We start from the raw sequence: 124,998 nt of genomic DNA on the forward strand, positions 1-124,998 counted from the left end.
ATCGGAGCATTTGTTCGGCCTCAAGGTTATAACAGACCTCTTTTGTCTAGTGCCATACACCCACTATAATTTGCCTATGAGCACGACCTAATAGCCTTTTAATATTACTAATTTAGTTTAATTTAATCAGTACAAGCCAAACTGGCCAGCTTTCATGAATACAAAACGAAAGACAAGCCGTGGCCGGGTCTCTCTACTTGGAAGGCAATTAACTTGTAACTGTTGTCTAAAAGTGCCCATTTTGTGACGACGACACCACTAAAAGGTTAATTAACCCATAACGCCGAGCGGTAATATAGACTACGCTTTCCCATGCTCAGAAAACGTTGTTTTTTTTTTGTAATAGGAACTACCTAGAGCGTGTATCACGAAAAAAATATGTCAAAGTGACCCCGTAAATCTAAGTTAACCGTCGGATTCTTATCTGCGGACCAGAGACCTACGTGTAATCCTTATTTAATAACGTTCGGCGGCCTCCTTGTACTAATATCCTGCGACAATAGAAAAAAACTGAAGAAAAACGACAGTCACGGGAGACGATAATTAAATTTTCCTAAAAGCCGGGGGGCTCTTAATTTCATGATTGGACGAAATCGTTTTCATTCCTCCGCCTTGTTCTTCTAATTCGTCGTGCCGTTCGGTTCTTCCAAGGTGTGCTGACCCCTTCTGATGTTCTAATTAAACGACGAGAATGGAAATGTAATTAAGGATATTAGAACGTTAATTTAATTTCATTGTATATATTTTTTTTAAGTTAATTTAATTGGGCAAATATCCGCATTTCTAAGTGATTTGCAACGATTTGCTGATGTCGTTACTGCCCAAAGATTGAAAGTTTCTTCTTCATTCTTGCATTTGCTTTCGTGAGCAACTTTACTTCTTGTAATTGACGTAAATGAGTTTTGACGTAATATTGAATAACAGATTTTGAGGTTAAGTTATTTGTTTTCGATATGGAGCCGCTTAAAAAGGATACTAATAAATTTCAAATGATCTCTAGGTGACACGGTGACGCTGAGCAAATATAATGACAACGTCGACGTTTATTTGTTGGGTTTCCGTCGCATTTATGTGTTACTGGCCAGCGTAAGGTATCCTTTGTCCCGAGCGTTACGTTATTTTTCCCTTTTTACCTGTCATAATGTTATGCATGGAGAGGCGGGATCTTTCTGGAACGTTTTTACCGGGATCCCCGGAATTCCTTGAATATTTTACTCTCTTTTTCGGTCAGCGTTCGGCAACAAAGAGAAATATTGATATTAAGGAATATTTTATTAAAGCGGGGTTTCGCAAACATCCGCCCTTTTGTTTCGGCCGAGGTATTTTTAGATCGAACTTTTTCGGTATAAAACGTACCTCTACCTCTATTGTGATTTTTAATTTCCTATAAACATGTTGTGGAAATCGATGCAGGTCCGTAAATAGACGCGCGAATGATGCAAAGCATGTGGAAGTCGCAAATTTTAAGCGCATTTGTTACTGTCGCCATAAATCTTCGGCATCGATGCTCCATCCTTTCGCGTAGCTGCGACATTGAATTTATAGCAGATTATCAAATTTACATATGCTACGGTGCCACGGTGACGGACAGCCGATTTCGTCGGATTGTCGCGCCCCTATGTCTCAAAAAAATTGGTTATTGAATTCAAGATTTCATAGAAAGATTAAGGATTTTATACGAAAGAAATTTCAGGCATTTATTTAAAAAGGACAATTATTTTGGCCAAAAAAATATTTCTTCCATCTTGTATGGACAGTTCTATAAGTTCGCATAGAATTAAAATATCCAAAGCTGGTATCTAGTTCCAATAGATTTGGCAACGGTGCAATGTCTTATGGTGTTTCGCAGTACCTTAGCGGCGTTGCCCTAGCGATCTAAAGTATTTTTAATGCCGCTTGTTCCAAAAAGCAGCAGCAACATTGAAACACCATGCATGGACGTTCCTCTACCTAACTTGTTCGAGAAAATAATGTTTTCTTCATTTTTCCCACGAAAATGTGAAATCTTTATTATTTATTATTATTTTTATTTATTATGTATTATTATTTATTTATTATGCAATTTTATTATTACACTGGAGCAGGTGGAAAGTTAAATTTTTTGGACAAAAATTGTGAAAAGTTATTTTTTTAAACGGAGCACCCTGTACATTATACATATTCTAAGAGCCAGTGGGAAATAATTAACAAGAATGCAATGGTGAACACTTCGAACACCTAACGCCAAAATTGGAGTCATTTTTCTGTTCGCATTTTTTTATTTTAAGTATCTAATATTTTGTAAAGCTTTTCTTAATACTGGCGAAGTATTAACAATAAAAAGCACCAGTATGTAGTAAAACTTGACTGATGCGCCACCTACATCCAAATCTATTATAAAAGACTAACCAAATCAGTATCTTATTTAGCAGTTCTCTGTTATTAATTAATTGCCACACACATTATTCGACATAAATTTTTTTGGTATGTATTAATAAATTCAATTTAGCTGAACATGTAGGACAGGCGAGCGTGCATCGCAAAAGATGTGGTCGTAAAATTTTAATACAAAGTTGCAACTCGTAAAATAAGACGGAGGATTTCTCAATTTTTATGCTCGTGGCCAGAAAATAGGAGCAAAACAATCCACTCTATTATTTTTGATGACTGTTGCCGAAGCTGTTGTTAAATAAAGTTTCTGTTCTGGAGTGAAGTTTTTCAGATCTAAAATCAATTTTCCGCATTTCAGCTCCAACACTTACGGTTTTAACTATATACCTTGTCATACCTCTAGAAATTATATTACCCCGAAACATCGTATCATCCCCAAGAAAGTGCTTAGCAACATTTTGACACATTTTGAGGCAAAGTATACTTGTCTGTTTTATCTTACCTGTTGTCTTTTTTCACGCTTCTCCATTTCAGTGATGAAAGAATTCCTTATTTATTCGAGGTATTGCTAAGGAGTTCGTTCACTGTTACTGGGGAATTATTGCTTCTTTTACAGGAACCACCAAAGTTTAAATGTTCAAAGAGATGATTTGATAGCACTGCATTGCACCAGCCACCAACGGAACATGTGTTCTAAATCCATTGAACTCTAGAATTTTATGATTGTGGGAGTAAAAACCAGCAATTTTGTTCGATCTCGATGTGTTTGGATGAAATATCCACCGAATATGACGACATAACATGGGAAAATGGTTAATCAAAGGGAATGTACTGAAAAACAAGGACAATTAGTTGAAAGCGTTTCAGAACGAAAATATTGTTCATGCCCGATATGATGAATAACTCAAGTTGACACTTACTAATCGAGATTCAAGAAATCTCCCAAAATCGAAATTTGAAGAAATGGAGTTGTGCAGGAAGGTATTTGCACAGAATACGTCAAAGCTGGCTTAAGGTATCTGGCAAGAAATCACACTCTCGCTACCAGTTAGAAATTCTTAACCACCGAATTACGCACCATTCCAACCCCCCACCATCCCTATAATAACTTAAGTATCATTTATACTCGGCGGGGTCATTTATAACCGCAGAAGATACAGCCAGAGATACCTCAGACAAAGGTGCATTCGCAACGGAAAGGAAATATTAGCATACAGTTTTAGATGACACGGAGATGATATACTGTAGTGGAACTCGTTATGTTAATATGGCGGCCGGACCACGAGATCGTTTCTGCGTGTTATGACCGCTCGGAGCACAGTGGCGTAGAGGATATTCCTATCGGGTTTCTTAATGACGGAGCGCGATTTGCATTGCGTTAATATCGAGCGATGCGCGACGAAGTAATTGGTGTCAATTTAAGTGTTGCTTTTGGGTGATAAACCAAACCTTAACCGGTCCTCAGTGTTATTCGGAAAACATTTCGAAAAAAATAAAAATAAAAAGTGGTATGAAGTCGACAGCCGTTAATGATAATTAATTTGATTAATAATAACGTTCATTTGTACCAAAATACAAACTAATATTTAAAAAAAATCACAAATATATGTGTAACAAGTTTTTCCAAATGAAATTCATCAAATTGAAACTGTTTAAATATCCCAAGAAAAGGAAGATTAAGATGTTCAATAATTGAAATTCATCAGATCTTTGGGAGTTGTTCTGCAACGATCAAGTATCCGCTCAACGTAGTTATAACAATAATATGATTCATGAAGTATAATCATATAGCCTCGGTGCAAAATAACTTTTGTTTTGTCTTTGAACATGGCGTGATATAAGCCGATTTTTTCCTAGTGTCCCAGTTGTGTCTGACTAACTTTAATATTTTTTTGTATTTATCTCCCAGAGTAACGGTAATCCTTTCTATGTATTGTTTAAATAATATGTTTTTCGTGAGACAGGTGTGACCGGACAAGTGCCATATAAAAACTTTCAAGTTGTGAAAGGGTTAGAAAGAACGCTGCAAAGTACCTCTGATATTTTTAACTACGTTTTATATCTTTAAATAATATTTGAGATTATGGTCGATTTATGTCCACTAATTCATTTATAGATAGTCAGTTAAGTTTTGGCGAAATTTAAGCAAAGCGAGTCAATAATTTTTGTTACTCAGTTTTATATTACACTCTATTGTGTGTCCGTTTAAGTCAGCGCATTGCCCCATCTTTTCTCAGCATTTTGTTATTTTATTCGCGTCTTTGGTGTCAAAAATTGAGACAAAACCATAAGGATTGTGGTGTTTCCTCTCCTGCCTCTTTGTGTTTGATCGCTATTAGTCCATATTTCCCCGATAATTGACTTTGTGGAGATAAATCGATTCACATTGTATAAAAAATGACTATTCTTACATTTAACGCAAAAACATAAACAAGAAATAACACTAATTCTAGTTAGTACATAAAGCTCAACAACTCAAGAAAACAAGATGGATAAAAAAAGAAGAAGGAGAATACAATACTTGGTGGAGTAATAAAAATTGTTAATATTTAAGGCTAAAATTATCTAAGCGTAGATATTTAAAGTTTTTGTTAGAGGTTTTTAAATATTAATCATACTTTACAACAGAGCATGCAAATCTCTTCTATATACTATCTTTTTTTTATATGTAGGATCCATGAATAAAATCTGGATAGATGTAATGCGATAAGTCTAAAGTTTCTGTTAACTTTCAAACTTTTTGACAATATGTCTTTATTTGCTGAAAGCATACTTAAATTTGAAAGTGCTGTGAGATATTCTTGTCGACTAACTGAAGACATATCCATCACATTAACATTGCCCATTTATCTATCAACAAAGGGCAATTAATTCAGTTCCAAACCTAATCCATAATTGTTCAATGCTGTCCTCAGAATTAATATTTGGAACTTTATATTATTACTTACTGGTAGCGCCACTCCAGGCTCCGTGGTATGTCTATCCATACAGAATATGTCCTGTATTGGAAAATGTATCCAGGCAATAACAAAATCTCTCTTGTTCCCTAATAATATCAACCATATCATTAAAATCAGTATAACATGTCCCATTTTATTTCATAGTAGGACAACAACAAAAGTAGGATTAACTATATAATAATAATTGAACCAGTTTTCTCCAGAATTCTAAAAACCAAATTATTCCGTATTCATTTATTAAGTGTTATGAAGAAGTGAATAAAACATTGAGATTCTGATAGAATATGCCAGACAGATACCTAATAGTGTTGACCTAAATCCAGTGCGCGAGGCAAGATGCTGATGGAGTTCTTCGACGGGTTTTCAGGCCCGAGCATTATACTTTGTTGCTTCACTTCTCATAATATGATGTGTATATTATATCCAAATCAAATCAGCATGTCGATGTTTGCCACTTATATTGATCAATAACACATAAAATACTGCTTGCATCAAAGACCTTGGTACCAAATTGCGTGAGCTGGTGATACAGGTAATATTCTATAATGACATACGTATTCAATTTCCCCATCACCCATTGCAGTACCATATTACTGATTCCCCGTGCTCCTTCTTTCTAGCGTAGTTAGTTGTACTTCTTTGAACCGTTCCTAGTTACAGGAAATCATATTCTTCCCTGAAAAGACTCCCTACTCCATGGTCTTGCGTGTGTTAATTTCATCAAACGAAGCGAAACAAATGAATCGTGCAATTTTTAACTGCAAAATAGATCTTCACTTCAAAACTGGGTGAGAAATTATCGGCTAGGTATTATTATTATTGTTCCGTGGTGTCCCACTGCGCGGAGACGCTACTGGTCTACCCCTTGTTCCCTTTACCATATTTATGCTTTATTCGGGAGAGATTTATATTCTTTTTATCTTTATGAAAAAACGTGCCTACCGCAGCGGTCCACCGATGCCGCCGACCCATTTATAAAACACCCACAAAGCCGAATTTTCGGTAAAGATCGGCATAATTTATCTCGCCGAGGGTCCATTTACATCGCGATCTGATCTAAAATGCGACTCTCGAAAACTTTCTTCCGTAGATTTTTGCTGTGGTTTTGTCAAATTAATGTAGCATCTAGAGGGCTATGAAAAGAAGAAGTTGTCCCAAAATTTCCGACCTTCCTTTTTGTTCCCATAAACGTATGTCTTTTGATTTTGATAAAATTTTACATTTTTATTTACGGTAACAAAGGGATTCCGTTAGTGTAATTAAAGGCAAAGTATTTATTCCAGAGTCGTGACAGAAACTAATTTAGGAAAATCGTTGTAGGCCACAACTTGTTTATACGTTTAATATTTTTTTACTTTTAGACAATTAAAAATACATTTTTTGTCTCTTCAAGCTTTCTCATAACCCGCTCTCTTTTTGAAAAATAAAATTGATTTCACCGCATGTCCACGGACGCAAATGTGACATATCAAAAACATAGACGCGCAGATAAAATTTCTCAAAAATCGAAAAGCTGCAATTACCCAAAATTCGAAAGGGGTGGGATTATATAAGGAATTTACAATACGAGCTCGATAACTCTTTGGAAATTTGATATGCGTGTGTATAAAAAATTTCAAACGATTATAAAAAATTCAAAAAGAAAATCCATGCTCTTGCGGATAACATTTTGTGAGATCACTATTTTAATTGCTTTAAAGGAAGTCCTTTATTGCCGCAAATCGGTGTGCCAAGTTAGAACAAAACTAGGAAAAAGGTTTTTGGCTAATTAATTAACTAACCGATTTTTTCATAAAAACTTCGACACCTTCATGGTTTTACCCATTTTTCTTGACAAAAACACCAGCTATTATTTATAAAACGAACCGGAAAACGGTGTGAGATAGAACTTTACTTGTTTGGAAATCTCGGACTTTCTTTGAAGCATTTGTAATACAAACTACTACAAAAACGATACGATATATGCATCACCAGATGGTAAAATAAATGCTTCTGCTTATTAGAAAATTCCCCGCAGCATCAATGCTTAATCAAATTTAAGACCGTCTATTTAAGTTTCTAATAAAAATTTCAAGTCTCCACAAATATTCGTTACGGTCCATCTCAGGCAAGAGCTACTTAATGCAGAGATGGGTTTTACCACGGTCCTGTGAAGGTCTGCAGTTAAGGTACTGTAAAATACTGAAAACAATAAATGCACTATATTTTTGGTCGTATTATACTAACGTCTACAAACGATACCTCGTGTGGTTAAGTGTTATGCTAATAGATGGCGCCAATTTCGAAAAGCTGTGCGCCGATTGATTTGTAAATTGCTACTTAGTTAAGAGAGACTGCAAAATAACCAAAAAATCCCCGTAGTTTGCGAAACAAGAATAAAGCGCGATCCAGTAGCAAAGATATAACCATTACCGTTACACCAAATTTCCAAAATGGGGTTCTAATGTTAAGGCGCCTTTGTGTGTGGAATTTCGCGTTGTTTCTATAGCGCTACGCTCGCGTTAAAGCTTTCTTAATTGTTTTGTCCGCAACTGTCTTGAAATCCCCACTGGTTAAGTAGGTGCTTGGCGGAAACGGGACCATATACTACTTTCGATAGATTCGGGCTTGGAAAGAGCCAGAGCGGAGAGGGATTATACAGCTACGGAAGAATACATCATTTGAACTTAATCGAGGATTATTGGGACCAAATCAAGTGTGAAAAAAATTCACAAACACAATATTAATGAAAGAAACCATTCAAAACATTCCTTTACGATGAATTGATGTTGTTGATATCTTCTCTTGAGATAAATAATGATTTCGTTGCTGTAAAAAGAGACCATTAAGAGTTTTTATGGGAATTTTCACAAAATAAATAAGAACTAAAAGTTCATATTTTCACGAAATTATATAAAATATGAACTTTTAGTTCTTATTTATTTTGATAAATGGATTTTCATCAAGTAAAAGCCACCTCAGTTCAATTTCCACAAATTCTACACCTTGCATACTACTAAATTGCAATAACTTCGGCAGATATTTTTGCTGGTATCTGTCCTTGTACCTGTAGGTTTAACTTCCTTGACAAATGTCAGTAGAGTCGAAATCACAGCACTCTTAATAGTGCAAGGCAAATTATTTTGTTCTTTAACTTTCTCTCGTTTATTCGACATATATAGGCCCGTTTATTCAGTTCTTGTTTGATGTTATGTTTCCAATCATCAGTGACGTCGGTTTCGCGATATTGATGGTCTTTAATCTGTTTCCAAACTTTGTTATTCATGACTAATCTGGGACGTAATGCTTGCGATCTTATGAGGGCTGTATTTTTTGTTTTTCTCGTTAAAATTTGCATACAGTTTTGATTGGTGTAGATATGTAACTCATCTTCATTTCTCCATAGTGTGCATAAAAAATTTCCTTGGATTAAATTACGTTTTTAGAAATGGTTTTGTTTAGTTTTGGTTAACTGTCATTTAATTCTCTTGTTTTTCATTTTCAATGGCGCACCAATTCCCAATCCAAATAAAACTGAACCATTGCAAGGATAAGAGAATTACCCTTGTTGTTCTGACCGTCGGACGACCCGGGCACGAGAGGATGCGCGTATGCGAGAAAGGGAGAGAGGCTTGGGTGTTTAGAGACGCGAGGCAATTCGGGACGACAGGTTAAATACACATTACTGCCAACTGCGAGTAGCAAAAAAGGCCACATCTAGAGCCATCGGCGCCATATGCGGAGCGCCGCAGAGCGCTAATTAATTTTCTTTTCGCAATTGGAGACTTCAAACGTCGGTTAACGAAGACACTTCGGGGAATTTATCCGCCATTTCGAACGGGCAGAAGACTTTTTTTGTTTTGTCCTTATCTTGCGACAATAAATTTCATCGAAAATGACGAAGAAGTGAAACACAAGTTACTTTTACAATAAAAAACAGGTGATATACATACATACATATATATCACCTTTTATTATTGTACTCTACTTTTTTTTTTTATTTTGAATTGTGATTATTTGTGTAGATAAAGAGCTTTTTTGACCTAAATATTCCCCCCTAGGGGAAAAAGTGGTGTCACTGATTAAAAACATTTTATGACGTCATAGTGCCCGCCGCTGGTGCCTTTTTGGCAATTCCACCCCCGCAAGTGCGTTAGTGTCTTTTTGGCAAACTCACCCCCGGTAAAAAAAAAGGGTTCGTAGAAAAAATAAATTTCGTAGTGCCGAAAAGGCACTACGGGGCGAGAAATTTTTGAGAGCCGAAAAAAGCGACCGACGTCTCGGGCGGGATTCGAACCTCGAACCTTCGGATAAACGCCGCGGACGCGCTGTTCCCCTAGCCTAACTCGGCCGACAAGTTATCGTTTTTATTTAGAATAAGTTTATTTCCATTAATCCATGTATGGGTTGGTCCCCTTTTTCTTGTATTACTATAAATGATATCGACAGTTCCTATTTAATCATCTGCATAATTCGTTATGGAGACATTGTTTTCTATTAATTTTATATAAATACTAGCATTATTTTGGTTTGGTACAGGTATTTTGAACACTCTATTTCTCAATTGTTCTGCGCTAGACTATTCTAAATCATTTCTTTCTTCTAAATCTTTGTGATCTGTCTGTGGATAAAGTAATACAAGGCACCCATTTAGTGTATGTTTATGGAAAAATCTGGTTTGTTCTATAAGCACAATAATCAATTGTCACTTAAGTATTAACTGAAGGAATGACACGATATTCCCAAATTTTCGAATATCATTTAGTTCAGTTCATATATAATCAGAAAAAGCCTGGAATCACCCTTTTTGGTAAGTTGACATCGTATGGGATTGCAGATATTGTTGTTAACTGGATAAACTCCGTTTTGCAGGAGCTCAAGCAATTTGTCATTTGTCTCGTCCAACTAATTAATTGTGTAGTTGATTTTGGTATTGGTGTTCCTCAGGGATCGGTTTTAGATCCTCTATATCAATGATGAACCATTTTCAAAAAATTAATTACGCTATAATCTTATGACATTTCCATTGACACTTCAGATAGGTGCGATCTTTAATGATGATAACTGACCTTACCAAGCATAAATGTATGAATAAATAAAAACAACGTTACTCAAAATAGAGGTATTCATTCTTTTAACACCAGGCAGCAGAACAAAATTCATATACTTGTGCCGATTATAAAAGTCCTTAATCGTCTTCCTCTTTTTCGTATTTAACAATTCCTATATTAATTGTTAAAACATTTGTCCGTGTGGAAAGTAAAAGTATTATTATTATTATTCTTGTTATTATTATTATTACAATACAAATAGATAAATTACAGGAAAGGAGACGAAAGCAATGAAAAATTGTTCAAAGTTCAACCCCTATAAAATGATACGTAACAACTACTTCTAACTATTAAAGCGCTTTAGTAACATACACTTATCGTAAAATACTATGGTATATAATATAAACAAAAGCGAAAAAAAACAAAAATTGTCTGGAAAATCTCAAAACCAAACTCGAAAATCGTGCTTGTTGATTAAAAAATTCTTAAGATCCTTTTAAAAAGTAAAGGTGACTTTTAAAGGAAGAAAAATTTCTTTGAAAGAGAGAAATCCCGGAGTTACTATGATTCGAGAAAATATATATACGGCAATTTATTTATTATTATTCTACTTGGGCACAAAGCCTTACGGTAATTTGCTAATATTCGTCGAACCGGATCCCACTCCGGGTGGATTTGTCAATTTTCCTTGTCGCTCTCGTCCGCTGCCAAAACAACTTAATACCGAAACAACACGGCCACGAAAACATCATCCCCAGAAACCTTATACTCGGCAAATAATACTTTATATATTACCCGAGTGACGTATAAAGAGAATTCGGAGATAACGTCGTCTCAAAACATTTTCGATATCATTTTATACTTCGTAGCTTCGAGGACGACAACATCAAAGGCCGACGGAACGGGGAGTAGGGGGGAAATGAAGTCTAAATCCAGCCGAAGGGAACTCGCGATTCCATTTCCTTTTCCTAATTTCGTTACAATGGCCGACATGACAGTCGAATTCGGCAACTAACTGTTGAAACATTCGACAGCCGACAATAAGGGGGCGGGGAGGGTGTTATCGAACGGGGAAGTTCTCAGGCAACGTGTCCGGCTTATTAGTTTACTGCTTGTACGGCCGAAGATTTAGACTACTGTTCTAGCCACGCAAGAACGAACGGCAGAACTGAATGGCAACCAAGTGTAAAACATGCCTATTATGCCAAAATTGACTAGTGATCAGATGACTGCAAAATGACTCTCAAATGTTTTCAACCATTTCATCGATTCGTCTTGGTTAGAGGAATTTTTCGGGCACAGTAGTTATAACTTCTTTGAATTCATATTTAATATATCCTGCACTGTATGCCCATTTCTTTTCTGCTTGCGATGTACCAAATGTCCCACCAGAACATTTTAGCTAAAAATGTGCCGACGATAAGTAACAAAAAGGTGGCATTCCAAGAGTTCCTTAGTCAGCGTGATCGTCATTTTGAAGACGATGATACAAAGACGACAAGTAGTTAGGGTTTTAAGAACCAAACTTATTTCGTAGACGAGGTCATAAAAAATCCTTATCACCATTTAAAAAATGTGTTAAGTATTTACTTGAAATAGAAAATAATAATAAAAAAATCATAAAACAAATAATCATGTCCTTGGATGATAGTGGAGCACAGATATTAATTTTATTTAGTATGTATTTATTATTTCTCTAATTACAATTATGCAATGCACAATGTATTAATATATTTTGTGTTTCAAATTTCCTTACTATGACTGTTTACAGTTTCCTTCTTCTTCTTTCCTTTCTGATTGGCAACGTCCACAGCTGCCATTTTGTCAGGGCTGATGTTTTCAATAGGTCTCATCTTACGAAATTTCGGACACAGTGGCATAAAAAGTACAACTCCCAATTTTTTGAGGTATACCGTGCATCGAAAAGAGTGCGTATAAACTCGCGTACCAAATTCGATTGCGTGGTCATTTCCTTGTTCGTTAATCACGTTTTACGTCTATAAATAACCACCTCCTTCTTAATTCTAACCTATTCTCAACCCCGAGATTAAAGCGATAAATTACGGCGCAACGTGCGTGAACCCCTGGAAACTTTTAAGTGAGATACACACGAGTGATAAATACGTTGTCATTCTCACCGAAATTGATCGTTCACGTAACGGGGTGGATAATTAAAGCGATTTTCGGCAGTTTTATCGAGGAAGCGCGCGATAAGACAAAGCGCGACGCCAAAGGGCCAACCGGATCCCTCGAATTTTAAAATCTATCTGGTGTCGTACAAAAATTAACCCTCTCCAATCGGTCGGACCCTCTAAATTGGAAAGCTTAACGACGTCGCGATAACATCGCATGCGTCGAAAAGTTGTTTTATTGCGGCCGGTTGATGATAAAGTTTCATGTCGCCGTAAAAGTGTGATGTATGGGGACTCAATTAGGAAAATGTTGGAGCTGTTGTCGGAATATCGTCGGCAATCAAAACTTCAGTTTTCTGTGAATTCAAACTTCAGCTCAGTTAAAGTAAGTATAAAAAATTAATCGGCAACATAATCAGAACCAATCAATTAGCCTATATTCTTGTTAGAAGCTTCACCATTGCATCTAGGATAGGGCAGAAACAAATCAATCTATCTAAAAAAAAATAATAACCAGGAGACGGTTATTTTTGTGTATGCAAAATAGAGCTCGATGCAAATTGCTAATATAGTTCGGATGTCCTTCAGTCAAGAATGTCAGCGACTACCGACAGACTTTGGACCTTGCCATCTTTCTTTCCTTGATATTAGTTTCCTCGCGCCATTAAGGAATTCCTCATTCGTTGTTCTCTGAACCCATGGATTTCTTAGTATACCGCGGTCTATTTTCTTCTCCAGTGATGCATCTAGAGTCCAACCTTAGCATTAGTACAGGAGAACCGAGAAAGTGTAACATCTGACCATGCGTACCGGAAACTTTCTTCTGCAATACTACCCAGTCTATGAAGACACTTTTCCACCGTACCATCGTTTGTAATGTAGTTAGTATTAGCCTTTGTAAGTCACAACGGTGTCGTCGGAATACTATAATGCGATATATTAGTGATTATTTTCCCGTTGATCTTAATCCGATATTGAATAAGAACCTCGATAACACGCTTCTGATGTTGTTCCCTCAATATTGGATATGCCGCAAAATTCAAAGTGATTTTCACCCAGTTGGTGTTCACACTATTTGTACATTTTGGTTTGGATTATTCTGAGGAGTATCTGGAGGATATGGCACATCATGCTTATCATGGGGTAATAAGAGTAAAGTAAATGGCATTGGATATTGAGGTTAACAATTGCTAACCCTGTCTTTCTTGTTCTTGTATACAGAATGCTTTTGGAAATAACACTCGTGTAGCTTACTCCTATAGAACTTTTACTTATGCAAGTGAAAGGATTTGTAGACTGAAAGCTACTCTTTGATTAAGCCATCGATGAGGTGACAGCAGAGAACTGGGCAGCATGTAATTAAGTAAGAAGACTGTGATTTTTTGTAATTTAATTTCTTTTTTGTGGATTGTTTAAGAATGTTGGCGCACCATTTTCAGTGATGAATTTTTGAAAAGCTGTCTTCAGTTATTATGGGTAATGCACGGTATCATTCTAGACAAAGTCTAAAATGTGAGTTCTTAAAAATTGACAAAAATTTGAAAAACAAACTTGCCGAATGCTGCAGACGAAATAATTGCTGAAATGATTTGATATGATATGATGATTCAGACCTCTGTTGAAGTATCAGTGAAAGCAAGAGGAACAATCTATTTTATTCAGGCACAAGTCGTACCTACTATACTATGTTTTTAGTCCGTGGTTTATCTTGTAGTGTGTGACGATTTCCATCCATCTAGTCGTCGTAAAATATGTTTGGTGATGTCGATTACTTGCAAATTTAAATGTTCACAAAAAAGATATCATTTTTTGTAATTATCAATTGTGTATTAGGCAATCGACATTTTACCATAATTAAGTTAAAAATAAAAATAATATATTCTATTGATTTACAATTTGAAAGTATTGGAAATTTTTTTAATTTAAACCCAAAAACGGGAAATATGGAACTCATACAGTAAAACTCTACAATGGGCGATTGAAATAAACATTTTATTTATTTTTTTACTTTCGCGTTGGCGTTCGAAACTTTTTCTAATTTAGCCGTTTCGTACTGAGTAAAAAAAGTAAATTTTAATTTAACTTTGAACTCGGCCGCAATAATCCCCTTTTACAACGTCCGGATGTAAAATAAAGTTAATTCCCCGATACCTGACCTAGTAATCCGACTTTAATTAAACACAGGAGTCACTTTAAATTTAAAATTAAATTAAATCGCCGTAATCTGCTGTCCGAAATTATTTCTACGATAAAACCCATTTTTATTTTTTCGATTTTGACTGTAATACGCCTCTCTCTCATGTAAATTGAAATATTGCCCTTCGAGCTGGCTTAGCGCCGTGTGGGGTTTAAACGCGACAATCCCCGTTTAACGACCCCTAAAAGAGACTTTACTATTTCGGGATACCGTAATTCCCTCGGGAAGGTCCTTATACCTGACCTTCCGAATATTTATTATAAGGATGGGTCGCTTCTGATAAAACACCTAGCTCAGGATAGAATAAATGTTAAGGTAATTCCATTGCAGTTTTGACCACGAAGGATTATCAAAATTAAAATGTTAAACCGGCAAATCGTACTCAATTTCTATTTTCAAAACTTCTGGATTCTTCATGCGTCCGTTTTTGCTGAGTCGAAGCCTGTGGAAGTTTCTTTGAAAAAAAAATTGTATATAAATTAGTTAATTTTCAGACCGTACCCTTGGAAATCAGAATATTTAAGTATACAATTCCAAAAAATTCGAAAATTAAAAAAAAAAACGTATTATTCCGTATAAAATATAATTTGTGGATTTTTTCAAATATCCCGAGCAGCGGATGTGATAGACGAAAACCGCAAATACAAAAATTGTAGCTCTTGGTGCGGCCTATGACACTGTTTGAACCGATCAGCCATATTTTTTACGATTTTTGATTCGCCGCTAATAATTTACTCTGTAAAAGAACAATTTTCTAGGTCTTTTAGATTTTTACCTATAACTTGAAAACCCTGTAGATAATCTAAAAAATGCCCGAAATAAATATTATTGCACTGGATCTTCTGCGTCTGCTGCTTAAAGAATTTTGCCAATCGGATGAACGATTTTCCTAGAAGTTAAAATTACCAAAAAAAAATCAAAATTTTTTCAAAAATACTGGAAAAATATGGAAGAATATCTTAGGTGCAACAATGGTACCCCTGTGTCAGTTAATAATAACGTACCATAGGTTTAAGTTACTTTGGGTTACTTTTCACAAAACACTTTCAGTTATAATTAATAATGCGATATTTTTTAATTCCGAAAATTTTTAATATTCATTAATAAACAAATTAATTATACCAGAAGAAATAAATATACAGGTGCCCTGATTTAAGACTGTATACACCAAATCGACTGAAAAGGAGATTTTACAAAGTGTTTTATATTTTCCAAATAATTGAAATCAAATGCGCTTTTTCGACAAAAATGTTTTTTCTTTAAGCAAAAAAATTTTCAAAATTTTTCAAAAAATATTTTTAATTGCGCCCAATTTCTAAAGTTTAAATACGGATATGGCCTTCTGCTTCTCTATCATATCTGAACTTGACAGCTACAAAATTAAGACACCCGTTGTTTGTGATTTTTAGAATTTTGAGAAAAATTTTTTGTTTGAAACGTTTACCCCTCCATACCATAGTTACACTGCCTAATAATTACACTTGTTTCATCGTCAAAAAATTATATTTATCGCTATGCATCTGCCAACCTAATTCCCGTAATCATCCACCATTTTTGTCTTGCAAACGCAATTTCGTGTTAAATAATCCAAGCTCCCGTATAATTTCGACTAATGCTTTTCAATTATCAATTCAAAACATATTCTTTCGAAATTATTCGAACTGTAGGTCCGTCATGAATAACCTAATCCTGAATAGGTTTGTCTTCCTAAGGCGTCTTCCTATCCGTCTGACGTTTAAAATATTTAAAAACATTTAAATCCAATGCAACAGCCATTAAAGTCATCAGTCGCTACACGCCAATGCGGATTAAATACAAGTTAGCGTATAAATATTTACATCGTACGGTGTGTCTCAAAATATGAGTGGATTTTAACGACTGTTATCAAAATACCTGCCGATCAGGGGTGGACTTTTATGGTTTTTACAAATATCTATGATACAAGTTTTGTTATGTTTTATTTGGGTATAATAAAATCAACAACAATCAAGCGATCAAGTAATATCAAATGTGAGGGTAGTAATAATATACCTGTTGAGAATTTCTCAATTTTCATACAATCGCAATCCCACAATGCAACAAGATTATTACCTAAAGTTTCGGAATTTAAATTCAGGTAAAATTGTGAAAATAAATTTATACCAACCTGTGTGCCACATTGACGAAAATTCCAACATTTTCTCGAGTGTAGATGAAAGTGATCAAGATATAATACGGCCTAAAATTTTTTAGAAAAAATTAGGATTTACAGAGAACAACAAAGGCCAATTATTTACTTGGATGAAACCTGGTTCGTCACTTATGATACCCCGGAAAAGGGTTGGGTTGACTCAACTGATAAGTGTAAAACAAACGCGCCATCAAAAAGAGGTAAAAGAATAACTATTTTGCATGCTGGCTCTACAGATGGTTGAATTCCAAATGGACTTTCTCTGTCTGCGAAAAATATTAAAGATTCTTCTCTGTAGTTCCAAACATTCCTCCTAAGAGCGTAATTGTAATGGACAATGCAAATTATCGCAGTAGGCAGTTGACTAAAACCCCTTCCTCATGTGACATAGAAGCAACAATCCAAAACTACATGTATAATATCGACATTTATTTTCACGAAGATTATACCAAAAAGCAATTAATTAATAAATTATGTGAACAATTTTAAGGAATTTAAGTATTTAATCAAAATAATTTGTAATTTTGTTTTAGATTTAAAAAAAATATTGTTTAGTATCTTTCCTAACAAAATCCCAAATTATTAAATTCTAAGCAAAGTACGGACCTGATTCTTACAGCTTGCCCGGGTCTTTCCTTAATTCGTATCAGTTGGCCACTTTATTATATCTTTGAACAGACTTTTCATGGAGCTTTCAGCTAATAACCATTAGTTTGGTTTTATTTGCGTTCATAGTAAAGCCAACCTATCCGAAACTTGTAAATCTTCAATGTTCTATATCCATCTCTTACTTTTCGTGAGCAAAAGCATAACAATCAGAAATTTAATTTAACAATTACATTTCTGTCAGTAACGGGAATTACAAAACGACAACCTAAGAAGTTTGTAATTTGTTTAACTCAAAGAATCGAGAAAGACCCATTACAAAATCTGCAATGAGCAAAAACTAATGAGAACAGATTGATGGAAGAAGTGACTTGAAATGATGATATCGTGCATCTTCATATACTCTTTAGTGATGAAGACACAATTCCGTCAATAAACAAAATTATAAGTCTTGGACTACAAGCAATCCATGATGGATGTGAAAATATCGTACCCAGCACCCACAAAAAATAAATATTTGGGCGTGGAGTTTTAATAAAAAAATTTGAAGACCTTATTTTTCGATCAAAATCTTACTGGATTAAGATATTTACAATAGCAGTTTCTTTTCCATTACCGCACGGGATTTTTTCCTCTGGGGGATACTGTGTGCGAGGTACCTCGCAGGAATAAAGGTCGTCTTTTCAGCGATCGTGAAAGAAACTGGAATGCAATAATGGAAGCAAGAAAAAAAAAAAGTTGGAATAGAAAGGCATCAAATTTGGACACTCTACAAAGTAGTGGTAACTATTCTATTCACAGTGAAATCGAGAATGCAAGAACAAGCTGGATAAATATGACCTTAAAAGGACAAACAACAATATGTTCCCCTATATCCATTCGGTAATGAAACAGCAACAGGAAAAATTAAAATACATATTTCCATGTCTGAATTATTCTGTTCTGTATGATAGATTTTTAGAACTGCAAAAGTTTTATTTCGAAATTGCATCTACCTGTATTCGCTCTTGCTATACCAGCTTTGTTTGCGTGAATTAATAATATTTTCTTTGTTTTTATTATATCAACGCCTTTATCAAGCCTAACCCCACTGTATAAGTTTTATTTGGGAGCCTTAGTGGATGTGAGTTGGTATCTACCAATTTAAATGGCTTGTCTACGCTATGATGAGAAAATCGAGTGTAAATCATCTATTTGCGCAATACGGTCCATTGCGGTCAAGAGTCAAGATGATATACTTTGACGCGCACCATACAATTGGGTGTTGAAAGCGACCCGATGCGAAAAATAACGAGAAAATTGTCGTTTCTTCTACCGTCTCTCGTCCAGCCACGACCAATCTACAAACGTAAACGAAAACAAAGAAACCCATTAAACTACAAAGAGAAATTCCCTCCCCGGAGTGCGGTCAGCGGCCCTTGCCGGTGTTAAAGCGGCAAGGTCGCCGAGAAATCCCTTTTGCTCGGAGATTGAACCCCCCGGAGATAAGTCGGGCAAAAAGAAAAATGAATCACTCTTTGGAACGTTATAAACACGCATGGGCCCGGTCTTTTCTCCCTTAACGAGACTATATCCCTTTTCCGTGCGATTTTCTAGCCCACGGATGAAGGAAAAAAGCTTCAAAGAACGCCGGGGACGCGCTATCCGCAACATAAGACGATTTGTGTTCGGTAAAAACATGCGAATGATAACGGCAACGTGTTACGAGGCGTTTCATTGAGGTGAAAAACTCATCGAAAGTGTCCCACAAGGAAGCATACTGGAGCAAAATGCAGTAATACTTCTGTTAGTTTTTAATTGGTTTTGTAAGGTTTGAAACCAGCAATTACCAATATGGGGGCCCAGAATACAAGTCTAATGGAAGTCGCACAGAACCAAGAACCTCAAACCTGGGCTTCAAAGCTTGAAATGAATGAATTTATGATGAATATACGCCGATAGCTAGGCCAAATTGAAAATATCGTTGCTCTAACTAATACGTTAATATCTATTTCGATAGAATGGCGACATTTGTCACCGATAATAAAAAAGAAGTGCTTACTTAAAACTGGATTCGAATGAAACATCATTATCGGGGATTTAAAAGAAGGTAAGGTTTCCCTGAACTGTGTTCCACCTCGAACAATCCTTTTGCACTGACTATTCTGAAAGAACTAACATTCCAAACATAGTTTGAGAGAAATATGGTACCATATAATAATAATACAATTAAATATGTTAAATGCAGAAAGCAGAAAATGGTACTCCTACTTTAAGTTTGGGAAAAAATTCAATTAACAATATACCAATTGAGGATTCTTACATTTCTATACAAAACCACATAAACCTCAATATATTGGGTTGTTCGGAAAGTCATTTCGTTTTTTTTTGGGGAACATGAAAGACAGTTTTCGTATAATGAATAAATATTTTATTAAATTATATATTGGCCATTCTGGTCCAACACCTTTTGCCATCTTTCTGGCAGTAACATAATTCCCCTCTCATAAAAGTTTTGGTCCTTGCTGGCAAAAAACTGGTTCAGGTGGTTTTTGACATCTTCATTTGAGGTAAAGGTTTTGCCATCCAAAAAATTTTGCGGGGACCGGAACAAATAGTAGTCGGAAGGCGCCAGATCTGGAGAATATGGTGGATGTTGCGGTACGTCCCATTCAAGCTGTAAAAGTTTTTGGCGAGTGACCAAACTTGTGTGAGGTCTCACATTATCCAATTCGTCCAGTTGATGACAATAGACTTCTGAATTAATCGTTGTATTGTCCGGCAAAAGCTCAAAAAAAACGATTCCTTCGACATCCCACCAAACGGAGAGCATCACCTTTTTTTGGTGAATGTTGGCTTTTGACACGCTTTGAGCGGGTTCATCTTTTCTGCTCCATGACCTCTTGCGTTTAACATTGTTGTATACAACCCATTTTTCGTCCCCAGCAATAATCCGCTTCAAAAATGGATCATTTTCTTGACGTTTGAGGAGCGAATCACACACGTCAACGCGACGACACAAATTTCGCTCTGTAAGGACATGGGGCACCCACACATCGAGCTTCGAGGTTAAGCCCATGCCTTTCAAATGGCCATAAACAGTCGAATTCGACAACTAATGCCTTTATCGCATCTTTGTCAGCTTCGACCGGCCTTCCAGACCGTGGTGCATCTTCGACATCAAAATTGCCGGATCGAAATTTTGCAAACCAGTTCTGGCACTGGCGTACTGTTAATACGCCTTCTCCATACACATCCGTCAATTTTTTTCTCGCTTGGACAGCATTTTTACCTTTTCTGAAGTAAAAAAGTAAAATATGACGAAAATGCTGCTTATTGCTCTCCATATTTAAAAGGGCACCAACCAAAAACTACTGCGTAGAATTAATAGAACTTTTTCACACACAAGCCTTGCAATATCAGCTCTCAAGACATATAATGCTTATGCGGCTTAAGTGTGAAGTCGGTTTCGAAAAAACGTAATTAAGTCCTCTGACGGGAAAAAACGAAATGACTTTCCGAACAACCTTATAATTAATCTCAATGATTAGTCTGATAGTTTGACAGAATTAGATTTAGACATTTACATAAAAAATGTAATTATGTATAGAAATTCCTAGCTGTGAGTTTATTGTATTTGTTTAATGTCTTTTTTTTTCTTAGTGTAATTTAATAAGATTTTTAGCAACTTGCAATTAAAATTATGAACAAATAAATACTAATTAATAAGAAAATTAATTTCAATATTTGATTCTCACAAGGCGGTCAATATTGAGGAATTCTGCCGCATGTCCCTGTATTTATTGACTGAGAATTCGCGTATTTTTTATTTTTATTTAAATTGTAGTGAAATAAATACGATTATAATAATTTAGTAAGAAATCAATGGTTACCCCATTTATTGAGTTGTGACTAGTTCTCGTTATGATTCGCACTGTAAAAGCTGAGGCTGACGCGCGATACGAATGTTAAAATTACCGGTAAATTCAACGCACGAATATTATTTAATTAAATATTAATAACTGCCGATTAATTTTCGTCTGTTTATTTTGCTAATGCCATTTGTTTGAATTGGATAAAGTGTCCATTAGAATATGAAATATTTATTGGGTTACATACGTCCAAACGGCTGCGAAAAAAATTTTACGTGACCGATTGTGAATAAACCGGAACTGCATTTTGGGAACATGGTGTTTTTGGACAAACTTGAACAAGTAAAAAAACATTATTAAATTGTATTACGCAAAACATAAACAAATAGAAAATCAACTACAATTGAAGGAACAAGAGATAAGAAAATTGTTTTATGATAACAGATATTTGTGCAGTTCCTCTGAAGCGCGTTTAGTGTTTATTGTTTCAAATTCACTTGGTAGATTATAAAATACTTTTGAGTATTGCGATATATAAATAGAGAATAAAAGAGTGACTCAAAGATCACGAAAGAGTCCACAGTCCACAAGAAGAAGCTTTAATTTAATTGGTTCCTTACTGTTAACTAAACAAAAGGTTAAATTGACGACTGTCAAAATGTCAAAATGTCAAAAAATTTCGTTGGGTCTTAATTATTGTATTATATGTCACCTTTTTTCCGTCTAAGAAGGGCGTTGACTTTGACGTTAAATATATCGGCAGTTTGAAGAATGAATTATATCCTTTCGCCTTGGATTTCTTCCTCTGGGAAGAAGAAACTACTACCACTAAACATTACAACAATTTTTCTTTAACGTTTGAAAGTTACCAGGTTTTTAGTCTTGGTTAGTGTTGTCGCAAGATATATTTTGACACCCGGTAGTACGTCGTGGCGGATTTGGTCCGGAGTAACGTCCATGTTTAAGCGAAATGATAACCAGTCGTTCGAGTTTTTGCCGCGGCGGACACGACAATCATATCTTATTGTCCAAAAGATTGGACGACAGCCCCGCGGATTCCGTTCTTTTTTTCTTCTTCTTCGTATTCCGAAAGTTGATTTGTCCGGCGGTATGAAAACCGGCCGAATTAATCTTCGGGAAAAAAAACTTTTAAACGGGCTCTCATAATTAAGTCATAGCCTGTTATAAATCCCCGGAAAACAAGTCCCCGTACGCAGCAACTATGTTAACTACACCATATAGGGTTATCTCGTATACGGATGAGACTGTCGTAAAGTTAGCCGCCAATTCCCAGGGCCGTACTCCAAAACTTCACCTATATCACGTAATACAGCTTAAATTTTAATATCCGCAGTAAGCGCGGTCTTGGTTCGTCCATAGTTCTGGAGGTTTTTGCTTGCAAAATGCTTACTTTCTGAAAATAGACCACTCGAAATTTGCAACTCTTCTGGAGCCAGAATTTGACTGAACTGAAGCCAGATGAACTCTGAAAAAGCCAGCAGGAGAAGATTTGTAAATCGTATTGTTTGAAGAATCAATCAAAATTTCCTTCTTGGAACTTCTCCATCTCACCGTTGAGTGCATTACAAAAAATACGTTCCTATAGTTTTTCTAATGGTCCCAATGGTGCTACGTCATTCTTCTTATTATGCTAGTAGGTTATTAGAATAATTTGAATTTGTGTCATCGCTATCATCCAGTGGTACAATTGCTGGTTTTACATTTTCCCTCAGTTTATTTACATTTATTTTTCAAGGTCACGGGGTTTCTTAGTCGTTTAAACTCCATACACCCGAAAGTGATAATAAGCTCCTATTCTTAGATATCTTTATCAATAGAAAATCAGCCCCAACCATTGTGTACTTGATCGTTTGGATGGAGACCAGGAGTTTACAGCATTCCATGCATTTCACATGGGAGTAAATCATCGGAATTGTTGGGCCCTAAGGCTTTCTCCGCAGTATTTGAATGGTCCTGGATGGGGCCTTTTCTGGTGTGTTCGATTCATATAGATCTGTAAGATATTCTATCCAGGTTTCTTTGATATTTTGATTGGTTTCGATAAGTTCCTTGTCTATTCAGTTGCTACGTTTTGTAACATCCGAATGATTGTGCGTTTCTTAGGGTCGTACAGTTTAGGTACGCTACCTTCTTTCAATTGCACTTTTCGTTAACTTCTCTGCAGAACCATGGGCTTTTATTTGGTATATTTTTGGAGTTACAACTACTTCTGGTAGCTAGAGCTTCCCCAATTTTGAGCATCGCGGCTGACGCGCAGATCAATCATCTTGCGCATGCGTATCTGCAATAGCGTGTGCGGTCCGGCAGCTACCGCCAGTACACCAGGCACTCCTTTATTTACAGCCGTCGAGGCACCATCTTTTGTCTAAGAAAGATTATAATTGACATCGGATGTTATACGGCCTTATAAGTCCTTTTAAATAGGAAGGCAGTATAAATTCTACCCGTCTTAGATCGTATCATAAACGGGACGTTGTCCTTTTACGTTCGGTAAAACGCCATCTCGGAATATTTATCGCCATTATCGCCGGTTCGTCGCTTTCTTCACGTTTCTTCGTTTTCCTCGAAGGGTTTCTAAAGCGGCTCGCTGGCTCGCGACGCGTCCGACAACATTAGAAGTTTTAGAAGCAGATTCGTCGCCTAAAGCCTCGCTTGCGTCGGCAAGAAAATTGCGGCGGTTTTTTATATTGTTTTAAAATTTATTGCGACAAATAGCTCTAGCACACAATTGCCCACAATTTGGTAGGAGTTTAACGACTATTTTGTTTCACCAGAAGGTGATATTAAAAATTCTATATAAAGATAAATTATTAGATCTCATAATACTGGGGAATAGTTTTTTATTGACAGCATTTTAAACAAGACGTGTCCGAAAAAATGTCGCAAATAACGCAAATTGACTATAGAACAGTCATAAAGTTGCGATTGTGGAAGAGGTGGTATTGAGTGATCTACGCTTAAAGGTCAAGCAAATCTCAGAAATTACTAAGGTTTCTGATAGAAGTGTTCGTCGAATGATCATTTAAGTAGGCATAACATTAGTGCAAGTTGGGTTCCTAAAAACCTTTCGGCTATTCAAAAACAACGCCGTGTCGAGTGTGCGCGGTCTTTTTTGGAATTCTGTGGGTCGGAACCGAAGCCTGTGATAGAAGGTGTTGTGACGGGAGTTGGTTCTCTATTATGACCCTCTCTCGAAAAAAGAATCAATTGAGTGGCGTCGTAAGGGTGAAGCCCCTCCAAGAAAATTCAGAGTCTGCCAGTCAACAAAAAAGGTGATGGCCACGATCTTTTGGGATTGTGAAGGAAATCTTTTGATAGATTTTAAAGAAAATAATACCATTGCGAGACTGCAACAGGCGTGCGTGCGTGAAGCTGCCATTTTAGAGCGGGGGTTTCAACAGATAGATCATCTTCCCTATAGTCCAGATATGGCCCCCAGCGACTGTTATTAGAAAAAGGACTTGCGTGGACGAAGTTGAGTTAAAAGAGGCTGTTTTAGCTCATTTTGCAGACTAACACAGTGTGTCTCCTAATACGTGGAAATTTTACACTTTAACAAATTTAATAAAACTTCTGAATTTATGGGTTATTAATTCGGTCCATAAAGTTTAGTTAAAAATGTTGCTAGTAAAATGAAAACAACAAAGAAATATTAAAATACTTAAAATGTAGTTGGCTATGACACACGATCTCCTTTTTAACGCATTAAGGTAAACGTTGACATTTCTGTTTGTTTTTGTTGTTTTTCATATTCTAATTTGAAAAGTTCGTAGATTTCAAGTTTTTTGTTAGTATTTATTTTATTTGTATTTTAGATAAGTTATAGTTTTTCTAGTTAACTACTAACTGCTTCTTTAAATATGTATTCGGAAGTTTTATTCAATCTGTTAAAGTGTATAGAGTCGATTTTTTTCAAAATTTCCACGTATTAATGGACACCCTGTATTGTTAGCACTAGGTTTTATTCGTAAACCTGGGGTATTATATCTTTAAAACATGTCTTTGCTGTTTAAAGAATACCTAATATTGCCAACATTGCCTATTTGGGATAAGTTAAGGCGCACCTGTCCAACTGATCGAGTAGCGCATGATTACGACTTGTGACTGAATCAATATTGTCAGAACAGTTCGGCCGCAACGCTTATCTGGAGGTTGTCTAAAATGTGTCCCCAAAAAGCGATTCGATGACATAAGTTTTACATCGCGTATTGTTTCCGGGTCATTGAATAAAATATGGCGACCGTAAAAATCTGCGTTGTTCAGACGAAAGCGGACAAAACTATACGAAACGTCCAGCGTAAACATCTTTATTCCGGCAATAAAATCCGCTCGTAGGTGTCGGTTATTCGTCCCCGGCCGTTTCGCAGACTTTGTCATCGTCGCTACATAGAAACCGAAAGGCAGACGACGACGACGGGAAATGCCGGTCACGGTAATCGTCAATCGTATTTTTAAATTATGTTGTACGACCGCAAACAACGTCGGACCCATCCGGCGACTCGTAAAAACTGGTGCCGGTCTTAAAGCGTGAAATTATGTCATGTCTACTGTTTTCGGAATTGTGAAGCGTCGCTTCTGTATTTAACCACGTAGAACTTTACCAATAGCCCTTTTTTGAAGCCTTTCCCATGTTTTTGTCATCGCAATTTACAGGGACGGCTCGGGAATATAATAATTAATTCATCTTGGGAGGATGAGGAAAGAATTTCTCTGCGTGTTTTATATTCAACTTTACGCCAAATGTCAACCTTTAAAAACGTTAATAAATCAGACCGCATTTAATAAGGGTTATTTTTGTTTGGTTTCAGGACAGACACGTGAAGCATTCGCCAGGCAGCGCGACCGATCGCGAGCCGGAAGTGGATCCCAGCCAGGATTACCAGCTTTTGCTCGGTTACGAAAACAGCACACACACGGTGCTCCGTTTCCGCAGAAAACTGGACACCTGCGACCACCACGATATTCCCATCACGGTAAGTCGCGGTCTTATATCGATTTTATTCGGGCCATTAAAACTTTTGGGGAGCTCGGAGCTTGTAGGGAACGTTTTAGTGTCACATATAAGGTGTTTCGCGATACTTAGAAGAGTGAGACATTGAATAGTTCTGAAAATTGGGTTAGTTCCGTAAGCGGCGATGCCCTATCGATCTAGTATCACTGCGACGTTGCCGGTTCTTCGAAAAAGTAGCATCAACATTGAAATGTTAAATTTGACACCGTCCGATCCGCAAATATTTTATGATTTTTGATTGTTAAAAAAAGCGAATGATTTTTGTTTTTTGCTTGTCGGGCCATGATAACTTTGTAGAGGTCGAAAAAGATTTAAATTAAATTAAAGGATTTGTAAACTTTAAGTGACTTAAGTAACTGTAAAATCTTCATTGTTACTTAATATTTTTAAAAAATGCTTTAACGGGTATTGAAGATATCATAGAGTTAAACGCATATTTTATGCCAGAAATTGAGGAAACCCCTCTTGTTTTGTCAAACTCTACTTAAAGTAGTAGGGCTTAAAAAAAAATTAATTTGTCATCACAATTTCGCAACTAAGACAATCGAATTAAAGTTTGTGATGGGAGGAGCAATTATTACGACATTTTTATCATATTTAAAAGATTAAAAGAATGTGTTTATAAGTCTTATACAAAGCACGTATTATTTAATTTGAAAACCTTTGCATTTTCAAGTCGATTTGCAGAAAACGTGACTTTTTGCGCAGCAACTTCATTTTTTATTTAAATCTAAACACTAACACCTACCTAAAAAAAAGTAAACTTGAAAACTGACTGAACGGAGAACATGTATGAACAATCTGAACTGTTAATTCCAAAACGCTAGAAATGATAAATTATTAATTTGCTTAATATGTGTATATTTAAAAAAGTGCACTTTTTTTTATAATTTTTCAATTTGATAGGCAAATCAATAACTTTGATCATCATCGAATATAAATATTACACGGGGTTTTTTTAGGCCATAACTACCTTATGTTTGTTTCGTACTGCCTTTATTCGAAAGCACGACGTCGAACCATCTCCCATCTTGAACTGCGATGGAAAATAAACGACCTCTCTCCACGTTGAAACCGAAAAACTCGAGACGCCTATATCGCGTTTTTAATTACACCGAAGTGTGGTCCTCGGCCTTTCGAAACATAGGACGCGTTCAGCCGATTACCTAGTAAATCTCTTTTATTTACGGCCCGTTCATAAATATTTTTGCATCACAATAATTACCCCGACCTGGCCGGTAATTAAAAATGCTCCGTGACAGGTACTAAATTCCGTCCGAGACGATAAATCATCGGACGCGTAGGAAAAATGAAACGCCCTGTGTTTTTTGATGTTCAATTTTCGACGGTACGCGGGCACCACTGGCCGGCTCGTGTAATTAAATTCCTGGTCTCCGCCTCGTTTAAAAAAAAGGAAAATCGGTTCAAAGTTCGTTTTGTGTAGTTAAGTGAAAAGTTTATTGCTACATCGCGGAGAAGGAGATGTACACGGCGGTTCACGTTGAGATTAGACCACGTGATGTAAGAAGCGTTTCCATATTTGTTGTAAAGGGCTATTTTTTTAATGATTGAGTTTGAGACGTATCAAATATTTCCATTAATAAATACATATGCGCCTCTCCCGTGAATGGTTTTAATATTTTAAGCGGTTATTGAATTGCCAACATCTTTCGAAAATTAAGTTTTGGTTTCAACCCCCCTGTATGCTTTTAAAGACCAACATTTGACACGGCATTTATTTAAGAAATCTTATTTTGATTTATATTTTCTCGTGTGACTTTAAACGTTTTTCTTTTTTATTTATGAAATTATTTATAACACAGTTCTGTTTAACACGTTTAAACGACAATTTCACATTAAAAAATGGAAATATTAATTAGCACAAAATAACGACGTTTTTAACAAAAAGTTATTTAAAATTTTTGAAAAGATGGCTTGGTCATATTGAATTGAATTGAATAACACAATAATAATTATTATGAAAAAATTGCAGAAGCCAAAGTTTCTAAATAAAGCATAATTTTCGTTGCATTCGTTAATTTTTTACTAATTGAAAAAATGTACAAAGTTTGTTTTTATAGTAATTTTTAATATTGCAATATTTTCTTTCTTGCTTATTTTAAACAAGGGTATTTTGTATTAAAAAGCGACAGCAGCTCACTAGATTTTTAATAACTAAATTAAGGCCGTGCGCAATTAGGAATCTTCGCACAGCCTACTTTACCAGCGTGCCTCGGTCTTTACCGTTAGAACGAAACAATTCTGTCGTGTTCCTTTGCGAGTCAGTCGCACGGAATGTGCGCTGTTATTAAACCCGCATATTCGGAGTTTCGAACGTTCTCATCCCACTTTTACGTGTCATTTTACCGCGGGAACGGCATCAGGATTATTTTTTTTACGTATTTGTTATTTTTTAGAACAAGTTTACAAGGTTCGGAAACTTTGGTATATGAGTACTGTTTACGAACATGGCCGTTGGCTGACCAATCCATAGTTCCGCCGTTCCCTATCCAACCCCTGGGATATTCCATGTTTAGAAATTAACTTGCCTTGCAGCCATATAATCAGCGCTGATATATTTAGGGGTAAATCTTCTATATATTGTTTTATTTGGTGCTCTAAGAGTTGCAAATAACGATCGTCAGTTAACTTTTGATCTATAAGTATCGGACTCAAAATAAGCCCATTTTGCCAGCACACCATTGGTTGGTATCCCTGGGTTTTTATTTTGTGTATTTGTGTGGGGTTATTTATATACCAATATCGCGTATTTTCTCTATTACAGCCCTTTGTTGTAGTGAACGAAGTTTTATCAGTCCATAAAACATTGTCCTGCACCAAGTTTTTGAGTTTTACGAAATTTAGATGCATTACATTTATATTCTTTCAAAACTGAGGGAATTTATGTATCACTCGATGTGCTACATAGAATCCTAATATGTTTGCCGTATTTTCTTCATTTAAAACATTATGATTCCGACATAATTTTTTACCGTTTTCTGTAAATTTCTTCGCCAGCCTTGAAAATATCTTGGAACATCATGGATGTTAAATTTGCGAAAAACCATTTTAACAGTAATGACTTGGATAGTCATTCAACCACCAACGTTGTTTACTAATATGTCAAACATAAACGTATTTTTATGTTTTATGTTTATATTTTAAATCAATCATTAAAAAAGGTCCTGTGCGATTTGATAGTTTTATCTTCTTTTAACCACTGTGGTGTCGTCCATGGCCCATGTCTGACAGCGGCTGCCTCAGAACGGATTCAAAAAATCCAGAAATACTGTCTAAGATTCATTTTTGGGATTAAACGCGGCAGGCCAGTTCGTCGTAAACTTAAGCAAGTCCGATGGCTTAATATGAAAAATCGACGATATCTCTATAAATTTTAAGTTAATTTAGACACAAAATATCTTATTTTGTTCATCCGAACCGTGTCCTTTTTATTGTATACCAATACGTGAATAAAATGATAATTATTATTATTTGTATGTCAGGGCACTCTTTGGTTATTTGGTTATTTGGATATCTCTAAAAACGAAAAAGATAAAATTGCTGCTGCAATTATGAAAAACCCGTTGCTGTTGTAGCCAATTTGAATAAACTTATCCGCGACATATCGGGCCTTGGAAACTTTTTCTCTGCCTAATAACTTAAGGCCGACATCATAATTCATCATTAACGGGGTCCGACGAGATTACCGACACAAGATAAATGAGCCAAGTTGAACGCTGTCAGATAAGTTTGAGAAATAGGCGATGGCTATTAGCGAAAATATGGAAAAAGGGTCGATTTTGAGGCCCGCTCCGAAATTAACTCCGAGACGACTTCGACATTTGTTTGACGAGCGTTTTCACCGTCAAATTGTAGACGATGACTGGGCGGATATCGTTCTTGGGGAGAAATGCGGGGGACAGAGACGTACAATTCGAACCCCCAGGTTTAACGGACTACGACGGGCGTTTTTTGCTTGGCCAACTTTGAAAAATCGCGAGGAACGGGCGATGACTGTGCGATTTCCAGGGAGGCCGTTGAAAATGTGTTTATGCATATGTCCGAGAAATACTTTGAAAATTCCGGCTTCATCGCACTTGTGGGCATATTATTTGTTTTAAGTTATGTTTTTTAAGTTTTATCAAGTTTAAAAATCGTTCGGCGCTCACATACAGTGAATGCGAAATAATTATTCGACCAATTAACGAGCAATCACCGTTGTTTAAAATAATAAAAAAAAGAAAGACAATGTTATATTAAAAAGTACCATAAAAACACACCTTCTACATTTCCAAAAAAAAAAAATAGAATCCAAAAAAATTATAAGATGTTAAAAATCTAGTGAGCTGCAGTCACTGTGTAAGCCATGTCTTATTATTGCTTCATTTGACATTCGCTTTGATTCGCGATTTGGTTAATGAAAACATGGGGTTGAAAGTTTTCGATTTTGACATGTAAATAAATAATAGATAAAGTCCAAATTGGCTGAATTTTAAAAGCCATGATACAAATACGAGGTGTGTTCAAAAAGTAAGGTGACATTTAAGTTGTTTCAAAAAGTATTTATATATTTTTCAAAATTAATCTTGCCCCCTTCAAGGTAACCACCTCCCTCCCCCTACGGACATAATACACTTGCGCCAACGTTTTTGCAAATCCTCGAAGCACTTCTGGTAAGCACTTTCTGGTATAGCCCGATTGTGGTTTTGTTTTTAGCCAAAAAGTTAATAAATTTAATACTACTATATTATTCTCTCATTCCTCTGTATTTGTTTGTATTGTATTGTATTTACATTAGCTTCGAAAATGTAGAGATGTTTTATCTACTACCAAATTGCTTTCGGGTAAATAGAGCACGTAGAGCTTAATAATATTTGATACTTTAGGAACGAAAAATTCTTGACATGCATTCTGGAAAACAGCAGCTTTTAAATAAATAAACCTGTTTACAGAATATAGAATAATCGACGAAACGTATGCCAAACAAACATTAACGATCCATTAGGCACGGAACATTAAAACAATTTCACTAATTCAACCTTAAAAAACGTCAGGCGTAAAATATAATGAGGATATTTTTCGATATATCATAAATATTGGAAAAATCCTATTAATACTTCCGCAATCGAATTTATAAATAATAAATTTTCACTCCATTAAGTTAAAAACGAATGAAAATCGTCCATTAGGTAGGATCAAAGAGATAGAGGGAGGGATAGAGAGAGATAGAAAGAGAAGTTTCTATTTCGAACCGGTTCAGTTTGTTTGCTCCCTTTCATATACGTAGAAATAAATGAAACGTTGGATATCATATGTTTAATATTCACGTACAAAGTTTCCTCAATCTTTTTTATTTCTTGCTCCAGTTCCTATTTTTTGCCTAAGCTTAGCATTGCTGTCCCATGTTTGACTTGGTCTCCACGTCCCCACCAGCTGAATTGTGGTGTTCTGTATTATACATCCAGATCCTCTCTTATTTACATTTTTCTCATTTTGTCTGTTTTTCTAAATCTTTCTTTGTTGTTTCATCATTCAATACCAAATGCGAAAATATGGTTTTATTTTTGTTGTTGATATATCTTTCTTACTCATTCTGTAGTACAATTTTATACTTTTTTATACTTTTATACTATTTAAGGTTTCAGGCTAGTTAACATCACCTGACATGTGAAAGAGGTTTTTTTCTATGGATGGTCATTACTGAACACCTAGTTCACTCATATGACCGCTGCAGAGTATGCCAAATTCGGATGATGCAATATATCGATGCATGTTTCACCTGTTGCTTGTAGTAATGACTCTAACCATTCTAACCATGCTTTTCGACATAAAATGGCAAGTTTTAATTTTCCAGTCCATAGACTTGTCACATTTCCTTTAAATCAAGAAAGGTTTGAGGTGGAAAGAAGCCTTATAAAAAAGGTAGCTAGAATCAATGGCTATGAAGATAGTTTTATCGATAAGTTAATTAGGAAATTTAGATTTAAGAACAAACTTCAAAAATCAACGACTTTTCAAGCTTAAAAAGTAGTCTCAATTCCCTTCTCTCCCCAATATACAAGTGGACTTGATAGAGTCTTCAGGGCCGCAGGTCTTCGAAGTGTCTATCAGTCCGGATCAAAATTAAAAAATCTTTTGGCAGTGGTAATTTGTCTCTCCTTACAGAATTATTTTATTACTTTGTTAAGGGACTCTTCAGCATTACAAAAGTTCCACTTTTTGTTCTGCTATTACGAATTTTTTGCCTTCTATTGTCGGTAAGCAAGTGTTCTCGTTGTTGGTTGGTCACGTTGTTTTCGCCAATCGCTCCAAATTGATGGATTTCTAGTTTTGTTTCAGCAATAAGTTTTCCGCTGTTTTGGGGACCGGCATTTGTATTATTTCGACATCCGACATTTTCGATTCTTCCATCGCTTGTTTCTTGGTTATCCCAAATATATCAGCTATTTGTTTAAGCGTTAATATGTCATCCTGTATGCTTGTATTTTTTCTAAATTCACTTCCAGATTCTTGTAGTGTATTGTGTTTTTATTTATATGTCCACTTGGAATCTGCTCTGAAGACTGCCTACTGTCATCATTTTTTTCTGTTCTATTCTTTTTCACGTTTCTTTTTCATTTGTTTTTTAATCTCTTCCGGTAAAGTATATTAATATTCAATGAAAGATGGCATCGAAAAGAAAATATCGCCCGATTCCCGATCTGAAACGAATTAAATCGTATGTGTGTACATACACTTTCCCACAGTCTCGTCAATAATTACGGCTAGCCGTTATTTCTTCGGGAAACTAGGCGTCGTAAAGTTTATTAAGGCGGTAGTAAAACGTGATAGAACGAACTGCACCGGGTATTAAAATATGACCGTCTGCTGGAATTTAAAAGGACCGAACTACGTGAGCTCGAGATGAAGTCGTCCCGTTACCGGATACAGATCTGTTTCGAAGCATACTTTTTTTTACTGTCTAATTAATTGAAAGGCTTGTTGAATGGTCGGTGGTGATCCCAGGTCAACTTCTTCATCTTCTTCTTCCTCTTGGTGCTCTTCCTCACCCTTTCTTGCTTGTTGTAGTATGGCTTCCTCCGTCAAGTCTGCTGTTTTTGGCAAATCCTGGTCTATCACCATAAAATCTTGCAATTTCTCACTTGTAAACTTAATTGTTGTTTGAAACTGGTTTATCCACTCTTTTAGTGGCTGACGATCATCTTCCAAGTCCTGTTCGCAATCTGTTGAATTGTTTCTGCTGTCACCTCTTTCCAAGCTTTAATACTTTTTATTATGCTCTAGTTCTAGTAGGCTGTGGTGATACACTTGTAGTTTTCAATTCAATTCAATTCAATATTCCGTAGATTTGGAATGTGGGGATGTGCAGGGCAGTTATCTAAGAGAAGTAATATTTTCCTCCCCTTTAATTGTGCATCCCATTTTGTTTGACTTCTAAGTGACCGGCAAATGCTTGATGTTTTTAAAACATCGTGGGTTAGTTGATTTTCCAATCACGACTAGCTCTATTTTTTTCTCTCCCACTCATATTGGCAGCTAACACTGTTATAAATTCTTTAGAAAGTTTTTCACCCACACAATTTTTTGCTTTGAAATTTAAGAGTTTTATCTGGCGTTATTTTGTAAAAAATACTAGTTTCGTCAGTATTAAAAATGTCGTCAACAGGGTACTTTTCTGCTAGTTTTGGCCACGTCTTCTCCAGCCAATGACGTTTCTGTCGACGTCACGGGCTTCTCCCCTTATCTGTCTATAATTTATACCATGTCTCTGTTTGAACTTCCCCAACCATCCTTCCGAAGCCTTGAAATTGATAATGGCAAGCTGTTCGGCAAACTTTTCTGTACATTTTTAAGACGTTTCTGTTGGAACCACTGCAACATTGCCCTATCCAAATCTTCAAATTTTGGCTTTCTTAGTTTTTTACTGGAACTGCCTGCCGCTTCAGCCTGAATGATTTTTTCTTTGCACTCCCGAATCGTGGATACAGTCGACGGTGTAAGTCCGTACCCACGTGAGCAAACACTTCGAAAAGCTTTAGAAACCTCCTTTTAAAAGCAGAACTTTCTAGCTGCTGTCGAAGGTAACCCGCTTCTGAAATTAATTGGTAAACACGATTAATTTTTTAAAATATTATGTAAAAATTTGTGTTGTAATTTAAAATTTGGAGAGGACATCTTAAATTGTCTTAGAAAGCTTTTTTTAAAAGCGGAACCTCCCAGATGTAGCCGAAAGTATCAGAAAAAAGCATTTTTAGAATGAAAAGGTAAAGCAGATAAGTTTAAAAAAAAAATCGAAAATATGCTTTAAAAAAATTGGTGTTACGTCAAAAAAAAGCAAAAGCGTAGACAAATTTTTGAAAGCGCAATTATAAATAACCGATAGGCTCAACGCAAACTCGTCCCTTTAATTATGCAACGACGACGGTCTGCGTCGAGTTAAGCGACTGTTGGCACGCAAGAGACGACGGTTTAGAGCCGTTCCATTTTTAACTTCCGAACTCGCGAAAGAGCCAAGTTTAAAATTGCAAATTTCGCATTAAAAGTTTCGACGATATTAATCAAATTACTTGGCTCCACTTTATCGAGAACTTTGAGGTGACAGGTTTGTTTCTTCGAGCGCACCCAAAAAGAAAAAAATAACTCGACTTTCGTGTCTCCGCGTCGCGACTCTCGGCACTTTTTCTCCGCAGGAAAACATACCCTAAAATTTAAGCGCATTTAATCTTCAAGAATTAACTCAAAAAGTGGTAAAAGAAAACATATTTTAATAAGCTTGGAAGCTATAGAGAAGCTAATTTGCTGACATTTTTGTTAAAAACTTCAATGAATAGTTTGCATTGGAAACTAATAAGAATCTCCCATTCTTAGATATCCTTATTAATAGAAAACCAGACCTAACGTTAGGTCATTCTGAAATTACACCTTACTGCATGACAATCATCGGTTATCAACTCTCTAAACTCACTCAGAACTAAGACACTTTCCATCTGCTCCTCCCTTCACATTACAGATATTAAGCGTTCCACCACAAAATACCCTTCCAAATACAATGAGTACGAAAGCAACTCCACCGTTGCCACTGTTGCCCTTCCTTACATTCAAAACATCACCAAGATTTACAGTCATTGAAGAAACAGAATGGAAAATGTCAACTAGGCTAAAAGCAGAATGAGACCGTCATCGAATCTTATTTGACCAAACTAAAATTCTTGCATGTAGTCGATGGTTTCTTCTACCACAGAAAAACTAGCCAAACAACCGTTTCATTGAAGTAGATAAAACTAGACTTGTGGCAAGAGAAAAACGTCGCAAATTGGACACTGTCTGTCCATTGTCCTTGAAACCCCAAAATGACGGGCATTCCCGGTCGGAACGACTTTTCGCAGTCCATTTATCCGGCTTGTTTATAAATCAATTTGAATAGTCAGCCGGAGCGTCGCTCAGATTGATCCGGGCGATGGACCGCTGTCAGAGTTCTCACTATTTATATTCCGATCGCATGTAAACTGTTTTAAATCAAAGAGACAATGGGCCGGCCTTCTCAAATCAGATTACGATCTCCTTTTTGACTGTTTTCCACTAAAAGAGAAAGAGACGGACACAGATCTCGCTTTACATAAGCGTTACGTTATTTATAAGCGCTCGAGACTCCGGACAAAGAGAGAGAAAAAGCTGAATAATGTAAACTGTGCGCGTAAACCCGAGCTTCTATTGTTTCCGAGCGCTTTTGTTTGTCGGTATACCGATCGGGAAAATTATTTCGAGCTGTGTGCACGCGCGGGGATCGATATAGTTAAATCCGTCTTTATCCTGATTGTGCAAAGGTCATCAATTGTATTAATCGAAACGGAAAACACCAAAATGTTATGCAACGACAAACTCGGCGGAGTTCGGATATAGTAAACCCGTTTTCTGTGAACACTCGGTTATCATTATTACCCAAAATCTGAAATACAAATTGCAGACATCTAATCCTACTTTATTTTTTTTAGATATTGTTTACTTGTTCTTGTTCACTTGTGTAAGGATCATCAAAAATAAAACCACGTAATGAAGCAGAATCGAGTTTAATCCTCTCCGTTCGACAACTACGTCTTCACTAACTCATCGTAAACCCCCAAAAACATCGCATAATAATACCCTAATTATCTCCTCACCGCAGCTTGCCCACCCTGTCCTTTTTGCCTGAGACGCCGATACATTTTACGATCGGCAAAAAAAACAAGGCGGCGCCTCTTTGTTACGGGGTCTTGTCGGATATGACGTAATAATATAAATATTCCAACACTCGGCCATCCTGACTATTGGTCTGTCCTCAGACCTAATGGTGAAATTTAAACGTAACTTAAATCTTTCAAAACTACAATAATTTGACTATTCTAGCTTGGTTCCTAGTCTTACGTAATAAAAAAAACATAATCAATTAGTAGGGTATCTTAAACATAAGCGATATTCCTTTATAAACAATAAAATAAGCAACATTTGCTTATAGGCAACGTTTGCCAAACTACAAAACACGAGCGACGTTCGCTCATAGGCACGTTTGCCAAAATACAAAACACGAGCGACGTTCGCTCATAGGCACGTTTGCCAAAATACAAAGCACGAGCGACGTTCGCTCATAGGCACGTTTGCCAAAATACAAAACACGAGCGACGTTCGCTCATAGGCACGTTTGCCAAAATACAAAACACGAGCGACGTTCGCTCATAGGCACGTTTGCCAAAATACAAAACACGAGCGACGTTCGCTCATAGGCACGTTTGCCAAAATACAAAACACGAGCGACGTTCGCTCATAGGCACGTTTGCCAAAATACAAAACACGAGCGACGTTCGCTCATAGGCACGTTTGCCAAAATACAAAACACGAGCGACGTTCGCTCATAGGCACGTTTGCCAAAATACAAAACACGAGCGACGTTCGCTCATAGGCACGTTTGCCAAAATACAAAACACGAGCGACGTTCGCTCATAGGCACGTTTGCCAAAATACAAAACACGAGCGACGTTCGCTCATAGGCACGTTTGCCAAAATACAAAACACGAGCGACGTTCGCTCATAGGCACGTTTGCCAAAATACAAAACACGAGCGACGTTCGCTCATAGGCACGTTTGCCAAAATACAAAACACGAGCGACGTTCGCTCATAGGCACGTTTGCCAAAATACAAAACACGAGCGACGTTCGCTCATAGGCACGTTTGCCAAAATACAAAACACGAGCGACGTTCGCTCATAGGCACGTTTGCCAAAATACAAAACACGAGCGACGTTCGCTCATAGGCACGTTTGCCATTAATCCTCTTCGTTTTGTATACTAATCCACTTTTTAACATGGTCTGCGGCTACAACAGTTCGTCTACGTTTGAACCCCTCTCGTAAGTCTTCAACTTCGTATCTGTCATTAAATAGTACTTTTGTGATGCGAAAAGGGCCTTTGTATTTCGGATGAAGCTTATGACTGGCACCCGTAGTAGGTATACTCGTTATTAATACTCTAACTAGGTCACCGTCGTTGTACCTTTTGGCATCTCGTCGTGTTTTATCATAGCGTTCTTTTTGTTTTTTCTGGTCCCTCGATATGTGATCCGAAATTTTACACCTAAGCTCTTCCAGGTCTAGCCTATCGATTTCGTCTTGGATTTCATTCAGAATTATTGCCTCTGCCGCATGTTTTGAATTATAGCCAATAAGCGCCTTCATGGGGGTCGAATTAATACCCTTATTAAAACTTGTATTAAGTGCGCTTTGCACTTGTTTTATATATTTGTCCCAATCTCTTTCATCCTTGCCTGCAGCTGTTGTTGATAGCGCACTCACAATGGTTTTGTTATATCGCTCACATTGGCCATTACTTCTGGGCGAGGCAACGGCATTTAAAACGTGCTTAATCCCATAAGTATTACAAAATGTTCTAAAAGTTCGAGATGTAAAAGCTGTCCCTCTATCGCTTATAATTCTGCTAGGTACTCCAAATAGATATATTAGGTCGGTTAAAACCCTAATAACGTATTTACTTTTTTGATTATGTACTGGTTCGATTACAGTGAATTTAGTAAATGCGTCAACAATTACAAAAATATACTTATTCTTCTTTTTGCTTGTCATAAACGGCCCAACATGATCTACATGTAATGTATGAAAAGGAATCGGATGTTTCTCAATAGGGTTCAATTTACATTCTCGTTTAGAAAACGACTGTTTGTAATACATACAACTTAGACATGCGTTAACATATTTCGTTACGAATTTCCTCATTTTTGCGAACCAATAGTTTTCACAAATTCTTTGTAACACTTTTTCTACACCAAGATGCCCAGAATCATCGTGACACAAACGACAAATTTGCATACGTGCTGCTCGTGGAACAACCCATGCTTTGGTTCCATTTCCTAATTTTTTGTATAATTTGTTATTCCTTAACTCATACTGCTCAAAGTAAAACTTTGTATCGCTATTTTTTATTTTATCGGCTAAAATGTTTCGGATTCTACAAATCTGTTCATCTTGCATTTGTGCGGCGGTAATCCAGTCAGCTTCTGTCAAGTCTATATGAAAAACTTCAACTTTAAAATTATTGTTCGATATAGGGTTTCTGCTAAGAGCGTCAACATGCGTCATCTTTTTGCCGGCCCTGTACTCAATTTCGAAGGTATATTCTTGAATTTCCAGCCACCATCTTCCAATGCGCGGGATCAAATCCTTCTTTGATAAGGTCGTTCGCAAGGCATTACAATCCGTAACCACTTTAAAGTTTATCCCCAATAAATAAACCCGAAAATATTTTAAGGCATAAACTACAGCCATAGTCTCGAGTTCGTATGAGTGGTACTGCCTTTGGTCGCTTGTTGTTTTTTTTGCTAAAATAAGAGACAACATGTGTATTACCCTCAGCATCATATTGAAGCAATATTGCCCCGACACCGATGGAACATGCGTCTGTGTGAAGTTCGGTTTCTAATTTAGGGTTATATATTGCAAGAATTGGACAAGATATAAGCTTTTGTTGAATTTGGTGAAATGCTTCTTTTTGTGGTGCGCTCCATATCCAATTCGCACTTTTGCGAGTTAATTTTGTTAGAGGCTCGACAATCATGGAGAAGTTCTTGACAAATTTTCGAAAATAACTTGCTAATCCAAGAAATTGACGCACTTGCTTAACGTTGGAAGGATAATTCATATCCAATACCGCTTGAATTTTCTTCTTACCTGGCCTCACTCCTTCTGCACTGATTTCTCTCCCAAGATATTCTATAGTAGTTGCAAGAAATACGCACTTACTGATTTTTAAAGTAAGGTTATGTGCACGAAGTTGGATTAACACCTTTTTTAAGCGTTCTAGTCCCTCCGCAACCGTCAATGAAGGAATTATAATGTCATCTATATAGGGGAAGGCAAATTCATCTTTTAACGGTCCCAGAACCTTGTTTATTAATGATTGAAAAACTGAAGGCGCATTTGCTAACCCAAAGGGCATCCTTAAAAATTCGTAATGGCCATCGGGTGTTACAAATGCAGTCTTTTCAATGGAATTAGCAGCCATGCGAACTTGATAAAAACCGGATGCTAAATCTAAACTGGTGAAATACTTAAATCCTCCTAATTTGTCGATTTGGTCTTCGATATGTGGCAATACACCACGGTTTTTAATGGTTACTGCATTGAGATGTCTAAAATCAACGCACATTCTATAGCCTCCATCCTTTTTTTTTAACAAGTGTAATCGGGCTGGAGTACGGAGAATTGGATTCGCGGATGACTTCATTATCCAAAAGTTCTTGAATCATATTTCGGAGAATACCCCTTTCAACCTCAGGCATACGATAAGGATAACGTACAACCGGTGTGTCGACTATACATTTTATCTCCATCTCTACCGTATTCGTATTTCCTAAATTTTCCATGGAAGATGAAATGCAATCCGAAAAACTATGCAATAAGGAAATACATTTTACTTTATCAGCCTCTGAAATAGGGCCCAAATTTACACTATTTAAATCCATAGTGTCATAAACCTCAACCAAACTCACAGACACACTTGTAATGGGGAATAAGCTGTATAAAACTAATCGATCGTCACGTTTAATCATGATTACATGTTCTTGGTTAATAAAATCCCGACCAACTAATAAATCATATTTAAGGTATTTGTCCGGAAGAATTATGGCACTTACTTGTGCCGAAACCCCTTGTATAGTAGCGGTTATTTTACAAAGGGACCTACTATCTAAAGAAGTGCCCATAAAACTACACAAAGTCATACTCTCCGAATCAATACGTTGCAATCCAAATCTCTTAACGAGGGACTCCTTTATTAGCGTATTTGAACTGCCCGAATCTATTAAACATTTTATTTTTTTGCCAAAAATTCGGGCGGGCTGTAAGAATATATTAGGAAACTTTTCCTTTGCTAACAGATTAACGTGCTGTATTTCCTTTTGTAAAAAGGGACACTTTTCTTTAGTGTGACCTAGTTTTTTGCAATTATTACATTCAAGACGTGGTTTTTTGCAGTTAACTGAAATGTGACCCGGAATACCACAATTGTAACACGTTGGGCGGGACTCAGATTTTCTAGAAAATTCTTTATTATTCGAATTTCCTCGATTGAAGCCAGTCCAAGGCAGACGTTTGAATTTAGTATTATTCTGACGAAAACTACAAATTTCCGTAGGCATGTTACCCACGGTGTTTAGATACGCATAAAGTGCATTGGCATTCTCATGCTGTGCGGCTCTAACAGTTCGCGATATATTATCGTCTTTAATACCGCCGATTACTGCGTCAATCAAATAAACGTCAGGTATATTTATGTTAAGTGCCCTTAATTTAGACATTTTTTTAAAACAATAATCTCCTAGGTTTTGTCCCGGCTTAGTTTCGTAATTAGCAGCGTCCTTTAGTAACTTGGAAAATGGAACAGACTTACGGAAATAGAGGCTCATTGATGTTTTAATTTCAATCCAGCTTGAGTCATACTCCACGTTCTCGTCGTACCATTGACGAGCATTACCTCGTAATCGTCCGGAAATTATTCGAAGAATAGTATCATCGTCCCACTGATAACGTTCTGCCAAACTATCCACTTTACTCAACCAATTATCCACCATCACGTCATCCCGACTTGGGTCAAATTTTGGCACTAAAAGTTCGTCTCCCGCGCGAAAGACCGGCTTACGCCTTTTTAAATCATTTAATTCTTTTCTCAAACGTTTTATTGTCCGTTTTCTCCTCGAGCTATTATCGGAAGAGCTATAACTCGAATTCGAACTGTCACTATCACTTCCCGAAGACGAGGATGAACGTTCTTTCCGTTTATTACGCTTTTCACTTGTAACTGTTTTCGATTTAAATCTTCCCATGACGTACAATAATTTTAACTTGTCCGAGAAGAGAAAAAAAAAAACGATTGTAAGTGATTTTAGTAAAATCCCACCGCTGCTTTGTAAGGATCATCAAAAATAAAACCACGTAATGAAGCAGAATCGAGTTTAATCCTCTCCGTTCGACAACTACGTCTTCACTAACTCATCGTAAACCCCCAAAAACATCGCATAATAATACCCTAATTATCTCCTCACCGCAGCTTGCCCACCCTGTCCTTTTTGCCTGAGACGCCGATACATTTTACGATCGGCAAAAAAAACAAGGCGGCGCCTCTTTGTTACGGGGTCTTGTCGGATATGACGTAATAATATAAATATTCCAACACTTGTTGTTTTGTACAAAATGATATTTAGTATTCACTTTTATAACATAACGGACTTCACTCTACACCCGTTACCAAAAAACCATATAATATTGTTTATTTCGTATTAGTGACAATATGCAGAGCACGTAACACAGAACACACAGAAGTATAAATTGATTAAGCTGAAAACAACAAAACAATTCCAATTAGACAAGAAACACAACTATAGGATCGCCTAAATTAAAATGATCACCAGGTTGTGATAACATCAGAACCGAAACACTAAAACCGATTGCTCACGGAATTAGTAAATCATTATTTTAGTTAATAACCGCAATTTTCGCAAAAGGACTGCTGCAGAATTTAAAATCTCTATCGTAAAGGCGACAAAACCTCCCAAAAAAACTATGGACCAGTATCACTTATAAGTAACAAAGCAAACATTTTTTTCTCGATCTTTCCATAGCCTTTGACACAATTGATAATAAACTGATGTTGGATGTCTTGCAGGACTCTAAAAGGACTAATTAAAAGTTATTTCACGGAAAGAATACAGAAAACCAAAATTAATAATACTTACATATAGTATATCCGAAGATGATTCTTGGGATGATTTTAAAATCAAAGTCCAAAATGGAAAACGACAAAATGTGATGTATTAAATCTGTTGTTGTATACAGAAGAAGCATATATTGTTTATTATCGATGGATAGGCAGCAATGGTCCCATTTTATGGACCATTTGTAAGTTAAAAGTTAAATATATGTAAGTTTCGCTATAGGTCCTTAAAAATTGACCACGCTGTGCTCACATACAAACCTTTTCAATTTATTACTTAGTCATGACGACCTTTCTAGAGTTCAGTCTTTGAGGGGTGATAGATTTTTTCATAGATGACATAGTATCTTTTTAAGTTGACGATAGGATCCGTGCGTTTAGGGTATTTTGAATTTTTTCATACCCACACAGACAGGTATCGAACCTTCATTCATGAGCACCTAACATTTGTATTTCTCACAAAGAATTTTAACATCACAGATATTAAGCGCTACATCACAAAATACACTTCACCACAACATCCCGAAGGCAAGACCAACGTGGTCCTTCCTGGCATTCAAAACATCCCTGATCACATATCAAAAGTTTTTAAGAAATATAATGTTGAGACCAGATTTATCGCTAGTCAAAAATCTCTCAACATCTTCGATCCCGCAAAGACAAAATTCAGTTTGAGATAAAAACGCTCGTTTCGACGCACTTTCATTGTAAAAATGTGTAAAAATCCAATTTTTCTAATTGTAATATTATAAGGTTGTTCGGAAAGTCATTTCGTTTTTTCCCGTCAGGGGACTTAATTGCGTTTTTTCGAAACCAACTTCACACTTAAGCCGCATAACCATTATATGTCTTGAGAGCTGATATTGTAAGCCTTGTGTGTGAAAAAGTTCTATTAATTCTACGCAGTAGTTTTTGGTTGGTGCCCTTTTAAATATGGAGAGCAATAAGCAGCATTTTCGTCATATTTTACTTTTTTACTTCAGAGAAGGTAAAAATGCTGTCCAAGCGAGAAAAAAATTGACGGATGTGTATGGAGAAGGCGTGTTAACAGTACGCCAGTGCCAGAACTGGTTTGCAAAATTTCGATCCGGCAATTTTGATGTCGAAGATGCACCACGGTCTGGAAGGCCGGTCGAAGCTGACAAAGATGCGATAAAGGCATTAGTTGTCGAATTCGACTGTTTATGGCCATTTGAAAGGCATGGGCTTAACCTCGAAGCTCGATGTGTGGGTGACCCATGTCCTTACCGAGCGAAATTTGTGTCGTCGCGTTGACGTGTGTGATTCGCTCCTCAAACGTCAAGAAAATGATCCATTTTTGAAGCGGATTATTGCTGGGGACGAAAAATGGGTTGTATACAACAATGTTAAACGCAAGAGGTCATGGAGCAGAAAAGATGAACCGGCTCAAAGCGTGTCAAAAGCCAACATTCACCAAAAAAAGGTGATGCTCTCCGTTTGGTGGGATGTCAAAGGAATCGTTTTCTTTGAGCTTTTGCCGGACAATACAACGATTAATTCAGAAGTCTATTGTCATCAACTGGACAAATTGAATGATTCACTTAAAGAGAAGAGGCCCGAATTAATCAACAGGAAGGGTGTAGTGTTCCACCAGGATAATGCGAGACCTCACCCAAGTTTGGTCATTCGCCAAAAACTTTTACAGCTTGAATGGGACGTACCGCAACATCCACCATGTTCTCCAGATCTGGCGCCTTCCGACTACTATTTGTACCGGTCCCTGCAAAATTTTTTGGATGGCAAAACCTTTACCTCAAATGAAGATGTCAAAAACCACCTGAACCAGTTTTTTTCCAGCAAGGACCAAAACTTTTATGAGAGGGGAATTATGTTACTGCCAGAAAGATGGCAAAAGGTGTTGGACCAGAACGGCCAATATATAATTTAATAAAATATTTATTCATTATACGAAAACTGTCTTTCATGTTCCCCAAAAAAAACGAAATGACTTTCCGAACAACCCAATATATTGCGTTGTTTTTGATGCCCAACTTTTTACACATCTCTTACACTAATTCCCTACTGTTTCCTGGATATTGGTTAGCGATTTTCCACTCCCTTTGTCATTTTCAAAATGGTTTTGTTAATTGTTATTCCGTTACTTAAAATGAGAAGCGTATCCTTTTCTGTCATGTCAAGGACGTATACGTCTGCCTTATTTATCTTAATCACTTTATTTGAAGGTTACAATAAAACGAGATAAACAGAAAACAAGCGTGAAAGTTAGACCCGCACTTTAAGACCGGTTTCGACTATGGTAAGTCATTTTGGCGATTAAATTGCGCTTTAATTACGGTATAATTATCCGATTGAGGGCTCCCGTTACTTAAAAAGCGCTTTAATAGATTTAAAAGATAAAACCGTGTAATTACTAAAGGGTCTCGACGAGCTTTGATCGAAATTGACGAGTCTCCAGACTTACGGCTTTATAAACTGACGTTTCGAATGGTGCGGTCGGGAGGCGGCGAATAAAATCGGGAATACTTCGGCATGATTAAAGAGGGCATTAGTCTACGGTAAATTGATGATGCCGGTGCAATTTGATTAGTTCCGGATATGGAGACGATCCCATCCCCTGGCGTGGCGAATAAAACGGATCCTTAAAGTCTACTTCGTAGCAAATAAAATGAAATCAATAATGAACTGTGGTCCTGATTCTTCTTCAGCACACTCAGATGATGGACGTAAACTTCAGGCTAATACTAACCAAAACTCCAACATTTTCAGATTTATCAGGATTTTTTGCAAATGCTTCAGTACCGTTACAGTATTAGTCAAAATATCATCATTAATTCTTTTGGACTATAGAGAAGTATTGCAAACTCCCCAAAGTCTGATAACCTAATAGCCGAGCACCTTTCAGCACATCATTTTGTTAATGATGACTGCTGACATTGATATTCTTAATCGAGTGTTTAATAGTTCACCTATTTAGTGGTATGAAACAAAACAACAAAAGCAACTGCCTCCATTACCTGGAAAACAAAAAAGATGGGATTCTCTAGTCCTATGGTCAAGTGTATGGAGGTTGTTAAAGGCTCAGAAAATCAGCTCATGTAGGCGGCAATAAGGGACATTTACATTGGTTTACACAAAAAAGACAAGAAAATGTTCCTATAAGTGGTCCAGTTCTTCAGCAAAAAACAAGTGAAATGGGAAGTAGAATAGGAACAAGAGGTTTCGAGTGTTCCAGAAGTTGTATTGAACGTTTTAAGAAAAATTTTATCTTTGTAGGAAAACTGTTGGTGAATCTGCATCAATTAATTTAAATGGTGTTAATAACTGACTCACAACGGTTTGGCTTGGTCTTTGCAAAAAATGGTGACAGTGGTTTTAACGCCGATGAGACCGGCCTTTAAAACGTAATTAACAACTCCCTAAAGTCTGATAACCTAATAGCCGAGCACCTTTCAGCACATCATTTTGCTAATGATGACTGACTGACACTTACATTCTTAATCGAGTGTTTAATAGTTCACCTATTTAGTGATTGTTGTTTGTAATTGTGTGTTTGTTATTTGAATAAATATTGGACTATTATTATCTTTGGAAATATTATAACATAGATCTTCTTTGAATCTTAAGGTGATGTGATTTCTTAATTTTCAATTTTATTGATAAACGGTGGGATTGGTACTGCTCCTGAATAAATAAATACTCTTTATTATTATTATAATATTGTTATCAGTAAACCCGTAGATTCTAGTCTCAAGCAACCCATCAACATTTCTAATAGAGCAATGAGGCCAATATTTCCGAATTTCTTGAAAATATTATTCCGCCAACCACTGCCAGAAATTCTGAAGATCATTTTTTGACAAAAAGTAAAATATTTTTCCGTCTTTGGAGGAACCATAAAACAACAACCCTCTACGATAAAAAGAAACTTCTTGCTTACATGTTAAATAATAGCTTGTTATTCCATTTAATTTATTTATTCTTATTATTGTTTATTACTTTAATTACAGTTTAATACATATCTCCAAAAAGAACAAAATTTATTTTGGATGTCGATCCTGTTCCATTTTTTATGTATTATCTTGGGTATTGATAACCATAGGAATAATTGTAAATTACCGATATTTTTTTTACAAAAAATAAAATATTCTTCCTTGTTTGAAGTAACGATTTATTATGTTATATTTGTTGTTATTAGTAATATTATTATTTATTACGTTCATTACAGTTTAATACTCCAAAAAAAAAAACAAACATAAGAGGAAATTTAAACCATATTTGTTTTGGACTTGGATCGTTTTCCCGTATTTTTTTATGTAATTAGTTAGTTATATTTTTTATTTATTTTTCTAGTTTTTGGTTGATTTATTATCCTGTTTCATTCAGCGTGTAGTGACAAGACACTTTGAAACCTTAACAATGTTCTATTTCAAAACTTGTCCAAAGTTACTTAGATCGTTTTTCCCGTGTAGTCTTCACAGTGTTAATTCAGGAGACATCATTCCTACATCACCTATTGACTCCCTAATCTAATTTATAACAGCAAATTAAAGCACCGATTTAAACGACACCCGCGCCTTGTAGTTTTCCATGTAATAGTCGATGGTCACAAGTAGCACGCCATTCGGCGCCCAATTAGAGCTCTGTTTGCGCAAAGGGTCGCGTCTCCAGATAACAAGGATCGTTTTAAACCCGACTTCGCAGGCAAATATTTAAAGAAATTCTTATTGCCTTGGGCGCCCCCAGGCATATCCGCCTTTTAGGGCAAATCCTCCCGCCCTGTCAATCTGGTGATTTACGACACCGAAGCAACATTTATTTTTGTGTGTCTGCGTTCGCCGTTTTACAGTAACTATCTTGTTAATGACTCCAGAAGCTCGGGTAAAAAACTGATTGGGGATTTGACGACGAGTCCGCCTAATTGGGTTTTAGGGTCTTTCGGGTCGGGGGATTGTTTCCTTCTCATTTGACTGGGAGGGAACCTTTGACAACGGGGCGAGCGCTGATCGAAAATAGGTCAAATACATTTGTTGTTTCTAAGAAGTATATTTTCTTTATTTTCGAATTTTTGTGTTGGCTTCTTCAGAACTTAACTGAGACGGGTTTGCATACTGATTTGTAGTTTGTACTTTGTACTTGCTTACTCCACATTTGTGGTCCTTCCTCGCATTCAAAATATTACTGAGATGTATTACAAGTTCTTATTGTTAAAACCAGATTTACCACTTGTCCCTCAACATCTCTGCTTCAGATACTAGAACTTTACAGCATTGCAAGCTTATCCGGCTAAGAATACATTGCAGAGGCAGGACGAAAAATAAAAAAATAAAATAAGAAATTTCGAAACATCCAAACAATCTTAACGACCACTCAGTCTATGGGCAGGTACAGTTTCAGTCAAGCTCTGAAAAAGTCAACAGGACGCTGCAGGAATCCAGAAGTTTTGTAACTAGTAAACTAACCAAAATATCACTTGTTTACTCTACACTTTTCTGCAATGGTCTAAAATCTAAATCCCAGGGTGACGTATATACGAACTGTTTTTTTTTTTTAACTAGTTTTCTCCGTCTCACTGGCTTTGGAATTAAACTTCACCTTTGCTGTGTCAAAAATTGATTAATTGTTTATATTGTTCCCTTAAGGATGGGTGATGCCTGAGGCTTCTTCGGCGAAGGAAGTCACCATAATGCCAATTCTAAAGTTTTTAAGTTATCCTTAAGCCTGAGTAAATGAATACGGCCCTGTATTTTACGCAAATCGGCTAAAATTTATTTATTACCATTCTGTGGTCTGAACGTACATCACAATTTTTTGCCGATCCCGCGATATCAAATCGTCTAAATTAAGTTTGAAACGACAACGGCCGAAATTAAATTAACAGCGGGAATTACGAAAGTTTTTAATTCGATGCGAGATAATCGGGTTAATTTTGATGGCGAAGTTGTTTGGACCTGTTTAACTTTGTAAATTGCCATAACAAGCTCAACTTGGTGCTGTCTGGCAGTATTTTATTCACTTGTGCTTACGACGAACGAGCTGAAATTTTTTTAAATTGGATACGTAACGAAAACCGAGCGGCTTTACTTTAATTCTCCACTATTTGATCGAAAATTGAATTTTATATTCATCATTGTTGATCGATAAGTTTGATGCCAGAATTCTATTAACAATTCAACAATTAATTTTGATTGTTCTTTGATTTGCGTGCCTTTAAATTCCCAATTTATTTATCAGTTTGATAAGATATATGATAAGATATAACTTAAAACTAAATTGCTCAGGTTTTTATACCAATGATGGTGAATAAAAATTAACTACGGCTAATAAAACATATAAAAAGGCGAAGTTTTTGTAATCAACACTACGACTAGGGGCTACAAGAAATTAGTTTCTATAAGTAGGCTTAGCGTTTAGTGACTTTTTACGACTTTATACGTTTGGTATATAATATCGTAGCTGGCTTTGTTCCCCTTTTTATAAAAGTCATATAGAGAAGCTAGAAAATGTTAGCAAAAGTGTGGTGTGATTTGTTGTACTTACTACCTTGCGTTTCGTTTCCACCCTATTGTCGGGTGATATCCACTGTAGTTGTGTCCTTCTAAATTTGTATTTTAGAAATAATCATAAGAAGTTTTCATTTGTTTCAATTTTTTGAAAGCTACCTTCTTCTTACTTCCCGGATTGCTTCGATCGTGTAAGTCGCCTTTGAATTGGTTTCCATAGTAACGCAATAAATAAACTTTGATATTTTGATATGTTGCATAAATTTCAACAAGACAATTATTTAGTTTTGAGTTCGACTCTTATGGGCATATTTATCTGAAAAATCAAGTAAGCTATCAGCAGCGTTCATAAAGAAAAGAAAAGCAAAAGAAAGGAAGACTATTAGGTCAAATTGTATATTGAGAAACTCTTAGTAAAAGTGCCAGATGCTTTTAATTATCGCTCCAAACATAAAACAAATAATCCGGGGTTATTCATAATCGATGTGATTCATTGATTTTCAATTAATATCGTTTTGTACATACTCGAAGCTAATATCCTCAAAGAATAAATATTATGATGGTAATTTTCGGAAATCATATTATTGGGTCGTTTTTTATGGACACAATTAGTGACAAAAATCTGGCATCGACAAATAAATTTGAAATATCTTGCCTCCAATTTCAGCAGTTGTTTTGTAAACTATTATTAAAATTAATCTCAACCACAGTTCCTCTAGTTATTTGGTTCCATTGGTTCGATTATAAATTGTATCAAAATTTTACAGCTTTAATGTTGTTCCAGAACGACACCATGCGCTTGGTCTGGGCCTTCCACCAAGACGAGCCGGTAGGGGGCGCCGTGGGTCCAAAATCCCTACCACGCCACGATACCACTTCCAGAGGTGCTCAGTCGCTGTATCTGGTTCAAAGGGCCGATCAAGAGGCTCCTAGTCCAGAGGAAACGGTCAAAATATGGGAGCTGCGTAACCCAGCGGTGGAGGTGCCTCTGATTCCAGGCGAGAGCCTCCACTGGTGCCGGGTGTTTCGGATCCCGCAGTCCATCAACAGGAAACATCACTTGATACGGGTGAGTTGGCTTAATTGCCGTCTTAGACGTCTAGACGCGATTCAAATTAGCATAAGTAAAAACGTAAAAGAAACACGAATTATTAAATAAGCCTCCCTTGTTTCTCATTCATCACGATTAAGGCGTCTCATTTCTCAAAATATACAAACATGGGCGAATGGAGTTCAACGGAATTTAATAAAAATTTAGTATATCGGTATTTTAATGTTTCTGAGATATTGGCTTTCAAAGTATGGATACTTCCGTGAGAGAAAAATTCCATAAGCCGGTGGAGTTTTTTAATTTGTATACGGGGCGCACTCAAAAAGATTTAAAAAATTTTTACTGAATATAGAATGACTTCGTGGACAGGGATATCGGGTTTAAACATTTTTAATTGTTTTGCGTTCAAATTGTGATCGGATAATTTTATAATGTATACCCCCTGACAATGTGCAGTTGGTAGTTATTGTAAAAATTATTTGGCAAAAAAAGCGAGCCATGCAGTTGAAGAATATGAAGGAACCAATAATAAAAGTTAAGTTAAGTAGAAGAAAAACGAATCATGTCCAAGATATATCTTGAACAAGCGTTAAGGATATGGAAGCAAAAATGCAGAAATATGGGCATCCCCCTTAACAATGCAAACAAATACACCCTAAGCTTCGCAGATGACCAAGTCATAATAGCGCAAGACTACGATGATGAACTGATCGAAGAATACAATAAATGGGGGTTGAAAGTAAACTTACCAAAGACAAAGTATATGTGCATCGGTGGAGCATAACGCGACCTCCTCTTAGAGGATGGTCAGGCTATCAAAAGCTGCGAAACCTACAAATACCTGGGAATGTACAAGAAAGGCCATTACTATGCTGAACACCTTCTTGTGGGACCAAAAAATCACGAGACCAAACAAACACCTAATATACAATAGGATCATTAAAAGCATAGTCACGTACAGCAGTGAAGTCTGGCCATTAAAGGAAGAACCATGAGAATGCTGTAGGCAACAGAGATGGACTTTTGGAGAAGAGCGGCAGGAAGGTCCCAAACGAAGCAATTCGCACAACCATGAAGGTGGGCCGCACGATTTCAGACGAAATAAGAACAAAACAGTTAAAGTGGTACGGTCACGTCCAAAGAATGGAAGAACAGCGACTGCCTAAACAAATACTCACCTGGACACCTACAGGAAGAAGGAAGAGGGGAAGTCCGAGAAAGAGCTGGAGAGAGGGCATCGATAGTGAAATACAATGGAGACGAGTGGAAGGACAGAAATTGATGGAGATTGGGAATCGGACGACGTCGGAGGACGTTTTAAAAACCGATAGATATATAAGTAGGGGAGGCTTTATCTGAAGAAACGGGGTAGACGGTGAACTTTTTTTGAACACCGGGTTAAATGCCTAGTAAAGGCTATATTTTTGCAATAAGGAAGAACACCCAGGTGAAATAAGATTCAGAATAAGTTATACTAGGGCTGCATTTACAAATATGCTTTGCGGATTGGAACATTAAACTTAAGATAAGACTGACCAGATGTTACCTCAATGCTTTTTTACGGAACGGACTCATGAACAACGAACAAAGTTGACTTAAAAAGCTTTCGACTGTGGGGATATAGAAATATACTCAGATATTCTTGGACAGAAATAGTAACAAAAGAGCGAAAGGAAAAATAGAGATAAACGAAACTGCAAGAGAGTGGTACAGAAGGAACCTATTTTCTCCTGTGTTTCGTGCGAGACTTCTTCAGGAGCGAGGATGCTGAATAAACGAGTGGGAAATTAAGTAATTGAAGTCGAATTTAAGTTGCGCCAAGGTTTAAGACGATTACTCACAACATATTACGAATAATTTATCGGCTCGGAATTTGAACGTGACAGGCCCGGCGTATCCGTTATGGAAATCGGAACTGGGAGATAAAGTTATATCCAGGATATTTGTCGTATATCCGAACTGACGCGACATAATAACAGATATCCAACTCCGAGTGTACAATATCAATTCGCAACAGCCCGATAATAGATTATATATATATGTATATATACCTAAAGTGTCCTTTGCAGGGTAAACGTTTATTCGCAGCGTATCGATCGGGTGGCGGCCGTTTGAGTATTAAGTTTCTCTCCGGCTTCGCTCCGTTTCAATCGTCTTAAAACGGGGATATACGACTATCGTTAATCGAAAAGGCGACATTTTTGCAAATATATATATTTTTTTTCGCTCAAACAAAGGCGGGAGTCGTTTTTAGTTTCAGCATCGTTGTTTACGTTTCCGATCGTTTATTTTGTTTACGTCCCAATTAGGGACCTAACAATATTTTCGGAACGGCCATTGTTTATTTATCAGCTAATTGTGCGCCTGCGAAACAAGCTGAAATTTTGGGCGGCGGTACATTATGATGTTTGTTATTTAATGACCGTTCGATTTTTCGGAACCGAATTGATATGGCAAACGGACCGAACAGTCAGAAGTGGGATAGCAAGAACCGTTTTCCCATCGCTTTTAGCTCAAGTCGATCTCTTTCACGGTTTATTAGTTATCACATTACATTTATTAAATTTAAAGAAATAAAAAAGTTTGCTTTCGTGTTTGGTGGTTCTAAAGTTTAATTAAAAATAACACCGCCCAAATAAATATGCTTATTAGTTTTGTTATCAAACAACTCACAAAATAAAATGATTCAAAAGTGTAAGCTTGGGCTTTTTCTTTTTTTGCTCATAAGGACTTTCTCTCAATAAGCCCCAACTATAATCTCTCATCATGTTTTCATTGTATTGACCTGACGACAACGTTGACCTCCTCCCTCTTCTGAATACGCGTCGATATAGCTTTTAAATTTATCTAGATGCGCATGTAGCCCATAACTTTTCATAGTTTTGAGCTTTGTTTTGCGGACCATCAAAACCTCCAGCTTTAAACTTTGCTTCTGATAACTTCGGGGAAAAACTTTTTGAAATACTCAAAAGCTTCTGCAGTTTCATCCCATTTATTAACAATATTAACAAATTGTCTCGTCCACCCTAACTTCATGCGCAGGGGCAGCAGTTCCGTTATTAGATGCCATGACCGTTAGATATAATGCAGTCATACTCTGGATATTTTACTTTATTTTGCTAGCGAAACATTTACTTTGTAGTGTAGTACTACTCTGCAAATCACATTAGAATCCTCCCACCTTCACAGTCGCCTCAGAACGAACAGTTCAGCTTTCAACTCATCAATATGCTTCCACCAATTTAATCTGTATCTCACAGTAAAAATAACATTCGAAAATTGACATTTTTGAAATTTAAAGTGCTTATATATGCATCCATGTTCAGAAACATTATTTTTCTGTTTCTGCTAATATTTTTCTCATTCCCTTCTATTTTCTGAAGATATCCACAGCAAGTGGAGTCAGTTATATCCAGTTCCTTAATTCTATTATTAAAGAGTCTTTTCATTAAAATTACCCCCGTTTAGAGGCTCGTATGCCATCAGCGATGATAGAGAGATGATGTTTCTTTTAATCTATAGGGGTAGCTACAACGTAAACTTCTTCAAATTCACTTCTAAAAATGCTAACGTCTACAATTTTTGACATTGATAAAAAGGAGGCAAGCCACTATTAAATTGAACTCGCAGCGATTGCCGAAAACTTCAGGGATTATGCTGGGAAATGTCCTCTATCAAGGATTCAGCAGTCGGAAGTTTTATAAGACCACTTTGCGATAGATTTCCTATATATGTAGAAGGGGAACCACCCTTATGGGAAAAGTTGGGATGCATCGCGTTAACGAAATTAGTCTAGTTAATTATGAAAGTTTCGTGGAAGTTTAATTAAATGAATCTATTAGAGTCAACACCTTAAACATCGCCATAAAATTCCGGTTGCCGCTCCGGCAGCGCAAAGTTTCTAACAATGAAACTTCGGCTAAATAGACTTCGGGAAAAGTACGCATTAACGCAAACGAGAGACAAAACTCCAATAAGTGTACCTTCAATGTAATTGTCGATCGTCCGGAAAAACGATTGCTTTTATATGTTTCTGAAAAAACGGGAAATATAAAAGTAGTCTTCAGTGACGTCATAATACTGTGAATGTGGACAATTTCGAGGAAAAAATGTTGCTTCTTTCAAAAATAGCAAAAATTTAGAGTTTTTTTTTGTTTTCTGTATTGCAAATTGACTGACTAATTTACTGGCATGTGACGTCATAATTCCTAAAATTGTAAAACTCCGAAATAGCATTGGAATTTTTGGTTTAAATGAAGACAATAAATGAACTTATCAAGACATTATAATACTGCTTCTGAAGAGACCTTTATTGTTATCGATTTGCAATGAAAATGGATGCCAATTAAAAACTAAGAATTGGATATACTGAAGATATTGATTTGTTGGTTGCTGGTTAGCATTAAGTTGTTACGTCATGAGTCCTACTTTAAGGGTATCGCCTTTCGTCATCCTTTCTAGATTATTTTACGCCTATACAGTTTATGATCCAGCTTGAATTTTTGAGGATAGCGAAAGAGTTCAAAAGATTGACAATGCACATAACAATGATAGGCATAGGCAAAATAGTAACTACGGCGTAAATATTTACAAAGAAAACAAGGAAAACATATCTGATAGCCTGCACATCTGACTATACTAGATATGATTTAAATTTTGTGAATATTCGGGACATACACGAGGGACGTTATGAAGGTACTATTTTATAAAACAGGGTAGCAGTTTGCAACTTGCTTCTATGAGTCTTATAAAGTCAGTTTGTGAGATACAGGCTGACGACGACAGATGCCGTAGATAAATCTTAAACAAGATTTTATGCAATCAAAAAAGACTAAAGTTAGAATCTGCACCTTTTAAATCTGACTGTTTTAATATTTATCAGAAAGAAACTTCCTTGTCTTAATAATAAGCACAGCTTCCTTTTACCAAACTCCGGAGCTGGAATCGAGTCTCCAGTCTGAGCCAATTAGAATTTAAACATCAAACAATTTATAACAAAACCAATATCTGGTTTATAATTGTTGTAGGGTTTCTGTGCCAAAACCCTTAAGGGAGATGTCACTGACAACCTTTAGATAAGGTCAGAGATATAGGTGAAATAGAGAGATCAGTGTGACAGTTTAGATAGTGACTGAAGTCACTGGTGTAAAGCGAGAACAGTATTGGTTCCAAAACACTAATCCGGGTGGGAACTGCTAGAAATATTACGATCAAGAGTGTCAAATGATCTGGATCTGGAGTGGATAACTAGATTTGCCGTCATACTTTGGCGGTTGTTGTGCTGTGTCGAGTTGTATGATCTCTCAACTGTTTTGGTCATAACTTTCTCGACCATCTTACGATTAACGGACAGGAAACTTACGGGCCTGAAGTGAGAAAACTTACTAGGGTCACTGTTCTTAGATACTTTTATAACACTGGCCAACTTCCAGTCACTGGGAAACTGACAGGAGGAAACAGGAGCTAATAGATAAGAGGTTATTTGCATTACGTTGCATCGGCAACTATTTGAACTAAGCCGTAGGGACCAATTAGCTCCTTGCCATAGGAGCACTGAATTTAAAGCCAATTACCAAGGGAGATGCACGCGTTTGCACGAAACGGCGGTGGTTCCAAGGCGAAAATCAATATTTACGTAATTTACGGATATCCCAGATTCAGCATTCAGCTTTTCTTTGTTTGGCCTAACGACGAAGTTGGTGGTTATATGTGGTATGAAGCGATCTCGTTTACGTATGTGCGATAATGAGAGGAATCACTAGGCAAACGCAGAATGCACTCGACCTAGATAAAGTTTCCCTTATACGACATAATATCAAAATCTAATTCAGCCAATTACGCAGTTAATAAATTATCGCCCATAATCATTATAATAGGGGGGCGCGATCAATTATTGATGAGCGTTTGAAAGGTTCTAGAAATATTGTCGGTCAGCGGGCAGTATTAATAAATGAATTCCTATCGGCATTCTATGAAATTTTTTTAGATTTCAAGCGGTTAGAAGAATGTGTGCTCCTAGTTTAAATGTCAACTAACCAAAGCTGTAGAAACTGACTTTGTTTATTTCAGAATGGAAAATAAATCAAGCGGTAACAGCCTTTACAAAAATGCAAAAGTGACTATACATTGCTCTTTCTACTCCTCTTATCCATGTTTGCCTTGGTCCACCTCTTCTTTTTCTTTCCGTTGGGACGCAGTTCAATATGGGCTCTTGTCGATTAAACTCCAGATCTTCTGCTACGTCGCTCCCTACTCGATGTTTGAGTTTTCGTTCCATTAACCGATAGTTTACAATTTTGAATAATCTTCTAGACGTAAACTGCAGATCCTGCTATTAATACTATGACAATTTTTTAGATTTTTGAGTAGTTTAAAGTTTGATCAAATTGTAGTAACCCATCAAGATTTATGGTATTTAGGCCTTTTTGCTTTTTGCAAGAAAAGAAAAACGGTCTATAAGAAGCCCCTTCCGAATTCTAATAGCCTATTTCTGGAGAACAAACACCGAAGCTGCCTCTATACCGGATATGCCCCCCTTCGACTGTTTGCTTTTCCCAAAACTCCAAGAAACCCATCTAAAGAAGCACGTTTGGAACGATTCAGTGCTTCGAAGATTGAAAAAAATATTGTCACAATTATATTATGTCTACGGGGGATTATTTTGAAGGCGACAACATTAATTTTGACGAACAAACAAAAAGTTTTTGACAAAACTGAAAAGTCGCCTTACTTTTTGAACCTCGTATTAAATTTCTCATGCGTTTCACGCTAAATTCTTTATATCCGTAAAAATACTTTATTGTACTATGCACGGTTACCTACTAATATTCATGTCGATTGGAAAGTAGAAAACAAGAACTCTTTCGGCAGTCTTCGAAAACTTTGTAACAAGTTCTTGTTTTGTGTAATTAGACACTGTTTGGTCCCGTTTATTGGTGTTAATGTGAAAATGATAAATATTCTGTTGATGTCTCAGATCTATTTAGAGGATACCATCACAATAACAATGCTTTTCGTTTTAATCCGTGTTGTGGTATATTATTCTTTTAGCACTTGGATATCTCAGTATTGCGTTGATGGCACAGGCGTCCCCTCTTGTGGGACACCATTGGTTACATGGAATTCAGAAGAGTTAAAACCAAAAACTTATGGGAAAGTCTCGCTAAATACATTATCTCGAGGAAAAAGACCAGATTTTCTTGATAAAGACGTCACGAAATGCAAAAAAGACTTCCCTGCATATATTTACCCGACAGTACAATTAATTGAGTCGTTTGCACTGCGCATTTTCGTCCCCCATTCTTTCGTTGACCCCCCTTTTGCGAAAAAAAAATCAATTCTAGGCTCGTCTTCAATTTGAATAACAAAGAGGCGTAAAATTATATAAATCTACATTTTTGGGGGCGACACCTTTCCTCGTCGCGGTTCGTATAAAACGACTTTTTTGCGAATACATTTACAACTTGGGGGAAGTCTTTATTTAGATTGTTTGGGCCGAAATCCAAAGACTGCCTCATTACGGTGGCATAAAGGATATTTCGTATTCGAAAGAAAGCGCTCGCCGGTTTCGTGGGCGAATTTGTGGTTTTTGAAAAAGTGGTGGATTTGATTTCGTTCTTTTCACTTTGACTCGAGCTTTTGCCCTAGGGTCGACACTTATCAATCGAGGATTAACGTTGGGGTCATCGCTGCCCGTATAATTCCTTCGAAATTGTTTTTAGATAGTCACTTGAATGTTGGCAGCATAAAATGCGAATTTCAAATTCAGGAATTATTTTGTTTTTTTTTAAACGACTGGCAGGGGGGGTTGTTCTAATTGTTTATTTTTTTAAAATGAAAATATATACGCATGTTCGAAAGTTGTATTTTTCTCAATTTAAAATTAAGCAACCATTTTGGATAACGTTTTTACAGTAAGTAGTTGTATTTTTTAAGACTTTAACAACAATAATAATAATTCACAAAATATAGAGCCAGTCACCCCGAAACCTCCATAGAAAGATTCTATCAACCAAGAAAGTGAGGAGCAAGAGGTGTACTACACCTAAACAACGCCCACCAAGAACGAGTTGACGAATTGAGACGGTTCTTCTATGAAAAAAGCACAACATCCACGTACCACCGCAACATCGCGAATGCAGATCAGAAACTCACTCCTCTTAATATGGCGGATAAAGACTATCAACCATTGCTAGAAATAACCACTGTTGACAGTGGACATGGACGATACCCCGCTACAATTGAACTCGACCAAATAGAAACGAATGCCTCCAACGCCTGGTTAGAAATGGAAATAGATGGCTTTATGCATGCCATTCAAGACATTAAACTACCGCAAGTACAGAGGTGTCATCTTGTAGTGCAGAATGTGCCACCCAAATCAGACATAATACCTCATAAAGCACGATAACACAGCTAAAGTAATACACCAGGATAAAGCCCAAAGAACTGGTGTTATTATGCCTATACGCCAGAACCTGTTAATGAAAGTGGAACCCACAAAATTTACTGAAACAGAACCATACCAACAGATCACACCATTACCTTACCTGAGTCCGAGGATACATGCCACTCGCCGCCGAAGTGAAAACAATCTGGAACCAAGAAAAAGCGGTTATTGTGGGAGCCCACTGGTGAAATACCTCTAAAACTACAGTGGAGCCTTCAAACGCTGCAAATACCACCGAAACAGTACCTTAAGTTTCAGGAGATGGCCATACTACGAATTCAATGCTGCGATTCCAGAAAACAAAACTATTTGGGCACTTGCTGAAAGCCGTGTCCAAAGTACTTATCTGTGGAATAATAATAATAACAATAATATTAAGATTACAAGTCCTTTCTTTTGGCACTTGCTTTGCTTGCGTTTAACAATACATCTTACGAAAATATTTCCAGGGTCCGGACCCGATTCCGCGATATGGACGAAATTGCATTTACAAATTCGCCGGCGAAGTCGGAAAAACTATAAGCTCGCATTCCGTTTTCTTTTGCGTATGCAAAACTTTTTCCGTAGACGGGAGTTTTCATTTGATTTTAAAGGGAGTCGGGCGGGACGCCAAAAAAGATATCGGCAGCCCCTTTTTCGAAAATCTCCGCGGAGCGGTATGCAAATTGCCCGAAAAGCCCGGAAAGTCCCTGGCGTGCTTCTGCGCATACATTCCATGATTTCGAATAGAAACTTTCTACATCGCGTTTAGTATTGAATTCGGAAGGTCTAGCAAAGGCTTAGTTTTGAATATTACTTCCTAATCAATATTTTAAAAATAAATTTAATTGCCGAAATTGGCCGACAAACAGAATATTTTTTTTTATTGAATTAATCAATATCAAGAAAACAAAGCAATTTTGGGAATACCTATTTTGATTTTTTTCACACACACGTAGGTTGTTGTGTAAGTTCCTTTCCATATTTTTTGCTTTATCTTGGGGAAGCTAGTCAACGCATAGAAGTGGGTGTCCCTCGAGATTCAGGTTTAAGCACTGAACTCTTCTTTGTGATGTATTGGGATGATCTATCCTTGGTATTTTCGTGTAGAAATGACAGAAATCAGTGCTGCAGGGTACTCAAAAAATTAATCAGGAAATCTATCAGAAACATTGTGATAATTTTAATATCTGAGATGACACTATCTCAAGTAGATATACTATAGGGTGTCTAAGATTGAGATGTTTAAATTGGAAGTCTCATTGCGATACTCCTATTTCCTCCTCCTATAATCTATATTTTTATTAACGAGTATTACATACATTTCCACACTGGAGAGTCTTTTCATCTTTGGGAAAGTAAATATTATTATTGAATAAATTTTTCTTTCAAACATTTGAATCCACTCTGCTCTATCAAAATAAAGTGCGGGAATTTAAAAGACCAGATTTGGATAGATCCAACTTGCTAATTCTATCATCAAAATCAAAATAATCTTAATAAATAATAATAATAAAAATAAACTAGACAAGACGGGTCACTCTTCAGAATTTTTCATTGATTAATTTCCTGAAACCCTCTTCGCAGTTAAGAAAAATGATTGCAAAAAATATGCAATATTTTGGCAGTATATTATTAATAATCAATAAAAATTCGTCACAAGGTTGATTAAAGGAAAGAACTTTAACCAAATCTAATATTTCAGATAGGTGTCCCGACCTAAGCCCTTTTCATTGGATATCATTTGCTTTTTACCTGGGTTTGGGTCAATTTATCGGTTCCTGCCATTATTATCTATTCAGCAACACGCAGAGGCTCTGGACGGAATCGAGTGTGGGATTAAGGTCAACGGGAAAATAATCAACAACATCAGATATGCCGACGACACCGTTGTACTAGCCGAGAATGCGCAGGACCTGCAGAGGCTAATGGATCACATAGTGCGATATAGCGAAAACGCTGGCCTCCTCATAAACACTACAAAAACTGAGGTCATTGCATTTACCAAGACACCTGTTCAGGTTCGTCTGAATGTTGATGGTGCTGCGGTGGAACAAGTGTCTTCATACAAATATTTGAAGAAGTCAGATGCCGCGTAGAACAGGCCAGAAAAACATTCTTGAATATGAGACGACTTTTCGTGAGATCAGATTTGAGCGTGGAGCTCAGGGTACGCATGGCCAGATGCTATGTTTTCTCGGTTTTTCTGTACGGATGTGAGAGTTGGACCCTAAACCCATCACTAGAAGAGAAAATAAATGCATTTGAAATGTACATTTACCGTCGTAGAATATCATTGGTCCAAAAAGAACTTAGGCTTACCATCATAGAAAGGAAAATTCGTTATATTGGGCACATAATGCAAGGTGAAAAGTATGAAATTCTGCGCCTAATCAAAGAAGGCAAAGTCCAAGGCAAAAGGTCGGTCGGCAGGCGCCAAAACTCTTGATTGAAGGACATTCGACGATGGTTTGGTTGCTCATCGCTTGACATCTTCCGTATGGCCGTATCTAGAACCACGTTAGCTATTTGGATCGCCAACCTTCGAAAGGAGACGGCGCCATAAGAAGAAAAAGCAACACTGGAAATGATGTGCCATGACGTCGCGTAAAACGGAAAGAATTTGATTTTAGTATCATCAATTACCGAATCATTAAACAATCGGTACCTTGCTGCCCCGATAAGCTCTTCTATCGTGCTTAATGTCTAATATTTCTCCCCTGTGACATCTGCATTCTTCCTTAGTTGCAGCAACAGGTATTTGCGATGTCTAAGAATAGTCCAAAACCATTCTGGGTCTATATGAATTCTACTTAATATTTTTTTGAATGTTTAGACTCTAATACTGCTGTTATATTTTTTTTTAATTCTAATCATTTTTTTTTTAGACAGAAAGCCCTACAATTTTTGTATTGAAAGTTTTTTTCTAAAACACTCTTTTATATATTGCAGGTTTAGTCGATTTAATACTCAATGTATATAGAATCATAAGCAATATTTAATAAACATTTTTGGAAGATTTGGGAGTATCTTAAAAATGAAAATAAATTGATATATCCTTTTTTTAATTATTTTTTTATTAGCTAAAATTGGGGTATAATAATGATAATTTTGATATGAAGTCTATGCAAACACACATGGCATTCGTTTATTTCACTTCTTTGAGTTTTCTTTTTTACCCGAAACATGTCTAAAATTAGCTTTGATTTGTAAAAATAAGCTCAAATAACTCGTTAATTGGTTTACTATGATAACTTTGGCGTTAACACATGTTTTTCCGCTTATACTGTTTGTCGAGTATTTAAAAAAAAAGCCCTACTGTTACATTTAGTAAAACGAACTAGACAAAAAGGGTCACCTTACACACCGCTCCTAACATTCTATCTCGCTCGCCCTTCCGTACCAACCCGCGCGTGTGGACGCGTGCAGCTACAACACGTAAAAGTGTCTAACAAGGCGACATTATTCCCCAGATTAAACACTAGCGGGATTTTCAGAGACGGCGGAAAAAATACGATGGCAAATAAAGCTAGAGCGAAACGCGAATAAAGGTTTGAAAAAGAGTTCTCTCTGGCGGTAACTTCGTTTAAGTCAATAGAAACAAACAACACAATGGCGGTCGCGTAGGGAGAAGGAAAACGGAACGGGCCTGTTTTCTAGGTAAACCCGGGCAAATAAATAGCTATTGTTTGTCGCTCGGTTCGAAAGGCATTAAGCAGTAAACTCTGCGAGCAGCATAGACAAAGACAACCGCGACCGCGTTCATCTCTGTACGCTCAACTCACCTGGATATTATTCGTTCCCCGGTGTATTTTGGTACGAGTGACGTTTCGGATCTTTGTTTCAGTACGAACCGCTTCAGGGCAAGACGGGCGCCAACGGACTTCAGCACCTCGTCCTTTACGAATGTCAGGATAACCCGCTGGTGGAAAAACTGGCGGACTCCCCCGGCAGGCAGTGTCACGACCTGCACTCGCAACCCTTCATCATCTGTAACACCGTCGTCGCTAGCTGGGCCCGGGGGTCCGAGGGGTTTAGTTTCCCCCCAGAGGCCGGCTATCCCTTGGACTCGTCTAGCAGGTAAACGTTCCTCTTTCAATTTAACACCTGACAGTGAATTTATTTGGTTTGGGAAGTCTGGCAAGTTAATAGATTTATCTCGATAGTGAATTTTATCCGATTATGTAATGAGTTAATGTAATTTAAAAAAGAATTCAGTTGTTTGTCCGTTCCAAAAAAGCAAGCAAAGACATCACCCACGTATCTATAACATCATAGAAACCTTTTATCCATAAAAATCTCGGCTAACAAAGGACTAAGTGGGTTGCCCATAATCAAACCTTCTTTAGAGATATAAATCTGTCCATTAAATTCAAAATAATTTACTATTAAGCAATCTAATAAATCTTGTTTCGCCAATGTTTTAACCTGTTTCCAATTGAGGGCGAAATCTACAAAATCTATAACATCCATAGGTGGAGTACTGGGAAATAAGTTTTGTACATCAAAAGACAATAGTGGTGCGTTAGAAGGGTTTTTGATATCTTTAATTTTGTTGATTAATTCAAAAGAATTTTTTATTGCAAATTTTGGTTTAAGATCCGTGTGGAACTTTAAAATATTTACTAATTTTGTTGAGAGTTTAACTGCTGGAGCTGTTACATAAGACACGACTGGCCTAATGGGCATATCTTGTTTATGTAATTTACACAAAAAAATATAATATTTTCTTGACTTGTCTTTGATATAACTCGGTAGGATCGTGTTTGATACATACGTAATTGAGTTATATTTTTGGAGATCGATAGCTATGACTATCTTCCCTTTATGTGCATGTGTAAATATGTTATTTTCAGAAGCTTTGTTTTTGATAGTTTTTACTAGTGACAATTGAGAAATTTCTTGGTGTTTGTTGGTGTCTATTAATTGAGTGTTTATTATATTCGCTAATACATGTTTGTTTAAATTAGAATCGTTAATATCCCTAACTGCTAATTGACAGTCGATCCCTAATTATCTGTTATTGTTCTAGTGCTGTAAGTTAAAGTTGAAGCTTGTTTACAGAAATTCAACTTCATTTTTAGAAAATGTCCTGTCTATGTTATGTTATGTAGTTTATGTTGTAAAATTGGTGATCGGTATACTTTGTAATAACTGGTTCGTTGTTAGATATTTTTTTTATTAGAAATTAATTTGTCTAACTTGAGTTTTTGTCTCGGAAACTTTTGTCTCGAACTTTATAATCAAATGTGTCAAATTCTATGAGGCAATTCAGAATGTATTACATTACCTTTACATAAATGTTGTTTATATCTCGTTTTCTGTACTCGTGTCTTCGTTCCTCCTCCATCCATCTCGTTTGGCCTTGGATCTGGGCTTTCCTGGCAGCGGGACTTCTGTTGTTGTTTTTTAATTTAATAAACTTACGAAAAACCTTATTTTGTATACAGGGAAAATTATTCATAGGAAAAGCCAGATCGACCTTTAAACGCATGAGCCATAACTTCAGTCTGAACACTAAAGTAAGACTTTTTCGATGCTCCTACGTTTTCTTTGATGGTACCGAAGTTGTCTTTCTGTGGTGGTAACATCATTGCATGACTGAAAGGCTAACAAAAATATTAATCATCCAACTTTCACTTGCAATATATATTTCTAGCCTCATTTCCTGAAGTCATCTTAGCACCCCCCCCCCCCCCCCCTGACGGGCCATCCGTGAAATGGTTATGTTATGTCTTGCAATATAGCAGTCAAAGTACATTATTGTTGTTGTGCTTGTCAAAGGCGAAATCCATACTATTAAAAGTGATCAATAAATGTTTTCTAAGTATCAGCTGCTATCCTGGACAAGGTTCATTAAAAACTTGGAGAACTTTTCTTCAAGTTGCAACGTTGGTGTTTTCATTGAGCACTCTTACTGGTTTGTCTGGAGTTATGATTTTACTGACCTTGTTCCAGATATTATCTGTTAGAAACGCACTACACGAGCACACCAGACGCCACTATGGGCGCCATCGACGGTTCTGGTCTACGTTTGTTCTACACCCCCCAGTTGCGACGTCACGACGCCGGAGTAATCTCCATGGGTATGGACCCCAACTGGCGCCACATCATCCCTCCAGGTCAGAACAAGGTGGTGTCGTCCGGACACTGTATTCCCGATTGCACTCGTCAAGCGTTCCCCCATTCTGGTATCAACATGTTCGCGGTCGTGATGAAGACCCACAAAATTGGACGCCAGGTGGCGCTGAGGCACATACGGGGCAGCAACGAGTTACCACCCATCGCCACCGACGACAACGTGGATTCGGATTACCAGGAGTATCGGAAACTCGGTGTGCCTGTGCGTATATTACCTGGCGACCATTTGATTACGGAGTGTACGTACAATAGTTCCGGGCGTAGTGCTATAACGTTGGGTGGGCTGACGAGTAGGGAGGAGACGTGTTTGGTGTTGGGACTGTACTATCCGCGTCAGAAGTCGTTGGCCGCGTGCCACAGTTTGCCTAGTCTGCCCACTGTGCTACACTCGTTGGGGATCCAGGAGCTCAGCCCGTAAGTATATTTTAACTTTATATTTAGTGCAGGGATCTCGGGCGCTACAGCATATAACAAATAAGCAGTTTTATAAGCTCTAAACAAAAACATATTTAGATGACTTTCCATTTAAAATTTTATGGGCGCTTAGGGTCGCAAAACATAACCAAGAAGACCACAAATGAAGTATGGATTTAATGTTGGCTGTGGTGTTGGGGGTTCAACGATTCTATTAACAGCGTCCCATATCTTCACTTTCTTTAAGATGATTTCGAAGATTTGTTGGGCAATTCTAATAGTTTGAAGTTACTTAAATAAATTATTTCGAAATTGTTGGACAGGAGGTTTTGTTTTTGGTTTATGGCCACCATGATCGCCGGGTCTGTAGGTTGTAGACTTTTTTTTTTGAGGAAGCTGTAAGAGACAAGGTTTAGGGTAAAAGGAACAAATTTTAACCAGCTGTAAATGAGGCTAGGGTTGCAATACAATACATTGCTATGTTAACGATACTAGTATTCTCTTTATTTTATGTAATATTCTTTTTTCCGTAGAAAACTAGGGCAACAAGGTCAATTTGAAAAAAAATCAAGAACGCTCTTGACAATGTTCTTTTTAGATAGCCTTATAATTTGCTATATTTATAATGGTAATAAAATTCCTTTTTTAATAGAGATGATAGTTTCCATTAAGACATACGTCATATGTCCAAAATGACAACTACGAGGAAAAATATGCTGATGTTGATTCCTAAAGCTTTTCTATCTTTTTTTATGTCGATGTTTATGCAACTAGGAACATTTTAAAAAATCGCAGAAAATTAGATTTATTATTATATTATACTGCTACGGAACCTGGAAAAACCCATAGCGGTTTTGAGTATAGCTTACAAAAATGAGGGCGTACAATGATGGAGTAAAGTTCATTATCCCATTGGTTTCAAAAGTTATGAGAAAATGCTAAATACGAAGATTTTTAGTATGGACGATTTCAAATTATTTTAAGCATCTTCGTTACTCTTGTATTTACCTTTTTTTGTACATGGTTTTCATTTAAACTAACCAAATATGTATGCTCTTCCGAATGAAAATAAGTGAGTTTATTTATTATTTTTAATTATTACCTATTAGTTACTTACTACTTTAATATTTACATAGAAAACTAAGTATCGAAAAATTTCATACACAAAGATAATATGTATGAATAATGAAATAAAAAAATAGAAAATTTAGAAATGTATGTATTGAAGATCAAACCCAATCAAATATTATTTTATATTTTCGTCCACTGAACAATAGTTTTTATTTAGCAAGAAAGATTTTTAAAGAATTTTTTTCTCGAGGTTTAAATAATTTATTTAGGATTTTTTTACGCATCTAGGTTAAATCTTGCTGTCCAACGTCTTAATGATATTTTCGTCATGATTGAACGTTATCAAAGAATCCATAGAGAGACAAGAAAAAGTAAATATAATGTATTTTTTAAAATATTCAAAATATACAAGAGTCTGAGCTGCTTATGCCGCCACGTAGGCTTTTTTTATACAATCAATATTTGTCAAGAATTTCTTGACGTATAAGACCAAAATAGATTCATTCATTCATTGTGAATTTTTGATCAATAAGTAATGCATAAACGTTGGCTATTATACCAATGTGACATTACAGTACAATCCTGATTATCTGATTCCCGATTATCCTGTTTATCCGAAATAAAATATTAAAAAACAAAAAATCATATTTTTCCGTGAACAAGTTTCAAACAACGTCTTTTATTAACGCAAGAAGAGTAGTTTTGGTTAGTTAGTTAGAATTTGGTTTTGTACCATAGATTTTGCTTTTCGGATATCGCCAAAGAAAAAAGTCCAGGGGTGTTTGGTCTGGCGATCGAGCTGGCCATTCAATGGGGCCTCGTGTTCCAAACCGAATGTTAGGAAAAGTACTACTGATATTAGAAATAAAATTTTATACAATAGTTTTAGTTTTTGTATAATTTTTTTCGAAAATCAGTAGTTCCTGAATACATTCCACTAATAAAATTCCCACCCTGTACGTAATATTATGTTCCAAAAAAATTTGAGAAATTAGAATTAAATAAATTATTTTTTCTGTTTTTTGTAAAAATTCAATTAAAGTATTTCGTATGCCTTTAAGTCGATCTAATGATATACTTATCCCAAACTCCTACGTTCGAAATCAATTTGGACAATATTTTTTCGGATAATCGGGACTATACAGTAAATGTTTTATGTCCGATAAATGGGCAATGGACTTTTGCCTCTGTTCCGCAAAAACCGTTGACGAGAATCGATAATCTATCAATTGGTAGTTATAGAAGGGACGACAATTTTTTCTTACCGCTTACGTCAACGTTATTATTATTTCAAAGGGCGCGACAAAGGATTCGATTTAAACCGGCGTCTTTTGTTCTTCCTTTGCAGCGGATCGAACCCGGTGAGGATAGCGGCGCCTCCCGAGCTGGCCGGGATGACTCTGGAATCGAGATTGGTGTCGTACGACTGGGATAATCAGTTTAATAGTTTCCAGGAGGCGACGATGAGGGGATCCTTCAAGCCGATTTGTTGGACGTCGCAGTTGTCTTTGTTGCCGGTAAGCGTTAAAGTATCGAACTGACTGGGAAAACCAGATAAAAGCGTTATTTAATCGATGAAATCGATTTAGAGCGAAACTTTTAAAACTTAGATTCTTCTTTATGCTTCGCGAGCCGCGCGTTTCAAAATGGCCGCTCTTCCACCTCGGCTGTGTTTTTGTCATTGTTATTACAGAAAGTAAGCGTCGGGAATTTGAAGTTCAAGATATATTTGCAGAGGTCCAAGGAAAACATAATATCTCTTGAACCGTGTGTCGGAACTCAAAAATTCTTGAACCAAAACATGAGCGAGACATTGGGTTACAAACTTCTTTATCCGTAATGTACCAAAAATCTACAGGGTGTATCGGTTGTGAGCTCAAAAATAGTTGGAAATTTTTGTTGGGTTCCACAGATTTTTTCTTCGAAATGATTTACCCAGAAGCCACAAAGTTAGTTAGGTTGCATATTTGAAAGGCACTTAATACAGGGTGCACGCAAAAAGGTCCGTTGATTTTGCGAGTTAGTTAGTGGTCAGCAGGATCACTATAGAGAAAGACGAAAATGGTCTAGTTGTGAGTGCTAAATATTGAATATATGGCCATGGCCATTACATAGAGGATCATCTAGAAGTTTATTCATAAACACGGTAACGTTTGGTTTCATTTCAATATAATCCTGCATTTGTATAATGGAAACAATTACCTTAATGTGATATAAGGATAACGGGATCTGATATATCTATAGTCAAATTTAAAAAGGCCTAAAAGAACTCTTCTTTTGAATTTGCTTGTCAGTAGATTTTTCGTTACATTTATTTTTCTATTTCTCTTTTACGTCCCCAAAAAGCGTATACTCTTGATTATTATGAATGATAATAGAAAATGAAAAAAAAAAACTTGATGTTAATATATTTTTTAATTACTGTAAGTCCAGATATTTTAATGAAATTTGGCACACATGTACATGACATGACAGTCATGGACAGTCTTTAATTTTATTTTTTCGAAGAACACTGGTTGGTAACTAAAAGATATTTTGTTTTAGATAGATATTTTGTTTTCACACGCATGCGTGCTGTCATATTGACGATATTCTTATGACTATGGAGAGAAGAGGTTTTTATTTTTTTAAAGCGAAAACCGTAAATCGATTGAAAAAATTCAACAAATTTAATTTCTTTACAAATGCTTCGAGATTGTAAGAATAAATTTCATTTTTAGAAAATATCTATTTTGTTTATTTTTATGACCTTTGAGACATATCGCTCCTTTAATTTTCAATAAGAAAACACACTATATTTTATTATTGCTACCATCACCCTATATAATCTAAACGGTCGCATTTCCCTAACCAAACGAGACGACATCCAACGAAGAAGCTTCACGGAAAACGAAAAAAAAAAACAACGGGTTTAAGCGACGACATCGTATAACCCTAAAAACAATCGTTTCAGCGAGAGGAAATCTCCAAGGAGCATCTTTTAACGAACTTATCGCTAGTTTCCGGGACCCTGAAAACGGCACGGCGTTTGTCTCGCTTAATCAAATTAAAATCAGCGTGGAAAATAAAGATCTCACGTTTTTCGCTAATATCGTGTCGACGGTACGACCCAAGTAACTTCTGTTTGCTTTGCCGTTTCTTCTTCTTCTTCTTCTTAGGTCAGGCCTTGGGTCTATGAATATTGTTATTTTATTATTATATAGTATTCATTGTCATAATTTTTTTTTATATATATAATGCACATACAATTAGAAGTCCAACACATCTCACCAAGAGAATAACTGTAGTTTATACTGAATACCAAAATCCACCAAATTCAATCCTTGAAGACATTTATTTAAAACCTTGGTAGAACCAAAAAAAAACTGAAAAAAGAAAATAAAAAACATTAATAATGGAGGATTTACATTACTGATTTCTACTAGGTAAACATACATGTAAAAAGTATTTCATTTAAAAAGATTTGGACTGCCATTTTTTGAAAATAAAGTTGTCTTCCTTCGAGCGTATCTGGTTCATTAAAAATTTGTGTTGTTGGATAACACCTACCTCTTTTATAAATAATGTTAAAAATCCATTTTTGTCAAATGTTATTTCCTTCTAAATATTTGTTTAGCAACTCACCCTTTGCTAAAATTTCGTAATTTAAGTGCGATTGATCGAGTCCCCAGGTCGAGGTTTTAAGTTGGTCTAACTCTATTTTTTTTTCAAAGGCAATTGTTACATATTTTATTGTTTTAAAAAATCTGTGTGTTATCTTGTTTTTTGTACTACTATTTTGTTGGTAACTATACTAAAAACAGAATCGGGAAAAGTATATTCTTAGATGGCTACACTAAAATCTTTCATATATTTTTTAGTGGAATACATTTAAACTCGGTGCATTTTGAATCTCCCGAGGGAGAGCATAAAAAAAACCCTCAAAAAACAAAGATCTCTGCGGAGAAGGGCGTGGGTCAAATGACATCTGAATATCATCACCGAATGTTTTCACGGTAGCAACGAGAGTGTTTAAATCATCCATGAATTACGGGCGGTTGATTTTGGAGTTGCCGTTGGGTTGTCGCTCGTATCGTATGTAGGCTTTATTTTGAAGGATTGAAAATGGGTTATGTAATAATAATGATAATAATAATAATAATAATTTTATTCACGTATTAATATACAATGAAAAGGACGGTTCAGATGAACAAAATAAGATATTTAGTTTTTAAAGCTATCCTAAGACGAAGGTAGCAGCGCTAGGCAGGAAAAATACGCTCAATACGCTTTGGAAATAATTTACAGTAGATATTACTTAAATATTTAATGATAATAATACTTCACGCAGGTGTGTGGAAAAGGTTTTGTTTAGCAATTTAAGAGGCTGATCCAAGGCATTATATGTATTAGCCATTTCATATGTAAAGGATATTGCAAAAATTCCAGAGGTGTGACGTGGAGGGGTGAGCAGGCCTTTCAATCATAAATTTAAATTTTTATTTCAAAAGAGCATTGCTATAGATTTTTTTGGATTTAATGACTTCTAGATCATTATTTATGATTTGACAGCTTTCCAAAATTTTATCTCCCGAAAACGAGTGATAAACTTGTGTATCATCTGCATACATTTGGGTTTTGCAATGCTGTATAAAACGAGGAAACGCGGACGTATGTATACAGTATAAAATTGGCCCCAGAACGGAGCCTTGAGGCACCCCAGGTATTATAGCGCGGCAGTCTGCCAATATAGACCTCGTGAAGTCGCTTTGGAATGTGCTTCTTTTGATGTTGATTTTCGAATGTATAGTTTTACTCACCAGTTTTTGATCAGGGGCTGTATACGCATTTTATTTTAGGGGCTATTATTATTATTGTTAATATTATTATTATTATTTTCATTATTTTTGTTATTTGTATTATATACCTATCTATCCGACGTTTGCGGACGTATAGATACGGAAATTATACCGGAACCTCTAAAAATTTTATTGTCATGAATATAAAAGGCGAGAGCTACGCTCCGGCATCGGCACACCTGCCCCCACATCTATTATACTTTCATCCCCCGTTTTTACGACAGCATCCCATTCAATTCGCCCTTCCCTATCGTTGTTTCAGGGCACGGATAAAGAATCGCACTACCCCAACATATCGAAGCCGTACGTCAGGAGCACGGTCGATCACTGCAACTACAAACGGTACAGCACAGAGGGCTGGCCCGGAGGTACGCCGTTGTTGGAGCTGGACAGCAATCACATAGAGGGCGCCACGAAAAGCAAAGTGTCCCGGAGCAGTAGCCCAGCTGCCGAGGAGTCCATGGGGTTGACGATAAGCGAAGCGAGCGCTCCCACTTCGTGGAGCAAGAGATTCCTGTTGGTGATGAGCGTCATATTGATATGGTGTAACCGTTGATGTTAAGTGTGTTAGGGATCTTTCAATTATCGAACCTTGGAACGTGGACAATACAATCCCGGTGTGCGTTGGTTTTGTTTTTTAAGTTATGTTTTCACTAGTCCGTTCGGCCAGCATTTAAGTTACGAGAGTGAGCGAGCTAGGATCGAGGTGAAGCGTCCGAAAATGTGAGACGGAAACGGATACGTCGCCGGTTTTATTTTGGTGGGGAGCGATCGTTTCGGAAACCGATCTTTACGTATACGGGGTGTAATAAGCCGCGATGCGCTTGATGTGATGGGTGACAGTTCTACAGTTTTCTTCAAAATTTTGTTGACTTCAACTTTGATATTTTAAATAAAACGCCCTGCATTCGGACGGCGCTTTTCGAGACGGCTTCAACGGTATATGACATGAACTTAAACTGTCATAATGACGACGGTGTTTTAAATATTTCTCAAATTCTATAAGTCCTCAGTAAAACATAAGAGTTCGTGTTGTTTTATCCTCGTAAGGGAAATTTTTGAGCCGCGGCGTTGCCAAGTCTCGCGTTTTGTACATTTACTCGATTTTTTTAAATAAGCCCTGTATACTACATAATAGTCTATTAAGATTCCTACTGTTATATGTTGTAATATACAGGGGGTGCTATTAATTTTCTCTTGTCGTGTTCATCACCTAAGAATTTCGCTTTCTTAGCATGAGACTACATTAAATCAAGTCCCCTATGTGACGTGTATGTAAATCGGTATGACAGTTTTCGCTTGTGTCAAAAAATACTGAAATGCCGTCTGGAAACGCACTGTCCGAATATGTTAGTATAATAAGGGAACTCGTGCATTAAAACCATATACTTGAAAATTTTAAGTTAAATCTTTTGTAGGTCTTATCATTTTTCAGATGGGATAGTGGGTCATTTTATGTGGACCACGATCTACTGTGGCATGCTATGATCGAGACAAAAACTAAACTAAACTTCAACTACGCCGAACTAAATGAATCGACTGAAATGATCTAATTTAACAGTGTATATCAATTATACACGAGTTAAATCCTGGCTTTATTTCTGATTTAAAAGTTAGAACACCCTGCAGAATGCATTTTTTTTGGTCTCTCCTTACACTATCTTATTGTCACACTGACAATTTCTCCATTCAGTATGCAATGCAAGGTTACGTTTAAATTCGGCCTTGAAGGTGTGGTATAGTTACAAATTTTTAGTAGGAAGAATGTTACATTACGCTTGGGTAAGTTTCATTTGTGGTTAAAACTTTTAGTTAGTATTTCTTTTTCTAATTCTTGTATAACTGGGACCTCAATATTTCAACTAAATCATTACTATGAACCGACCACAAGCAACTCTCGTTGAACTCTGCCCTCAGTTCCATGCCCTTCCTATAACGGAAATCATATCTGCCACCAAAAATAAGTACGTGGAAGTAAACCAACAAAAAGAAATGTCAAGAAGAGGTCATTAAGAATCAAATCGAAAAGTTCAACGCTTCTCTCCATAATGTAAAATATCTTCACGATCAAAATCCGGGCGGATATTGCCTTTGCTATATTTCCCGGGAATTTATTTACAATTACGTCATCCAGAGAAATCACGGCATAAAGATCTTCAATATGGATTTAATTAACGAGCTGCTATGAAAAATTGACAATTCAAATGAGTGCGTAATCTATAAGAATACGTGTTTAAATGAAAACTTCATATGACGCCGTACGCGTGAGATAACCACTCGTATCCTCCGCGAGCGTTACGAAATTGCAATTAAATAAATTAAATTTAATTACCCCCGATGCTTTCAACTTTTTGCCGTTAAACGTTTTGTGATAGCCGTATCGCTAATAGAGAAAAATAACTTTTATATTATTAATTAAGATAGTTAATTCAAATTTAATTTTTGTCTCGGACGTGGTCAATCCAAAATTTTATTGTCTGTGCTTTGTATTGGATTGCATGGCATTACGCCAAATATAACGCAACTGTGATTAGATATTTCGTGAAAAAATATATACAAATTTTATGTTATCATTAGAAGCAGCGTGGCGATAAGGGCGGCCGAAAATCTCAGGATTTAGCGGCAGCCATTTTGTTTATATGTCGCGATTGGCGCTTTGTACGCGAAGACAATCAATATTTAGCTGAATAATGCGATATTGCAGTTTGCTAGGCGATCCAACCCGCTTACCGCTGATTCTATACAGGGTGTCCGAAAATAACGCGGGAATAATTTAAGAGTAGAATCTACAGGAAAGAATAAGGAAGTCAGTTTGGTTTGGAATTTGGTTAGTGTTGTTTGTTGTGACAAGAGACTCTTTCGGGGCTAATTACATTAAAATTATACAGAACAGTGGCGTCGCAGCAACTCTTTTTTGGACAAAAGAAATGTCTGCCACTGACTTTTGTACAACTTTTAATTTTTTCCCAAATTAGGCAATTAAAATTGCTAGTTTTCTGTCTCTTGCATTTTTATCGCGTCTTTTCTAATTGTTTCTTTTATTAATATCTTTAGTCACCTTTTTCCAGATTTCTTACAATGTGTCAATTTTCTGTGTCCCTGGATCAAAATTTAAAAGTGCAGTGGCGCTCTGGGGCAAAATTTTGCGGATATATTCAAAAAAAAAAACCGTTTGGTTCCGAACTTTACGTACTGAAGATCCACAGATCTTTTGTTGATTTCAATGTCGAAAAACCTCATAAAATTGAATCGTTAAATATGAACACACTCAGCTAAAATGAAAGGGTGCTTATAGAATAAACGCTTATCATGTTATCAAGCAAAATCCCTCTGTCTAATATTTTCTGCCTAATAACTGGAAAAAAAAAACAATTTAGTTACAATGTTTTGTTATTCAATTTTAACGTTTTGAAGTAGGTCGTTTCTACTCTATAATATAAAAATCGGATTTCGTTTGTCCTGGGCGTGCAAACAGAAGTTCTTGGTCGCTCTCATTCATAGTCTTCATTCACTTTTCTTGACTCTTTTTGAATCCTTTATTATATTGTTTTAGACACCTTGATAGCGACCAGAGTTCTTGCCCCATAAAAACCCTCTCACTTTTTGAGTGGAATAGTTATTCCCTCCCGTGCTTCATTTTTCATAAATTGCGAGACCTTGTTAACGATTTCTCGTCCTCCTTTTTTATGATTCTTTAGGTAAATGAACTCTCTTATAAAAACTATGCTTGCAAAATACCACTTCAATTATTCTAACGTTATTTTCGGATACCCTGTATAAACAAATAGATGCGGATCGACTCAAATATAAACTTCAAGTTTCAGAAGACTGATTCCTCCACCAAAATAAATACCGAGACGAAGGAAATTTAAATATCATCGCGGCAAGTCTCACGCGGTCCAATCGGGTCGAATAAAACTGTAACACGCGGCAACGCTGCCAAGTTGGACAGCCGAGAAGTCGCTGATATGGTCTGTGATGTATGTAGGAAATAAGCGCATATATTTTGTAATTATGGTCCCTATAATAGCTGTAACCCGAGTAGTAGTCGCTATCGTTGTTATGCAATTCGGTTGTCGGACAATGACGACGATTGCTGATGCGGCGTGGAAATAGGTCAACGAGGCATTGAGTTTATATTAGAAAATTGTAGCGAAGATAAATGCGTCACAATTGCTTCCGATGGTTATAAAATTTTCGAAAACATTCGAGGACGCCGTTGTCCGACTACCGAAAACGTCTAAAAAAAAATGTACTGGGCCCCCGTGTACATTCTGTGTAAATTTTTTAAATGTATATTTGTAGTCCTGACTGGTGCTATCTATAGTTTATCCTATTGTACATGTTTCTATCGTTTTAATTTATTAATTGTATAGTTTTACTGTTGGAACTGACGATGAATGCCCCTGTACAGTGTAGATATCTTGTGTAAAATATTTTATAAATAAGTCTCAATAAATATTAGCAATAATTGAAGGGAAAGTTTTCATTCAAAATTTCGCTTCTTTCGCAACAATAATTATGGTAATAAAAATAAATAACGTTTATTGGGGTAAGCATAAACCCTTATTTATATACATAAATAACAAAGTCCCTCAAGCAAAATATACAAAACTTATTGGAAATTATAAAAAAGTAAAACACGAATTGAGACTCGAAACTTGGGACGATTTTTTAAGCAGCAACGTCATTGATAAAAGCCCCGACAATTTTATAAATGATATACAGCTTTCTCTAAAAAGAAGTCATGAGCTCCAAAGTACAAGACAATTCAGGAAAAAAATAAAAATACAAATTAAAAATATTAAGAAGGAATTCTTTCCATAAAATCAAGCCAAAAGCAAAAATAGAAATAAAATTTAGTGCAGAAAACATCGCTACTTGGCAGAGCTCAATGTTTTAAGGTGGCGTGTCTTCTTCTGATGTTGAAAAAACAATAAAAAACTTAAAGCTAAAAAAACCACTTGGACCGAACAAAACAGGAAGCTTAGAATTTGGGGAGAGGGGCGTAGGATGTGAGTTTTCCTCTTACTATTGTTACTAACCGCACACCACAGCGTATAACCATATACCTATACCGACGTAAAAGTCAGTCCCCGGATCACAGAACATTTAAACAATTGGAAACAAAACGCAGTACTCAGTCATCTTTCGAGTTACGCCCGTAACTCTTTTTTTACGAGTTTTCCTTTTAAAAATGGCGGAACGACGGGCGGCCCGATGCCCGTAAACTTTCATACATTTTTTAATGGACAATTTTTTATTGTCGCTGTTACACGCGGTTATGAATATGCATTATAAGCCATTCTACGAGATTAACGTCGTCGCCGGTGATTCCGCTTTATAAAGCCAGGGCCATTACGCGTCGTGTATATTTAGACACATTTTATAGGTACCACCGGCGAGGATAAATAATTATTGGCGGTTTTATGGTCCGCGGTTTAAGCGATGCGTTTTCCCGCACTCTTCTTGTTTTTCAGGTGCGCACGTAAATGATAGATGGCCGTTTGGTGTTTGCCGGGTCGATGCTTTTTTGTTTTATCAACTAAAGCTTCAATTTTGCTTGAATAGATATTTTTTATTTCTTTAATACATTTGCTTATGTATAGTAATAACGCATACCAAAAAATGCAATAAATAATTGAAGCTATTCCTTTTAAACGCGCGGGAATGATGGTGACGTCATACCGCTGCGATAACAAAAGCAATCGACAGCCTTATGCTACCGTCCGGATGGCGCGTCGTCTAACGAGCGAATTGACGTCACAAACGTTCTCAGTCAATGACGTATTAAAGAGAATTTGAATTTTTAATTGCTTATATTTTTTTCATAGAACTACGAAATCAGTTTTTTTTTGTGAACTGTGGTTCATTTAATAGTATAAACTTACTTTTTTTAATTAATTTTTTTCCCTATTGTGCGGTCACGTCATAGCACGACATCTATATCTCTATTTTCGTAACAATATGGGTCACAAGAGATGTTCTGCGAAAAAGACGATTTTTAATGGAATTTGATCGAAATTGACAAGAACAGAAATTGAGGTTTTAAACTTGATGCCGTTTTAGTTACGATATGACTCGGAAAAGCCGATTTTTGGTGGAAGCGATTATCCACTGTTAATCCGAGGAAGTGGATTTTGAAGTTGTCCCACAAAATGGAGATTTAATTTCAAATTTGCAGTTTCCTTGGCATTTTTATGAGCGAGCAATTTAGGTTTATAAAAATGATTAATGAGATAAGTCCTTATTAAGTCTTACGATGGTATTGATATTTCACATGGTTCATTAATTGGAAAAAATTGCTCATATCATAAACGACTGACATTTTTGAGAGGATCCATGAAAAATCACAATGGTGACTTTGCTTTCAATCCAGTGTTTTTTGGATATTTAGTAAAGGAGCTTCTAGAAAAAGACAATTTGATGAAAGTTGGACAAAGCAATCTTTCGTTGAATGACTGCAAAAAAATGAAAATTAACTTTCAGCCACGTGTAGTAAAAGACCAGCTATGGATGTTGGTGAAGCGAAGTGTTTTCCTTTTAATATGAAATTATTTCAACGTATAATCTTTTTAGAATGGACAAGTTAACAATGGAACGGTACTTACTTGGTAGCAACATACGCAGATGCGGATCATTTTTGATTACTACACGTGACGTAACTGCTCTGACAACAACAAGCATTTTGACATAGCATTGACGTCATCATAGGGCGTCATGCGCCAGACTTAACGAATGACTTTGCAGCATTTAACAAGCAACTTGATCACCTAATGATGTGCCTACATACAATAGTTGAACATTTTTCATTTATTTTTTTATCACAATCAATGATTTAAACTAATTTCCTCATAAATTCTTATTTCTATGATAAAACGAAAAAAAAAAAAAAAAAAGAAAATTGACTCCGAGTCCGATATTACTATTTGTAAAGTTTAATTTGACAACATCGCTGCCTTTCGAAGTGGCAACGCCTACTTGTAGCTTTTTTTCTCTTAAAGCGCCTATTAGTTTCGAATGTTTTTCACTTTTACTGATATTCTGATCTTGTTGGCTGCTGTTAGGAAGAGCTCGGTGATACCGTGAAAGAACCATTTTCCCAGGTTGATAAGCTTTAAAGTTACCTGCTGGTAATCGTATTCTTTATTTCCCCTCTCCCTTTTCTTCTCACTCCCTCTCTCTTTCTAGCTCTTTATTACACTACTAACTGATAAAAATCTTTAATGAAAAGGAGAATATGTGGAATATCTTTATAGCGACGGAAATAATAGTAATCTACAGCATTTCAAGATATGATCCGCAATTGAACCCAATCTTTTGCTGGCTTACTGTCTATTCAATATTATGTTGGCAGGCGTGTATTTATAGGTTACGAGCTGAATTTCGAACAAGCCGTATCGAATTTTCACGTGCCTATTTCAATTTGCGCGGCATTATTAGAACGAGTTCCGCTAAACACTGGAAATATTTGGAATAGCTATGTCTGCACTAGAGCAAAATACCGCGCATACTTATTGCGAATCCCATATTCCGCTAATTTGGCGAATTAATTACGTACATCGTACCATCAGCCGAGAATGTCCCGAAAAAATCGTATAAATTGCATAAAATCGCGTTTTAATGGATTCCGTATGGTACGAAAGGGCGTATCCCATTCCCCGACTGTTGTCCGATTCTTTTTTTTCATCGAAAGGCGTCTTATAATAGTGATGAATGCAACCTTTCATAATAACCGGAGCGGCGTGTAAAATACGGACTTAATTTTAACCCCGTCCCTCTTTTATTCGAAAAGTCACACTTAATTACGAAGGTATCATCGACCTAGGGGCACTATTAACCGAGGCAGGGGCGCGGATTTATTTTTTTCGGATGTTCAGCAAATGAAACAACTATTTAACTATGATTATATTTATATTACTTGACGCCTATGGAAATTGAAATTTTGGATAATATTAGTATTGATGATCAAAATGTTACGATAGGGGCTACTTTAATTACGAAATTCCTAAATAAGATTTTAAAGAATTTTAATCTATTGCATCTTTGAAAATTTTATATCTCGGGAACGGTAGGTCCTACGGGATCGCCGTTACTACAGAAATGATGGTCGTCTGTTTGTCCGTTCTCCGTTCTCGTCTTTTGGTTTTTCCTGAATAACTTTGGAACCGTTGCAGCTACAAAATTGAAATTTGTTTCCTTTTTAACCCCCCGCGAGCCAATAACAAATGGGCCTGATCCGACGCCGGTATATATTTTTTCTTGATTTTCGACTGTGTTTTGGGGTCCACATAAAACATCATTTTTCAAAAACTGTTTAAGAGTATAAAAAAAATCTTAAACCAGAAGACGCAGAAGATACGGCTCTATAAACCTTTGTTCTTGACGATTTTACAATAAAAAGAACTGATAGACTTAAGAATTAATTGTGACCATGAGTCATTGCGTACTTTTTTGAAGAAAATGAATTTTCAGTTCCAAATAATTAATAAACGTCCGATGCTTCATTATTTATATATTTGATATTCTGAATATTACTAATGATCCTATGTAGAAACGCAATAAATTGTTACTTTGTCCTATTTTTTTTATGGACATATTGCCTGAATTATGAAAGCACTATATTTTTGGTCGAAGTATACCCTTGTCAATTTTGTCGTCTTACTCGCGACTGCTGACATAAAAAACGAATTCGTACAATTACTACAACTGCAAAAAAATGAATTTTTGCAGTTGCAGTTGGCTTCGGGCTACGCGCTACGAACTTTCCCCGCCCAGTGACGATTTTTCGAAAGCAATAGGGCGTGTTTGAAATTTCATACACATTTTTCACAATCTCTTTTGCATCAAACGACTAATGATTTCACGCGACTTCGCTGTATTCTCAAAAAATAACTTTTTCGAAGCGCACTGTAAAATCGTCACTCAAGTAAGAATACATTTTTTGTTAACCGCTTTACCCAATAATAATGAGTAATAACATCCTCGAAAGTCAAATTTTTGTAATAGTTTTATTGGGCTTCTATTTTTTTGAAAACAGATAAATTTAAACTTCTGCAGAAATGAGGGATGCCCATTTCGAAAAGTCAATTTTCCTTTTTATTACCATTATTATTTACTGTTTTTATTAGCTTGAAAGCAATATTGATTTTCGTGTTTATTAAGGAACAATGGGAGGCGTTTCTTCACTCGAAAAATAAAAAAAAACTTTCGAAATAAGCGTCGATCGCCTCGAGGACAAGGTGGGCTGGCCGACGAATTACGCGGCGATCTCGTCGTCCTCGTTTATAATAGAAACGAAACACAAAGTCCCGTGAAATCCAAGCGTTATGGTTTTTAACCGGGATCACCCTCGATCGCCGGGTGAACATCTGCTGAACATATTAAGGGTCGGTTCCACCCAGAGGGCGCAACATTTTTCTTTACCTGTCATATCTCTATACAATAAAAGGTCAGCTGGGATAATGATCTCCTCGGGCTGATGAAATCATCAGCGGCGTAGCAGCTACGGGGCTAACGGTGACGTGGCTACAAGACGCAAGATATATTTATTGTGCCATTATACCAATAAAAGCATTTATAAAAATACCAAAACTATAGTGCATTTATATATATATATATATATATATATATATATATATATATATATATATATATATATATATATATATATATATATATATATATATATATATATATATATATATATATATATATATATATATATATATATATATATATATATATATATATATATATATATATATATATATATATATATATATATATATATATATATATATATATATATATATATATATATAAAGGGTGGATTGATTGGATTGGATTGTTCGATTGACATGAATTTCATTTATCCGAAAGATAATCTTGTGGCATTACATTTTAAATATGATTTCTGGCATATGACCGCCACGGCTGTCACGGACTTTTTCCAACATTTGTGGCCGTATATCGGCAATAACACGGCGAATGTTGTCCTCCAAATGGTCAAACGTTTGTGGCTTATCCGCATAGACCAATGACTTTACATAGCCAAACAGGAAGTAGTCTAGCGGTGTTAAATCACAAGATCTTGGAGGCCAATTCACAGGTCCAAAACGCGAAATTAGGCGGTCACCAAACGTGTCTTTCAATAAATCGATTGTGGCACGATCTGTGTGACATGTTGCGCCGTCTTGTTGAAACCACATCTCCTGGACATCATGGTTATTCAATTCAGGAATGAAAGAGTTAGTAATCATAGCTCTATACCGCTCACCATTGACTGTAACGTTCTGGCCATCATCGTTTTTGAAGAAGTACGGACCAATGATTCCACCAGCCCATAAAGCGCACCAAACAGTCAGTTTTTCTGGATGTAATGGTGTTGCGACATACACTTGAAGATTAGCTTCGTTCCAAATGCAGCAGTTTTGTTTGTTGACGTAGCCATTCAACCAGAAGTGCGCTTCATCGCTAAACAAAATTCGCTTATGAAAATCGGGAACAACGGCAATCTCGTTTTGGGCCCTTTCGACGAATCTACGCCTTACTTGATGATCGTTTGGCTTCAATTCTGGCACGAGTTGGATCTTGTAAGCACGTAAACCAAGATCCTTCCGCAAAATCTTCCCTAAAGTGGATGGACACAGATCCAATTCCTGTGGTCGATGGCGGATGGACTCATTCGGGTCTTCCTCAATGCTACGCTCTACAGCAGCAGTAGCTTCTTCTGTCTTGCGTCTCTGGGGATGCGAGTTATCAATAAGAGTAAGCGTGGTGCGAAAACGTTTCATGGTTAATCGAATTAACGACTCTGATTTACGATTTTGTCGTATTCCGCACAGAACCATTATTTTCGAAATAAAATTGTACTATTTGCAAGCGTTGTTCAGGCGTGAGTCTATTCATGATGAATTGACAGACAGAGCAAACTGAGAATAAATCTCTTGTATATATATATATATATATATATATATATATATATATATATATATATATATATATATATATATATATATATATATATATATATATATATATATATATATATATATATATATATATATATATATATATATATATATATATATATATATATACTCAAGATATTTTTCGATCATTTTGTTCTGTATTCTAAATTATCTATGGCTCCAGCATTCTTTTTGTACAAAATAAAACAGTTAAAAATAGCAAGATGGAATAAAGGCATAAATATAGTTGATAGTTATGTAAGTGTTGATCTAATCTATCGACGCCTCCCATCGTGTCAATGTACTCCAAAACTAACTTGGGATTCTTTATGGGATTTCCTTCTTTATGTTCCTTCGCAGTTAGGACATTTGTATAACAAATACAAATCCCCTGTTTTAGATTCGTCCTTTGTGCAACAAACTTTCATCTACACTTAAGTCTCGTTCAGGTATATGCAATGCACTAAGTTTTCTATTTAGAGCTTCACAAATAGGCCAAATTTTGTTTAGTTTAACATTTGAAGGGTATGACAGTCATATGATTTATTATCAGAAAAAAATGTATTTTTTTTATATATAAATATCGAAGACATTAGTTTTAGAAATATTGCAGTAGCAAAAAATGTCTTTAGTTGTCCAGTTCGTTTTTTCTTTTGCCTTTCGGAGTATTCCTTGAATTACGTTTATACATAAAAATATTTGCATTTCCTCTGTTTTTATAGGCAATCAAACATCAGAAGATCTTCGTGGTTGTTGTTCTGCAGAGCGATTATACTCGGTGACCAATAAGTTTATCCATTTAATAACAAAAGATAATTGTAAATTATCGGAGAATTCAAAATTATCTACATTGAATGTATAACTCGGGACACCAATAAGCTGGAAACGTGGTGGTGCTGAATACAAGAAATCTGTATTAATTTATGTTTATCGTCCTCACTTTCCACCGAATCCGATTCTACATTAGCGTAAAACTTTTTCTAGCAAAATATCTTGTATTTTCAAAAAGGTAACTTTTAGAATGATAACGCGAGTTATAATCATCTGGCTCTAGTCTTGGCACAAGCAAAAGCAAATTCCGAGAATGGCAATAATCTACCATAAAAAATATTTAGAAAATTGTATTTCTATAATAACCGTAATATTTTGAGACATAAAATTACAGTGACCTACAGCACTCATTTTATCTAATACCACATCCTTAATGTTCTTTGGAAACGGTTTTAAGGTTAATAATAAGTTAATACGGCCAATAAGTACTACAACAATTTAATTTTAGGGGACACATGGTCCTACTGAAGAAAGCTGTTTTTTTTTGAATGTCAGGGACGATCAAGGAGGGTTAAGATATGGGTAAAACAATGCAAGACAGTGCGACAATGGACAATGCATACATAATATGTTGTCTTGTAAATTGGTTTTATCGTTGCTTGGAAAAATATTTTTTCTGATACACTCGTTAACTAGTATTGTAACCGGTACAATAGAAATAATTACAGACATTTCTGGCGGCGAAACCAACGAAAAAGCCCGTTTCAAATTAACGAGTTTTTTTTACGAAAACGTCGCCGCGAATTAAATTAACCGCTGACATCTTTGGGAGCCTGATCGTTCACATACGACGCCGCAGGTTCCGAGAAGAAGTATTATCCGACCCACGCACGCCCCGACCAATACATATTTTTTGCCCCGAGGTTAAAGTTTATTCCATTTGGGTTTTAATTATTATGCTAATGAGACGGGGCACTTATTAAGACGTCGTGAAATGTGTGAAGAGTGAATTATAGCCATTGTATTCCGTTTTGACAACGGCCTATCGACTGGCTGTTTCACAAACGGATTTAATTGCGATTGACGGTGTCACTCGAAATTATCGCGAGCCGACGTGACAAGCTTGAAAGCTTGAAACAAATGTTTACTCGCGGACATGGAAAACTACCATGCAGACACTTCTGCGAAGTGTTTTATTTGAAGGTGGTAAGGGCATATTTGGCAAGTACATTTAAGGCTGATCCTAAAAATTTTTGGCTTGAGGAGACTTCTAGCGCACAGTAATCCTACTTTAAAGTTTGAAAACAATTTTGGCCAACCTTTTGGACCTGTTGCAGGTATTGCTCCGGGGTTTGTGCCTTCAAATTAAGTCAATTAACAATTTTGTTCCATTCCGTCTGAATACTCGTAGTACTGTGTTCCTAAATGTAGGATATCCAATAAAGCCAGATATAGCTGTTTATTTAAGTAAATCTTTGGAGCAGCAGCCGTCAGAACGTAAAAATTTGGAATGAATGTGATCTTGAAAACAGCAGCAGTTTTTCATTTCCATATCCAAACACATTCCATAATCCCCAGAATCTATAACGGATTTGTTTCAAGAACTCCGCAAAGAGAAGTTTCCGTTCCCAAAACAAACGATAACTGTGTCGGTAGCAAAGCGCCGTGACGTATAACATATAGCTTATGGTCGAAACTCAGCTTGCAAGTACGATGAGCCTTTTCCATTACTCCGACACAATTTGGGTGGGTTTTTTCGTGCCGCCGCAGATGTGCAACTCGTCGACTTTAATGCTATCGGCAAACTTTCGCGTTCTCTTTGAATACTACCACTCGAGGAAACTGTTATTCCCGCTCAGTGGCGCATCGATGCATTCTGCTTTCGCTGCTTTTGTAACTGTTTGATGTTAATCAAGAACATGCATCAAACAACATCGATGGAGCTAGAAATAACATTACCAGAGGTTACAATAGACAACAGTTCAGCAGTTCAAACACCTTGACACTACGATAAATGCCTTGATGGTGAAAATGGTGCTGTATGATTATAAAGAATGAATACTAAACAGAAGCATTTCCTGCTTGCCGGACCTGACTGAGAAAGCTGGAGTTTCGTGGCCACATCATGGTTCACGGCCCATCATGCAGGGACAAGTGTGAGTAATCTGCGTGACGGGTTTGGCCTCTTCTCATCTCGAACTATTTCGCAGGATCACCTCCATAGTTAAAGTATCATTGATGATCAGCAAACTCCACGGGTGACGCTGAATTTAAGAAGGACACGTGCATCTTCTGTACATGACAACAGATATCACAGAGATGGTTGGAACCATGAGTTCCCTAGTTGTAAGAATAAAAACAACCATTTCAACGCTTATAAAAAATTGCAGACAGATTTCCAAATCAATAGCAGTTGTAAAAAAAGAAGTGAGTTCATCCTACTTCTTATTAACGTTAATTGCATTTGAAGTTGTTGTAGTGGAGGCTGCTGAGGCTACTTCTACCTTTAGAGTTCCAAGAATACTCATAGCAAAAGTTTTCGGTTTAAGAAAAAAATGCAGAGGTTTTTTTAGCGAATAGTATATAACTGGACATTTTTCTACACATTTCAGATGATGACAATGAATATTACAGAGAAGACAATTCCCTAGACTGCGGCAGCTACTGCATAATGAACCTAATACAGTGACCTTTCTACTTATATGCATAGGTATGGAAGGAAGTTGAATACATTAATCCTAACTCTTGTGTTGCAATTTTGTGGTTCAAAACGTAACATAAGGATTAAGATGTGCTCGGACATTGTCATTGTTTTACTACTTCCTAGTGGTATTCGAAGATTGCCGAAACCTGTGTACAATAAGAATTTAAGAGGTCTTAGATCAGCTGCATTTTCATTAAGTTGAACGTTATATGTTCCCTGATTATGTTGTATGAAAAATTTGACAATAAGTGCATTTTCTTGGCAGATTTTCAGGTTTCTCTTGTATAGCTTAAAGATGCCGGTGTTGACTCTTGAAGTCAACTTGACTCAGCTAAGCCGATTACAATAAACCAACGCTTCGAAACAGATAAGGTTTTCATTTATGTAAACTCACATAATATATCAGTATCTCTATCGCTATCATCGCCAGTTCTAATTATTAATTATTCTATATTATTAGCATAACGGATATACAATTTCTGCTTTTTCTATATGTCTAACAGAATTTGCCCAACTTTGTGGAGGGATGTTAAAAACTTCGGTTTCTATCAGTTCGAGGAAATTGGAGTTAACACGGGGAAAAACATTGTTACGACGAATGGCAGATTTCAGTTGGTGTTCAATGGGATTAAATATACAGTGGTAAGGTGGAGCCTTAAAGCTGTATGCCCTAGATTTTTTGCATAATTATCACAGACGTATTGCTTTTGTAGGTTCAAGCTTCGTAGAACCTCAATTAATTGGTTTTCGGTATAACCTTCCTGAAAATAAATGAATTCATTACACATGTAGTTTTGGATTCTTGCTTTTGTGTCACATGAGGAAGGGATTTTAGTCAACTGTCTACTGTGATAAGTTGCATTGTCCATTACAATGACGCTATTAGGAAGAATGTTTGAAACTAGTTTATTTTTAAACCAACTTTCAAATAAATCAGCGGTGGTGTCTTCATGGTAACCCAGAGAAGAATCTTTAATATTTTTTGCAGACGATAATACACGAAATAAGAATGATTACTTAAACTAAGTAGTATACCAAACCAAAGAATATTAAACACAGGTAGGTTTAAAATTATTTTCTATTACGGACCACAATTTTACCTGAATTTAAATTCCGAAAGTTTAGGTAATAATCTTGTCGCCTTGTATGTTAATGACCACTTTCTTATAGCTATGAACAGACCATACCAAAACAAGGGTCGTGTGTCCTCAGAGATTCGCTTATAACGCTTCGCCCTTAGAGTAAAATAAAGCGACGTAAACCTTTCAAATACCTAAAATATCTTTTCTAAAATCGGGTGGTCGAGCTGATATCTGCCCTGGTTAATGGCAAGAATTTCAACGAGTTTCCAACTTACTCTTGCGACGAAGTTTCTTTGGCCGGATCATACACCGCCGACCGGATAAAATGACCTGTCAAAAGTGGAGAGAATAATGTCCCTAGGTTCGGCGGGTGCAATTGCACTTGTCACTCGGAAGACAAGTAATCCGATCCTTGCCGGTGTACCATCGCGTGCTGTCTCATGACAAGGCCGCCCAAAGTATAAATGTTAATCAGGATCGTCGGGAAAACTTTGGCTACGGAGACGACGTCACGTACGTGCATGGAATTGTTTCATATGCGTTATTACGTAACACATTAAATACTAAATCTCGGTTAGTTAGCCAATCATCCTTCTAAATATGCAAAATATTTATGCCTACTTATACTCGTAGCATATATCAACATTGATTTTTTAAACACCCTGTATATTACTACATTTTTTGATTCCGTACAACATTTTTTTTTGTAACATATACAGGGTGGGCAGTTTATCTTGGGACACTGCCTTATCTCAGAAACTATAGGAGAAGGAGCCAAAATTGAATTATGATATTACAAAACTATAATTATGCATCTTGCATATTATAATTATTATAATTAGTATAATTATGATATTACAAAACTATAATTATGCACCTTGCATATTATAATTATTATAATCATTATAATTATGATATTACAAAACTATAATTATGAAACTTGCATATTATTTCATTTTTGAATTCTATACAAAATTCTAGACATGTTTTGTGTATAATGTCTTATACCTAAGTCTAACCGTTTTTGACAATTTTAATTTTATATGCGAAAAATGACATTTTCAAATCATAAAAAAATCTGTCAATTTCTTCAGTCAGAGTAAGTTCTACCTGATCCTGTAACTTCCGTATGTTTTTTATTATTCTTGTTGCTCCAGTAATGGGTTATTTTGGTCGAGGTTGTAAATATGTATATTTATTTATTTATATTTATAAATATGGCAGAATTTATAACACTTCCAGTTGTTTATTTGAAGGCGTCATCGTTGCAAATACTCCGTTCCATATAATGGAATATGGAATAATTTTTTAAGATAAATATCACAAGAATATAAAAATAGGTAGTTTCTATTAAAAAAAAAGTTTTTTATTTCCTTATTTCTGCATATGTCGCTCACGTTTGTCAAAGATAGACTGTGCTTTTTTTTTAACTTCAGTCATGTAAAAAATATCCGAACGCATACAATTTAAATCTGCTTGGAGTGAGGGCTTTGAAATAGTGTTAAACAGTTTCCACATAAAATATCACCGTTGCGGAACACAGAAAGCACAAGAGATAGTATATTACATTATAAGCGAATTAAAGCGAATTAAATAATGACATTACATTTGGGTAGAGTGGGCTTTGGCAGGCCATGGTGACGTTTTCGGTAAACAAATAACTGACATATCTAGATGCGCTGATTTTATCGCATCTTCGCAGTTCAAACTTCCAAAACTTCCAAAACCGGTTACAAACTCAGAAGAAAATGAAACCAATGTTTCAGCATATTTTCACCCATTTCCATATGTATCTATTCTGAGAGAAACATGATGTATTTGGATACTGAAGAAACATATTATGCACCATTACGCGTAGCGCATGGTGGGGTGATATTGGTTAGAATATAAGATCGGGGTCATTTGGACCGACTAGTCAGATATTTTTAACAGAAATAAGAATCATTTTTGGTGATCAGAAAATCCAAAAAGTTCCGATATGTCCCAACGATTATGTAATAAATTGTAATTTCTTTTGAAACACTCGGTATATGTGACCACAGTGTAAAAACAAACTTATATGCACCACCAGATAGAAGAAAAATATGAATCCTGAAAGTTAACTTTAGGGAAATTAAAAAAAACTGGATAACTTTTTAATTCAATTTTTCTTAATGCTAAACCCTAATGCTATTTACAAGTTCGACTCGGAATGAATCCAGATGTTAAACATAATAAGTTTTCTTTATCTTCTTCTTCAAACTTCTCAGTTTTTTGGGAAGCTTAATGCAAAATGAAATAAGTGTGGAAAATGGTTATTCATTGAACATGTCAGTTGTATAAGGAATAAAAATAGGCAGTAGGTTAGACTAAAAATATTCTCTTAACACTCGGACAATCAATAAGTTCCAATCTTCGTCTTTTGGAGGTATTTCAGATGAAGCAATCTGCCATGTCGTTTTACTCTCATAGAAATATTTTTCTGAATAATTTTGCGGATATTTAGATTTAGATTAGATATATTATTATTATTGTTATTTCATTTCTTATCTCCAATATATCATTGCTCGATATAAAAAAGAAGGTAGTCAAAGCTGTCAAAGCTCGAGATTATTCAAAAGGATTTGGGCGACTTCGTTTTTACAAAATCATTGAATTTGTTCTAAATCTTTGACCTACCATATAATATCCAGATGAGAGTTATCAAGGAACTGGAGCGGAGCGTGGAGTATCGTTGGTCTCTGAATATAATCAGGGTTTGACGAAAAACGAAGAACATTTATCAAAGACCATCGAGGACCGCTTCCTGATTGTAATAAAAGTCGATTTGTATAAGTAAATTTAAAAAAATATTTCTTGAATAAAGAAATGGATAATAAATAATGTCAAAATTCAATTAATAAATTTTAAAATATTTATTAAAATCTATTGGGATTAAAATATAAATATTTTTTTTGTAGACTTTTAAATTTCCTTTAAAAATTAATAATAAATAATGATAACGATGGTGATAAGACGTGAATTATTTTTTATATATGAGACTAGGTAAATCGAAAATATTAATTAATCAATTAAGTAATTAATATAAATATTAACAGCTCATAGTTGGTAAGTATTTTCCAGGGGAAACTAGCAATTAGTTTTTGTGTGTCAGATCCAGAACAAAATTTTTTTTTCGACCCTGATACATGAGTTCATCTACAAAAATAAGAATTTATTATATATATTATTATTTATATTATTTATTATTTATTTATTAACATTTCATAGCCGTTAAGCGTACGGGAGAAAAACATAAATGTGTAATTACAATATGCCTATATATCGGTCCGAAGACAAATTATACGCGGTTAAATACGTCAGACTGATCGATTAGGTGTAATTCGTGTGAACAGTTACGGCGAGATGAAACAGGTATCGGTTTTTATATCCCGTCTTCTCGGAGAGTTTTTAAATATTCAGCGGTTTTCATTGTTCCCTCGAAGGTACACGACACACTAAAGAAAGTCGCTCGTTAATAATTTCCAAAGTCGGAATTATCGCTGAAAACTATCGATATCGGCCGACACATTAATAATGACGTGCCTAAAATATTTACCGATCTCCGGCCGCCCCTTTCAAAGGGCCAATTAAACAATTAGCCTCTTCAAATGTTCGATTGTTTCCCCTATCGTGTTTACTTAATTATTTATTTCGTCTTGTAGGACAACCTCGAATTTAAGTGCGTAGGTGCGTTCGACGCCGTCTATCAAAATAAAAAACGAGTTACAATATATATACGGGGCTGTGGTACCTTGCGTTAGTGATGACAATAACACTCTTATTGGTATTTCCTTAATATACTTTACAGACAACACCAAGCATCCCATCCCTTGGATACAGTGTCGTTTATATCATCTAAATTCATTATACAAACAACTACATCGAGGGTTGTTCGTATTTATATCGGTTTCACCTTGTTCTTAATTCTTATTCAGTTCATCCAAGGTAGGAACAACTTCGCTTTGATTAAGATCACTATTGTCTATACGGCGTGTTTGAAAATCACGACCTTTGTTCCTTTTTTTCAATAATCAATAACTCCCAATGGGTGTTTTTGTCAGTAGATAAAGTTTCATACACATTTTCACAACCTGTTTTGCATCAAGCGATAAATGATTCCGATGAGACATTGTTATATTCTCTTAAAAAAGATTATTCAACACTGCCACAAGGAAATATATCAGAACAAAAGAAATATACCAGGTCATGCCTTGTCATGGGAATTAGCCCACGGAAGTTGTTCTACTCTTTGATAGATATTTTGAGTTTTCGATTAGCTTGTGGCGTGAACTAGACAATTGTGGCGTCATTCCTGATGATACTCTGGTTAATATGATGTAATACATTGTTTACAACAACAATCAAAGGTTGAGTTGAAAAACCTTCTACATTTTTGTACTTTTGTATATGTTTAATGTAGACACGGCTGGAACACCAACTAAATACAAATGCTGCCGTGTCGTGTCTCGAAATCTTTGGGAATAGTGCTCGCGATTTGGGGAACAGTTTAGAATCATTTCAACCAAAGAAGCTGGAAACTTGCAAGTGCTTCAGCCTTATATCTCATGTCAGCGAATGCACACAGAAGGGTTATGACAATTTAAAGATGCTGTATCCGCATAGGAGTGTTTTGGGCACATCTAGCACCTTGAGCTTGTCTTAAGCCATTTCAACGATGTCATAGTCGTAGATTAGTCATAAACTTTTGAAGTGCAATGAGTATCATCCGATAATGTATCATACAGCCTGTTTCAAAACAAATGTGCAAAACTTACTTATTTTAGAGAATTGAGTAGAAATATATATATTATAAATTACGCATTTTGCTTTTCTCTTCTTCCTTTTCTCAACCTTTTTTCTATCTCTTTCGTCCCTCTCTTCGCCGTATTTATATACCTAATACCGGTTATAAATGTTCTCTCAATTTTACTCATGGTGGATCTTGTAATGAGTGTTTCTAGATATTTTGCTTTAAAGAAATTACAAACTTCTTAATAAATTAATAAAAAATAAATTTTCAAATATTTAATTTAATGGTCACAATTTAAGATTATCTCCATTATTATTATTATTACACACTCATACTTTCAGCTACAAACTTTAACTATCAGAATATTGATTATTGTTTATAACAAAAAACGACGAAATAAAATTTCCTACAAAATGAAAATGGCTGTCGTCCTCGCACTGTCACTTTCCTTATATCTCTTTATCTATCTCCCTCTCCGTCGACGCATTTACACAACAACGAAACTTTCTCGACAACTTAATCGGACGTACGCAAAATTAAACGTTTAAAAGTTGGAAGAGTTGCATCTAACGGAGACCCTTTAACATCACGGAGAATATACCAAACTACTTTTAAAGTGATCGCTAATGACTTTGGGATACTGAAATGGGAACTTTTAACAGATGTAGCCTGGATACAATCATTCACGCGATGAAAGTTTCTCCGAGACTCTCGGATTAAACATAAAACGTTTGTATATTGGAAACTTTGTTTTCGACGGGAGGTTCCGGAGAAATACGCTTTTAAAATTGTGATGTTTGACAGGTTTCTGGATACGATCTCAGATTATCTAGCGGTGTTTCCGAAGCTTACGAAAAGGAGTTTTTTTACTCATGGTTTAAATATAATGAACAGTATATGGGTATTTAAAGAACCAGTGTTCAGTGTAAATTAAAATAAAAAAAACATTAAGTAGGCATTTTAAAAAAAAACTGACATTAACGTCTTTAATGCTTAATAATAAAGACCCCAATATTGAGCCTTGAGGAACGTCTGAGGAAGCAATGTATTCATCGGAAGTATTACCATAAAGATAGACGTACGGTTAGACAAGTATAAAGAAAATAAATCAACACGCGATTCGGAAAATCCAAAGCATCCATGTTTATATTTTCAGAGTGGTGTGAATTGTTAACATCATTAAAATTGTTGGGAGAATCCCTCTTAGCAAATGTCTGTCGAAAACATGGTGCAAAATAGTTGAGTATATCCTGTGGAGTATACAACTCATTCATTTTTAAGGATCTTTTGTAATGTCATATTCAATTTTCAGCTTTTGTAGGAGTCGCCAATTTCAGATTTTATCTTCAGCCTAAGGCATTTAAAACTTTTTGATTTATATTTGAATTAAAGCAGAGAGCTGACTTCCCAAAACGAGGAATATATTTACAAAAAGAAATCTATAAGCAAGGAGGGGAAAGGGGCACTCCAACTGACGCAGTCTCCTACCAAGTACAAGCATTTAACCACAAGATATTGCTTCAACTTTGTTTGAATGCACATAAATTATCAAACGTTAACAAAATCCCCCACCAATTACACTTGGGATTCTATAAGAACTATCATATTTTGCGTAAGAAAATTTAAAGTCATCTTAAGTACTTGTATTCACTGAGCGAATATTAATTGTTAAGATAAAACTTGATTTATCTTGATTCAATTTTTAGGTCTTACAGGTATTAAATTCAAAAATACCTGCTATACATTTTATGAGGCTTTTCTGAACCAAAAAACCAAAATTCTAAAATACTTAGTTAATTCTACTCTCAATATGAGCATAAAAAACAATTAACATTTGTGATTTTGTTAAAATATCTGTCAAGTTCCGAATACCAAAAAGGAGGAATGAGTCCTGTAAAATATGTTTTTAGGGAATAAATGTGTACGTTGTTTAACCGGTCTGAAATATTTTTTTTACTTCCCTTTTTGAAGGAAGGAAATTTTTACTTCACAAAAGTATAAATTTACCAGATAAGTAAATAGCTTCATAACGCATCGGGATATCATCACATCTATAACTCCTCCATATGGAAAAACATCAAAAAGTTGGTATAACATTTCGACGTTCTAGAAATATGCGTTTTTTTTTACTTATTTGGTAATGTTTGTCGTTATTTCCAAAGGAGTCTCCCTGAAAAAATCATTGTACACTGTACACTGTCACTAATCATTTTTTAACCAACCAACCAATCGTTGTCTGTCCGTTCTCCGTTCTCGTCTTTTGGTTTTTCCTGAATAACTTTCGAACCGTTGGAGCTACAAAACTGAAATTTGTGGCATGATCCGACCACGATATCCATCTATATAGGGCTATAATCTCTACTTCGAACATCGTTTGAATCATATACAGGGTGTGTCGTTTATGGGCAAAAAATCTAAAAAATTTCCGTTTTTCTGCGTAAATTATTGGCGATAAATGATGGATGAACCGTGGTACCCGTGGATACACCATTTCATGAATCTTTACCTAGTCCAACACGCAATCCAATTTAAAACACGTCTTGTCGCCTCGATGTATAACAAGCCGGCAACAGAGCCTAATGAAGCCAGAACTCATATAAATGGTAATTGAAACGCGCCCCTTATTGGTTTACACGCGGGCTGCATTGCCTACAGAAACAACAATGCGATTGGGTGTAAATTAAATGTTGACTCATTTGCAAGAATACACACCGGGCCTATAGGTAGATGTATCAGTCGGCTGATTTTATTCGGAACGGGTGTAACATCAGATCGCGTAGCAATAAACTATAGCTCTTAATTGAAACGCCATTACCAATTAGTTAACGCCGCATGGCGGGCTCCATATATGGTAGCGGAGCAGTTGGGAGTGATTACGTAACGTTGTCGATCTAATTTGTGGTAAAGTGTTTTCGATCGTGCCCTACGGGCTCGATTCAAGTGACCCTTGATATTCCAAAGCTTGAACTCCAAAATCTCTAAAATCTCACCCTGACATACTAATTTCAAAAACAGGTAGTCGTCAACGCAACTGGCAATCAAAAACAAATTCAAGATATTCTTACATATAACATTCCTATAAATATTGTTACAGACGGAACCTGCGCCATCTATGGCATATTTTTCTAGCAACAGTCAAATTTATTAACAACGGAGTATACAAATTCATATATTTAAACTCTATGCAGCATAACATACGGTAGATATTCTGATTAGTAAAAGTCTACCAATTTTCTGTAGTTAAGGAAGGAATAATTATTGAGTACAAAGGTTTTTAGGATTAAATTGTTAAATGCCAAACACCTAACACTTAGTAATGTATTCAAAACAATAAAACAGATCCTGTCGTTCAGGTTAGGTTTTTATTTAATATTTAAATTGAATGTAGGGCTGAAAGTCTTTGGTTCAAATCTTGTATATGAATTGGGCACAGCATCCAAGATAATCAAGTCATACTTGCCGAAATCTAGGGAGGAATCGTTCCCAGAATCTCCGCATTCTTACCAAACAAACGGAGGACATCGTATATAAAATTATTGGAAATGATGTTAGATTTTTTCCGTCTAAGGAGGAGGAAGTTTAAATAATTCTTGTTCTTTAATAACTCAAGATATAATTATCAGTTGCTGTGGGACCGCATAGAATTATTAACATCATGGCGCGCTGAGAAAGACAAGGACATCACGTCAAAAAAACTGTGGAAGAAATTAGAAATCCTTCAGTCAAATTCCAAAAAATCAGGACAAGTGCCAAATACAAACCGAAGCAGTACAGTTCATAATATTTCAGCATACCATCTTTCCGATACAGAAGTCAGCGTACTGAATAAAGGATTTAACTATGCAATAGCTCCAAAAAGAGTACCCGTCGAAGAGATCGTTTCCAACGTCGAAGCAAGTCTTTCCACCATAGACGAACAAGATGCGGAGTTAATTAGGCAAGATGTCGCCAGAGTCTTAAGACAGTCAAAACCACCCCAACCAAACTTAAGCAGAGAAGAAATGCAAGCCTTAAGGAATCTAAACAAAAACGAAAACATTCTAATAATGCCAGCAGACAAAGGAAATGCCACTGTCGTCATGAATACGTCGGATTATAATGCAAAATTGGAGGATATTTTAAACGACCCAATATACAAACTAGTCACCAGAGATCCCACGACATATTTGGAATGGAAAAAACAACTAAGTCCAAAATTCTCGATTCATCAATAAATGAGGATACAAAGAAGAAAAAAGAAGGGAAAAATGGAGTCGTTGCCCAAAATTCTACGGGCTCCCAAAGATCCATAAGGACGGGGTTCCCCTGCGTCCAATCGTAAGCGCCTTTAACTCACCATTATGCAAGCTGGAAAAACATCTGGCCAGTGCACTTCAGCCTATAGTGGAAAAGGCAGATTCCTATGTTAAAAACTCAGAACATTTCACTCAGATTTTAGGTTCTCTCAGGATGGACAAGGACGACATTATGGCAAGTTTCGATGTCAAATCCCTCTACCCGAGTATTCCAGTAGAAGAGGCACTCTTGCTTATAGAAGAAAACGAAGATCATCCGCCATACATAATGGATCTGTCAAGACATTGCCTGAAAAACGCTTACTTTATGCACAACGGGAAAATTTACCGACAAATAGATGGAGCAGCAATGGGATCATCTCTCTCACCTGTGATTGCCAACCTCTTCATGATTTACTTCGAAAAGAAAGCAATAGAGAAGGCAAATCTGAAGCCAAAACTATGGACAAGATACGTTGATGACGTATTTGTTGTATGGTCTTTTGGCAAGGAGGAGCTTTTGAAATTCCTAGATCATCTGAATTCCACCCACCCACCACCCAAGGATTCAATTTACAATAGAACTTGAAGAAGATAACAGTCTGCCCTTTTTAGATGTGCACATCACAAGGACCGAAGATGGACACTTGGAACACACTGTCTATAGAAAACCAACACACACTAATAGATATCTGAACGCTAAATCTCATCACCACCCATCACAGATACAGGCAGTGGCAAATACATTAATTGCTCGGTCCTTCAGGCAGTCGGATGCAGGATTCCAGTCGGAGTTCAACGAGCGATATATATATATATATATATATATATATATATATATATATATATATATATATATATATATATATATATATATATATATATATATATATACATATATATATAGCAAAAGCACTTCACTCACTGTGTTTACATACCTTTTTAATTACGACAATATCCTCAGCTTGTCGACACACGTCGAAAGGGAACTAAATAAATAAATAAATAAATAAAAACGCGCCGATCGATCGGTCGGGCACTTTATAGCAGGGCACCAACTTTACGATGTTAATATTACAGTCCTATCGATTTGTAACGTAAATACTTAATGCATCTGTGACCGCTTAAATTGATCTTCCAAATCGATGTATAATATTCATGGATGAATAAAACTTTCTCGTGAATATTTCATTTCAATACACAAGCCCATTAAGAAAATTGAATGTATGAAACTTCCGTTCATTTTAATGAGACTGAAACAGAGAGACAAATTTTAAGTTGTTGGTACTTTCCGTCAGTACCCACTTTTCATCCTGTGGCTGTTTCCACATCAAATACCGCACTCAAAAATCATTTATATAAGGTTGTTCGGAAAGTCATTTCGTTTTTTCCAGTCAGAGGACTTAATTACGTTTTTTCGAAACCAACTTCACACTTAAGCCGCATAACCATTATATGTCTTGAGAGCTGATATTGCAAGGCTTGTGTGTGAAAAAGTTCTATTAATTCTACGCAGTAGTTTTTGGTTGGTGCCCTTTTAAATATGGAGAGCAATAAGCAGCATTTTCGTCATATTTTACTTTTTTACTTCAGAAAAGGTAAAAATGCTGTCCAAGCGAGAAAAAAATTGACGGATGTGTATGGAGAAGGCGTGTTAAGAGTACGCCAGTGCCAGAACTGGTTTGCAAAATTTCGATCTGACAATTTTGATGTCGAAGATGCACCACGGTCTGGAAGGCCGGTCGAAGCTGACAAGGATGCGATAAAGGCATTAGTTGATGCAAATCGGCGAATAACCACACGAGAGATCGGTGAGAGATTAAATTTGTCGAATTCGACTGTTTATGGCCATTTGAAAGGCACGGGCTTAACCTCGAAGCTCGATGTGTGGGTGCCCCATGTCCTTACGGAGCGAAATTTGTGTCGTCGCGTTGACGTGTGTGATTCGCTCCTCAAACGTCAAGAAAATGATCCATTTTTGAAGCGGATTATTACTGGGAACGAAAAATGGGTTGTATACAACAATGTTAAACGCAAGAGGTCATGGAGCAGAAAAGATGAACCGGCTCAAAGCGTGTCAAAAGCCAACATTCACCAAAAAAAGGTGATGCTCTCCGTTTGGTGGGATGTCGAAGGAATCTTTTTTTTTGAGCTTTTGCCGGACAATACAACGATTAATTCAGAAATCTATTGTCATCAACTGGACAAATTGAATGATTCACTTAAAGAGAAGAGGCCCGAATTAATCAACAGGAAGGGTGTTGTGTTCCACCAGGATAATGCGAGACCTCACACAAGTTTGGTCACTCGCCAAAAACTTTTACAGCTTGAATGGGACGTACTGCAATATCCACCATATTCTCCAGATCTGGCGCCTTCCGACTACTATTTGTTCCGGTCCCTGCAAAATTTTTTGGATGGCAAAACCTTTACCTCAAATGAAGATGTCAAAAACCACCTGAACCAGTTTTTTGCCAGCAAGGACCAAAACTTTTATGAGAGGGGAATTATGTTACTGCCAGAAAGATGGCAAAAGGTGTTGGACCAGAATGGCCAATATATAATTTAATAAAATATTTATTCATTATACGAAAACTGTCTTTCATGTTCCCCAAAAAAAAACGAAATGACTTTCCGAACAACCCAATACAAGTAAGGTTACTTAAAATATTACTTGCAGCTGGCCAATTGTAAATCAACACGAATTATGCGTCTATATGCGACAGTGCACAGTGAAAGCATGAATGAAATTGCCCTAGCTCTTCTATTGGAAGAATTAGATAATGTAATGAGTGAAACTTGTTAATAGCATTCAGATGTAGTCGTAGATAATGAAACCGAATTCCACGTCTATTTTTGCATACCCAGGAACAAGTTTGATTTTGTTTCAACTGAAACAAGGACACTTTACTAAGAGATTCAATAAAGAATAAACTTTGCTGCGGAAAAATGTTTTTCTCGTTGTGTTGTAAATTTAAATTTTTGATCACAGAGTTCTGGTTAATTGACTATGATAGCTCCTTGCGCAGCTAGCTCATGTGCTATAAGTGTATTTTTTTGCACTGTTGCAATTCCAATGAAACGGAAAGAACTGATTTATTGTGGAAAATATAGTTCCAGACACTAAAGTTTCTCTAGGATTTTCTGCAGTTAGATTTAATTGCCAAAAAGCCAATTTTTACTGGAATCTGACATCAAGAAGAAAAACTAATCATTTGTCCCAGAAATAGGGGTTTCAAGTTGATATCTGCAGATTTGATGCCGCTTTCATAACAATTTGGGGCAGACAAGCTCACCTTGAATGAAATCTCTTTAAAATCAATAAGAAAAATCATCCATTTGTCCTAGAGGAGGGGTTTTATGTTGATATCTGCAGGTTTGATAATGTTTTCATAAAAATTTGGGCAGAAAAGCTCACTTTGAATGAAATCTCTTTGGAATCAAGAACAAAAAAACATCTATTTGTCGTAGAAAGGGGGGTTTAAAGTTGATATCTGCCGGTTCGATACTGTTTTCATAACAATTTGGGACCGAAAAGCTCAGTTTGAATGGAATATCTTTGAAACCAAGAAGAAAAAGCATTTATTTGTCCCAGAAAGAGGGGTTTTTAGTTCATATCTGCAAGTTTAATATGGATTTAGTTTTAGTCAGTTGACAAAACGACAATTTCTACTGGAATCTGCTTGATATCTGCAGGTTTGATGCTGTTTTCAAAGAAATTTGGGACAAAAAAAGCTGACTCTGAAATCAAGAAGAAAAACAACCATTTGTCCCAGAAAGAGGGACTTTTGCCGAAAAACAAAGGTGATGATAATATTTTATTATATCTTTATACACCCACTATATACTGATTTTTCTCTAAAATATATGAAAAAAAATTAAAATCAAGGAATTTGTCGTTCTCTCACTTACAATTCAATAGATTCCAATTGAAACTTCCTAATCTGTCAAAATTTTGGAACGAATTACGTTATTAGATCTGGTTTTGGTTAAAGCATTAAAAACATGTATCCAGAGCTAAGTTGTCAACATCCATCAGCTTGTCGCTAGCCTTTAAAAAGCTGTCATAAGAATGAATAACGATCTCTCGAGTATTAACATATTCTAATTTTAATGAGAAATATGAAACGCCTCTTGTACCACTAAAATAAGTAAAACTACCCAATCCTAATTAGACACCAGCGCGCGCTTAACGGCTAGCAAAAAGACGGACCTAAAGTAGCCCTGGTTTTCCATTTTATTTCCAACCCGTTTGGAGCGCTCATGTATCTTTCATGCCGGTCTTTTTCCGGCGTTTAAGCGACATCGGGTTTGTTTTTAAATAAATTATCACCGGCCCTTTTGAAGGGCAAAAGCCCCAATATACGACGCTAATGAGTTCATAAATATGCAAATGGCGTCTTCCAGTGGGACAGCGCACTTATTAATGTTTTAATTGTATTAAAAATTTGCGTCCTTTCTTGTTACGGCGGACGCGTATTGACGTACCGCTGATTTTAGTTTCGGATTAAAGGCACTCCCGAATGGAGTGTTGAACATGAACAGCTGAGCAGGAAATAACCATTTTTAGCTGAACGCCGACATTTGTAAATGCTTGGAAAGATCTTTAAAAAGAGGTGTGACAAAAATCTTAAGATTTTCAAATGGAACACACGATATTTTTATTCAGATATCAATTGTACGATAATTTTTTTTTACTTTTTGAGGTGTTCGAGGTTTAAAAAATTAGGAGGTTAAAAAATTAGACAAGATATCCTTACATTAAATAATAGCAGCATATTAGTTAGCTTTGTTATTGTTAATTCTGTTTTTTTACCTTGTTTTGTTAACCTACAAACTTAAATTATTTATTTTTATTATTCAGCTAGATAATCAACTATTAAATGTTTATTTAAATATTAATTTGGAAATTTAAACCTTTTTTTAATTTAATTTAATATAAGAAAAATTACAAACTCTTTTTTTTTGTAATTCAATTGATACATTAATAAAAACATATATACCGAATACTTTTTATAAAACCTCTGTTGGCTTCTTCAATCTTCAATCCAGTATGACAGCGCACTTATTAATGTTTTAATTGTATTAAAAATTTGCGTCCTTTCTTGTTACGCTGGACGCGTATTGACGTACCGCTGATTTTAGTTTCGGAAGATGCCGCTGAGATGCACTGTTGCAAAGAACTCTCCTATTCACTTTTATATGCACCACAGTTTCATTTTATGCGAAATATGTATTTTTTTTATATCGTTAATCTAATTATTTCATTCTAAAATGGGTATACCCGAAATATTGGGTTCATATTGCAAATAATAAAAAAGATATTTTTTACATAAAATCCTAACTCTACTTATCACCTGGCTGATGGAAAACTGCTTGCACTAACCAATCAAATGTGTGGCGTGTGGATTTGTTCCATGTTGTTCCATTTAAAATAACAAAGCTGATGTCGGGGGGACACTTTTGGGACACCCTGTATCAACAAAATTATAATATTTTCAATCTTCAGGAGAGTTTGAGAAACTTTTGTACTAAACTTTTTTTCGTATCTTCAATGGGTTTCCAAATCGTATAGTAGACAGTTTTATTTGACACCCGATGTACATATTTTCTTCCAGTTTTTTTAAGTTCAACCGAGAAATCACCCCGTATAATATTGAATTGTTGATCAAACTTTTAGACGCATACATTCACACTTTGGAATGCTGCGGCAAGCAAGCCAGAACCTCGTAGTTTACAATTCACGTCGCTCCCACAATAACCATTGTGTTTGGGCTTGGAAACCTAGCAGGGCAATGCAGTGCCATTTTCAAAACACCTCTGCGATCTAGACACGTCGAAAATTAATTCAAAAACTCCAAAAAAAAAGAAAAATGCGTAATTTGTTTATAGCTTTATTCTCGTTCAAGATCTAAAACTAACTTCCGCCGGGGTAGATCGATCGAGTTAAGAAAGTATATTTTATGTCTAGGCGTCAATTACCGCGAGGCCCGAAGCGCTATTTTTGATAAAGCGAGAAGCGCACAATGAAAATAACTGAGCGCAGCTGGTGTTACCCGCAACCGCAACAACCAACATCTAATTTTATTAATAATATGCCTCGAAGGACAAATTAATTTATGTTATTAGTCGTAAATCGCGTCCTATGTACATAGACGTCTATTTTTAGACGTATTATAAATTATTAACGGATAGTAGCTTCGTCGGGTATTATTGTTATCGATAGAATTTACGTTATTAAAACTTTGTAAAAGCGCAAAACTTTCTTTGTTGTTCGTCCGGGTTACGTCGAAATTAGACGGAACAATATCTTTTTTTACAAAACAATTGCCAGGACGACGATAAATTAACACAATAATATAAGACAAACTTCATTTGGGGGTAATGACTATTCTACAAGGTCTATTATATCTAAAAGTCATTAAATTTTTAAAGCACTTTACGTCACACGACGTCGACATAGTATGACAGCTCCTTTCAGTTTGCGAAAGTTGGTATGGTGAGAAATTGCTGTTCCAAAAGTATGTCCAGTCAAATGATCCCAAAGAAGAACTCTAGTCTAGTGTAAATTCTGCAAAAACGGTAAACTTTTCGAACCAAATACCGACTACCGACTACCAAGAAAAAATTGAAGACATCCACCCAGACAGCTCTTAGATTTTAAATTTAAATTTAAATTAATTTGTTAAATTAAATTTAATTAATAAATTTTAAATAATTAAAGAATTTTATTAATTAATTATTTAATTAATTTTATTTAATTAATTCAGAATACAGTAACAGTTTATTTATTAAATTTAAGTCAATTATTAAATTAAAATAAATCTATTAAATAAATTGAACTAAATTTATTAAATAACCAAATCAACTATTTAAATTAAATTATATTTTTATTAAATTAAAATAAATCTATTAATTAAATTCAACTAAATTTATTAAATAACGAAATTAACTATTTAAATTAAATTATATTTAATTTTAAGGTGCTCTTTGACAGTACTGGTGGAATGTATTCTAGAAATCTTGCAGAAATGTATAATAAAAATTATTTATAAATATCTGAAACAGTACTCGACTGGGTCATATCCAATATTAACAAATAAGCATTGAGTTGATAACCCTATTTGTTTTTATTAACAAAAAAGAGTTAATTTGACTCTTGAAATTATTTTACTATGCTAATCCTAAAAAGCAGAAATAAATTTTACCCAATTTATACTCATATTAAAGCATTTTTAATTGTCTTTTAAACAGCTTTTTTTTATCTGATTAGTCTCTAAAAATAAATGAGATTGAAGTTAAAAAGTCTTGTTCTATGCACGCAAGATTATCTTTAGGCCTTTATTAACTCAGTAATCCGGAAAAGTGGGAAAATTTTTTCCCATAAAAATTCCCTCACTGCTCAACGCCGACGGCAGATTGTGCCGGCCTCAAATCCCCGGGGTTGGCAAAAAAGTGTAAACATTTAGCCTAGATAAGCGGAGAAATACACTACGCTCCCGCCCTTTGGGCGTTCGTATTGAATTAAATTTACATAACATCGAGGCTCTTGTCTCTTAGGAAATTTTGGCTTGCCCGGATGTATGACTTCCGGCTTTTGGAATCAGCAATATGCGAAATCTGGTTTATACCAGACGTCCAAAATTACGAGGTATAATTCTTAAACCAAGCGAATTCGGAGTGGGTATTACAATCGCAAAATATATTCGACATAAAATACGTCTCGAAAATTTTAATTAACAATATTCAATATTTTTCTCAAACTTTATTTGTTCGTATGTTTAGGAAGTTTAAGTTAGAGTATTTAAAAAAATAAAAAATCACATTCGTAAGGGTCCAAGGAAAACATCTAAACTCTCGAATCGCTCGTCAAGACGCGAAGATCCTTGAACCAGAACACTAGCGAAACTTCTATGTCCATGGTGTATTAAAATGATGAAAATTAACTCCCTTTAGGAAGAAAATTGGCCATAAATAGACCCCCGTGACATAATTCGTTTTGCAATTTACATTTTAAAGTGGCAAATTTGTCGACAAAGCAATTTTTTTACTTCTGACTTTAATGAACTCAGCACAAATAAAACAAAATTACTCAGCGTTATGTCTACACTGTCCGCATCAAATTTCATTGCCCGACGACGTCGCGGCTGGGGACGAAGATTTAAAGATTCTGGCCTACTTTCGTCCTCTGGATATTGCAATAAATTAGACCCCACTTTTTTAATTAAATTTGCTCTTTCCCGAAATGCAGCGAAAAAAAACCGAAGCCAAACAATTAAACGGTTCCTGCGAATCGGCAAAATTCCCGCGCCTTTGTCGGGATTCGTTTTAGTTGTTTTCCCCTCGGGGCAGCGTCTAGGCATCCGAAATACCTGTCCTGTTTTTCAATGAGACGATCGCGTTATAAACGACTCCCACGGAATGAGACGATGCGCGAACATTTCGGGACATCAAAGACACATTTTTTCTCTTTCGGAATCGGCAAAAAGAAAGCGATGCCCCGTCGCCAACGTGATCTTTTTGGCCGACTCTCGGACCTGGCAATCGATCACTAAACCGACGGATCTGATCCTAACGCCTTTTTAAAAGAAGTGTTCATAATATTCACATTCCTCCTGCGTCAGTTTTTGCTGAGTCGAACTCATTTAGCGCCTCAAACAAAATATAAGCAAGTAACCAGTTTAAACTAAACTCTGTGCTTGTATTAACTTTCGTCAATGATGGATGTTAGTTACTATGGCAACCATTGTTATCGCAGTTGTTTTAAGTGCAATTACAAACAATAGATTTCAACTATTTTAGTATGATTTTATTTATTATTTTGTATCGATTTAGTTCTGATAACATGATAAATAAATGAAAAAACAGTAAAATACCTACAAGTTAATAACAAAAATTATTATTGCAATTAACTACATAATAAGACATTTCAAAAATTTTGTTCAAAATTATGTCCATCTGCTCGAACACAACTATCAAAAACTTTTAACAGATGAGCTTGGGTCACTTGTAGGAGAGTCCTTCTTGTGATAGCGGCACACGCTGCACTAATTTTGTTAATGAGATCAGCCATATCTTAGATAGGTTCTTCATAGATAACGTTTTTTAGGTAGCCCCAAAGAAAATAATCTGGTGGTGTATTGTCCGGGGACCTCGCCGGCCACCTTACCGGTCCATTAGTACCAAACCATCTATTGGGATATTCTCGGTTCAAATACCTCGTTACTATTTGGGCATTATGTGCAGGCGCTCCATCCTGCTGTAGCCACATATTTATTCTAGTGTCAAGAGGCACTTCTTCTAATAGTTCCGGAAGTGTAGTTTGAAGAAATCTTAAATAGCGATCTGCATTTAAAGTTCCTTCGTAAAAGTAAGGTCCAATAAGGAATCCATTTAATATGCCGCACCAAACATTGATACTAAAAATTCGTTGGTTACCTCTTTCTGTAATCCAACGAGGATGGTTTTCGGACCAAAAACGACAGTTGTGTCTATTAACGATTCCATTATTTTGAAATCGACTTTCGTCGCTCCATAAAATTTTCGAGAGAAAATTTGCATCTTGGCTATACAAATCGGACAATGTCGCTAAGAAATACGTTCTTCTAGCATAATCGCCTGATTCTAGTTTATGAACTAGTTTACTTTTGTACGGGTGAAAAGAGTTTCTATGTAGAATTCTCCACGAAGAACTTATGGTAACACCGGTATTTTCTTATATCTCTGATAGGGATATCTTGGGGTTATTATCAACCTGCTGAATTACAGCAGTAGTATCTCTTTTAGGTTTTATGAAGCTGCCATATTCTTTAAGTTTTTGCATAAACTTGAAAAGGTTTTTGCATTGGGGACTCTTCTATGCGTAAACTCTTTTTGCTTCTCTACAATTGCATCTGCATTCTCCAAACACCAGTAACATGTCTACTTTTTCCTCATTGCTAAATTGCACCATTTTCACATAATAATTCTTAGTTTTTTTTAAACCGAACAAATTTGAATATTTCTTGTAACAAAATGTGACAATTTTTTGATACAGCAATAACAACTTACGTTTGTAATTGCACTTAAAACAACTGCGATAACAATGGTTGCCATAGCAACTAACATTCATAGCATACTTGTAAAAATAAGCGTTAATCACATTTTTTATTAATCAAGAAATGTTTACTTTAAATCGGTATAACTTAGAAACGGGTAAAGTAAATAAGTTTGAGCAAATAACAAAAAAGTGTTTAAATAATATGTACTTTTGTATGCGCGTATTTCCAAAGTCTCTGCAATCGAATAATTTTTCGACGCGTCGCGACGCCCAGCTCTTTGCAGGCGTCGAATTTTTTAAACTTTAGGAAATATCTACTTGACTCCACACTTTGACTACTTTTTACATAAATTAAATATTTCTTTTCGTTTTGGACTTATTGGCGTGCGGAGTTTTAAGTGAAAAACCCTGTATATATATATATATATATATATATATATATATATATATATATATATATATATATATATATATATATATATATATATATATATATATATATATATATATATATATATATATATATATACGAGGTATGTTCAAAAAGTAAGGTGACTGTAGTTTTATGAAAAAGCATTTACTTATTCAACAAAACGTTCAAAATACTTTAATAAACACTTTAACTTTAACAAAGACAAGGCCAATGTAAAATAACTTAATTGAAAAAGACGAAGCCTATGAACCATTTAATATTTTAATTTTAGATATTATTTTTAATAATTTGTAGTTTATATATTACAGTTATCAAAATAACTGTAATATATTTTCTTAAAGAATTAAAAACAAATGGCGGGCCGAGTTTAGCCCGAACGGAGAGAATTTATGCCGACGTCATTTAAACGCAAAACAAACCCGGAAAAAAATTTGAATACCGAAAATCCGGTAACGAAATAATTCCGGGCGAGCAACGGGAGGAACATTTAAAACTGTAAATTTCGGAGGGCCGCCGTTTAATATGAAGCCCGGAGTATAAAATTTGGTTTTTGCAGCTGCCAAATGAAGCTATATATTTCCTTTAAGGAACCGCTGCAAAACGCGACCTAACTTTTTCTTATTGTATCCCTCCACGCCCGGCGATAAATTCCGGGTATAATGGGCGGAAATACATTATGTAGCACGTGCGGCTATGTGGATTTAGCTCATAAAAAGGATATTGAAAAGTTCCGAATTTTAATAAATTCCGAGAGCACCGGCTCTTGCCTTTCCAGACTATGTAGGGAATTAAGACAATTCATCATTACAAGTCTTTCCAGCATTTCGGTACTTTGAAAAGGAATCGAAAGCAAAGCTATGCTTGAAGACTCAAAGTTGATATAGTCGCTTCTTATTTGTAAGTCTATACTGTTCAGGGCGTGCAAAAAGTGTGTTAATGTAATATGTCTTATTTGTTATTTGTTTTAGCAAAAAATATTAAATACAAAAGTTACAGATAAGACTAAAAGACACAAATTAAAATTATCAATCAAACTTATATTTTTTTACTCAATTAATCAATCATTTATTATTATTATTATTAATATTATTATTATTATTATTATTATTATTATTATTATTATTATTATTATTATTATTATTATTATTATTATTATTATTATTATTATTATTATTATTATTATTATTATTATTATGAATTATTTCTATTGAATGCTCTTTTCATTTTATTGAGCACTAACTGATCAGCTGGCTACTTTTTTAATTGTTCAAAATATGTTCCACAGGCTACTGTAATACTTTTTGTAATATTTCTGGATTCTTCCTGCGTCGGTTTTTGCTAGGTCGAACTTGCTGACGGTTCGCCAATCGTCCTGTTGGCTTCTTCAGAGCTTGACTGAAACTGGCTAGCATTTTACTCTGTACCTGCTTCTATATTGTTTGAGCGGGGGAGACTAGTTGATATTTTTTTTTTGGACAAGTGGTAAATCTGGTTTTGACGATATACTTCTTTAGAACTTTTGATATGTGGTCAGTAATGTTTTGAATATAAGGGAGGACAACAGTCGTAAGTGTGGGATTGCTTTCGGTTTCATTGCTATTGGAAGTTTGTGGTGGCTATTAGATATACAGAGGCTGTGCTTAATTCCGATAATATAGGAGCTTATAAAGCAGCTAGGGCATCGAATTTTAGGTCTCGCGGCACTTATTGCTACAGCATTTCCTCAAAATGTGCCCAGATCCCATTAAGTCTCCAGCCAAAAAGAGTTATGGACGTAATTTTGGATTTTTGTTCTTTAGATGCTTAGATTTATGGATGTCTCGTGTTGTTGATATCGGTCTCCGAGTGGTGATGAGCGGCTTTTTCTGGAAGCATCGAAAAACTTGCCTAACCTAGCCTAACAATAATATTTTAATATGTGCTGAATTAAATTTCTATTTATTTAAAAAACCTTGTTTTAAAAAAATGTGTTCTCCAATGTCCTGGTATGATTTTGTGAGGGTTCTTTATGTTGTGTTTTCATGGAACTTGAAGTATTTCGAAATGACATCGCCAAGTCGAATATCTGTTCAACAACTCGAATTGGATTTGGAATTAGAGACGGACCTGCATAGTGCTTTTAGTAGTTCTCATGATGTTTTTTTGTACAGTTTACATTTTCCAGGAAAGAAGGATGAATGTTAGTGCGCTTAACCTTAATCCCTTACTGGAGTAAATGGGTATTAAAAATCAGCAACCCCACCTGTCGCCTTGAAGGGCGAATAAACACAATTGAAAGTCTGATGCAAAGTCGTAAGGAGTACGGACGTGAACACTAAATTTTTTTGTAATTGTTGCCTTTGACATTAAGTTCCGTAATGATGAGAAAAACTGGGGGGTGTGCACTAACTTAGATGGATACTTCATAGTGTTGCCGGGAATTCCCGCAGAATGCGGCAAACACACTGGTTTCTCACTAAATAAAAATATTTTTTGTAACATTGAAATAAGCTACAATTTGAAAAATACGTCTCCAAATCGAGTCAGCAGTTTGAAATTGACCAAAGCTCTACCACTCAGGATTGATAAGAATAACAAAAAATACATAAAATTAATCATTTTCCATGCCATTATCATTCCGTCCCGGCTGAATCTATATCAGTTTCAGCGAGGTACATCCGCAGACGCATTAATAACCGCCGCGATAGCGGTTTGAATTTAAAGAAAGCTACAACGTAAATGCATTTGGCGGGTATCCGTAGCGAATAACTTCGTCAAAGGAGTTTTCTTTTAATTTCGCGAGTTTTTAATTCGCTGTCGGGTCCCGGTTTTTTCATCCGCTCCGCGATACGACCGAGAACGGCCCAAGTTTAAAACGAAAAGCAACTTCGTAGCGGAAACAAAATAAGAAGTTGCTGATATAATTTAGAAACTATATATTGGTGAGACGGAAATTCCGCAATCCTAGCAAGCACGGTCAAGACAAAACCGTTCTCTTTATCTTTTTGAGGTTACGAGCGATGAAAAATTCGATAATCTTTTTACATAAATCCGTTAATGTCCAGAAACTTTTACGGAACCAATGTCACGAAATTCGTATTTACTTGTCAGCGTGACTAGTGTTATTAATGCCCGTGATGACATGCGAGTGAGTTTGTCATGTAAAACTACTTTGTTGCTATAATAATATATTTTAAGCCGGTTACAGGCATGCAACAGAAACAAGGCAAAACAATTGTTGTTACTCGTTTATATCAACATATTTATAAGATGGATGATACTTCAAAGCTGTACTAAGGTTCATACAGTGTGAGAGCCAGCAATCTGCCTATCAGTCACTGCAATCCAGAGGATAACTTCAATAATCATTCCTTGGTGTAGCTCCTTGCCTCTGGTTAGTTTTGGTTAGTTTTTGCTACTTGTTTGGCGATGTAACCGACTCTGTATATCTACTCATAACAAAGTTACCAGTGATGAACGCCTAATTTAAATCAGCCGGTATAATATGAGTTTCCGAATTATTGGTCAACATTAACGATATTTTAACATTAAGATGTTTAGTTGATAATTCAGTAAAAGCAGAAAAACGAGCACATTTGGCAGCAAAATGGTGGTCCTGAAAAGTCAACACGATGATTATCCTTGGCCCCAAAGCGCCCAGACCTAACTCCGCTGGACTTTTTTTATGGGGTACTCTTTTTTGCAATTATCCATTATAAGTAATTCCGGATGTTTCAGAATATTTATGTTTAATGTTTGTCTCAATTGATCTTGATGATTGTATTGTTAGAAAATCAAGACCCTAATGCGTTATGCAAATTTTCACCAAAATCTAATTACTGTGTTTTTCTCTATTTATATATCGCAATTCTCAATAGTTTCTTTATAGTGTCTCTATTACCTTTAAGCGTATGATACTTAGAGGCATCTGCATTAGTTTTTTATGTTGTCTATGGTCCCTGTTAAAAACCCACAGTAAGTACAGAATACAAAAGCTCAAATATTCTTATGACATATGGTTCTCCCAAATTTCGATATGTTAGTCACACTCTAGTTCAAAGCGACGGAATAAATATGCAAACTAGGCGCTTTTATATATACATATATATATATATATATAATAATCATATTTGGCTGTTATTGTTCGACTTAATATGTAATATCTGGCCTTGTTTAATTACATGTATTGATTTTCAATTATTTTTTGTTAGCATTCCTGCAAGGATGAACTAATGTACTCTTGTATGTCTTATGTATCAGTGAGATGTTCAATTTCTATTTAAGATTATGAAGTACTATAGTTGATTGCTTTGAATGTCCCCCTTAGATGTGGTAGTATATTTTAATTGAGTCAATGTTTTTTGTTTTCATTCAATTCTCAATGTCAATTTTATTATAAATTAAAATTGATTAATGTATAATATGCATTCAAATTCAGTCAATAAACTGATTCGACTACTGTTAAAATTACAATTATTCTTGAATTACGATGTCCGGAGACAATGGAAATTAGAAATTAACATGTAAATTGTGCGCATAATTGATCCTTAATCGACTTACTTTTCAAACGAATACTTCCTTCCCTATTTTTATTTTTTTATTTTTTATTTTTTTATAAAGACCTTGCTTTTTTTTGACAAAATTTCCGTTGAACTAATTTTTCTTATTGTTTGGTCTTTTTAAATGTGAAATTGACTTTTTATGAGCGAAATATATTATTTTCAAACAGATATCATCAAAACGGACTACATAAATCAGCATTTTATGAAAAAATGTAAGCGTCTGCACCATGTATGAACACCTTTTTTAAATAACCGTCAAGTTCTCAAAAATATCATTTTTGCTAAAAGTCGGTGCATAGCATTGAAACAGTTTTGATGACTTTAAATTTTGACTTAGCTGTACAGGATACACAAAAATTACAAAGATAAAACTTTGAGACGCAGTTTTGTGTAGATTGTATATTTGGAAAAATTTAACATCACCTAGACTCGTTAATTAAGATATTTTTCTGTAAATTCTTAATTTCTTAAAATTCCAACCTACTGAGCGATGTTATAAATTTGATACTTAGTAATTACAGGTTATTAAAAATTTCCCTCTCTGAATCGGTCCAAAATAAGGCGCGATTTTTGAATTGTATATAAAATAAGCCTGTATATAAACAATATTACAAACAGTGAATTTTGCATTTAAAATACCATGCAATAAGCAGAAGTCTCCCATGACAATTTTGGTTTGGTTAAAATTGTAGGAAAATTGGCCAAAAGTCCATCCAAAAAAATGTCAACTTGCATTGGTTCAGAGCAAATGTTGTGTGTTTAATAAATGATCAAACGGCAACGATCCTAATTGGGCTGTCGGACAATGTACCCGAAATAAAAAAGATGTATCGATAAGAAGTTCATGTATATATCTGAGTCATTATACCGATTAAAGGGCAATTTAGGCAACCAACTTGGTATGCGTAGCATGTTAATGCAACGTTAGCCTTCAGCTATCATTTAGGTTATGTGGGGGGGGGGGCTCTAATTCGGGGTATAAACTTAAGGGTAATATAACAAAGAGGCGTAATCATATGGCAACCCTCCTACAGTAATTGTACGGTGTTTCCGTACGTAGCAGGAAGCCAATTACCTAGAGCTATTTCAGAACACTGGAAAAACTTGATTATAATTTTCCTTCAGGAACGTTGGACTGAGATGTGCAAGACATTTTTGCATCAAAGTTCTCGCTAACAGATATAAACTAAACCTGCACTAGTTACAATACGGTTGACCATAACAAGGAAAAGAGTTTTGGTTAGTTCCTTGTTCGAAAGTACCTGCGCCCGTATAAAAATTTAATATCTAGGTAACGGTAAGTCCTACGGGATCGCCGTTGCTACAGAAATGAACACCGTCGAAAAAAAAAATTCTTTTTTTGTCTGTCCATTCTCCGTTCTCGTCTTTTGGTTTTCCCTAAATAACTTTCGAACCGTTGGAGCTACAAAAGTGAAATTTGCCTCTTTTTTAACTCTTCACGAGGCAGATAAGCTTTTCCTAGATGTAAAATGAAATTTCCGTAATAATTGCCTTCCGCCATAACTTCATGTTAATCCATTGACACTTGGACAGGCCAGCACAGTTAATAAACAGCTCTGAAAAGCACTTTAACCCAGTTCGTTTGCTTAAAACATTAGATCGGAATTAGATTTAATTAAAGCCTTTGGCAAAGTCAAGCGAAAGGTATTGTTAATCTCTCGAGCACTGTGCATGAATATGCATATACGGTTGACAGTGTGCACATATCCAAGCCGCCGTGAAGCAATATCATAATAATACCTACATATGTGTCAGGCCGAGTCTGCACGGGGACCTGCCTGACGTATTAGGGGCGCTAAATTCAAACTGGCGGTTTGATGATTTAATAATTTAAACGTTTAGTGGATGAATGTGTCGTTATTTGCAAAGTCGAACTCGGTTAAATGCTAAAATCCCCGGGTTTTGCTTACACGAGGAGAAATGATTCACGGTGAAGCCTAGTTTGACTTGACCTAATTGTCTTAATAACTCTTTTGTGTGGAACACTTTTATTCAGCAGTTATTCAAGGCATTAACAAATGTCATCTGGAAAAGAAATAGTTAATGCTAGAAGATTGACTTGTTAGGAAATCTTATACTAATTTTTGGACTCTCGTAATTGGGAGGGCTGCTATTCCGTGTTTTGTAAAGACGAACATCCTTGGCCATATCCGGTGAATAGGCTGAATTCCGGTTTTCGTTTTTAGCCAAAAAGCTAGACACAAGTCACCTTACTTTTTGAATACACCTCGTATAGTCAAATCCAGTCTTATCATGCGGGTCCAAAGGTTGTAAACAACGACTTTGGAACTAGAGAAATACTGTTTGGGCCTAATGTGCTTCTGCAAAAATGTATTTTATAGACTTCTTGTACATCCCACACTATCACTAAATATTAGATACTGATTTAGTGATGTCGTGAACGAAACATGCATCCAATACATCCACGCTACTAAGAAGAATGAAAGCAAATAAGGAAATTCTTGGAATCTACATAAGACGCGAGGCAAGTTATTTAGGGCATTTCTGGAGAGGCGACATATACGAATTCTTGAGATTAGGGATGGAGGACAAGATTACAGGTAGAAGAGGACTGAGCAGAGGATCATTGGACTGGTATGGATTCGTAGTTACTACTAAGAGTACGCAGGACGTAGAACGAGTTGTCAACCTTCTATAAGAAGATGGCACCTTAAGAAGAAAAGATATTCCAGCAGGTCTTTAAGTTGCGTTTTCTTCGTTATCGTAAACATGATTTGAGCCATACGAATTATAATAAATGGTAAAATCAGAGCCTAAAGGCTATAGGTCGGAAGGGGAATTTTAATTACTAGTCATGCACTCAGAAACTACCTAAGGATGAAGAAGAAGATGAGATTTTAAAACACCCGCATGAGCGTGCTTTCGATTCTTGGCACGTAGCCAGTTTCTAATGGAAAAGTTAACCAGATTCCTCCGAATTTCCCTCTAAACACATCCATATTCAGGCGTACGTACGGTAATACGTAAAGTTAACGATGCATGTTTTGCGAGTAGAATTCCGCAGCTTCCGCCGCTCAACTTTAATACTCCTCAATGATTTAACTGGAAACTTTCGCCAACCTCCTCTACATGTACATAATTTTTAAGTACTTTAGAGAGAACCTCGCTCGACTAAGCCATTGTTTTGCCGCACTTTTCCCCCGTCGAAACTTTTCACTTCTTTACTTTTATTACGCCTCATGAGGGCCAGGGCCGCACGCAAGGGTTCGAACGATCGTTACTTTTCAAATTTTATCAGACAATGAGTTAAAATTCTTTTTTTTTCTGCTAATTATATTCCTTCGTAGTTGAAAGGTCCTTACGTTTGGTTATCGACAAGAGAGTTATTTTTCATAAGGAAACAATACAAAACTGAGATTTTTATAGCTTCTATAACCGGAGACATTATTAGTTCTAGAAATCTATTGTGGAGTCCTAGCAAAAATTCCAGAAATACCAGCGAATTGGATGTAGTTCAGCTGAAGTCTTTGCCGAAAAGAAGCTGCCTGAAGTTCTCCTTGCTGAAGGAGGGGGAGGTTGATGGAGCCCCGTGATGCCTACTGTCAAGGGTTCACATTCCTGAAGTTTCAAAGTAGAAGAGCTGCTGCTCACACCTTTGGGGGATAGCCAGTAGGGGAAGTCTAAAATATTTGTTCTGTAGTCGTTGATGTTGATAGATCTAAGATCGAGTATAGGGATTAGGATATATTTGGTCCTCGTACATCCAAACAAGTAATAAAACATCAACACGCTTTTTTTTTTCGCTGAACGATTTTCGAGCTCCTTTTAGGGGAACACTAACTCATCCGAGAAATTTCAGATATCAAAGGAGTTGGGCAAAGCGCGTCGTTGCTAATACAGTCTTCTTCATATGCTCATGTAAGTTGAGGCCCGAGATTTTGATGTTCTTCGGTAGATTTTTTGAAACATCACTCATCAGCACTTCCCGATCTCCGGCGCTTGAACTTCCAGAGATATGGTGAGAACAGACTTCTTCCTCTCCTAGCTTCATGGGAGATAATTCTATGAACCTGTGAACGTTTTGCTTTCCTGAGATTTGCTAGATTTCTTGGCAAAGTGGCAAAGAATAGGTTAAAACTGAGCACTTGAACAGATTGTTGCTAGTGTGTTAGATCTGATTAATAGTCATATCCTTTCCAGAAATTCATTCTCTATATCAGCCCTCATTAATTGAGCGTTAATTCGTTGTGATTGTTTTTTCCGAAATAGTTGTATCCAGTTGATCCAGCTGATTTTATGTAGATGCCGTGAGCTTTAACTCATCCATGATGTAATTTGGTCATCATAGTTCGTCTAGCTAAGTCGGTTATTATTCTCGGTCTCTGTTTCAACCTCGTGGGACGAAAACATCGATCCTGGCGAAAGGAAAATATAAAAATTGACTTGGTCTTGGGAGAAATGGAGTATTTTCCGTTCGGTTTTCCGTTTTCGAGTGCGTCCCTGAAATTACGAACCGCCGTGGCTCGCCCGAGGCCTTTTTCGCAGTGCAACAACTTTTCAACGGAAATATTCCCGCGATTAAAATTTATTAACAAGCCGCGGCGTTTTTGTCTATGTCCGTATCTTGTGTTTACTTTTTTGTTATTTAACCAAAGGCGGAAACTTTTATTAGACTCGAAGTTTTCCTAAGGCCCGATGGAGTGGTCGGCTTTTTTAGAACCACTTCTCCTTTTAATCGAGATTGGCAAAGGGTTCGGGAAAAGCTTTTCGTAAAACAACTTTCGGCGGTATGCGATTTGCTTTTTCTCTTATAATTATAAAAAACTGTAGAAAACTTTAATAGACCACTTTAAAAAAATATGGATATTCATTTCTGAATTATGATAAGAAAGGCGAGAGATACTCGTATGTCAGAATGATTTCCACTATACATCAGGCACGACCGATAGAAACTGGTAAAATGATAAAAAACTATAAAGATGCATTAGAACTGTGTCGATTTGTTGTTTACTACAACTTGCTAAAGGTTGGATCGAAAATCAAGATAATGTTTGTTTAGATGTTTCTGGAGGTCCGTCAAGAAGGGCCTCTTGTAAAGATGCACCGACAAGGCTAGACGGGGATATGAAAATGCACAGCTTTGTGAAACTTCTTGGATTGGGCAGAAAAAAGAGTCACAACCCACGCCGAGAAGTAATCGATCCTGCAAGACTCTAAACTCATGTTTCATCAACAACCTGTTTCCAACTTTCTTGATTACACAGCCCTCAAACTATCTCAACCCGAAGTCCGAAAGCAACCCCATACTGTTGTCCTTCCTAACATTCAAAACATCGCTGACCACTTATCAAAAGTTCTTCAAAAATAACGTCCAAACCAGATTTGCCTAAAAATCTCTCAACATCTTCGAAGAAACCAGGATTTTACAGCATTCCATGCACATGCGGCAAAGATTACATTGGAGAGACAGGACAAAAAATATCAACTAGGCTCAAAAAACATGAATGAGCCTTGACAATGTGTTTCTTCGTCGGCCAGATGCAGGTAGTTCTATTTTTCTCTCTTGTTTGCCGCTGGTATTGCAATGTCAGCGAGATCTGACTTCTTCGCCTTCTTAAAGATGAGAATATCCGTCTTTGAAATATAGCTCTCTGGACTTTTATATTAATCTTATATTTGCGTTTCCCATTTTGATATATGTCCGAGCAAATGGATTATCTTGGGGTCGATTTTGTAAATAGCAGCCAGGAGTGAGGAACACTGTAATAATTCATATAAGTGTGACAACGGTGTCCATGGCAAGTTTTTTCTTACACCCATTCGCATGCTTTCTGCAACCTCTCTGTTCTTCTGCTAATAAGTTGCTGTCATCCATATGCTGGTAGATTTTGTCAGCTAACCTCCCACTTAGGATTTTGTATATGATTGGCAAGCACGTAATTAGACGAGTCTTGGGAGGAATTAAGTCAAGAAAAGTGGCACGGAGTCACTTAGCGGGTCTAGGGCTGACTTAAGTTCTACATTCCATCTGGTCATGGTTCCTCTACTCTTGTCAGAATTTGTTGCAGGTCTTGTGTGAGGTAACATAGTGTGTTTCCTGGCAGTTTTCTTTTTATCTGCTGCGGATAGTTATAGAATATTTTCATAGATATGTATTTTCATGTGATATCCAAATCTTATATGGATAACCTCTATATTTTTCTACCACGTAAAACAATAAACTAAAAATAAGGAGGAGACTTAGCGTTTCACTCTTTTTGTCAACTATCATCGAACGATCATATCCAAGCTTAAAATAGTGGAAATTGTGGAGATGTGGAACAAAGAACTCACGGTCGTCTCCATGAGTTGTGAACAATGTGGAACATCATTTTGGACCAAAAAAATTGTATAAATTCTATTGTCGTTTCATTTTTGAAAGAATTTTCCTCAAAATCCAGATTTTGGACGTCCACACCGTGTGATTTAAGGAATGGTGTTCTGTGGTATCAGGCCTACTTCCATTAAAAGTAGGAATGTAAAATCTCTGGATCCTTTTTTTTCTACTGAGAATTCATTATGATTGTTGCGAACTAAATTGAATTTGTCATTAAAAAGACATAAACTGATGATTTGATTGATTTTTTTAGGATTGTTGCGGTTTCCAATCTAATTTCGTCAGCTGTTTGAGATGGTAGTTTCTTTAGGATAGGTAAGATAGTTAAGGGAAATAGGCTTTATAGTATCCAATGCTATAAAAAATTATTATACAGCATTAAACAGCTAGCATATTGTAGAACCTTTATACAATAGGTATACAGGTCTGGTAAAAATTTTGATATTTTATAAGCTTGCTGTAATATCATTTAATACAACAATTTTTGATATAAAAGAAAACAATCGTAGCAAAAGGTGTATCAGTTCTTTAAGAATTCCTTTTTGCTAGTTGCTATTTCAGGTTTATTTTTCAAGGTTTTCTAGGTAAAATTATTATTATTATCATTATTACAAGAGGGGTTAAGTAAACTTTCCGAAATTTATATTGCCGATAACTTTCCTTGAGTTCGCAAATTTAGCACAGCCATTATACGCGGATTTCTTATGCTCGTTAAGCAAAATTGATTGTCCCTTATTTCCGCGCTATCCGCTCGGGCGTGAAAACCCACCCCCGTAGTTACCCGGGTAACAATGACCGCGTCGTTTCTAATGCATTTAAGGAGTTACTTGCATTTTTCGCGCCCTGTCCCCGCCGTCCCTAGCAAGCGGTTTGATTACTTTCCATCTGATAAAACGATTAAACATGACTGGTACATTAACCCAAACTTTCTGCAATCTCATGCGTGTTGGTAATTTCAGATGAGTAATGTTACTTGTCATAGGTTGCTCGTCGAGATGCTCGTAGATAAAGTTATTTAGAAAAATTAACTTGTGGGAATAAACAAAAAGAATTGTCGGATCGAGACGGACGATAACTTTTCGTTAGGTTCCTGGCGGTTATCTTCATCTCAACGGTAAAAGTTTTATGTTGAGATTACGGTCGAAATTTTGCCAATAGCCGCTACGAATACGAATAGGAACCCATCCTGCACTAATCTTATGCATACCTAAATGATCATGCAGGATTCGACGAACACTTCTATCAGAAAGCTTAGCAATTTCTGAGAGATATATTTGTAAAAGAAGACAAAGTTTTACCGTGATACTTTAGCTGCATCTGTGTCAGGCCAAGAAATTTTAGCGCTAACCTCGTAATGCACCTGCTCAGTCATCGTTGCTTGTGTCTGAATTTTTGGCCAAAAACAAAACCACAACCATCTCTCAACCACCATGTTCACCGGATATGGCCCCGTGCAACTTTTTCCTGTTCCCGAAACCCACGAATCCCACGAAAGGGAGGAGGTTTGAAATGATTGAAGAGATAAGGAAAAAATCGCTGGAAGAACTCAAGGCTATACCAGAAAGTGCTTACCAGAACGACTCCAAGCACTTTAACTGGAGAATTATTTAAGCTATGCAGCTTGCTGTGCAAATGTAGACTATGGGCAGCAGAGACCCAAGCACCGAACCCTGCAGCACTCCAGACGATACCGACAAAAAGCTTCAAAATAATTCAGTAGACGATCTTTTATAATTTTCTCGACGATCTTAACTATTATAAGGATGATTGCAAGATGCCTATAATTTGGTAATTGGTGTATATTTGGTATCTCCCTTTTTGTGTAGGGGCAGGCACTTTAGATGGTTGTTGCATCACTGAATATGTCTCGAACTTGTGGAAAGGGTTGGCAATGTCAGATTGCCTTCATCTGTAGCCCTGAATATGTCTTTGATTTTTAGCATTTTTGATTAGTAGGTACGAAAAGTCATTTTTTACTGGATGTTACGTCCCATAATAATTACAAAAGAAAATAATTTGATTTCTAGGAAAGTTATATTCCGTCTATCAATGATGATTTAATATCCCCGTTTTTTTTTTGTTAGAATTATAGTAAAATGTTTTGACACTTTTTTTTTACAATGGTTTTCTGCGACAAACTGTTACTAAAAAAAATGTATCTAAAAAAATAACAAGGTTTTAGCTAAAAATTTATAAATATAATAAAATATTTTTATATGTTTTATTCTTAGGGGTAAAACAAATAATAAGTTAAAATTTGGTAAAATTTTACTGAAGTCACAAATCCCCTACGGAATTCGGACAACCCCTATAATTTGCATATATTTAGTGTTATCATCAATTTTATTTGTACTAATGTGTTTTTTTATTACAGCTAAATAAACACAAAGTAACAATCAATCTCTATATTTTTAAAATTCCCTAAAAGTCTGTCCTTGATGCTTCGTCCGTACGACTTATTAAGTCGAAATATTCCTCAATTCGTGGAAAATATTAATTCACTTAAGTCAGGGGCGTCGATAAGATAACGTCGGCATCGTCGGCGTGAATCTTTAAAAGCCGCGCGTGACTCGAAGCAGTTTTCATTAGCCAAGAGGTTCTCGCCGTTGAAATAATATTTGCAAAGGTTCGCCGTGACCCTTGTCTAATTTATCTTAATTAATTACACCCACTTTGTCTCGGGATAACGTGTATTCGGTCGCGAGCAGATGGTGCTTCTTGGGGTACGGTTTTCGGATGCTTTATCACTTATTCAGAAGCTCGAACTTGCTAATTTTCGCCCGTCCAATTTAGCGACGGGCGCTCAAACTCATCTAACTCGCTTTGATTTTTGATGCCGTGCAGTACTTCGCATGTTTTGCGTAACGAATTGAGGAACACGAGCTGTTCCTTTGGGGAATTCTGCATAGTTTTTTAGGCAAAGGAATCAGAGAAACACCACCTGTGGGAGATCCGGGCTTCGGACCACTTGGTGTTGTTTGGACCACACTTATCCCGCGATTCTTCACCTGTGGATTTCACTCCTCGTTATGTGTTTCCCATGTCCTTCAACTTGAACCTTTAAAGGTCTTTTTGTCTCTCCAATATATGACTCTCTGGATTCACAGGCTATTTGGTTTTTTCTTTTGAGTCGATGGTCGATGATCTGGATTTGTTCTTGTAATATCGTCCCAGTCTTGACTATAGTCCTAACATTGTATTGTTTTGCTCTTCGACCGATCTTTTCAGAGTCTCCCTTTACATATGGGGTCGTCAAGAGTATCTATCTCACATAGTTCTGCAGCTGCATTTTTATCATGTGGTATCAGAGCTATGTACATACAAAAATAACAGTCATGGACTTCATAAGTCGGTTTCCTCCTCTACACCAAGCTAGAAGTAACATAATTACGCCTATGACTTAAATTTGGTTATTTTCAAAAATGTGAAATTTTAGTTTTTTTACCTTCTACGTATTTTTGCATTTAATGAAGTGCCCAATTTTGATCCTGATTATTGATTTTTGGGCTTTATATGCTTCACAAAATTTCAAATTTGATGACAAAGCAAGCAAATAAAACAAAATGAACCAACATCATACTTAAACTGTCTTGATGCCAGTTTCTAACTAACAGAGTTGTTACAGCTGGGATAGACCAGTTGCAGCTTTGATGCATCTAAAATAAATTAAATTATACTTAATAATAAATAATAACATCTGCGTTATGTTATTATTCAGTATTAGGTCATGAGCCTTAGAAACCTCCGAAATTATTTTTTTTATTTTGGTATTATTAACTAACTTTAAAAAAAAACAAATGAAAATTTAAATGATTTCTTGTTAAAAAAATCTTTATCCATTTAAGTTTAAGATTCCGGAAGAAAATTATTATTATTAAAATTATTTTTTTAAATAGTGTTATGAATATATAAATATAAATATATAAATACTATCAAATTTTTTTATTATTTTTACCAAACAGCGTAAATTTTGAAAAAAATAATCAACAAGTTTTTAAAACTGATTATACGCAAACCATGAAATAATTATTAAAAATAAAAGCTGAAGTGTTGTTGAGTTGTATTTTTTTAGTTAATGTTTTAGTATTATAATTTTTAATTGTAATAATAATATTTTCTGTGATTTAAAATAGTAAATAAATGTTGCAATCCGCTAAATAAAAAAATCACAATTATGTGATTAAAACATTAGTTTTAATTTTTATTTAAATATAATTTGGTCTTTGACGCTGATTGCGTGTGAAGGCTTAGCAGGGGTTGGGCCCAAACTTCTTTTAAAAAAAATACCCACCACGATTCGAACGCTTAATTACAATAAAAATATACTCCCCAATACCATTATTACAAATCATTGGAAAATTTTTCAATAGATGGAGTTAAGTTAAAAAAAAATGACGACAAATTTACAATTTAATTATTCATGATTGTTAATATTGTTAAGAAAAATAAAATTTTATTAATAATAATTATAATAACAAAACATAAATAATAATAAAATTTGTTTTATAATAATATTTTGTATTAATATTTTAAATTATCACTGAATGCAGTTCGAGACGCTCGGCAGCGCTTCGCTTCCACACACTTCATTTCGTTTAAACTAATACCGGGAAGCGAATTTTTTTTCCAGAATCTTAAACTTAAATGTGTAAAGCATTTAACCGATAAAAAAAAACAGGATTTTTTTTTACCATGAAATCAGTTAAAATTTCACTTGTTAACTTAAAAGTTAGTTAACAATACAAAAAGTATGGACATTTGAACTTTACATAATTTTTTCGCAAAACCGCCCGGACTACAGCTTAACGTAAACTTATTCCCCGTCTAATTGACGTTAAAAGTCGGCCATAACCGTTATTAATGGAACCATCAGGCATTATTACAGGCAAGAGAGCGAGATTGATCGGTCAGCGGAGAACATTTCGTTAATAAATTACAATTAAACGGTTTATACCTGTCTTAATTTTTCCTAATGGCGCGGATCGCCCAGAGGAACGGGCCTCGATTAGACGGAGAGGAGGTGTGTCATTGTTTAAGATAATTTGCCGTCGTAATTTCGAAAAATTTATCGCGGTTGATGATTTCCGCCCGGGCCACACACGAAATTTGAATCAAAACTTCCATAAATAACCGACCAATTGAAACGGGTTTTAAATCATCGTTCTCGTTTAGTCTAACCCATTTCCGTTCATTTCGAAAGCGGTCATTGCGAAATCGAAAACTGATGATTTTTTTTTTTTTTGAAACAACATCAAACTCTACGCGGAGTCCTGAACTTTGAAATTATTTATTATTTATTTATTTCACCCTGTATATAATTCCAACAATTTTCGAAATAGAGGATATAGCTCAGGATCTCCTTAGTTTCGTGGTACCCAAATTTTTGCAATGGAGTAAATGGTTTTCAAAAACTACTTGTTTTCTGAAACCATGCAATACGTGGTAACGTTAAATGACGTCATCGCGAAGGAGAGAAATGGTGATTTTCATTTGGATTTTTTCAAATATCTCGAAGAGCGCAAACGCAAAAATTGTAGCCTAGAACACTGTTTGAACGGAAAAGCTATTGTTTGTACGAATTTTGATTACTAAAAGAACTATTTTCTGGGTCTTTTAGATTTTTATCCATAACTAAAACACCTTGTATATAATCGAAAAAATTACTATGGGCTAATCGTCATGTAAAAGAAACTCACATCTAAAACATAGATTTCCAGTTTTTTATTGAATTGTCAAATTGTCAAGAATAAAAGTTTGTGGAGTCGTTTCCTCTGCGTCTTCTGGTTCAAGAATTTTTTGGGTCTTGTAAACGGTTTTTGATAAATGGTCTATTTTCAATAGGTTCCGTCACGGGGCAAAGCTGAATACATGTGCCAAATACGAAGTCGATTGCTTCAAATTTCGTACACTTATGGTGTTTCATAACAATGTCCAAAAAACAGTCGAAAATCGCGAAAAAAGATGGATACTCATTTTTAAACTATTTTGAACAACTTTTGTATTGGTGGCCAAATAAACGACTATATAACTTTACACGTAAGTCGAGGTAATTTTACTAAATTGCTTTTATTACCAAAAAAAAAAACAATAGTGACACAATTTTCACAGAATGGAGGAATTCAGGCTTTCTGCGGATGTCCGACAGCTGCCCGCGTGGGATCTAATGCCTCGAGAGAATAAGAAACCGATTACGTACGAGAATTTCCCACGAATTTGTCTCGAGCATGGGAACTGCCCATTATAATACCGACCGATCTATTTTCTATAAAATTGTTTCTTCGCGCGCGCGCGCGCCCACCACGGAACGTCGAATGGAAGCCATTGTTAACCGGGTGAATAGAATTGTTACGTAAATGTGTAAACATGCAGCGAGCGCTGCCCGAAAACGAGATCCCGCCCATAGACGTGTATAGAACCAGCGGAGTTCCGGAATCCACTTCCGTCCTATACGGGTCGTGAATTTTGATAACCCAGACGTCTAACGGGTGGGCTTTGTGAGGTAATAAGAGTTGAAAGCACAAAGGCGCAAAGTCCCAACGACGCAGTTGACGCGGGCTTGGATCTGTCATCTTATTATTATCATTTTTATCGGCGTTTCGGCATTTTTCCATTTTTGTGTTTGTGTTTTTTCCATTCATTTGTTCGGTTTAGTTTTTTTAATTTTAATTTTTTTAATTAAATTAAATTTAATTTAATTTTTATAATATTTTTTTAATGTTTCATATTTGCGTTTTTATTAAGCCTTTAGCCTACCTAATATATCTTTTAAATAATTGTTATATTCCCTTTAAATATAAACGAATTTAAATGAATGGAAATATAAGAAAGAATGATATTATTTAATTTACTTAGTTAATACGTAGTATATACTCAATTATAGCTAATTTGTTTAATGTAATGTTTTATCTGTAAGCCTATGGTGTTGCCTTTTTACTAGAAAAGATCCTAAAAAGGAACGGGAAAGCATTGGAAATGTTTTTTTATTTTATTTATGATTATGTTTTTATATTGCTTCATTTATCTATTCAATTGTTATTATTATTATTCATTTATTTTTACTAAACCTTATTTTTAAAATTAAATTAAAAATTAAAGATATTGAAATAAAAAGGAAGACAGGAAATGAGGTTATTATTCTTTATTTAATTCACTTACTTATATATTACATACTTAATGTAATGTTTTGCAGAATCCAGTTTTGTATGTAAATCTTTTGTGTTGCCTTATATTACGAAATTTGCTGAAAGGGAAGGGCGAAGCATAAAGCTTATTATTACTATTTAATTATGATTTATTATTATATTTATTTATTTTAGTCTTAAAGTGTGCCATATTTTCATTCTTATTATTGTTAAAATTAAATTTAAAGAAACTGAAATGAAAAGGAAGATGGGATAGACGGTACGTTATTGTTTATTCGCTTGAATTTAATAGGGTAAGACTGAGACAAGTTGTTTTGGTAAGTAAAGGCAATAATTAATATTTATACAAATAGTGACTATTTCTGATACGTTCTTAACGATCCACAAAAAAAATGTTTTTTAGCGCTCAACCTCATTTTCATATGAAGCATGTCCTAAGTTTGGAACCAGAAATTTCGAAAAATTAAAAAATGGAGAAATGAAATGTAAAAAATATTATTTATTAATTTCGTAAAAATAAAAAACTTGGGAAATGTAAAAATATTACTTATTTCGATTGAGGTTTTTCTTAAACAATACGATCGATTTTTAATTTAAACGAAAACTCATTTAATTATATTTTAATTTCACAGTTGTTTCTGCTACAAATTAACATTTGCAACAGGTAGAAGAAATATAAAATTACTACGGTTAGTAGAGTTATATTTCGCCTAAACATTTTTAAAGTTTCTGAAATTCTTCCGATTTACAAAAAGGATTGTACGGAAAACGACATTTCGTGTTTTGAACATTTTTGGTTTTGATTTTTGATTTGCTACACTTACCGATATCTAAATTTTATTTTCCGCCAGTCTCTTTCAAAACTGTTATTTTTTATTGAAAAATA

The 124,998-nt window shown here is 35.8% G+C and overlaps 1 protein-coding gene across 1 annotated transcript; it reads left to right on the top strand.

Moving 5' to 3' along the window:
- Nucleotides 1–26,108: 26,108 nt before the first annotated feature.
- On the top strand, nucleotides 26,109–75,500 carry LOC132697642 (MOXD1 homolog 2-like; the record flags this gene model as incomplete). Its single annotated transcript, XM_060663184.1, has 6 exons — nucleotides 26,109–26,310; nucleotides 49,866–50,150; nucleotides 62,408–62,640; nucleotides 64,519–65,115; nucleotides 67,535–67,703; nucleotides 71,287–75,500. Coding segments are annotated over 6 exons (1,780 nt in total), but the record flags the coding sequence as incomplete, so codon positions are not given.
- Between the last annotated feature and the right edge of the window lie 49,498 nt (nucleotides 75,501–124,998).

This window comes from Cylas formicarius, unplaced genomic scaffold (assembly GCF_029955315.1).
Source record: "Cylas formicarius isolate icCylForm1 unplaced genomic scaffold, icCylForm1.1 PGA_scaffold_272__1_contigs__length_124999, whole genome shotgun sequence".
Taxonomy (NCBI): Eukaryota; Metazoa; Arthropoda; class Insecta; order Coleoptera; family Brentidae; genus Cylas; species Cylas formicarius.